This window comes from Ovis canadensis, chromosome 12 (genome assembly GCF_042477335.2).
Source record: "Ovis canadensis isolate MfBH-ARS-UI-01 breed Bighorn chromosome 12, ARS-UI_OviCan_v2, whole genome shotgun sequence".
Taxonomy (NCBI): domain Eukaryota; kingdom Metazoa; phylum Chordata; class Mammalia; order Artiodactyla; family Bovidae; genus Ovis; species Ovis canadensis.
This window is the reverse complement of record NC_091256.1, coordinates 60820683-60942578: the sequence shown is the minus strand read 5'-3', so window position 1 is coordinate 60942578 and position 121896 is coordinate 60820683. Positions and strand designations below refer to the sequence as shown.

The following is a 121896-nucleotide window of genomic DNA, read 5'->3' as shown; positions in this document are numbered from 1 at the left end:
GGTTGGACGGCCTTCCTGTGTGGGGCAGGCCGGTGGGTGTGGGCCTCCAGGTGGGACAGCGGGCTCCCTCCCCAGGACAGGCTGCTTCCCCACTCCTGGGAAGTGTGGGGAGAGGAAGTGGGCCAGGGTTTCCACCCCCACCAGGCAGCCTGTGTGGAGGGGCCCAAGGTGGGGCCTTGTGCACCAGCCAGTCAGCCAAGGGGGGAAGTGAGCTGCTCTGAGTCCACCTGCTCCCATTGCACCAGGGCCCCTGGACCCCCTCTAGCTCTGTGTCCCAAGGGTGGGGAACACAGGCATAGTGGCCCAGGAAGTCTCCGAGCCATGAGGTCACCCCCATCAAGTCCTGGGGGGTTTCCTCAGCCTGCTTAGATCCAGGGACCCACAGACATGCTTCAAGGTGACTCAGGGTGGTCCCTATTTCACATTGAACAGGACCCAGCCTGTCCCAGGCCTCGGCCTGCCTCAGCCAAGTTCTATTTCCTTCAGAAACTCCTCCTGGAGGTTGGGGCCCTGTGGTGGACCTGCCAGAGGGCCAGGTTCAGCGTCCTCCTCGGTCAGTGAGTGGCATGAGTGTGGGGTCCACTGGGCCCCCAGAGTAGGAGGCAGGAGTGGGCTGTGGGGCCAGCCCCCTGTGGGGAGGGTGGGCAGCTTCAGGAAGTCAGACTCTGGGGGCCCCCCCGATCCTGGAACATCTTCTCGGTGCCTAGGCCCCAGGGCTCTCGAGGAAGCTGCCTGGAGGTGGACGCTGCCCTGGCTGGGAAGCGTGGCTGGGCTGGGGGGCGGGCCCGGGCATCTTGTTTCTCTGCTCCTTCATGGCTCTGTGCCCACTCTGCCCGGTGGCCATCCAGCCCCACCAGCTGCTGTGCGGTCTCCCCACGGGGCCTGGGTGGGTATGGGGTGGGGGCAGGAATGGCTCATCAGTACACAAGGACCCCTCCCTCGGAGCTGCCCCTCCAGCGCAGCAGGAGTTTCCTCTCCTCCCCCCAGGCAGACCAGGTTCCATCTGGTGACTTTTCAGGAAAGTGCCCCCCCTCCAGTGCCGCTGTGAGCTGCTCTCTCCCCCTCCAGCTGCTCCCGTTGGCTCCCCGGGGTCCATCCTGATATGCGCTGGTCCACCTGGCATCCGGCCTTGCCCAATGATGCCACGAGGGGACTTGGGAGCACCCAGAACATGGGCACTGGGGCGCCTTTGAGGGCTGGAGGTCATGAACACTGCTAGCAGAGTCCTTTCCCGAAATCTGTGGAATGGGGTGAGTGCCACTATAGCCGGGCAGGGGACCCGGGGCTGGCACTGTCCCTGGCTGGTGCGAGGCGACCCTGGCTCTGCTGCGTGGGCAGAGGAAGGCTGAATGTTGGAAACCCCCAGCTCCTGTGGTGCTCAGATGGCTCCAGGACAATGTGGGGGCACACTGTGTGGGAAGGGGCTTCTCCAGGGGGCAGGTGCAGGGCACTGGACACCCCCTGCCCCAGAAAGTGTCCTGTCCACCCTGTCCACTGCCACAGGAGGCTGTGGGACAGCTGTGGACAGCTTTGACCCCCGTGAGTGCTTCAGCTCCATCTCTCTGTTGGTTGGTGGACAGAAGGTTCCCACGGGCCCTCCTGGGACTGATCCTGGCAGGAACTTGGGCCACCAGCTGCAGAGGGAGCAGGGTGGTGGGGAGGCTGCTGCTGTCCCCACCCAGAGCAGAAGCATCAAGGGCCTCTGGGTAGGTGGAAGGGACAAGCTCAGTTCGACTGGCCTGCTGGATGGAGCAAGACTGGCAGTCAGTCTGTCCCCATCCTCTAGAACACTCTTGATCCCCAGCTTCCTGAGATCCAGTGCACAGGCCAGCAGAGGGCAGGTAGTCAGAAACAGCCCAAGATGGCAGAGCAGAGCCTGGCCACTCATCCCCTGCCCACTCTGACCCTCCTCGCTGCCCAACTGGGTGAGACACCAGGGCCAGGCCCCTGCCCACCAAAGGCTCCTCTTTCGCGCTGCAGGACCGAGCTGCCTGCCTGTGGGAGGGGTCCTGCGGGAGGAAAAGGGCACAGCCTGGTGACAGTGTCTCCCTCCCCAGCAGCTGCCCCCACCACCAGCCTTCAGCCCTATCCCAGGACTGTCGGGGGCCAGGCCCAGGCCTTGCTGACCTAGCGAAGTGACCTTTCAACTCCATTGCCTGGTGTGGATCCCTCAGGCTAGCCTGGGCTCTGTGCCCCCAGGCCCTGGGCACAGCTTCCCCGAGGTCTCGCCTGGGAGGGTGGACTTGAAGGCGCCAGCTCACACTGCCTGGTAAAATAAAAATAGTTGGGGAGGAGGCTCCCAGACGTGCGGGGGGATGCGCTGCTTCTAGACGTTTAAATAATCTCCGCCATATGTGAGTGGGCCCGTCCCTCCCTCCTGGAGGCGCTGGCCAGGGGCTGAGGCCCCGTGGGCGCTGGAGCCCGGCACACTGGCCCTGTCCGCCTTCCCCTTCTCCAGCCGAGCACTGTCTGAGCACCCACTGCATGCTGATCTGGGCCCGCCATGCAGTGTGGGGAGAGGGTGGAGGGCTGAGGACCCAGTGGGGGCCTGCAGGGGGAGCAGGGCCAGAGCAGCCTTGGGCCTGTGTGTCCCACTGTCGCTGACTACTCTGAGCAGAGTGGACGCAGGAGTGGCCTGTTCAAAGGTTCTTCAAGAAAGTGCAGAGCCTCAGAGGAGGGAGGGATACAGGTTTGCCCCCTGAAGGGCGAGTGGATAAGGCAGGTGCCCCGCTTGGAGAGCCTGGGTGCCACAAGGGTCCGTGTGCATGCGTGCGTGTGTGTGTGTGTGCTCGCGCCAGGAAGACTGTGGGTGTAATTTGTGGGTTTTGTTGGAAGATTAAATTAATTTTCCAGTCTTCCCAAGGGGGAGGTGGAGGTGCTGGCTGCCGTGTTAGGACAAGATCGATCTTGGCCATAAAAACAGAATTAAGCCAGAGCCGCCCAGCTTCTGACCGGACCTCGAGGGCACTCCCTCCTCAGAGCAGTGGCTGCCTGTGTTCCGTGGCCACCGTCCTCCTCAGGGCTTGGGGAAGGTAGGAATGAAGGGCTGGGGGCCACCTTCTGACAGCCGGGGGAACAGAGGCGGGGGACAAGGTGAGGCGCCTGAGGCCTCCACTTCCTGGCGGGTGCCGAGGCCAGGTGTCCCGGCCAGCAGTCCTGCTGTGGGGCAGTGGCTGAGGCGGGGCGGGCCCCCGGGGCCTCTCCTCCAGGGGTTGTTGTGGGATTGAGGGCACTGTGCTCTCTCCTGGCCTCAGGAGGTGCCCTGCCCCCCTGTCTGCTGTGTCCTCTGGCCAAGGTCCCTCAGGGCTGCAGCTGGAGGTGTTGGCGCTGCCTCAGGAGGCTGAGCCTTAGAAGGTTGGACAGCCGGGCCAGATGCTGACTCCTTGTCACCTCCTGGAGCTGGCTTGGTGGCCTGGGCCCTGTGCCCACTCACACTTGAGTGCCAAGTCCCAGCCAGTGCAGGGGCAGAGCAAGACAGGCCCAGACTTCCTTGCCCAGGAGGTGGGGATTGCAGAGGTGAATACACACGGTCCTGTCAGTAGCTGCAAGGTGGATGAGGAACCTTGAAAGAGTCCCTGGGGTCACAGGACAGAGGACTCCAAACAGTGGAGGGGGTTTCTCAGGTCCTGGGCCCCAAGTGTGACTCTGAGGGAGTGAAGGGTGGGACTGGCTCAGGTGACTGTGTGGGCATGGGGTCCCAGATGGTGTTGCCAGCCTGGTGCCCTTGCTGGGGTGGGGGGGTGGAAAAGCAGGGAACCCAGGCTTCCTGGTTTGGGAGACTGAACCACTTGGGCTTGGGGCCTGTTGTGGGTTCGAGCCCAGCTTGGCAATTAACTGGGGCGTAGCTTTCACACCTAGTGTGCTCAGGTGCACATGGGGTGAGGCAGCAGCCCCGGGGGAGGCCCCCCTCAGGAGCCTGTCCTGCAGTCTTGGGGCCTTCCTGGTTTTGCACAGTGGCTGCAGTCCTGTGCCCACCTGTCTCATGGAGCATCAGGGGTGGTGTGGGTGCCCTGGGCAGTAGAGGAGCCCTGGCTGCAGAGCCCAGAGTGAGGCTGGATTAGCCTGACCTTATCTGCCTGGTCAGTGCAGGATTATGGCCTGGGGCAACCATGAAGATGCAGGGAGTCTGGGATGCAGGAGTTGTGCCCTTTCCCAGGGGCCTTGACCACGAAGATGGGGACCCAAGGCCCCCAGGTGGTGGTAGGAGACCCTTGATCAGCTGAGAGCCCAAGGGCATGAGCTGAGCGGGGAGCCTTGGAGGGGGTGGAATACGAGGACACCCCCAGACTGCAGCCAGTGAGGCTCCCCATTGAGCCAATGAGGACCCCAGCAAGTGTCCCAGGCTGCCTGGTTTCCGGTGCCCCTGTCCCAGTCGCTGTGGCCCAGGCCTGGCCCTGACTGTCTGTGCTGGGGAGGGAAGGCTGACACACTGCCTGGGAGCCATGGGTTTTATGGCAATGAGGACTCAAGGGTGCTGGCCCAGCACTGTCACTGTCCCTGCGGGCCTAGGTAGGGGCACAGGGTGGCTGGGACTAATGGGCCAGAGACAGGAGGAACGTGAGGTCCTCCCCGAGGTCAGCTGCGGTGACTCAGTGGGGTTCTGCCCTCTGGCCTGTGCCCCATTGTCTGCCAAAATGGCCTGCCCCAGGAGCCCGACACCCAGTGGTCCCTGGCCCGTGAGAGGAGGGTGTGCCTCCTGCTTCACCTCTCCTGCTGCCCCAGAGCTGCCCACAGAGCAGTCGGCTTCTTCTGGGCTTGGTTGCCCCCAGACACCCTTGTCTGGGCCTGAGCTGGGTGGCCTTGACTAGGCCTTGTGTCCGGTCAGCAGGCAGAGGATGGTCCTTCCTGGGCCCAGCCCTCCTCCCTCAGGACAGGTCGGTCGTGAGCCAGGCAGCTGACCCTGGCCACCCCAGCCTCCGGGGCAAGGCTTCCTGCATGGGAAGGGTGGGGTACACCGCCTATGGGGGGCCTGAGAGTGTGCTCCAGTGGGTGGTCCCTGTGAGGATCATCACCCCAGGCCTCCCAGCTGTGTTCTCTGGGACCCCAGGGAGACCACTCATCTGTCCTGCCTGTCTCTACTCAGCCGGTTGTAGGGGCTGGTGACTTGGGGCCTCAGATGACACTGCCAGTCCCTGCTGGTCTCCAGCTGGGAGTTCCCTTGGCCTAAATCCTCTGGCCAGCTGGGCCAGATCCAGGCTTGGATTAGCGCAGGGGATTGGGCAGAGAGTGTGCGGGGCGGGCAGTGGCGCTGCGGCTCTTCCACCTCCAGACCCTCGGTCGTGGCTTCTCCCAGGACCCCTCTGTGGCCCTGGAAGGGGGGCGGACTGGCACAGGGGCCATCAGAGACAGTGGGTGACAGTCAGGCCAATGCCAGAGGCATCTGGGAGCAGCCCTGCGGGGGAGCTGGAGGCCAGTGAAGAGGGAAAGAGGGAGCCGAGGAGAGAAGGGGGCCGCGTGGAGCACCGGGGCTGCCCACCACCACCTGACCCACTGCCTAGGTAGGGTAGGGGGCTCCGGCCCTCCCTGGCCTCCGTGAACCCACCCCGGCCATCATCGGGGCATGTCTGTCCCCTGGCCGCTTACCCCCAGCCGGACCAAGGGAACCGTGGCCTGCCTGGCGGAGGCCCTCCTCTGGGTCGGCGGGAGCGTGGCTGTGTCCCCGCAGTGGCAGCTTGGCCCACTAGGTAAGGGGGCTGGCCTGTCTGGTTGGTCGTCTGGGGCGGGGACTGGTCTGCTCCTCCCTGCCAGAGCCCTGCCCGAGCCCTGCCCAGCACCAGGGTCACTGGAGTTAGGAGGGTGGGGCCGCTCCTCGGAGTGTGAAAAGCTTGGGAGCTCCCACCACCCCCCATCCAAACCTGTAACCTCCCAACCCCTCGGTTTCCCTCTGAGGGTCTTGGGGCTCTGACAGCATCCCCCGGTCTGCCTCTCTGAGCCCCCCACCTTGGGGTCTGGAGGCTGAACCCCAGGCAGGCAGTGGGGAAGGAAGGGGTGGGGGAGTCAGGGGCAAGGAGGGGCCGAGGGCATGGTCCTGGTGGATGTGCTGGCTGGACACTCTCTAAGGGGGTCCCTGGTACTTTGGGGTCAGTGGCACCTTCAGCCCCAGTGGGGCGAGGCCAGCATGCTGTTCAGACACGTTGGCCCTAAGAGGCTGACAGAGTGGGTGCCCTTGATTGTGGTGAGACTCAGGGCGGGGGATGGGACAGTAGAGTCTGTCCCAGTGGGGCTGGCCTGTGGAGAGCCCAATCCAGGTTGGTCCGTTCCACCAGGTCTCTGTCCAGCTGGGGGAGTGGGGCCTGGCCCAGTTGTTCTAGGCCCCTGGACCGTCCCTGTCCTCACCCCCAGCCTCCTCCCTTCACCTGCTACTATGTCCCCGTGGCCACACCATCCCCTCACCTCCTGGTGTCTCAGCGGAGCCCACTGCCTTCTGCACCCATCCCCACTGGGTGCCCCTGCTCCTCCCCCCCCCCGCCCCCTCCCCCCGCAGTCTACCATGCCTGCAGCTCAAGAACAGAGGTTGGCTTCCTCTGAGAAGTTCCCACTGCTTGGTCCTTGGGGGCTGGCACTGCCACAGGTCTCCACACCACCTGAGGGTCCCTCATCAGGGGACCTTGTGGGTTAATGACTTGGTGCTTCCCCAGAGGGCACCTCCTGGTTCTGGGCCTTCTGTAAGCAGCTGTGAAGGGCCCAAGGAGGGCTGGGATGGTCCTCTCCCCAGGACTTCAGGAGCCCGGTACCTCTCCAGCCCTGGGGCCACTGTCCTAGCCAGTATCCCCTCCCCTGGGACATGGGAGATGTTTGGGCTGCAGACAGAGGCTGAATGGATGGAGGAAGGAGGGTTGAGGGGGAGGCAGTTAGGTCCTGTGAGGAAGGTGAGGACTCAGTACCTCCTGGGACCTGTGCTCTTGGGTGCACCCTCGGCTTCATGGACCTGGCTGGGCAGAGCTGGTCCGAACTCTGTGTGGACTCTGGCTACTGAGCAGGGTCCCAGATTGAATCTGTGACCTGGGCCAGCACCTGGGGTCACAGGCAGCCCTGAAGGGGTCTGAGTTTGGTGCCCTGATGGGTTGGGGGTGGCCTCTGCACCCCGTGAGCACTTGGGGGTGCACCTGAGGCTGCAGTGATCAAGGGGCTGCTGCAGCACTCACCGGTACTCTGTCTGTCCGTCTGTGTCGGTCTGTCTGTGTGGCGGCTCGGTGGGCCTCCAGTGGAACGATGTATGAGTGCCATGCAGGCGGGGACGCAGATGCTGAAGCTCCGGGGCAGCTCCAAGGGCCTGGTCCGCTTCTACTTCCTGGACGAGCATCGCTCCTGCATCCGCTGGCGGCCCTCACGCAAGAATGAGAAGGCCAAGAGTGAGTTGGCTGGTCCCGGGGGGGGTGACAGGAGACCCTCCTCATGCAAGAATGAGAAGGCCAAGAATGAGTGGGACAGTCCTGGGGCAGGAGACCCTCCCAGAGCAGCCACCGGGCCGTGGGAGGGGCAGCAAGACCCTGAACCCTGAAAGTCCCCAGGCCTGAAACATGGGCTCAGCTGGCCTTGGAGAGCAGCAGTGGCCTCTGGATGCAGTCAGGGAGGGAGGGCCCCGGCCTGCTGTCCACCCAGTAGATCCTCTGGGGCTCCGTGGAGACTGGGTGGCACCCATGCCCAGCCCTGTGCCGGGTGCTGGGAGGGGCTAAGAGGCAAAAAGACCTTTAGTCTGGCCCCCTGGGCACTCTGAGGACAGGACCCGGTGCCCAGTGCTGGCCCAGGCAGCTTGGGGTGTGAGCAGCCGGCAGGGGCATGGAGGCTGCAGGGCTGCCTGGATGGGTCAGGAGGGTAATGAGCTGTGAGGATTTGTGCAGGGACCTTGCTGGGGGTCCTGGTAGTCAGGGAGGGACACGTGAGCCCTTGCAGGTGACAGAGGAGACTTTGCTGCCCCTCCTCTGGCTCTGGCAGCTGGAGACATGCAGATGTGCCAGGGCAGGGCCTGAGCCCAGTGGTTGCTACGGGAGCTGCTGCCACCATGGGGCCCAGGAGAGACGCACTGTGGAGCCCCCTAGCAGGGTGTCTTGGAGGAAGGGGCTGGGACTGCTCTGGGCCCTGGGGAGGTGGAGTCACCATGAGCCGTGCAGGCAGCAGCCCCGACGCTCCATCGGGAGGCGCTGTTTCGGCGCTGGGCTTGCCGTGGGAATTTAGCCCACGTGACTCTGGTCTTTGGGTGTGAGGTCGTGACACCACCTGATGGTAGGATAACTTCATGTCATGCTGAGTGACGAGAAGGACACCAGATGGCAAATAGAGGGGAGAGGTGGATAGGGTCATGGTGGCCCCTCTGGGGAGGGGGTGGTAGGTTGAGGCCAGCAGGCTTAGGATGGGGGAGACCAGCTGACTCTGGCCTTGGAGGGGTCCTTGGGAGAGAGGAATGGGGTGAGAGGCAGCTATTTCCTGACTGTCAGCATCCCCTAATCTGGGGGCCCTGAACCCTTGCCTCCTTGCCAAAGACATGTGAGCCACAGGGAGCTGGATGGAGAAGCAGGCAGGACAGGCCCCCTCCAGGCAGGGGGTGCAGGGGAAACAGGAGCCCCTGGGGAGGCGGCAGTGAGGGCAGAGGACAGAGGAGTGAGGCCACCCTTCACAGTGTAAGTTGGGGAGGCCCACCATTACTGCACCAGACAGGGTAATGCCCAGAGTGGTGCTGACCCCGCCTCTGGGAGCAGGCACCGGGCGCTGGGTGTAGAGGCAACAGGGGCCAGGCAGAGCGTGTGATGCTAGGGGTCCCTGGCTGTGCCAATTTCAGGGCACCTGCTCCCAGAGGGGCTGCTACCTGTGCCCCGTTATCTGTGAAAGGACCCTGCTGGGTGCACAGGAACAGACCCTAAGGATGACCTCTGAGCTCATCTCTTCCTGAGGATTCAGTCTCTGAACACAGGCTCCACGGAGCTCCAGGCACTGTGGCCAGTAATGAAATTCTTCCTTCAGCCTGATCTGGCGCATGCCAAGCGGGACCCCACCGTCCCTGGCTCCCACCTGCTGGCGCTAGAGTTTATCACAGAGATCGCCACAGGCTCTCGGCCGTGCTGGCCAGCAATTGCCTTCCCAGGATGAGAGGCAACTGGCCGGAGCTTGACAAATGGAATTGGCTTGTCTGGTTCTCCTCATTCCAGACACAGAGGACAGACCCAGGGTGGCTGGCCAGGAGAAGGCGGCCCTTCTCTTGGGGAGGATGGACCTCTTTCATGGCCAGAGGGAAGGTGGGCAGACCCCAGGGTCAGAGCGGAGAGGGAAGAGGCAAGCTCACCAGCCCCAGCATATCTGTGATATTTCCTTCTCCCCAGGGGTGGGAAAGATTTCCCTGATGCTGGGAAAGATTGAGGGCAGGAGAAGAGGGCAGCAGAGGATGAGACGGCTGGATGATATCACTGACTCAGTGGACATGAGTTAGAGCAAACTCCAGGAGATAGTGAAGGACAAGGAAGCCTGGGGTGCTGCAGTTCATGGGGTTGCAAAGAATCAGACACGACCAAGCGACAGAACAGCAACACCCCAAGGGCCCCTTGAAATGCCCCCTCCCCTAGCCTCAGACAGGAGGGAAATCCTGGGGAGGGCTGTGACCCTGCTGCACTCCTCTGCCTCTGCAGTCTCCATCGACTCCATCCAGGAGGTAAGCGAGGGGCGGCAGTCTGAGATCTTCCAGCGCTACCCTGACGGCAGCTTCGACCCCAACTGCTGCTTCAGCATCTACCATGGCAGCCACCGGGAGTCGCTGGACCTGGTCTCACCCAGCGGCGACGAGGCGCGCACTTGGGTCACGGGCCTGCGCTACCTCATGGCCGGCATCAGCGACGAGGACAGCCTGGCCCGCCGCCAGCGCACCCGGGACCAATATCCTTGTGTGTGGCGGGCGGGAGGGCCCCAGGACGCACCCTCGCTGTCCACCTCGGTGGGCTCCCCACCCCAGCTGGCTCATGTATTTGGGGAAAGGGGCACTGGGATGGGGTCCTTCACACCTTCCTGCCCGGGAATGGAAGGGGAGGGGAGGTATGGCTGGCCCTGCTGGACCCACGTTGGTCCCTAACTTGGCCCCAAAGTGGCTGAAGCAGACATTTGACGAAGCCGACAAGAATGGGGATGGCAGCCTGAGCATTGGCGAGGTTCTGCAGCTGCTGCACAAGCTGAACGTGAACCTGCCCAGGCAGAGGGTGAAGCAGATGTTCAAGGTAAGCCCAGACCCAGGTGTATGTCGGGAGCAGCCCCACCCTGTCCGAGCTGCAGAGGGTGCTGGGCAGTGCCGTCTGAGCTGAAGCAAATAGCAAGGCAGGAGCTGGTCTAGACCTTTGCGGGGGCGGTCAGTCAGATACCCCAAGTTGCCTCTGGCTGTGCCGGTTCCCTGCAGCAGCTCCCAGGGCCTCCCCTGGCCGATGGACTGGGCACGTGGCAGGTGCCTGGCCGGAAAAGGAAACCACTCACAGGGCCTGTACCCTCATCCCACCCTACCCCACGACTCCCCAGCCCCGATGGGGGGCAGAAGCCCTGCCTTGCAGGCAGCAGCACTGGTCACCCACTGCCTCCCCTGTGGTCCGCTGCCACTGATGTTAGCAGTTATGAAAATGCATCCTCAGCTGAGCGGCTGCCTTTATTGTCTGTAATGAGTTTCTTTCTTTCCGGAACCCCTGCTGGGATTGGGGAGGAAGGCGGGTGGTGTCAGCGGGTCCTGGTTCTGGGTGGGGCTGGGCCAGCAAAGCCTGCCCTCATTCAGGACTCGCTGTCTCACTGCTGCTGGGGAAAGGGTTCTGTGAGCTTGAATGAGGCGCCATGCCCCAGCACACATGCACACATGCACACGCACACACACAAACATACAGAGAGAGACACACACATGTGCGACACATGCATGTACACACGCACACAGAGAGACACATGTGCATGCACAAACACACATGCACGCACACAGCCAGCTGCCCCTCCAGGCGCAAGCCCTGGCAGCTCCCTCCTGGGCTCCTGTGATGGGCAGGAGGTCATGCTCGGCTGGAGTGAGGGGAGCTGGCCAGCTCAGAGTGTGTGGGTCTGTGTAAATAGCAGGGGTGGGAGGGGGGCATGGTGAGCTGGATGATCTCAGATGCTGGCTGAGGACTGGGGATCTCACATGGCCCATCCTGAAGGCCCAGTGGGGACAGAGCCTGCCTGGGCAGTGAGGAACTGGCAGGTGGCTCAGGCTTGCAGAGCCGTACTCCCACCTCATTCTCTGCCTGCTCTGCCTCTGGGAGCAGCTCGGGGATCAGCAGTCCCTTCCAGAACATGAGGCTGTGCCAGGGGCCAGGCAACAGGGCTCAGATCGGCCTCGGAGACAGGACGAAAGATGAGTGCACCTCATGGAGTGGGCACAGGCTTCTGGCACCTTAAGATCAAGTCCTGGCTTGAAAATGCCCCCGCTGGGAGCTCCAGGGAGCCCACACCCCTGGCCCCTCTGGGCTCAAGAGGGTCGCACGCAGAGCTCCCTGAGCAGCCCCAGGCCAGGTGGTGTCTGGGCACTGTCTAGACCATTTAGAGAAGGACCTGGAGATGGACCAGCAAGAGAAAAGGACTGGCGAGGATCTTGAGAGTCCAATGGGGGCTGTCACCAGGAATGCTGACCTCAGACCCTGGGCAGCTCTGCCCCCAGTGGCTGTTGTCCCATGTCCCCTGAGCACCTGGGCCTCCTGGCCCATCTGCATGGGGCTCTACATGGGCACTCAGGGATCCAGGGAAAGAGGGCTGACCTCCAGCCAGGCAGAGCCACTCTGATAATTAACATCAATTTTATTGTCGAGAAATCTCAATGTTGTTTCTATTGCCTGGAACTGCCCTAATCAAAGGATAGATCTGTGTGGTGGGTAAAGAGAGGTCTGAGCATAATTTCGTCTAAAATAACAGTGGAATGTGGGTGAGGCTGGTGTGGCCCCTGGGCCTCCTGCATGATGAGCACCCTGGGTGGCTCCAGGCCTGGCTCAGCAGCGTGGCTCCAGCCAGTGTGTGCTTTCAGCCACGGTGGTTTCCTTTCGTGGAGAGGAGAGTGGCTGTGGGACCACGTTGGAAGCAATTCCTTGGGCTGAGGGGTCGGGGCTATCCCTTTGGGTCCAGAGGGCCTCATCATCCCAAAGGGTTTTCAGTCATGCCTTGGGCATGCTGTCCAGCTCAGAGCCCACAGGGAGGCCAGATGACCCTGTGGGTGGACACTCAGCATATGGGCATCTCTGCCAGCTCCAGCCTCGGCCCCAGGAAGGGCTCCCAGCCCAGCTCTGTCCCCTAGAGGCCCTTAACTTGCAGGGCGTGTCTGCCAGCTCTGAGATGCAGGGCCGCCCTCAAACGGCAAACACGGGGTCCTCACTGGCATCTGCTTGCCTCAGCACAGGTGACTCTGGGCTGGGTCCTGTTCCAGCCATGGCATGGGCACCCCACCTGGGTGACTGGTTCTGGAGGGAAACAGGATAGCTGGGCGCCCACCTTGGTGTCAGGCCACAGGGTCAGGAGAGGCAGGGCCAGACTTCCCGATAGCCCCACTCTCTCTGGGCTCGGGGACTTGGGTGTGGCTGTGGCCCCCTGGCTTGTGGGTGATTCTCCTGATTCAGAGGGGCCTTTTTGCAGCTGTCCCAGATGGTGTGGCCACAGGAGGAAAGACCTGCGTGCAGGGCTGGCGAGCACTGCTGTCCATGGTGCTGAAACTGGTGTCTGTTTTTTGCCAGGCAGTCACCTCCCCCACCCCATCCCCACCCCCACCCCCACCCCCACCCCCACCCCCACCCCAGCCGACAGGCCAAGGACCCAACCTCAGCACTCAGGGCCTGACTGCCCCGTAGCACCTCTGGCATGCTCTGGGCAGCCTAGACTTCGTTACTGAGTGCCTTGTCCTCTGAGTCTGCCCCTGGCCTTCACTCTTGGTGTCCCCAGAATCTGACATCTCAGTGCATGCTTCCTGAGCTAGTGGATTCATGAAGGAGCCTATGGTCTCATTAGCAGCCCAGTGGGCTTGCCTGGGGCTGGGGTTCCTGTGGGTATTGTGTGAGCTGTTCGCTGAGAAAAGTGAGGACAGTGGCTGAGATCAGGGGCCTGTCATCTCTGCTGAAGAGATGCTGATAGAGGCTGAAGTTGGGGATTTCTGCATGCCTGGTGGCCCTGTGCCTTTCTGATCGATGGACGACCAACTGTGATTACAGATCACAGCCCAGTATGGGCACTGGGTGGATATTGTTGGCTGAAGGTGGGGCGACATTGTCGGGTTCAGGTGCAGGTTGACTTTGGAAGGCTAGGAGAGGAGCAAGTAGGGTGAGATCTGTGTTAATGGATCACGTGGTGGCTTCTTGGGGGGAGAGGCAGAGTAAGGATGCTGCTGTAGGGCTTGGGGAGCATGATGAGCCCTCCATGAGCCTGTGATACAGGCAGTGACGTTGGGAGGGGGAAAGGTGATTCTTGACTCAGGGTTGCCTGAGGAGTGGGGGGCTTGAAGGCCCCCTCTCAGTCGAGGCCCAGGATGAGACATGAGGGGATGAAGAGACATTGCGTTATAGGAGGCGGACACGGATGACCACCAGGGGACACTAGGCTTTGAGGAGTTCTGTGCCTTCTACAAGATGATGTCCACACGCCGGGACCTCTACCTGCTCATGCTCACCTACAGCAACCACAAGGACCACCTGGACGCCACTGACCTGCTGCGCTTCCTGGAGGTGGAGCAGAAGGTGAGGGCCCCCCAGCAGGAGCCAGGCTCCTGGTCAAGGTGGCCTCCCCTCAGCCTCCCAGGGCATTTGAGACTGTCCACAGTGTGGGAGAAGAGTGGGCACCAGCCTGGCATTTGAGGCCATATACTGGACTGGCCCAGGCTCTCATTGGCCACCCTGCCACCAAACAGGTGGGGAAGGAGGACAGCTCAGCTCTGACCGTGCCCCAGTCCAGAGCTTGACCACAGCCCCGATTTTAGCGTCGAGCATTTCCTGGCCTAGGTTCCGTGGCCCAGCCTTCCCACCTGGGCTCACCCACCCAGGGTTCTGCGCCCATTGCCAACTCACTCAAACATTTGTCCAGCAGACATGTGGGTGCCTGTGGGGGCCAGCCGAGTACGCCTGCCCACTGTCCTAGACCCCAGGCAGCTCCATCCCTCCAAAAGGCATTGCCTAACTAAAGCTCAGGGTCCAGAAACTCAGGGGTCTGGGTGGAGGCCAGGTGCTCCCCGCTCTGATGGACAGAGGCTGGAAGTCCGTGGAAGGGGAGGGGAAGGTCAGCATCCTCTGAGGAGACAGCACTCACCAAGGGAGTGGGGAATAGGGGTGCTCAGACACAGACCGCATAAGCACTGCCCCCAGGCTGGTGGGAGAAAGCCATGGGGATCAAGGTCCAGGCCTGTAACTTCCTGGGACTCTTGCAGAGCCACTTTTGGGGTAACCTTCAGGCACCAGCTGCCTTGCCCTTCTGGGGTCAGACTCCCTGGTCCCAGGACTTCTCAGGGCCCTCATCCCACCTGCCTCACGTGCAGTGTCAGCTCATGGTGATGGGCTGGGGGTGACCACCACTGGGAAGGGCTGGGGGCTGGATATTGGGAACCAGGAGTGGCTGTGGACTCATCCTGGGTCTGGGTGGTGTTCACCTTGGACCTTTTGCCAGTGTCCTGACCCAGGGAGCTGCCCCCGCACTGTGCTCCTGGGTCCCCTCCCCCCAACTGCCATCACACGGTTTGCTGAGGCCTCCCTCCTGCCTTGCTGATGGGGACATTGGGGTTCGCCCAGGCAGGAGAGGTGGGTACCAGGCTGGCTGTGGGCAGTGTTGGCATGAAGCTGAGGGGCAACTGTCCCAACAGCTGGCATACCTGGGGGTGGAGGAAGGGAATGGGACCCAGTGTGGGAAGGGCAGCAGTGACCCCTTTCTCCCTGACCTTTGCCCTAAGCTTTCCACAACTCTCCCTACAGTCTGGGGCCCAAATCAGCTGGGTGGTTTGGCCTCCTGGGTCTGCAGCTGCTCCAAGCTCTGATCCCATCTGTCTACTCCACTATCCATACCTGCCCCAGATTCCTGGGGGTGTCCAGGAAGCCCTACTGGTGGGCCTGTCTCCAAGAGCTGGGGGTTCCTTGGGGCTGCACTGTGGGGCCCTAAGAATCGCTCAGCCTCTAACATGGGGCCACCTGGGCTTGGCTGTTGTGTGCAACTTTCTTGAGAGGGACTTGGGCAGATGGCAGGAGGGGCCAGGTGAGCCCCCTCCGCTCCTCCAAGATGGGACAATGTCCTGGCCCTCCTGCACCTTCTCATACCAGGCCTCACTCCTGCTAGCCCACCCTGAGATCCCCAGCATGGTGTCAGTGGGGGATGGCCCAGCTGATGAGGCCAAAGACCCTCCCCCTGGCAGGGATCCTTAGCCAGTGCCAGCTCTTCCAAAGCCAGGGGACCCTCTATCTTCTGCTGGCCATTGAGTCCCAAGTCTTGTGACACTAGGGGTGGCCAGTGAGCCCCCCAGTGGGGGGAGCACACTACGAGGAGCAGAGTCTCAGCCCCGCCATGTTGGCCCCTGGGCGATGCAGCGGTCAGAGGTGGGGTGGGAAGGTTGGCTGTGGTGGAGGAGGACGAGGGGCTGCCTGAGGCCAGCTTGGTCTCAAGCCCCTGCTCTGGCCTAGATGACGGGCGTGACCCTTGAGAGCTGTCGCGACATCATCGAGCAGTTTGAACCTTGCCCAGAGAACAAGAGTAAAGGGGCAATGGGCATTGACGGTGAGTGGGTGCCACCCTGGCCCAGCTGTGCTGCCAGTGGGGTGCCAAGGGGGCCACATGCCATGAGGGTGGGTTGTCTCGAGCTGAGCCCAGTGCGGGACTGGCACACGGGGCTGAACCCCTCGCTGCCCCTCCACCCATGCTGCTCCCCACAGGCTTCACCAACTACACACGGAGCCCTGCCGGCGACATCTTCAACCCGGAGCACCGCCGCGTGCACCAGGATATGACGCAGCCGCTGAGCCACTACTTCATCACCTCGTCTCACAACACCTACCTCGCGGGTGACCAGCTCACGTCCCAGTCGAGGGCGGACATGTACGCCCGGGTCCTGCAGGCCGGCTGCCGCTGTGTGGAGGGTGAGCGCTGGGCTCCGGGGCCCTGCACCCCCGCTCGGCCCTGGGGCCCTTTCCAAGGAGCCCTGTGTCTGGCAGGGGCTGGCATAGGTCTCTCTTGGTGTTAACTGTGGAGCAAGAAGACTGCCTCCAGTTAGAGCCCATGGGCTGTGGGTCCCTGGGCCTGGTGGTCCAGTCCCTGGGACCCACTGAGGTCTGCCTGCCTGCAGTGGACTGCTGGGACGGGCCTGATGGGGAGCCCATCGTGCACCATGGCTACACGCTGACCTCCAAGATCCTCTTCAAAGACGTCATTGAAACCATCAATAAGTACGCCTTCATCAAGAATGAGTGAGTGACTGGGACTGAGGGGCTGGCCCCGGGAGGGTAGGTGGGGAAAGGAATCAAGGGGTTCTTCCTGCCCCTCCCCCCACATCCTTTCTGGGGCGCAGTGGTTGTAGTGGCCGAGAGGCTGGTTTCGGGCTTTCTTGTTGAGGATGAGAGGCAGGGAAGGGGTGGAGGAGGGAAGAGGCGGTGGGTGCAATAGCAGCACGGACTGGGAGGGGTGTGTGTGTCAGCAACCCCACCCCCACACACTCGGTGGCGACACCAGGTGTCAGACGCCTCCCACAGTGGCTCTGGCACTCACTGTCCTTAAGAAGCTACTCTGTGTCCAGACTCACTTTGCTGTCACTCAGCTGTGGCTATAGACACTATTGAACAAAATCCAGTTTAGTTTCTGAAAATAGAAGACTGCCTCCCCACACTGTTAGTTACCCCAAATCAGTGAAGTTCGCAGGCGAGGGAAGAGCTAATTGAATGACGAGGAGAAGGAGACTGACTTAAGAACTAGAAACAGAGGGGTTCCTCTGGGAAGACCTGGCCCAGGCTCTGTCTCAGAAGGAGGTGGGCATGGGGGCCCTCTGCAGGACAGCCTGGCCTCTGGAACTGCAGGTGCGGGGGCATCCTGGGCAGTGGGACTGGGACACACAGGTCTCCTGAATCTGCCAAAGAGCCAGGGGCCTGCTGGGGTCTCAGGATGGGGCTCACACCTCCCATGCCAGCATCATGTTTACAGGCACTTGGTTCTCGCCTGAGAACTGAGGCGAGAAGCACCATTGTCCCAGATACTGCCTCCCTGCATCACAGGATTCCCCCATCTCTTGTTCTAGTTTGTGACTTCTAGGTTGGGGTCACTTACATTTTCTAAAAGGATTATGTTGCCTTTTGACAAAAATCCAAGTAACTGTGCACATGACTGAAAAGAATAAATCAAACAGCTGAAGAGCCTATTACAAAAATGTCCACACTGCTCTCCTTACCTGTACCACACAGGTCATAGCTGTGCCAGGCTGTATCTCCCTCCTTACTGGGCCAACCCTGGGCCCCAGGGCCACACACTGGACAGTGTCTCCAGGATCTTGGTGGTTGGGAATCTTTCTCACAGTCTGTCCATTGCTCCACATTGCATCTCAGTTCAGTCTACATCATTTTTTGACCCCATTTTATGACTTGCTTGAATGTTTCCTTTTGTTTTCCCTGGAGTTTCTAATTGCCTTTGATTTTTTTTTCTTATGGGGAGAAGTACATGCCTCCTTTACCCACCCTCAAGGTCTCCTGGTTCATTCCTCCACACTCAGTTGCTTTAAAAAATTTTTTTAATTTATTTGTTTTTGGTTCTGCTGAGTGGATTCTCTTATTGCAGTGGACAGGCTCCAGGGCACTCAGGCTTCAGTAGTTGTGGCTTGTGGGCTTGGTTGCCCCAAGGCGTGTGGAATCTTCCCAGACCAGAGATTGAACCCATATCCTCTGCATTGGCAGGTGGATTTTTAACCGCTCGGCCACAGGGAAAAGTCCTCACCCTCCTAGAGTGGCTGGCAGACACATCTCTCCTGGGCTCCTGTGAAGAGCCCCCCTCCTCATGCAATGTTGCAGGTGACCTGTGGTCCTACGTGGTGGGACCTGGCCTTCCCCCAGCCTCATCCTGCTCCTTCCATCTTGGGGCCACAGGTACCCAGTGATCCTGTCCATCGAGAACCACTGCAGTGTCGTCCAGCAGAAGAAGATGGCCCAGTATCTGACCGACATTCTTGGGGACAAGCTGGACCTGTCATCAGTGAGCAGCGAAGATGCCACCACGCTGCCCTCTCCCCAGGTGCTCAAGGGCAAGATCCTGGTGAAGGTGAGACCCTGCCTGCCCTTCCCAGCACCTGCATCCTGCTGAGCCTCTGACCTCCGACTTCTGACGTAGGGTCAGGGCAGGACAGGGCCCTGCTTCAGACTAGCTGGGGTTCCACACCATCTGTGATAGATTTGAGGGGTCAGGACAAGACCTGCCCCTGCCCTGGCCTCCATCTCCCCAGGGAAGTCCATCAACCTGGGGCCCTCAGCATGCACACCAGGGCATGTCCTTCCGGTGATGCTGCTGCAGGGCTGGCCCTGCCCCTGGCCTGAGAGCCACAAGCAAGCTTGGGAAAGGCTCCCCGCCTTACCTGCTGCTCCTGTGGGAACTGGCCTCCTAGCACTTCCCGCAGGGCCCCTCTCATGGCCTACCTGCTCCCCCAGGGCAAGAAGCTCCCAGCCAACATCAGCGAGGATGCTGAGGAGGGCGAGGTGTCTGATGAGGACAGCGCAGATGAGATCGATGAGGACTGCAAGCTCCTCAACGGGGATGTGAGTGAGGAGGGGGGACCTTCTTCCCAGATGGGGAAGCCACAGCCCTGAAGGGCCAGCTCATGGCCTGATTGTGGGATGGAGGCAGCAGGGACAGAGGGGCATGGGGCAGCTTCAGGGTAAGTTGCGCAGCTGCCAGGTTGCTGGGCATGCAGTCGGCCTGGGCCACAGGGGTCCCCCCTGCCCAGCCACCCCCCCACAGGATACAAACCCTGAGTTCCCAGTGAGCGACTATCACCTCTTTTCCCAGCATCGTGAGACTGGGGCAGTGCTGAGAGGCTGAGGAGTCAGCACCAGCCTCAAGCAGCAGAGGAGTGGGCCATGGGGAGGTGGCCACGGGGAGGTGAGGGGTCCTCTAATTAGCATCCTCCCTTTTCTGGGCACTGCTGAGGTATTATTTCTCCCTGAGGGGCCATCGGATGAGAAAGCAATTGTGCAGAGCTCTTGGCCCTTCTGGCTAATTGTTTTAGAAAGCCCCGAGGCAGTGGATTCTTCCCGCTCTGGGTGGGCCTGTGCATTTCCCTGCCTGGCCCGAGGCAACGGTAAACCCTACATCTGCACTGGCCCCCTTGCACCCACTGTACCCTGGGTGTTGGGGTGCCCAGATACCCTGCCACACTGGGGCTGCTCCCCGCCCCCATTCATACCCTCCAGACACAAGGTGGCTGGTGGTCAGTTCCTGATCTTGAGCTGCCCTGAGCGCATAGTGGCAGCTAGGTGCCCGTGACTCGTCTGTGGGTCCCACGGCAGCGTGGTGCAGCTGAAGGAGGCGGGCATTGGAATCAGACTGGCCTGGGCCTGCTGGCACTGTCTGGGGCCCCAGGACAAACTGCACACCTACTGTGCACCCCAGGGGGAGCAGGAGGGGTGAGGACCAGCACCGTGATGCAGGAGTGAGCCTGTGGTCAGTGCTAAGTGTGAGAGGAGAGGGGGGGTGGCACTGGCCCTGCCGAGACCCCGCATGCTGTCCACACTGCCGCCGGAGGCGAGGGACGGAGGCCAGTGATTGGCTGCCTCTCGCAGGCCTCCACCAACCGCAAACGTGTGGAAAACATTGCCAAGAGGAAACTGGATTCCCTAATGAAGGAGTCCAAGATTCGGGACTGTGAGGACCCCAGTGACTTCACCGTGTCCACGCTGCCCCCACCTGGCAAACTTGGGCACAAGGCAGAGGCCAAAAAGGTGAGAGCCCTGAGGCCATGAGGGGGGTTGCCTGCAGCTGGCACGTCAGGTCTCTGCACACCCACACACACACCCCTACATCCACCTGCACACTCATACCCGCACACACACACCCATGCGCACACACTGCCCCTGGGGCATATACCCACCCTGGCTCCTCCAGGAGCTCACACCTGGCTCTTCCGAGTCTCACCTCTAGAGACCTGCAGCCGTCAGTGTCACAAGGCGGATGGCCACAGTGGGGCCGCCCCACTGGTATGGATGATGGTTTGTCCGTAGAGGTCTGTGGGCAGCTCCTCTAGCCCCCACCCTCCCCACCTGTGGGCAGGAGTGGATGGCAGCCCCCTAGGCACTTCCAGCCCCTCCTAGAAGAGGACTTGGGCACGGCCTCGGGGGTCTGGTGGTGATTGGGAGGAGCTCAGAGCCCGGTGAGTCCTAGCAGCTGTCCAGCTGCCCTCTGCCTGGAGGCCCCCAGCCTCAAAGGGAAGTGTGGCTGAGCTCTGGGAAGTACCTTCACAGGGAGAACAGTGTGGGGTCTGTCAGGGCAGACGTAAAGCCTGGGGGCCAGGCTGGGCTGGCCAGGACCAGCGGCTGTGGGGCCGTCTGGAGGGACTGGCCGACACTGGAGGAGGGTCACATCAGCAGAGTGGCCTGGGGGGATCTCCATGGGGGCTGTGATGGGCAGGGTGGCTGGCCTAGGGCTATGAGGGTGCCAGGTGGTCCTGCAGACCCCATTTTGCAAGACAAGACACATCTGGCTCTGTGTGCTGGTGGGAGGGGCTGATGTGGCCCTGCTGCCCACATCCCCCACCGCCAAGGATGGAGAGGGGTGCTGTCTCCCTGCCAAGCTGGGGTGCCAGGGGAGGGGGTGGTGACAGGGGATTCTGGCCCTGGCTGCAGCACTTCTTCAGGATGCTGGGCTAGCCTGCACCTCTCTGCTCTGTACCTAGATTCAGGGGGACTGCTGTGCTGGGTGACCACGGGGTTTCAGGCGAGGGTTAACGAGCCAAGAAGCATGTCAGCCTTGAGGGCTGCAAACACCGTGAACACAGATTCCCATGCCTCTGCCAGTTCATGGGTTTCCTGAGAGCCTCCGTTACCCAGGGTCTGTGGCTTGGGCTTTGCACCAGTGCCCCTCCATGTAGCCTACCAACCGGTGGGAGACAGGACTCCCTGGAAGGTGGAGGAGGGGACTGGGGTCAAGAGAGCAGCGGAGTTGGTTGGGGGGTGACTCCCGGGAGCTGCCAGGTGCCCCCTCTCTAGCACGTGAGCAGAGAAGGCATCCAGGGGGATGGGCCTGTGGCTGTCTGTGTCCCCTTTTTGCTGGGCTTGAGGGCCTCCTATCCCTTGCTCTAGCTCCAGGCTTCCTGCCTGGTGACCAGAATCCAGACCTGAAGAGCTCCACTCATCTGCTTGGTGAGGCCAGCGGACTGAGGGGGGAGCATGTGCAGGGGCGCCCCCAGGGGTGTGTGTACAAGCTCATACGTAGAGTGTGTACGTCTTGCTGAAACCCCTCCCTGACAGGGAATGTTGCTGCAAAACCAGCTCCTGCCGTGGTGTGGTAGGCACACCCTGAACAAAGCTGGGAGAGTTGTGGGGGCATCTGTGGAAGGGGCTGGGGGGGCAGCTGGTGGTGGCTGCAGTGAGTGGCCTCAGGGACACAGGCACAAGCTTCCAGCCACTCCAGGAGTGTAACTGAGCTTCAGCATGGGCTTCCCTAGATGTCTCAGCAGGTAAAGAATCCACCCGCAATGCAGGAGACCTGGGTTTGATCCCTGGGTTGGGAAGATCCCCTGGAGAAGGGAATGGCTACCCACTCCGGTATTCTGGCCTGGAGAATTCCATGGACTGTATAGTCCATATTGTTGCAAAGAGTCAGACATGACAGAATGCCTTTCACTTTCATGGATGACAGCTTTGGGCTTCAATGACAGAGGACAGAGGTGGACAGGACACAATGTTGCCAGGGCTGGGCCCCCCCGGTGAAGGGGGCAGGGACCGGGAGGGGAGCTGCTCATACGTGTTCTGTAAATGGTGCTGAGGAGGCTTGGTCCTGTGGCTTCAGGAGACTCGCTGCAGCCCCAAGTGCAAGAAGTGGACGGCCACAGCCCTGGGGACTGTCTAAAGAGGTAACACCTCTGCAGCTGTGAGAAGCAGGTCAGGGCTCCTGAACTTGGGATCCTCGAACGAGGATTACATAAGCAGGCACTCCACGGAATATTCCAGACACACTGATGGTATTCATTATGCAATCACCATCCATGGAGAAGAACTGGGCACTTAGTGAGTTTGGAGTGGGACATTGTGGGGAGCTGATTCATCCAGGCCCCTGCTTCTGGCAACCGCCTCTGTGTACCCTATGTGGGTGGGGACTGTGCCTCCTGAGGGCCTGGGGCAGCAGCCAGCCCAAGGCCCAGCTACCCTCTTCCTCCAGGCCCCTCTCAGCTTCTCCTGTTCCAGGAAGGAGCCACTGGGAGGAGCTGCCTGCCCATGCCCCTCGGCCTGGTCTGAGGCTGGGCTCACTCGGCCCCCTATCTGTCTCTGCTTCCAGTTCGAGGAGGACGTGGAGATCGGGGAGGAGGCTGGAACCAGCCGTCGGAACAGCCGACTCCTCGTGGGCAGCTTCTCCAAGCGCAAGGTCTGCCCGGCTCCCAGGCAGGGAGCCTGCCCCTATGTCCCCCAGCCAGAGGTGGGGTGGGGGCTTCTCCAGCCCTGAGGGTCCCTGGGATTCCTGGCTGCCTTCTTGGGCTACAGGTGCCAGGTGTGGAGTCTTGGTCAGGGCTGGATGGAGCAGGTGTCTCGATGGCTCTCCCTTGGTCAACAGTGGCCAATACCCAGAGCTCAGGTCCTCCAGGGCCTGGGTTGAGCAGGGCACTGCAGAGGAGGGGCAGGCCCAGCTGCAGCGTGGGCGCCAGGACCCCAGGTCAGCAGGTCCTTCCTTCCCCAAGCCTGAGGCTCCACCCATCTTGACTCTGCCCTCCTTCTGCACAGAAAAAGAGCAGCAAGCTGAAGAAGGCGGCCAGTGTGGAGGAGGGGGACGAGGACCTGGACTCCCAAGGCAGCCAGAGCCGGGGGTCAGTGCCCACCTCCATCCTTGGCCCTTGAAGAGATGGCTACGTCGAATGTGCTGAGGCTGTTGTTCTGGCAAAAGCAGGCATCAGATGCGCAGGCTCAGAGGCAGCATGGAGGCCCAAGGCAGCGACCCCAGGGTGCAGGGCCGGCAGCTCCCTGTGCTCCTTTCCTTAGGATTGTTCAGGGTTGGTGCTCTTGCAGGGGTTCAGCACCTGCCCCCGCCCCCAGCGTCACCTCTCAGTGCATCCATGTATGACCTGAGCCCTGGAATACGCAGGCACAGTGGGCGCCTGATGGACGCTCGCCAGAGCTTCAAGGGGAGGAGTGCGACCCAGGTCCTGACCCCAACAACCCCCTCCTGCAGGGCCGCTAGGCAGAAGAAGACTATGAAGCTGTCTCGGGCCCTCTCAGACCTGGTCAAGTACACCAAGTCTGTGGGCACCCACGACGTGGAGATGGAGGGTGAGGGGTCGCTACAGGTGGGGCTCTGGGAGGGGCGGGGGCCATTGGGATGAGGGCAAGGCCCTGGGGTCCCTCCGGGACGCGGCCATTGGGGCGGGGCCGTGGAGGGGGTGGGGTCATTGAGGGGCCCGGGAGGGGCGGGGGCCTGGAGGTGGGCGGTGCCACGGAGGGGCCGGGTCATTGGGAAGGAGTCCAGTGGGGGTGCTCCCAGACCCGGTGCCCTGAAGGTACCTGTTCGGCCCACAGTGGTGTCCAGCTGGCAGGTGTCCTCCTTCAGCGAGACCAAGGCTCAGCAGATCTTGCAGCAGAAGCCGGCGCAGTACTTACGCTTCAACCAGCACCAGCTCTCACGTATCTACCCCTCCTCCTACCGCGTGGACTCCAGCAACTACAACCCGCAGCCCTTCTGGAACGCCGGCTGCCAGATGGGTGGGTGCCTGGACCCTGGGGCGGCAGAGGAGGCTGGGCAGCGAGGGAGATGTGGCCGGGTACTCCACAGTTGCTCCGCTTAGCTCTCTTGCCCCTGACCTGGGAGAGTCTTGAAGGTATCCAGTCACACTCACTAGGATGGCACTGGTAGGGGTCGCGGGGGTGGGGGCCTTAGGACCCCAGGGTAAGGTGGCAAAAGACCCAGTCTGGCCAAGCTCTGCCCCTGTGCAGGGGCCGCTGTGCAGGCTCTAGGAAAGTCCTGCCGGATCGCAGGGCCCTGGTTGTGCCCAGTGTGACCCTAGCAGACTTGGGCTCACTGGCAGTGCAGAGGTGGGACGCGTGCACCCCGCACTGACCCTGCGTCCTTCCTGGCAGTCGCCCTGAACTACCAGTCAGAGGGGCGGATGCTGCAGCTGAACCGGGCCAAGTTCAGCACCAACGGCAGCTGTGGCTACGTGCTCAAGCCTCAGTGCATGTGCCAGGGTAAGGACACAGCCCCGGAACCCCCACCCTGCTGGGATCTGGAGCCCCTCCCCAGCTTGCCCCTACATGAGGGTCCCCGGGTGAGGCGCCCTGGAGCGAGGTTGGCTGGGCACTGGCTGCTCCTTCTCAGACCCTCGGCTTCTCCTGTGTGTGCTGAAAGTAACCTGTGGATCTTTTCCTGCTGTCATCCTGGACCCTATCACCGGGCACCCAGTCACCCATCCAGAGGCAGTGTGGCCTCGCATCCACACTGAGCCCTTGTGGTTCACCCATGGAGGAAACGAGCTGGGCGTCCATCACGGGGTGGTCACAGAGGTGACCGGCCCCTCGGCACCCCTGCACTGGAGCGCTGCCTCCCCTCCCCCTCCTGCACCTGGGACTCCGTCCGGTTGACTGGGGAGAGGTGGGAGTGGGTGCCTTGGGGCTGCCCCAGAGAGCCGGTGGAGGGCTCACCCTGCCTGCTGATCCTCTTACCCTGGCCCCCCACAGGCATCTTCAACCCTAACTCTGAGGATCCCCTGCCTGGGCAGCTCAAGAAGCAGCTGGTGCTGCGGATCATCAGTGGTCAGCAGCTGCCCAAGCCACGGGACTCGATGCTGGGGGACAGAGGGGAGGTAGGCAGGAGGGCCTGGGCAGGTGGGAGGGCCTGGCTGTCGGCCTGGCCCACGGTGCTACTCTGCCCTGTGTACCAGATCATCGACCCCTTCGTGGAGGTGGAGGTCATCGGGCTCCCGGTGGACTGTAACAAGGAGCAGACCCGAGTGGTGGATGACAACGGTGAGCATGTGGGTGGGGTGGGGGTGCAGGAGGGGTGTGGGCACCCAGAGGCCAGTCTTTGCCCCTAGGCCCCATCACAGCTCCTGTGCTGGTGATGCTGGTCTGACCAGGTAAGGAAGGTCAAGGGCTGCAGCCTGTAACTCACATAACTGCCCAGGCTGCCCTTCGGTGGGGAGCCCAGTGACAGCCACCTGGCCTTCCAGCATTGCTTCTCTGTGCCAGCAGCCAGCCCAGGAGAAGCTGCTGGGGGAGGGTGTGGGCCCAGGTGGCCTCTGGGTTGGAGCTGTGATGGGGACAGCCTGCCTGAGAGGTGGGGATGGGACAGAGGTGACAGACACCTCCTCCTGGTGGCCTCCAGGATTCAACCCCATGTGGGAGGAGACCCTGGTATTCACGGTGCACATGCCCGAGATAGCGCTAGTGCGATTCCTCGTCTGGGACCACGACCCCATTGGGCGTGACTTCATCGGCCAAAGGACGCTGGCCTTCAGCAGCATGATGCCAGGTGCGCAGGGGGGCAGTGAGGGTGGGGGAGGGCAGAGCCTGGGGCCAGTGCCCCTATTGTGAGTCCCCTGAGGGCCAGCAGAGGCCTCTAGGAGGGAGCGAGTTGGCTCCTGCCTAGCCTGGGCCTGGGGACACCGAGAGCGCTGAGGAGGAGAGTTCAAGGCCACAGCACTGTGTGGCTGGATGGGGGAGGGGAGCTCTAACCTCAGCTCCCAGAGGAGGAAAAGATCCTTGCAGCTGAGGCAGTCCTGGGAGGCTTCCTGAAAGAAGCAGAGTCCCCAGGACCCGGCTTGTGGGTTGTAATCAGGGCCTTGGGACCTTTAAGTAGAGTGTGAGGCTGGGGTGAGCATGCCCCCTGCTGTTTCAGGCTATCGGCACGTGTACCTGGAGGGGATGGAAGAGGCCTCTATCTTTGTCCATGTGGCCGTCAGTGACATCAGTGGTAAGGTGAGTGCCACCTACAAGGTCACTTGTAAGGGGCATACCAGCCCCACCCTACCCCCTCCATCCCTGTCCCTGGTGGATATCTTGATGGGCCTGTGTCTGCATCCAGGAAGGGGTTGACGGGGCTCCCGATGCACCTCCGCCAGCCCTACCTCTGAGACACACATGGTCCTTCCCAGGCACCCCTGGTCCCTCCTGTCTCCCCTGAGTCCCCCTCTACTGCTTGGGGCCCCTGGTTCTCTGTCCGTCCTTGAAGACGTCTGCCTGGCTTTGCCCCCTGTCTTCCCCTCACCCCAGCACATTTACCCCAGGAGAGGGTCTGCTCCCACTTCCCCAGTGTGCAGAGCCCAGGGGTCCCCGGTTCTGTGTCCGGGGCCCAGCGGGGCTGTAGGAGGTGGTCTGTCAGGCACACACGGGGGTCCGAGCGTCTCCCAGCACTGACCGTCTCTCTCCTGCCTTGCTCCTCGGCCCCGGGTGCTGGCGGGGGCCCCGCAGGCCTCGCAGCTCCGTCGTGCACCCCTGGTCGCCCTGTCTGTCCTGTGTCTCCGTCTCCTCGCTGCACGCCTGCTGTCGGTGTCTCACGGCCTCATTCTGTCTCTTTGGTCTTGCAGTGGGCTTCTGTGTGTCCAAAGTCTACTTTTAGAAGCACAGCTCTGTTAGGAGCTCGAAGGTACCCCAGCGCGGGGGCAGGGTGGCCTGCCCGCCCCCACCTGCATGCTCAGGCCACCCCGTTAGCATCTGTGATTCCTGATAGCATTTTGCAGACTGTCAGCTCATGTGATGTGGGTTGGGATGTGGTTCTGGGTCCCCTGGGCCATCCTCAGGCACAGAGCAGCATTTACGAGGTAGGTCCAGGACTTCAGCCAGGCCTCCCGTGTGTCTGCCCCAAGGTCCGGCCCATCTCTTCCTGCCCCTCCCTAGGTCCTCTAGCTGCTGGCCCTCCTGGTGCCTGTGCTCTTCCCTCCCCCTCCTTCTGTGTGCACCGACCTCCCCCCACACCCCCCCCCCAACTGCCTGCATGCCCCTGTGATCTCTCCGTGCCTCGATGCCCCGTGCTGGGGGCGGGGAGGAGGGGAGAGGCCCCAGGGACCAGGAGCTCTGAGCTTGAATTCTGGACCTTCCTCTAAATGACTTTCTCGCCAACTCTGACCAAATTGCTCTGGATTTGGGATCTTGAATCAGGCAGCTGATTCAAGTGCTGGCCACTAACACCTCCACCCTGAAGTGCCCTGTGTCGTGGGCACCGTGACTGTTTGCAGGGTCTCTGCATGCAAGGACCCAGTCGGCCTCTCTGGTGTTGACTGAGACACTTGCTGGCTGGTCCTGGGGACCCTGGCTGCCCTCCCCAGGCAGGGAGGCTACGGGGAGAGGCCTTGCAGGAACTTCCTGGGCTCGGCTACCCGGGAAGGCCCTGGGCCAGCATTGGTTCAGGGGGCACCAAACGAGTGTGGGCCCTGCTCCTGAGGCCCCGTGACCAGAGAGCAGGCTAAGGCTGGAAGCATGGCCTGGTAGGATCCCGGAAAGGCCTCCTGGAAGAGGCAGCACCTCCAGGCAGTGGGCCGGGCAGGGGACTGGGCGAGAGCACGGGGCTGCACCTGGCTGTGCTTGCTGCCTCGGCCACAATGCTTGGGGTGGGTGAACGGGACTGGGGCTGCTCCATTGGGTTCTCACTCCGCTGTACTCTCTGCACCAGCCCTGTGCCAGCCTGCCCTCAGAGCTGGGGGCCAAGGGCTGGAAGGGTGCAATGTGCAGTGGGCACAAGGCTGGAGCCCAGGTCTCTGCTTAGGAGACCCTCCAGCCCTTCCTGGGACACTTGCCCTGAGACCTGCCAGCGCCCCTCCGCCAGCGCCCACTCACTCCACCCTGTGCAGGCTGGGTTGAGGCCACAGATGCAGCCACTGCTGACCCTGGTAGAGATGCCCTTGAGATCCTCCTCCTTAGGCTCGGCCCCGAGTGATGCCCCAAAACGAGCTGGTCCCTCGGGCTGCACCCTGTGGAGCTCAGCTGGACGGGGCTGGGCAGTCTCCAGCCCCCAGTGTCCGGCTCTCCCCTATGTGTCTCCTTCTCTTGCAGGTCAAGCAGGCTCTGGGCCTAAAAGGCCTGTTCCTCCGAGGCCCAAAGCCCGGCTCCCTGGACAGTCATGCTGCTGGGCGGCCCCTGCCCCGGCCCTCCGTTAGCCAGCGGCTCCTGCGGCGCACAGCCAGTGCCCCGACCAAGAGTCAGAAGCCAGGCCACAAGACCTTCCCAGAGCTGGTCCTGGGCCTGCAGGACACGGGCTCTGAGGGGGAGGCTGGCAATGTGGCACCTTCCAGCCCTGGCCCCACCCCGGAGGCCCCAACCTGGGAGGAGCCAGGCAGCCGCAGCCCCCGAGGTAAGGCGCCGGCAGAGAGGAGTCCAGAGCAGGAGCGGCCCCCGCGGGTGCCCGCAGGCCCCGGGCCTGCCGGGATGGCTGCCACCTGCATGAAGTGTGTGGTGGGCTCCTGTGCCGGTGAGGATACCGAGGGCCTGCGCAGGGGGCGGCTGCCCAGCCCGGGGCCAGAGGGTGGGCACTCGGCCATCAGCCAGCAGCCCCGTGCCTGGGAGGACTCGCTGGGGGCTCCCCACGCTGCCCCTGGGAGAAGCAGAGGGGCCCCCAAGGGCTCCAGGGCCCGGCAGCCTGGGCCGGGCGGCAGCGGCTCCGTGTCCTCGGACTCCAGCAGCCCGGGCAGCCCCGAGGGGGCCACCCGCTGTCCCGAGGGTGCCCGCAGGCAGGCTGGGGCCCTGCAGAGGGAGATGAACGCCTTGTTCATTCAAAAGCTGGAGGAGATTAGAAGTAAATCCCCCGTGTTCTCCACCGGTAAGACCGGATGCTCCTCGGCAGCATCCCCGTGCTGGCCCCGCCCCGTCCCGCATGGCCTGGCCAGCGTCCCGCTGTGCTTCCATGTCCAGAACTGTGGCCTTCGTGTGCTCTCTGTGCTCCATCAGCTGGTCCCATGGGCCCCGCTGCCCCCAGCTCCCTGTGTGCCTACGATGTGCCCTGTGGGCCTGACACCTCTGAGGTTGGGAAGTGACCCCAGGGTGGGGACTGGGGAGTCTGAGCTGGGCCCTGCTTGCCGAGACCTGGAGGCCCAAGCACGGCCTCTGGAGACTAGCTCCAGTGCCAGGTCCAGCCTCCCTCCTTGGCCTGACTGCCAGGACCCGGGGGCAGTTTCCAGGCCTTTCTCCTGCCTCTCCCCAGCCCTGGCCTGCACTGCAGTCCTCTGGGAAGACTGGCCTGGGCTCCTGGAAGGGGCTCGGAGCCTTGACACCAGGGCTTCAGCTTGCAAAATATGAGGGGAGAAGATTGCAGGTGACCCTCAGCCCCGGGGATGGGGACACGTGTGAGCAGCTCTGCTTTGGACCTTCCCCTTGCCCCTGCCCTCAGGGGTGGTCATGACAGACCTGTTTGTGGCCCCTGGTCACAGGGAGCGGACCCAACCTGGGGAGGGTGTGCTAGTAGCTGAGCCTCCCTCCTGCATGTGCCCAACCTCCCCTCCTGTGTCCATGGCCAGCCCCACACCTGCTGACCACCCTGTTCTCCTTTCTGTCCCCACGCTGCCTCCCTAGTTAGGAACTGAGAGCAGCTGAGTGCCAGGTAACAGGGCCCGGCCCCAGTGTGCCCTGCTGCCCTGGCCTTGGGAGGCCCCTGACTATGGGCATAGAACCCAGTTCCTTCCCCAGCAGCAGTAGAACCAGAGGGTGGGCTGGAGGGAGGGGGGGGCAGCTGTATGCACGTGGAAGGGCCTGAGTGTGGGCATCCTGTGGGCATGCAGCTCCGGGCCACCCCCAACACAGGCCTCTCCCTCTCCCCCACAGAGCCCCGCCCCTTCTCCATGCAGAGGTCGGTCTCCTCGCTGTGCAGCCTGGAAACCATTGCCGAGGAGCCAGCCCTGGGTCCCGGGCCCCTACTGCCAGGGGCAACTCCCCCCAGCCATGCCCCTGGAGGGCCCCAGTGCTCTGCAGGGCCCGGCGCCCACTCGGCGAGCCCCTCAAGGGTGGCTCTGGAAGCTCCCAGGCCCTTCCAGCTCCAGACAGGGAGCCAAGCGAGTGCTGAGCCAGCCCCGGGAAGCAGGCAGTGGGCATGCAGCACTGGGGGCCCTGCTGGGGCCTGCAAAGGGGCCCCCAGCGGCCATATAGAAGGCAAGGGCCACCCCCGGGCTCTGGGCCACGTGCCCGGAAGGGCCAAGAGCGAGGGGCAGGTGCCCTTGGAGTCTCTGGGTGGACAGTGGCCCCTGGCCAGGCCCTGCCCCGCCGTGTCATTGGACGCCACTGGCGGGGACCGGCTATGGCAGCGGTTGGAGCCAGGCAGCCACCGCGGCAGCATGTCCTCATCCTCCAGCCTGTCATCCAGTGACACAGTCATCGAGCTCGCCCTGCCGGGCCTGGGCCTGGGGCTGGGCTGCGACAGCCTCCCAGGGACCCTGGCAGGACGTCTGCCCCTGCGGCCCTGCTTGGCCCCAGTTGCCTGCCTGGACCCACCTGCTGTGACCAAGAGCAAATCCAACCCCAACCTGCGGACTGCCGGCCAGCTGCCTGTGGGGCTGGATGGGCTGCAGCCCCTGCCCCTGGCCCTGGGGCCACCCTGGCGCCGCCTCCACCTGGCAGGCCTCCCAGACTGCACTGTGGCTGCCAAGTCTAAGAGCCTCGGGGACCTGACTGCGGACGACTTCGCTCCCCGCATGGAAAGCCTGAGCTGTGGCCTGGGCCTGGCTGGAGAGAGGCCGGCCAGGCGGAGGGCACGGCCGGATGCCCTGACGGAGCAGCTGCGCTGGCTCACGGGGTTCCAGCAGGCTGGGGACATCACGTCGCCTACCAGCCTGGGCCCCACTGGGGAGGGGGTGGCGGGCGCCCCGGGCTTCCTGCGGCGCTCCTCCTCCCGCAGCCAGAGCCGTGTGCGCGCCATCGCCAGCCGGGCTCGCCAAGCTCAGGAGCGGCAGCAGAGGCTGCGGGGTCCACAGGGGCCCCCGGAGGAGGAGCGGGGCACCCCTGAGGGTGCCTGCTCTGTGGGCCAAGAGGGTTGTGGGGATGTGCTGGCCCCTTCCAAGGGCGCCACCCACCAGCCCTTAGGTGCTGCCGCCACCAGCCTTCTGCTCAGATTCTGACCAGCCCGGGTGCCCACCGGCAAACCCCCACTGCAGTCCGGGCCTTGGCAGGCCAGTGTTTCCTCAGGATGGGAGGCTGCCCGCCTGTCCCTGGTGTAGCTGTGCCCTTTAGCCCCCGCCCCTCCTCCCTGGGAGGAAGGAACCCCTGTCCCAGGACCAGGTAAAGGTTCCATGACCTTTTAAGATTTACGTACATATAGAGGGATATTTAAATTTTTTAGAGACAAAAGCTTCTACAATATGAAAATGGTGCCGTGTCCCCACTGTTCCCAGACTCAGCCGTGTGGCGTGTGCAGGCACGCGTCTGCCCGGTCCTGCTGTGCCAGGCCTGGTGTGCTTGTCAGGCGCCCAGGGTGACCAGAGCATGGCTGTCCCCACAGACTGCTGGCTGGCTCTGCACAAACCCTGCTCTGTACAGGACGTTTTATACGCTTGTAAACTCCTGAACATAGCTCCAATAAACACATCCGTGCTTGCCCACGTGGGCTCCTGGCTCACTCCCTCTCTGGCCACATACCCAGTGTTCCTGTTCCCTTACCCCTGTCCATGGATAGTTTGCCTGGACTTTGCCCAGGGCCAGGGCCACAACCCCAACTACCCTGTAGCCTGCCCCCTCACCCAAGCCCTGCTTGTCCTCTCGGGGGCAGACGCTGGCTCTGCCGGGGACCCGGGACTGAGGCCCCCAGAGAAGTTCTGAGCACACGCTTCCAGGACTGCCCCTCCCTGGAGAAGCTGGGGAGCTAGCAGGGTCCTAAGGACGTCTGTCCACTCTTCCTGCTGAGAATCTGGCTGGCACAGGAGCCAGCTGAGGTGTTAGGGGCCACTCCAAGCCCCTCTGCAAGGGACAGTGCTCCTGGGGTACTGGGGCGGCCCCGCCCAGGCTCAGCTTCAGGAGGCCACGGGCCCACACCAGGACCAGCTCTGTGGTCTGGGCTGAGGCCCTGGAGGCCATGAGTGCCAGGAACAGTGTCTGAAAGGCTGGGTGCTGGTGGGTGTGGATGACCTAGGGTGGATGTTCTCTTGCCATGTCCCTCCGTAGGCCCCAAGAACCTGTGCTGGTCACTTGCCCACATTCAGCAAAGGCCTGGGGGTGGGCAGCTGTACTGGCTCCACTTTCCTCCCCCCAGGCCCCTGGGGAACTGGCAAGGCTGCCTCCATCCTCTGGTTGGTCAGAGGGACTCAGCCTGTGGAGCTGGAGCCCAGTCTCGGGAGGCAGGGGGCTCCAAGGCAGGGCATCTGGGCTCCCAGGGTCTCTGGAACAGTGGTGGTGTGGACATGAGGGACATAGCCTGGGCAATCTGTGGGGCTTGTTCAGCCCCAAGTGGGTGCTGCCTCTGTGGCCAGTTAACTTCCAGAGGCTGCCCTGGGCTCTCGAAGGCCCAGGGCCTTCTGCTCCAGCTTAGAAAGGGAATGGGGGTCGCAGGAGGAGCAATGGGCGGGGCAGGTGCTCAGAGCCCTGAAGCCCTCACTGTGCAGCCCCTCAGGCTGCCCTGGCCTGTCCAGTGATGCTCCGGGGCCGAGCTGGACAGGTGGAAAGACCTGTGAGGGGTCATGACCCAGGCCAAGTGGGGCTCTGATCAGACTCCTGGAACCCTGCTGGGTGTCTGGGCTGGGTGCCCTCTGCACAGGGAGCCCCAGACCAGCCAGGACAGTGCTGCCCTCCCACCAGGGAGAAGGGGAAGACAAGGGGTGGCCTGGGCAGAAGAGGGGCCAGGGCAGACCTCACAAAGGTAGCCACAAGAAGCTGAGCCGTGCCAGGGGTTGAGGGGAGTGTTGGGGTGGAGGTGGGGGAGCCCTGGAGGAAAGGGCCTCTCAGGGACCACAGTCGGCAGGCCTGGCTGGGCCCTCTGCTCCCCCTGGCGGCCACTCACAGGAAAGCGGGCCCTTCTCTGCTGACCCAGTTAAGAGCTCTGAGGAGCACCCAGAAGCAGGGCCAGACTCAGGTCACCTGGGGTGGCTGCTGAGGTGTAAGACACGTCACACACCTTGGGGTTTGGTGTAGGTCCCAGACCACAGAGCTGAGGCTCCTGGAATGGGGCACAGCGCCCTGGCTCCCCAGGCCCAGCAGCACAGGTGTGAGGGGGTCTTGGGGAAAGAGGACTGGGATCTGGTCCCTGCAGGGACAGCCTCACTGGCCTTCCTCATCCCACCTGTCTTCACGTTGCTGGGTTCTCCAGCCACCCTGGGTGCTGGGCAGTTGGTCCTTCCTAGTGCAGAGGGTTGTTCTGAGGCCAGAGCCTTGGCAGCAGGGCCTCACGTAACTCTTCACTCCTGAGACCCTGGCACACACAGGCAGCCTCGCAGCTCCTCCACACCCACTTCTGCAGCGACCCATCTGCAGCTCATGTCTGGCGCAGCCTGAGGGATGGGTCCGGAGGGAGAGGAGTACCCCCCAGAGCTGGGCAGGGCTCTGAGCCCGGACGCCCACGTGGTCAGAGGTGCTCTGAGCAGAACGGACCCATCACCAAGCCCAAGGGCCCTCGAGGGTCCTCGAAGCCAGGGCCTCCTCTCAGTAGGCTCTTGAGTCAGGAGAGCTGCTCAGAGCCCAGTCTGTCCCTGGAGCCATGGAGGGCAGGCGTGGGGGGAGGTCTTCTCCAGACACTCTAGAGGCCACCTAGGGAGAGACCCCATTGCCAGGCTTCCCAGGAGGGTAGATGGGCCCCTGTCACAGGAAACAGCAAAGGCAGAGGCGCTCCGTTCTCACTCTGGAAACTCTATTTGCTGCGCCCCGACCTCGGCATCCTGTCAGAGGCGGATATGTATATATATTTATATATATATATGTATATATATATAAAAGATTATTTAACAGTTAAATAGATTCCAATACGAATGTCTCATGGGACAAAAGTTGTGTCTCCCACCACGAACACGGCAGCATTAAAGGAACACTGAGCCCAAGGCCATGAGCACTGGGCCCACCCCGGCGCACCCAGCTCCGAGTCACTGAAGCACAATATAAATATTTTGATTTGAACACGGTTCCCTGTTGCAGTCGAAATACATTCCTGACGCGTGACCAGCAGAGCAGCCCAGGGGCCGCGCCTCACTCAGCTGGGACCTCATACTTGAAGATGACGCTGAAGAGCTGGCCGCCCAGCCGCTCGGCCAGCCAGGAGTTCTTGATGACAGCCAGCTTGAGGCTCTCGCAGCACAGCGCCGCGTGGTAGTTGGTGTGGACAGCACGGCCCATGCCCTCGATGACCACCAGGTCGGCACCATGCTCCCGTACCAGCACGGCCAGCCCCTTGTCCAGGCGGCTTTGGGGAGGAAGGAGGCAGTGAGTGAGGTGAAGGCAGGGGCCTCGAGCCCTGCACTGAGTCACACCCCGCCTCCTGCCAAAGGCAGTGACCCTGAGCCCACCAACTTTGTGGGCCCTGAGTCCAGACTGCTCCCCAGACAACCAGCCAGGCAGCCGCCCTCCCAAGACCTGGGGATCAAGGCTTCAGGGACCCGCGGCAGCTGCACTTTCATTTCTACAAGGTGGCTTGTCCTGAAAACTGGGCCCTCATTATGCTTTTCTATTTACATAGGGTTTTATTGTTCCCCTCACCCAGGGAGGGATGAAGTCGACACTTGAGAGGCGTCACAAGAAGAGATGGAGAGGCTGACACCCAGAGCCCAGACATGTCACCTTTACATGGGTGGTGCCACCTTCTAGGAGTCCTGGAGGGAGAGCCCTACAGCCATTAACTGATTATCCGAGGGCGACTACCCCCGGTGGGGAGATGGCCCCGCCACTTACAGGGAGACAAAGGGCCCTTGCCCTCTCCGCCCACCCTCCCAGGTCCCCTGCCACCGGGCTGCAGCTGGCCCTGCTGACTTCTGCCGAGCCCAGGGGGCCTGGGAGTGGAGGGCCACCTACCTGAGGTCCAGGCATGGGGAGCTGGAGCCTGTCTGCACCAGCAGGAGCCTCTCTTCTCTGAGCGCCGAGCTGCCGAGCATAGGGGTTGGCACTGTGAGGTGACGCCCCAGGAAGCTGCCCCACTGCACCCCTGCCTCTGCCCCCTCGGGGTGCCGGGCCCAGCCTCCCACCCAACTTACTGGATGACGGGGTCCATGGCTGCAATGCGCTCAGCCACAATGAGGGACTCGCTGTAGGTCACGTCGTTCAAGGCGGGTCCCGAGTTGCACGCCAGGATGACCTGTGGCAGGACGCCCAGCTCTTTAGCAACCACGATGGTGCCGGGCCAGCCTGGGCTCACCTGCCCACCCCGCACCCCCCACCCCGGGGGTGCTGCTGGCCAAGAGCATGGCTTCTGGTGACCTCTCACGGCCTGGACAGCTCTCAGGTCAGGCTGACCAAGGTCAGGCTGACATAAGCCCTGGAACCCGACACATGGGGTCTCTTCCTCTCCTCCCGCCATGCCGCCACCTCCCTGGCACCTACCTGCGCACGGAGGAGCCCAGGGCAACGCCAACCCCACCGGGTGCAGGCGCGCAGGGCAAGGGTCCTGCCGCGTGGCCCCTACACTCACCTCCGTCCCTCTAGAGAGAAGCTCCCTGACAAAGGGGAAGACTCCCAAAATGACGTCTACTCCACTGTTATCTGCGAAAATTAAGGCACATTTGTGAGGGGGCCCCTGTAAGACAAAACCAGGACGTTCAGTTGGGAACAGGCGCGTCCAAGCGTTCCAGACACCTCCACAGTCCACTCCCCACGGCCGGGCAAGGGCTGCCAGGTCTGCCAGTGCCGGGGACATGGGGCAGCCCCAGCCTCTTCCAGAACAGCTGGCCTGAAGGACCTCTGAGCTGAGGCCAGCGACCTGATGTCTGTCCTGTGGGAGTCAGGCTTGGAGCAGGGAAGTCACCTTGTACTCCCAGCTTGGGGGTGGGGGGAGACTCTAGGGAGCCCTTGGCTTACCCCGGGTCCCCACCCTGGGCAGCTCTATGCCCATCCCCTGCACTGCCTCCCGTCCTGTGAACCCTGCTCAGCCCCCTGCCCCCAGGCCCCGAGGGCACAGGACAGAGGTATGGCAGCTCCGTGTACCTTCAGTCTCTGCAGCCATTTGCCATAGGAGTCCACGAGCCAGGGCCGCTCTGTGGGAACAGGGACGAGGTCACCCGCTGCCCGTTTCTCACCTGCCCCTGGCTTGGTTGGGACACGTGGCCCCCGCTACTCTCACCCGAGTCCCCGGACCAGAGGCGAGTCCCAGGTGCCCCTACCTTGCAGCTTCTTTTTTGCCTCCTCGAACCCAAACTGCGGGTCAGACTCAAGGACACTGCACAGGGAGGAAGACACAGTCACCCAAAGTCCAGACCTTAGCTTAGCCCTGACCTCAGCCCCCAATCTCAGCTCCCTGACTGTAGCCTCTGACCTCAGCTCCTCCCTGATCTTAGCCCCTGACCTCAGCCTCCCTGATCTTAGCCCAGACCTCAGCTTCCTGACCTTAGGCCCCAGACCTCAGCTTCCTGATCTCAGACCCAGAACTCAGCCCTGGCCCTCAGACCCCCAACCTCAGCCTCCCTGACCTTAGGCCCCAGACCTCAGCTCTCTGACGTCAGGCCCCCAACTTCAGCTTCCTGATTTTAGCCCCGACCTCAGCCCTGGCCCTCAGACCTCCAACCTCAGCCCTGGCTGCCCGTGGGCCCGAGCTGGATGAGCGCACGGTCACCATCACTGCTGCCACGTCTGCTGGGGAGAGGGAGGTGGTACAGGAACCTCCGTGCTGTGGCCGTAGACCAGGCCCTGAGCAGTGCCGGCCACCAGCCTCGCCCAAGGGGTGGCAGGGATGTGGGCACAGAGGGAGGCAGCGGCTCTCCAAGGAGCCCGGGTCCAGCAGCACCCACGGTTGGACCGGGTGAGGCCCCTGCATGGCAGTGCCGCTTCTGCAGAGATGGAGGTGAGCCCAGGGAAGGCAGTGAACGGGGGATGGGGGTCCTGGGAGGCGCACCCCGTGACCCAGGGCTGCTGAACTTGGTGAGGGACGTGCTTCCTCCACACACTCTGTACCACCTTCACCTACTCTACATGGCCAAATGTGGAGTTTCCCACTGAAAAAACTCCCACGCCTGCTCTCCTATGGATGGGAAGGCTGACCCCCGTGCCTGTCCCGTCCACTCCTGAGGCCACAGGTGTCCAGCAGGGCTTGAGCTGTACCCCATCTGCTGAGACCCACTGCTGGTGGACCAAGCTGAGCCAGCTGGGGCAGGGGTTGGGGCCACCCAGGGCCACACGGTGCCGAGGGACTGCGGCTCTGAGCCTGAGCTGGAAAGAGGGGGCGGGACAGGCCAGGGGCGGGGAGGCACCTACTCAGAGACAGCTTTTGCGCCCCAGTCAAAGACGTTGCCAGCCAGCAGCCCCTTCACCAAGGCCAGCTGCCTTTCCTCCCAGTCCAATGCGTCCAGGGCACTGACCACCCTCTGGAAACACTTCAGCGCCACACCATTGTCCTTCTGCTTCACCTGCGGGGAGACGCGCATGAAGACACGGGCCAGCCTCCCCCAGCCCCCCGCACCTTGCTGGGACCTGCAGGAATACCACCAACCGTGGGCCTGCCCTAGAGGACAGGAGACCAAACAAACCCAGGCCATGTTAGTTTAAAAATGGCACTGACTCACAACAATGGGGGTCAGCGCCAGGGGCGCTGGTGTTGGTGCAGGTTTCAACTGCACCCTGAGGGCTGAGGCCCAGGGGTGACTGTGCCATGGCCAAGGGCAGGGCAGAGCAGAGAAGAGCCAGGGCGGGGGCCCAGATCCTCATGGGCACTGCTGATCTGACCATGAAACCCTCAGCACCTAGATCCTGTCCCAGACCCCTGTGTGCTGGGGAGGGGTGGGGGGCAGAAGCCGGTGTGTCATGCTGGCCCTTGACCCCTCCCACTGCTCTGGGGCCGCCCACTGCTCCTGGGCATGTGGCCTCCTGGTCAAAGAGCCCAAGGAGGCCTCCAGGTCGCCCGCCAGGCCCTGGGAGGCTTGTCAGCAGGACAGACATCCTCAGGAACCAACTCTGAGCGTCCGGGCTGACCTCAGGAGGCACCATCGCCCACACCCATACCAGCTGCTTGTCAGACCCACAACTCTGCTCTGCTTAGGCGGTCACCATGCTGCCTGTGATCAATCCACAGCTGATGCTGCTGACAGGCCGCCCAGGGCTTCTAGGGGATGAGGCCTCACCAGGGCGACTCTAGGGTGCAGCCTGTCGCCAGGACTCCACACCTCCCCACAAACACGTACCCACTCACCCACGAGAAGGGAGTGCTTACCTTGGAATAGGGGTCTGGGAAGTTAAACTCATTCAGACAGTGCTCTCTCGTGTCCAGGAGGCTGCGCACAGTCAGGGTCCCGTAAGCACTGGGGACAGAGCCAGGTGGAAGGTGGCTGAGTGGGCTGGACAGCCAAGTACCTGCCCATCGTGCCCTCCACCCTCAGAGACATCCTCAAGGTGTCAGATGACAATGGGAGAAGCCCAGGAAGCCAGTGGGTGGTGAGGCTGAGTAGGCACCGGGCTGTGCTTAGGGCCCCCAAGTGTGGGGGAAGGGCACCCAGCTTCCGGAACCTGGCCTGGGCGGGTGCAGGGGCCACTCACAAGGGCTGGTGCCGCAGTGTCTGCAGCTTGTTCCAGTACTTCTGCCGGAACTTCTCGGCCCTCTCAGCTGCGTCCACAGAGCCTGGTTGGCTTGCCACAGCACGTTTTACGACCTATCAAGGACAGGGTGGCCAGTGGTGCTTAGGGCAGCCGCAAGCCCATGGATGGCAGGCTCACCGGCCTGCCATGGCAGCCACTGGGGTCTTCCCCTGCCATTTGGAAACGGGGTCGCCACTGCCCTGACCCAAAGCTCATGTTCATGTCCTCCGATACGATCCCTGGGGCCCACCAGCCACCAGCTCCCATCTGGCCAAGGGGATAGGCAATTCTGGACCATCTTCAGAGTCTGTGTGGGCAGGGTGGGACCCTCACTCTGAGGACAGATCCCATGGGCCTCTCTCAGGGGCTCCATGGAGAAAGAAGTGCTCCTAGAGGGGCTCTGTGGCCTTGAGACGTGACTAGCCTAGGTCCCGGGTCCAGCCCCTGCTGCTCCTGTGTCTCTGCAACCTGCCTGCCTTCTCAGGAAACATGGGCTGCCAGACGAGCCCAAGAGGATGAACTTCGCTGACACCGTGTCCCAACCAGATACAACGCAGAGCCACGTTTTTGAACTATAAACAATGCCGCAAATAAATGGCTCCTGGAAAAGTCCCTGTCCTTCACCTTGCCTCTCATGACCCCTTGGGAACCCGAGGTATTCAGAGATGGCCATGTTCAAAGGCCCACAGTCACCTTTCCTGATGGTTGGGTGTTTTACTCCTGGAGGGATGTCCAGCTCCGTCCCTATCCCTCACCCTACCCCACCTGCTCTGGTCCTCACCCCATCCAGGGCCTCCTCGAAGCAGGTGAGCCAGTACTTGCGGGCCAGGGCATCGTCCGTGAGGTCGACTGTGTCGGGCACATAGGAAGATGGGTCCAGAAGGAGAGGCAGGTTGACCAGTGGCCTCTCCAACCGGTCCATTTCTAGCAAGTCGAACTGGAAGGATGAAAAGCAGGTAGGTCCGTCAGCCATGTCTTTTCAGAAAAATCAAACCCCGCTCCTGCAAGTTCAAGAACCGGCTTCTCTGCTCAAAGAGAAGCTGTTCCGTGGTAAGTGGACAGCCCCGTTCCCCCCATCTCTGGGCCCCTCATGTCCTCTCTCAGGTGGGTGTCCCCTCCACTTGTCGGGCCTGAGCCTGACACCCTGACCTCCTGGACACCCTCTGTCTTCCTGCTGCACCCCATGTGCTGTGCTCTAAGTTCAGGACCCTGTGCACACAGCCACCTGTCTGGTCCTCACCTCTCCTACTGGGGGTGCCACTGCCACCATCCTCATTCCCTGCCCAGGGGGCCCGTCCTGCAGCTCCTGCCCAGAGCCAGTTCTCCAGCAAGGACACACTGCCCCCTCCCGAGGCCCCAGTGCCAAGCCACTGCTCCCACCATGCTCTGAGAGGGCCTGGACACTTGAGGCTGAGGCCAGTGTCATGGGAATGAAGGGTTCCATGTACTCGGCCCTGACCTCAGATGAGAACTGGGGCGGGCAGCCATTCCGAGGCCACAAGAGCGAGCTCAGGCTCCTCCGCCAGGTGCTCCCACAACCCTCCAGGGAGCTGCCCCAGAGAAGCGCTTCTGACCGGCCCACTAGTGGGTTGCGGCAGCAGGTGTGCTGGAGCCAGGGACAGTCGGGATGAGAAGAGTCACCCCATGAGGGAAGGACTGGTTTCGAGGATGCCCCTGAACATGTGTTCAGCAGAGTAAAAGCTGCTGTGTTCCCAAGGGGATCAAAGGTGGTGGCCTCCAGCTGGGCTGGCCTGCAAGGGCACCCCCACCTCCCTGATGGCTGGGAGCTCAGATCTGAGCTGGACCTCATCTAGGCTACGGATACTCAGAGAAGCGGCTCCAGGACACAGTGGGGATACCCACTCCCACCCGCAAGGCTGCAGGGAGCCCAGCACACCAGATGGGCACAGGTCCTGGAGGGTGACTGTGTGCACGTCAGGGCTGGCTGAAGGGTTTCTAGCCTTCCCACCTGCCCATTTAGTTTTGCAACCTGGAGAGCTGGGATCTGCACTGCCCACCCTCTGAGAATCAGAAACGGGGCCTGGAGGACGTTGGGCCTTCCTCTGAAAATCAGTCACAGCTCTGACCAGGCCTGGGCCTCACCACCCCTGCCCTAGGCACCTGAGCTCAGAAAGGACCCAGCTACCCTGCATGGCTGGGCTGGGTGTGAAGGACGCAGTGTGGAGCACAGGCCTTGGCTGGGAACCGGGGCTGCCGCGTGTGGGGGGTTCCCCCAGGAGAGGGACGTGGATGAGCACATTCTCACCATGTTTATGCCAACCTTTTAGAAACTGCATCCACAACTGAAACGCAATCTTCCCTCCAAACAGCCCACAGGCTTGACCTGAAGGAGGCGTCCCGACCCATGTGCCCAGACCCGGCTCCTGCAGGCTTGGCCTGTCCTCCTGCCCCACGTGGTTCTCACAACCGCTCCTGGGCTATTTGGGATGTGCTGTCAACAAGCCAGCAACAGCGTTCAAACAGTGCCCTGGGCCCGAGTGGGCCATATGGGACCACCCAGTCCCACCTGGAAGCCCCACTCCACATCAGCTCCATAGGCCTCAGCCCAAGGGAAGACTGAGCAACAGGCAGTATTTCCCAAGGACAGCAAGCTCTGCACACCCGGGACTGCCGTGGAACTGTCATGCAGAGAATATGACCTAAGAGAAGGGGCCCCGCTGGGTTTTCACTTGATTGTGCTGTAAACGGGCCAGAGCTCTGGGGAGAGATCCCCAGCCTCCCTATCTTTGCTCTGCAAACACGGAATGGACTGCATGGCTCTGGAGCTCCAGCTAAATGTCTGAAAAAGCTGAGATGTTATAGAAAGGAGGAAAGTCAGCCACAGGTACAAACCACTCTTCAACCCCCAGAGTATGTGGTTTGAGACCGGCTTGCACCAGGAAGGGGCAGGATTGAGCCTGGCTGCAGCAACACAGGGCCTCTCTTGGGGGACCACCGAGAGTCCACAGAGGTGGTGCACGTGGGACCCAAGGCCCCTGACTCCGTACTCACAGTGCCGCTCCTTGCCCGCTGGGTGGGGCAGAGCTCGGGCGATGAGCTCATGAGCCCAGAGCTGCCGGCGTAGTTTTCTCCCCAGCTGTACTGGTTTGGGTCTGCAGGACAAGAGACCCAGCGTCAGGGGGTGAGCAGCTCAGCAAGCTACAAGCCGGGGGTGGCTGGGCCACAGCTGGGAGGACCAGCCACTGAAGGTCTCCCTGGCGCCAGGCTGTTCTGTTGTGCTATTTCTCATGGGCTCAGAGACCTGGCAAGATAATCACTGAGACCTTTCCAAGCTTCTGAAAGGTCTCCCTGGTTATCTCATTTCACATAAGAAACTGGACTCAAGGACACAGTGAGGGTCAGCCCATGCCACTCTGATTGGTGCTGATCCCAAAGAAGCCTACCCTGTGCTTCTGGGGACAGAATCACACCTGCGATTCCTTCACATGTCCTTCAAAGAGGACAGACCGGAAGCACATCTCAACAGCTGGAGAGATGGTGGCAAGGGGCCAAAGGGTGCGGGAGGGCCAACGTCAGGTGTGTGGAGCCTCTGCATGAAGCCCACCATGCACGAGGACCCTGTGGGCTGATTATATGGCATCCACGTGAGTTGGTTTCCACTGGCTCCTCAGCGATCACAGGAAAGGTTCCTGCCACTGCTGGGAGGGGCCCATGAAGACCCTACATCCCACTCACAGCCTCCCCGAAACCTCCCCTTCTGGCATTGCCAGACAAGGGCCAGGACCCATAGCTGGGCTGCACTCACTGTCTTGCTCGGCTCCTTTGAGAAAGGCTCCGATGGCGCCCAGGTAGCCTTCGTGCCTCAGGAACAGCGCCTGGACCTCCCCCTGCCATAGAAACACCCCTGAAGCCAGCCTCGCACATGCAGCGCTTGGCCCAAGAACATACATCCACCTGAGGCAGGAGGCCTCCCTCCCAACACGGTGAAGGCTGCCCACAGTGCACTGGCCCCAGGGACTGTACGCACACATGGAATTTAAAAGCCCACCACCTAGAGCGTGTGGGGCATCTTCCACAAAAACAGACAGCCACCCAGTTTCCTGTGCTCACCAGGTATGACGTGCCCATAGTGCCCCAGCCTCAAAGCTCACCCAGAGCTCTCAGTGAGAGGCAGTCCCTGGACCTCACCCTTAGCAACAAGCCAAACTGAGGCGGCCACGGCGTCCCAAGCACAGGACGCCCAAAGCTAGAGGGTGGGAAGGGGCTGGGGGCCAGGGTTTGGGGCACTCAGTTTCTGGTCCTGCCTCGCTGCCCCCTCCCCTCAGGCCTGCTAGTTTTAGACACGATAGAGGGGAGGCTGGGCTGAGGGTGGGCAGAGCCGGGAAGGCAGCGGAGCCTGTTACCTTGGAGAAGAAGTTGATGCTGTAGGTGATGGTGCGCATGGTGACTGGATGACCGCGGATGAAAAAGCCGCCGAAGTACACACGGTCCAGGCAGTGGAGCCTGGCGTAGAGGCAGGCGAGCTGCCCGATGTCATTGCTGATCATGTGCAGCAGGCTCTTGGCCATGTCCTCCTTGGAGAACTCTGGGGGACGGAAGCAGTGCGCTGGGCAGGCAGCCGGGCGGGCGCTGTGCGCCACGGTGAGTGAGAGCAGGCGCGGGGCCAGTACCTTGGTCCGCGGTGGCAGACTTCCCGAAGCTGCTGGCGATGAGGTTGCCGCTTAGCCCCAGGGTCTCGTGGGCCCCTCCATAGATGTCCTGAACCAGCATGTCCACATTCGTGTGCTGGCCTCTGGAGGCCAGGTGTAGCAACTCATCAAACTTCTGGGGGACAGAGCAGATGGGGCTGTCAGGGACCGCAAGCTGGGGGAGCTCCCCTGCCAGCCCCACAGCATATGAAAGATGCCAGCAGCCAACCGGGGCCATCTCAAGACATGGCCCTGGGGGGGCAGGGCAGGGGGAGGTGGGCATCCTCTTTGGAGCACCCAGCCAGGTGATGCTGTGGCCACTCAGATGCCCATCCTCCTGAGACTAGTAACAGGAAGAGGCTAAGGAGAGAGCCACTTGCACACAACCCTCACCAAGCACAGGCCCTAACACCACAGCCTTCAGCCCTCTCCGGAGGGAACTGGAGCCAGAAGCATCCAACCCCAGTAGCCGAAATACCTTCGTCTTGGTGAGCAGAGCCCCAAGCCCCCAGAAGGTGCCGCCCCCTATGGAGCTGCCGCCAATCCACTCGAACCTGTCCTCCGTCTCCACCTGGTGCAGAACAAGGGCAGGCGCGTCAGCAAGCAGGCCCCCAGCCACTGGCCAGCAGGTCCTGAGGCCAGCGGACGTGGCGACTCGGGGTATCCCCTACCCAGGTGACAGCTTCTTGGAGGCCAAGTCTCGGGATGCTTGGCAGGCGCTCGTGGTGGAAGCAGAGCTGCCACCTCCCCACAGCCAGCCAGTGTCCAGCACTCTGCCTGTGGCCCATGAATACCAGAGCCAGCCCCAAGTATGCCCGTGTCCCTGTGCCCAGCACAGCTCTGACACACAGCCAGGGCTCGACACGCCACTGTGGAAGCCCCACCCTCTTCCACAAGCCAGGCCAAACCTTCACGATAGAGACCCCTGAGCCAATGTTGACCAGGAGATATGGGAAGATGTTGGGGTGGTTCGTCTGAAACCGGAACTCAGGGTCGGAGTCTTTCTGGTACACGAAGGCTTCGTGTGGGATGTTCTTCAGCACAAAGTTGCAGCCCTTGATCAGGCAGGTCATCACATCCTCCTTGTCAACCCTGAGAACGAAGGGCCCGCTCACTGGAGCTGGTGTGCCCATGGACCCCAGAGCCTCCATCCAGTGGGCCAGGGAGCCTCATGTCACCACTGGAGCGGGCAGACTCGGTCTCGGGGTTCCCCTCTCTTCCTTTCAGCCCTCGCCCCGCCCCGTGCAGTTCCCTTCCTGACGTTTGGCCACCCAAATCCCACTGCAGCTGGCCCAGAGCCTGAGCTCAGACCCATGGCCCCCTGGTAGCTCCCCAAAGTCTCACTGTGGTTATGGGGCCTCAGGAATCCCCAGAGCAGGGAGGAGTGGGTGTATAGCAGCTGGGCCACTGCGGTCACTACTTCAGGGCCCGACCCATGAGCCGAGGCCAACCAGCCTCCGAGCTCTCATTGCACCCCATCCCAAGGTCCACACTTACTTCAGCTGCAGCTTTTCTTCGATGAGGTCTTTGAACTTGTATGCCCCACCCCCAGTCGCCTGGATGACCTTGGTCTCAGTGTTGACGAGGTGGTCTTTAATGAAGTCCAGGCAGGCTTCTATGTAGGTGTTTTCGAACTTTACAAAGTGCAGCCTGGCGGTTACCTCCTCTTGGACGGAGATCTCATAGGGTGGCTCGTGGTCCTGCTCTGTGTCCTGGGGAGAAGTTGGGGGACCGCGTGTGTGCACTGCCTTGGGGAGGGGGCAACGCTGAGACCCAGCCCCAAGCACCCACAGCAGTGCCAACGCAGGTGGGAGCCAGGGGCATGAGCGGGGGCAGAAGGGGAGCTAAGCTAGGAGGCACAGAAGGGTGTCAGCATTCAGCAGTGCCAGGGCCTGCCCAGGCCTCTCCCAGAGCTCACCTTGCCCGAGTGGTCGAAGGACCGCACCTTGGCGACTTTGTGCTGCACGGTGGAGTAGTAGGCCAGCTTAGTCAGTGACCCGCCTGCGGGGGAGACACGGACGTGGCAGATTCAGGAGCGGCTGGAAGGGACCTGAGGCTGCCCCTCCACAGGCCCTCCTCTGCCAGACCCGGGTCCTGCCCACGAGGTGTTTGGTGCTACTTGAACTTGAAAAGCCTGCAGGGCACCAAACAGAGGAAGGGAGTGAACTGTGAGACCCCAACCCTTTGCCTTCCTTGAAAAGAAAGGTCTGTTCTTCCTCGGAGCCCAGCTTTAGTGGAAACTGTCTCTCCTCGAGGAGCAAAGAGACAGGGCTGCTTCTGGGTGACCTCGGTGACTGCTGGTGGTTTAGGAAAATTTGGCACACTTGACAGTCCAGGGAGAAGCGGTGGAGGAGGCGCTAAAAGGAGCATTTCTCAGGGTGGCCAGGTGGGGGAGGAGCTGTTTTCACCAGGAGCATGGAAGGAAGGGTCCCGGGAGCAGCGGCCCGAGGCCTGGGCTCCCGGGGAGATCGGCAGCAGGGCTCGCTAACGCCCCAGCACGTAACTGACAACGCAGCATCAGGAAGCAGATGAGGCCTTTGGGCACGTTAAAGAGATGCCCAGAGTGGTCCTTTCCAGAGTCAGAGAGGAGGCATCAGGGAGGCTCCAGGTGATGCAGGGCTGTGAGAGCAGCCAACCACACACAGAGTAGAGAGAGGCAAAGGCTCAGCTCTGCAAAGCGACTCCGGAACAAACTGCTTCTCAGAAGCCCTGACAAAAATGAGGAGGAAGCCCTCATCGTGAGAGGAAGGTTAAAATCATCAACAACCATTGTTTTGTGACACAACACCAAGGGAGCATACAGGAAATGCTCAAGTCACAACACGCATCTGGAAACGCCTCTGTACCCGAGGGCCACGGCTCTCCCAGGTAACAAAAGTCAAAGCCCCATTTCTGAGACCAAGCGCACTGTCCTGGTCGGAGCTGCTCGCATGGCAGCGGGGACAGGGCCTCTAGAGACATTCTGTGAGCCAGCCTCATCAGGCACGGAGGGGCCTACATCCAGTTACTGAATCCACTGTCCTGGGCTTGCTCCCATCCCGAGGCTATGAGCTTAAGACAGAACTTGGCTTTAAGCCTCCTTATCCCTTTTTGCCTGCCCCCAATCCCAGCTTGGCCTGCAGCACCTTTCACTGAAATGCCTGTTGCGGGATTCACCTCTGTGAACAAATCCTTTCCTAAAAAGAGGCAATACAGGACCTCCCTGGAGGTCCAGTGGTTAAGACTGCTCCACCCTGGTTCAGTCGATCCCTGATTGGGGAACTAAGATACTACATGCCATGTGGCGTGGCCAAAAAACCCCCACACGCACCAGCAAACGCAAAGGGATGAAGACCTATTTGACAAGCTCATCAGAAGTTACTATCAACAAACACTCTGGTCACAGAAATCCAACTGCAGATGGTGTGTTCTCCAGGTCAGCTACAAATCACGACCATGACTGTGATGGTTTGTGGAGGGCCCTGGGGCTTGGTTAGCTGGGTTCTGTGCACTGTACATCATGTGCACCAAGTGGGAGAAGCCTGGCCCTGCCCAGACTTGTCACCCAGCCCCGCTGAGCAGCAGAAGGGGTCAGCAGTGTGGGCGCAGCCTTTGCTCTGTCTGAGCCCAGATGTGCTCACAGGGCAGCATGCAGGAGCCTACGGGGACCAGATCCCGTCTGCTCTCAGGTCCCCTGGGGTTAGAGTGCACGTCAACTGTCCTCCCCCCGGCTCCACACGCCACACCAGACAAGGGCAGTGACCAGGTACACCCATACAGCACTGTGCTCTCTGGTGGACACCGTGGGCTCTCCAGGCCTCCCGCCCCCCACCCTTGGGGCCCATAGCATCCTGACTGATGAGAGGAACCTGAGCCAAGACCTGTTCATCCAGATCCCTGGGGGCCTGGCGTGCAGCAGTCCCTCCTCTCTAGGCATCCAGGGGTGCAGGACACTGCTGTGTACATTCCCGCCCTGCGGCCCCTTCCACTTCACCCAAGGAACCCTCCCCCCGCCCAGGAGAAACCTGGAGTCAGAGCTTCCCTGGTGGCACAGTGGATAAGAATCCATGTCTAGGAGACACAGGTTCGGTCCCTGGTCTGGGAAGACCCCATGTGCCAAAGAGCAACTCAGCCCGTGAGCCACCATGACTGAGCTGGCCCTCTGCAGTGAGCTGCAACTAACTACTGAAGCCTGAGCACCCCAGAGCCCATGCTCTGGAACAAGGAAAGTCACTACACCTGCAACTAGAGAAAGTCCGTGCAACACAGACTGAGTGCAGCCAAAACTAAAAAACAAAACAAAACAAAAACATGGCTTCAAATCAGCTTCAAGTATGTGTTGATAAAGCCTCCCTGAGCCTTTTGAAGCAGGGACTCCACCAGCAGACGGGGGTGCCCCACCAGAGAGGAAGGGGCTCTCTGAGGACCCTGCAGCTGAGCCCTCCTGGACGGAGAGGCTTGGGAAGGGGAGACAAAAGGGAGAGCCTACTTGTAAACCGAACACTGACAAGCACTCTGGCTTTGCAGATTCCTGGTTGAGGACCACTGCCCAAGTGGTCCTTCACCAGCTAGCTGCACTAGTAAAAGTCAGTCCTTACTAGCAATGAACATGTCCTTACCAGACAAAGAGGACCCGGACCGGAGGCAGGGGGGCAGGAATGGCGGACTTCAGAGAGGAAATAAATACAAACACTGGAAACATCCCTTTGGGTCTGCCAAGGAACCTTGATTAGGGAGGACAGGCAGGCACTCCTCCCTTCGCAGAGACAAGCTGGGGCCACACCAAACAATCGAGGTAAGACTTGTGGCCAGGAACTTTTTGGGAGCATTTCAGAAACCAGTTAGGTGCAGACTGGCTGGAGCAGAACTCCCAGAGCTGGGGCAGCAGCACCAAGTCTAGAAGCTCAGAGCACAGGGCCAGTGGATTGGGGTCACCTCCGGAGTGAGCAGGGTTCAGAGGACAGCGGTAGGGCTCACTCGAGCCCCCAAGCTGTGCCTCCGCTCACCGTCTTCCAGCCCAACGTCCAGCAGGGCACCGTTCTGGCAAGTCTCCCCCAAGGAGGACGAGCTCCCGCTCACAGAGCTGCCCATGCCCGCCCTCTGGCAGGCTCCGCCCGGCCTCGCGCTTTGCAGGTTGGGACTCAAGGCGCTCCCCACTTCCCTGGATGCCCCCCATCCAAGCCCCTGATTCCAGGGACTCCCAAAGACGGGGGGGCGGGGCGGCCCAATCCCTCCGGGGAGAATCGCAAAGTCTGTCCCAGCGTTTACAGCGCGGCCATGCCTGGCCAGGCGCGTGGGGGTCCCGGGCGCTCAGGCTGAAGCCCGGACTGGCCACTGACCAGCCGAGTCTCCGCGCCTCAGCGACCATATCTAAGAAATCGGTCGTCGGCAGGCGTCAGCGAGTCGGGGAGGGAAGAGGGCCCCGTGGGGGCGGGTCCTCCAAAACCCTGGCCCCAGATACTGGGTCCCAGACCTCCCGCCAGTGGGGAGACGCCCCGCGAGGCGGCCGAACCCCACCCCACCCCGTCTCCGAGGCAGAGTGCCAGAGCGGCCGCCCGGCTGCTTCTCCCTCAGAACTGCGAGCCCCGGCATGCCCTGCTCCGGCCACGCGGCGCCTGCTGGGAGCTGCAGTCCGGTCGCGGCGGCAAGGGCGCGCGCGCTGGCAGCCCACAGACTACAAGGACCGATAGGCTGTACGCGCCGGCCGCCGCAGACCACAAGGCCCGACAGGCCGTGCGGCACCAGCGGCCCGCGCCCCGCCCTTCGTCCTTGCCGCCACCCCGGCCTGCCGGCCCCGCCGCCCGCGCCCACGCCTGCCCACGCCGCCCTGCTCCCTGTGCCAGCCCGCGGCGACCTATGTCTATGGCGAAGCGCTTGGCGTTCTCCAGGTTGCGGAAGATCTCGTCGGGGGGGAGCGTGATGCTCTTGTCCAGGCTGTCCCCGCTGCTCCCGCTGCCGCTCGCTCCACATTCCGCCATTTTGAAAGTGCCCGGCCAGCCTCATCAGCCATGGAGATATATGCGCATATATTTGACTGCTAAACGCCTCCCGCGCATAGATTATGCTAATGAGCGTCCGCGCCGGCCCCGCCCCTTCCGCCGCTGCAGCCGAAGTGAAGGCTGGAGGGAGGACACAGGCGGGCGGGCGCGGGTCTTAAGAGCGAAGACAGCGAGGCAACTGAATGCAGAACCTCTGGGCTGTCGTCGTCTTCGTCCTTTCACTGAGCTAGCCGGCTGCTCACCTCGTGTGATATGAACTAGTGCAAAGAGGGCACCTGGGACGTGCAGACCACCAGAGAGACCAACTCCACGCGAAGGCGCTTGTGACCCCACCAGACTGGTTCCCTAGGAGCACAGGCCCGTCTCTGCCAAAAATCCCATGCAAACGGGGAGAGTTTGGTACCTTGCTCTCTGGGAGCCCCTCCCCCACCCCCCGGGGTGGGAGATACCCTTGCAGCTGGGCAAGTGTGTTTTGATGGCGAGATCCTCAGAGTGCAGGGGAAAGCATCTTCCTCGTGAAAGATGGAGTCTGTGGGAGTTTGCAGGGAACAAGCTGAGAAAGCTCCCAGATGGTGTTGGGGACAGACTTCAGGGCCCATCTCTGGAAACTCTGGAAGGCTTGGAGACTCTTAAGGGAAGTGTACCCGTAAAGACAGTGGCAGCTTTGCGAAAGAGCCCAGTGTTGGAAGCAGACAGTGTGCCAGGTCCCTTTGGCACCTGCCTCCTAGGTGCCAAACTCCTGGGCCAGTTACTTTGGATTTCGACCTCAGCCTCTGTCTGAGCATGCCACTGGCTGCCTGGCAAGGCCCATTGGAACACAGACCTGTGAGCAGCACAGACTCAGAGCTCCAGGGTGATTCAGGCAGGGATTCAGGAGAGGGAGGCAGCCTTGCAGGCTGGCCTGGCCACCAGGCTGGCCTGGAAGCACAACCAAGGGGACGGTCCAACCATGTGTCTGGCACACAATAAACGTGTGAGTGTGGGAGGGACTGCTCCCAGGGCTCAGCAGGGACCCAAGGGCAGAGCAGCACTGTGCTCGTCTGGAAGGGGTGCTGTGGACCTCCCCTCCAGAGTGGACAGAAAGGTCTGGAAGGCGGGGCCAAGAGAGGTGCTGAGGAGAAAGGAGGGCCGGCTGGCTTCAGTGCTTCTGGGTCTCTGCAGACTCAACCAATACCCCGTGCCTGCCTAAAAATAGACGGCTGCCCTTTCTGAGGCGAGGGCTGGCCCTCCTGTTGCCAGCACTGCCTGTCTCAGCCCTGGTGAGCGGTCAACCTGCAGGGAGGCAGGCCGGCCACCTCTGGGCTGGCCAGGAAGGTGCCCCAGGGGCTGATCCAGGGAAAGGGGCTCCAGGTGTGCGGGGAGGATCGTGGAGGGGAATGTCTCTCGTTTTTGGCACAACTAAACCCCTTTGCAGCGAGAGTGCTGCAGGCTGGGGGGTCCCTCTTAGCACTCCACTCCCACCCTCACCTGCAGGGAACTAGTGAGAGGTCTAAGGCAGGAACCCAGGTGCCCCCCCACGCCCCCCTTACTGCACAAGGGGACCCAAGGTGTTCAGAGACCCTCTCCCCTCCAGCCTGCCTTTCCCTTGCTTCCCTGCCTCTCAGTCACTTCCTGCCCCACCTACTTGTCCCCTCACTCCTCATTCCCAGCTTCTCTTCCCTCCCTGCTGGTCAACCCTGCTTCCTAGCACCCCTGCTTCTCCTCTGCTTCCCCTCCTCCCTTCCTCCTCAGCTGGAGCCCAGCCCTTCTTCAGATGTCCAGAGGGTCATTAGCAAGGACAGCGCCCACCTGTGGCTGCATATATCACAGTAGTGTCTGCTCCCCTTCATCCCTGCCAACCCGCCTGCCTGGTGGCTGCCAAGGACATGTGTGAGGCACAGAGACAGATCGCGAGGGGGCTGAACAGTCAGATTTTATTATCAGTTTTCAGAGCAGTCCTGTGGTTCCCACATGACCAAGAGTTCAAATTCTGAGTACAAAGTCATGCCCACGTGCACCCACCCACATGGAAATCCTTTAAGGATCATGGCGGAGACCCCCACCCGCCCCACACAGCCCACTGTGAGCCCCGACCAGACAACCAAGCAGATGTAGGGCCTTTTGGCCTGGCTCTGCCCAGCCCCACACCCATCCTGGCTGACGCTCTCCTTCCTATGAGGATACACCTTGAGTTCCGCCTTCACAAAAGGCAAATGCGGCCCGGCAGCACCGGATCTGAGAAAGCCCTCTACGCACAGCTCGGGCGCCCGCCGGCTGGCCGAGCCCCGCCATCTACAAATATCATAGAACCCCGGCAGCAGGGACTTCCCAGAAGTCACTTGCTGAAATGCAAACATAGAACAACCCCATAGGGTCAGACATTTGGCAGAAGACGGGCCCGATTGTCCTAAATGACAAGGACTCTGCACACATTCTCTGAGAATGACTCTCCTGCTGGCCGGCCAGCCTGGAGAGAGAGAGCCTTCCGGAGAAGGGGTGCATCCAAGCCTGAGGCCGCACAGCCGATGGGAAGGCTCTTCCCCCGCCAGAGGAACGCCCCGGCACTCTTGTCCTGGGGGCTGGGCGGCCGCCTGCGGGTCTCGCCGGTCACCAAGGCCGCCAGAGGCCACAGGCGGGCTGTCGCGCAACGGCAGCAGCGGCGGCCTTGGCCGGGGCAGGCGCGGGCGCGGGGCTGGGCGCCTTGGGCTCCTTGGCGGGCGCGGCGGTTGCGGCCGGGGGTCGCTGGAAATGGTACAGCAGCTTCATCTGCGTGTCGCTGGCCGCGTGCAGCGTCAGGAACTGCACGGCCTCCTGCAGGCACCACGAGTAGCCTTCGCTGTAGTCCTGGTGCAAGCTCTTGGGGCCGGCGGCGGCGGCGGCGAAGGCTGCGGGGAGCGGGGACCGCGGTGAGCGGGGGCCGGGGCCCGGGGACAGCCGTGAGCAGGGACCGCGGTGAGCCGGGGCGCGGGGAGCGGGCGTAGAGGGCAACGGGGCAGGGGGCGCAGGGAGGGGGCAGCGGTGAGCGGGGCGCGGGTGAACAGGGTCAGGGAGCGCGGGGCGGCGGTGAGCCGGTCGCGCGGCCGGACTCCTGGACGCAGGGCGGCTCACCTTTGCTGTGTTTCAGGTAACTGACGGCCATCTCCAGGATGTCGGCCTTCTCCAGCTTGGAGTTGGGCTGGTGGCGCGCGAACTCCTGCTCCAGCAGCAGCTTCAACTGCTCGATGCTGCTGTTGATGCGGTCGCGGCGCATCTTTTCCACCACCGGTTTCCGCAGCTGCAGGCAGGAGGAGGGGGCGTCAGCCGGGCTCGGGCCCCGCCGGCGCAGGGGCCGCGGGGACCGCGCGCCAGACCGGCCGCGCACTTACTCGGTTTTTCTCTTTGGGGCTGAGCAGCTCCACGGCCACGGTGCTGGGAGCCATGCCTGGCGCTGGGAGAGGCGAGGCGGCAAGGCGGCAGGGAGCGGAGCTGGCGCGTCCCGGGCTGGCGCGGACCCCGGCCCCTATATAGGCACGGGCGGCGGGCTGGCGCCTGGGGCCCGGGTGCCGCGGCCGTTCCCACACTCCGCGGCCAATGACGGCGCGGGCCGCACAAAGGCGCCGGCCCATTAGCGCACGCTAAATTGCCTGTGAATTGGCGCGGGCACAATGGGCGCTCCCCGAGGAGCAGGTGGGCCGCGCGGCACAATGTCCGGGCTGTGGGAACGCGCTCGCCCTCATTAGCATCCCGGGGCCTGATGCTGGGAGCCCCGCGCCTCAATATGCTGCCTTTTCCCAGGCCGCAGGGACGAGGGCGGGGGGCAGGAAGGAGCGGCGCCCTCCCCGCCCCTCGCCTCCACAGCCCCCTTCTCTCCCTACTGCCCCCTCCCCAGCGACTCCGCGCTGCTGGCTTGCAGAGGACAGGAGCGTGGATAGGGAGAGAGCTCTAGAATGTACAAGTGCGGCAGCTTCCAGAGGGCTGGACACCCTCCCAAGCAGGGACTTGCTGCCCTCAGGGGAGGGGGAATGGAGGAAGCAGACACAGCCACCTCCCTCTGCTCAGGTGGAAGAGGGGCTCTCATTATCAGACCTACTGGCGTATGTGGCAAGTCCCCAGGTTGTCACCTGGGACATATGACTCAAGAGCTGGGAAATGGGCTGCTGCGCCTCCTAGGCTGGGCTTTGGGTAGCTTCAGGGAGCCAGAGTCCCTGAGATGCCTTCCAAGAGCTTCTGCGCCCCCTCCTCTGGGGAGCTAAAGCTTATCAGGCTGTAGCATCTGGGGTGCTCTGAACCAACAGGTGGCCGCCATGGCCCCACCCCACCCCCATCTGGCTGGCGGTCACAGTGGCTCCAGGCATGCTCCTTACAGGTGTGTGGTCACTGCTCCCATGGGACAGGGGGGAAAGCCTCAGCCACATGCTGTCCTATTTCAGCCCTATGGGCACCTGTAAGGTCTGCTGTCCTTAAGCATTTTCCCAGTGGTGGGGAAGGGGTGCCAGGAGGCAGACATGAGGCCCCTGCCTGGAGCGCACACGAATGCTGTACCAGCTCAGCCCCACTAGCGGAACCGCTGATTCTGGTCAGCCCAGCTGAGGGCCAGTGATGACTTGGGGGCCAGCCCTACCCTGGGTCCCTAGGGGAGTGGCTGCTTGGAGCACCTCCACCCAGAACAGTCACTGTCCTCTGATTCTCTGCAGCCAGGAATCCCATTCTGTAGGGACTGAGCGAGGGAGTGGGGCTGGGGCTGCCTTCTAGGGGCAGGGCAGGATTCAGGAAGGTCCAAGGGGGAGCAGGGCTTCAGCCCTGGGAGCCAGCAGTTGGCATCAGGGCGCATTAGCTGGAGTTCAAGTCCAGGAGCACAGTTCCCTGGACAGCAGCCACCTCTGAGTGCGGCTGGGAATCACAGGGGCCTAACAAAGTTCTTGGCAGGGACTCGCAGCTTGGAGTGGCCTGCTTGGTGGACCTGCTCAAGAAGTCCATAGCACAGGAAGCCTTTGGTGACTCAGAGAGGGGCCTATCCAGGAAGCAGGAAGATAGTGGGCAAGCTTGGCTTGGAGTCAGCCCAAGACAGCCCTGAGAGCCCCTGGTCACCCCTCGGATGGATTAGGTGAGGGGCTCTGGGGGTGGAAATGTCAGGTGACTTTGGATCGAGATAGAAGGCAGCCCAACTTCACCCTTTGGCACCTGCTTCTCCCCTGAAGCACCTCTCCTTAAGGGGACACAGGCCCAGGTTAGCTGTAGGAGGCAGGTGACCCTGAGGTTCCCGCCTTGGGCCTGGGCTCCTCTTTAAGCAGGGGGACCCCTGCCACAGATATCTGGCCATATCTGGTTGATGCCAAAGGGCAGAGGGTACCTGAGCAAAATGAGGGTGGGTGTGTGGAGGACATGTGCTCTGTACTTTGCTCCACAGCCCATCTGGCAGCTCCCACAGGCTTCAAGGGGGACCTGGTGACGCTCAGCCAAAGTAGGGCTTGTGCTGGGCGGCTGGCCTGCTTATGGACTCCCTGGGGGCCAGGCTGTGGATGGAGAGCAGAGTGGCTGAGTCTCCCATGTCCCCATTCCCACACCCTGCCAGCCCAGCACCCTGTGCCAAGGAGGAGCTTGGCCAGGAAAAGGGAACGCAGGAGTAAGCGGTGGGCCCTGGCTGCAGCCCCCACCTGAGCCCACGTATGCCTGACTGTCCGGCTGCTGGCAGTGGCGCCCCAGAGTCCTGCCCAGAACTGAGAGCAGCACCCAAGCTGGGACCCGTCCCCTGCCTCCTGGCTTCGGAGGGGCAGTTGTCTGGGGGGGTGTGCCCTGCCCTGGCTGCCTCCCTCAAGGCAGCTTTTGGCCCAGAGGAGACACGTGCCAGCAGAAGTGGTCCAGCCCCCACCACCCCGACTGTATGCCCACCTGCAGTGGGCCGGGGTGGAGGTGAGGGTAGCGGGTGGTCTGTGGGGGAGCTGCCTCCTCCCTCCCTCCACCCCCTCCCCCTGACAGGAGTAGCTTTGATCCAATTTTGAGTTGTGGGAAATATGAAATGAATGGTGTTAAATCTCAGCCCGGCCGGATGAAAGGCTCGCTGGCTCCCTCCCCGCGTGTGGGCCAGATGGCAGTGCGGCCTCTGAGGCACACGCCTGGCCTTTGTGGGCCGCTTAACACTGTGAATGGGGCCAAAGTGTGGGAAAGTCGCTGGGCTCCCGGCTCACACGTCCGAGGTGAGTGGCCCAGAAGCCTGGGGGGGCTGCCGAGGAGGGAGGGTTTGGGGGCAGGGGGAGAACCCAGGGCTGCTCCTGGCTGGCAGTCTTACCGCAGAGGCAGCCCAGGGTGTGGAGGGGGTCAGATCCTTCACCTCGGCGGCCCCCAGCAGCTGAGGAGGAGAGAGGGGAGCTTGTCTTGCTGCCATCCTGGAGGGCTCACTAAGTCTGGGATGGGATGTCTGGAACAACCACTGAGGACTGAGGCACCTTGCTGTGGATGTGGGGGCTCAGGCCAAACACACTAGCTGGGTGTGATTATGTTAGAATGCGGTAATCTAGGACCACAGCCCATTTCTAAGTAACCCACACCCCAAGTCCACCCCTCCCAGGCTGACTGCAAAGCCAAGGGCACCATGGGGTGGGGGAGGGTGTGTGTGCTCCAGGGGCATTTGCTCCCTGTGTCAAGGGAGGTCTTCTCATTGGGAAGGCAAATGGTGCAAGTGGTGTGGAAAATAGTGTGGCAGTTCCTCCAAAGTTACACAGAATCACCACGTGACCCCTCAATTCCACTCGTGCTCTGTACCCAAAATAGTAGAAAGAAGGGTCTCAAGGAAGCCCTTTGAAACACGTTCACAGCTGCATATTCACAATTACCAAGAGGTAGAAACGACCTGTGTCCATCGGTGGATGAATGGATAAGCAAAATGTAGTTCATCTACATGACAGAATATGGTCCAGCCTTAAACAGGGAGGAGGTCCTGACACCTGTTCCAGTGTGGATGGACCTTAGCACATGAAGCTGAGTGAAATAAACCAGACGCAGGAGGACACATCCTATGTGACTCCACGTCTCTGAGGTCCTTGGAGGAGTCAAAGACACAGAGACACAAAGTAGGAGTGTGGGGGCCGGGGGAGGGGGAAGGTGTGGGGAGTGAGAGTTTGATGAGGACGGAGCTTTGATTTGGGAAGGTGAGACCATTTCTGGAGACATGGGGACGGCTGCACAACAACGGGAATGTGCTCAATGCTGCTGAGCTGTGCACTTAAAAATGGTTGAGACGGTACTCTAGTGTTATGTGTATTTTATCACAGTTTAAAAATATATATGAACAAGGAGGACTGCTTGAAGAAGAGCCGCACATTCACTCTGGCCCAGCCTTGTATTTGGCCCCAGGCGACTCTGCCCTGGACCTCCCAGTGCCCTGCAGGCAGGACTGGTCTGGAGGGGACACTGCCATACCCACTGGTCTCTGCCCAGCTCCAGACTGCCCCTCTACCCTGCCTGGGGCCAGATTCCCTAACAGGTTGTGCCGTCCACAGGGCTGTATGAAGCCCCAGTGTCTCAGGTACTGGAGGGTTTCCTCCTTGGCATGTGGGGAGTGGGCAGGCTGGGGCAGGTGAGGAGCAAGGCCGGCCTTCTGGGAAAGCAGGGATTCCACCATCCACAGTGGTGCCCCCACATCCAGGGCCACCACAAGGACCCCAGGCTGTGCACAGGGCAGAGATGGGTGCCACCGGGGTTGTTCTGTGCCATGGCCCTCGCCCTGGGCCCATCCAAACACAGCAAGTGCTGTGCCGCCTCCTACTGTCTAGTGGCTTCCAGCGAGTCCCCGGCCAGCCCTCCATCACCACCTGGACCACCTGCTGTGATCCCTGAGAGAGCACCCAGGACAGCAGGGAGGCGCCCGGCTCATCTCCCCAGGTGTGAAGGGACAAGGCTGCCACTCAGAGTCACCCCCAGCCAGGCAGGCCCCTGGGGGCCGTGGATGGCCGGGGTCTGCAGGCTGCTGAGTCTGTCTAGGGGTGGGGAGGGCACTGGGGTCTCTGGGGATCCAAGCGGTGCTCGGTGGGGGCAACAGTTTCCGTTTCTCAGCATCCACTAAGCGCCGCACAAGGAACAAGAATTGGCCTCCCTAGGACTGCCCAGGGAGGGGACTGTCCCTTCCCTGTTTGACAGGCAGCAGCCAGGGGGTCATAGAGGTTGAATTTTGCCCGTGGTCCCATGAACTCAGGGACAGCTGACATGATGGTGACAGTGGTGAGTCCATGTTTCTGAGCATTTATTACTAGGCACAAGGCGGGGAGAGCCCATAGGCACATTGAGAGGTTGCTGAGGCCACACGGAGGGTGAGGGTGGGAGCTGAGACTTGGACCTGCGGAGGTGGGGTTGCGGAGGGGAAGGAGTACAGAGTCAAGGCTGGGGGCCTGGGGCGCAGACGTGAGTGGAGCCTGCTGTGGAGATGGGACTGGGGAGAGGCAACATACTTCCCCCTCCATTACCCCCGGCTGTGTGCGAAGGGGCACATGATTGCTCCCTGGATCCCCTGGCTGGAGCCACACTCCAGATGGCGGGTGGCCACAACTCTGGACAAAGGGCGGGCGCAGCTCCCAGGCAGGCTGCGAGGCACGCGGGCTGCCTTTGTGGCTTGAAGGCAGAGGGTCCGGAGTGTGGGAACCTCTGGCTGCGTGGCCGCACTGTGGTGGAGGCGCTCTGGGGGAGGAGTGCTCTGGGGCGCGGGAGCACCCGCTCCTCCACTGTCTGCTCTCTTCCACCCTAGCTCCCCGCACTCCCAGAACCAGACCAGAGAACTGGATGTGAGAGGGGGCTCTTCTCCCCTCTTCCCACTGTGGATCCTTCCCTTTCTTTCCCTGGGAGGAGACACCTGGATGATGCACCTGGCCTGCGAGGGGACTGAGGCCTGGCCCCTGTCCTGGGGCTGGAGTGGGGCTAAAATTGGGGCTGGGAGACCTTACACGTAGGAGGTCACTTTGAGGGAGTAGTTAGCCTACCGTGGAGTTACAGGGAAGAAAGAATGTCCACCTGACATTAGCAGAGAGGCGGGGGAAACTTCCCAAATGCTGACAGTTTGGGGCCAGAAACTTAGTTTTTCTTCTGTCTGCTTTCTTCAGATTTTCTGGAAGGAGCATCAGCTGCTTGTATAATTTCTAAATGGGCACATTTAGGCTCACTCAGGGCCCCAGGGAGCATGGGGAGTCTTGGGGAAAGCTTGAGACACTGACATTTTTCAGAAGAGCCCTGGATTTAGAGGGCTGAAGAGGAAGGTGGGGATACCAAGGCAGGACTTCATGGAGGAGGCAGTGCCCAAGGAGGTCCTTGAAGGGAGACTAGCTGTGTACCTGGTAAGGAATTCTGAGAAGCTTTATCCAGGTAAAGAGATTGGGGGGATACGGACTTGGGGGTGAGCAAGGCAGGGATGGGAAGTCTCCAGGTCTGGCTGGAGCAGGCTTTCCCATGTGTGTGCCATGCATGTGTGCCCTGGCATGTACACCCATGGATATGCACGCATGCCTGGGCTCTGGAGGTAAAGGGCCTGGCACTGCCCCCAGCCTCTCAGCTTGGCTTGCTTCCCTTGGTAGGTCAGCGTGTGTACGCACCTCAGGCATCCTCTCCTCCCTCCTGCAGCCTGGCATTAGGGGCCCCAACTGGAGGAGGACCTGAATTGGGCTGGATGCTACTCTGGGCGCCCCCTCCTGAAGTAGGTGAACTCGGGGCCCCGGGTGGGTGTGGGAAGACCTTGTCTCTTAGCAGCCCCCTTCCTCACTGTCTGGGGGTCAGTGCCCTCCCCAGGGCGGCACCACAGCTCAGCCAGGCCTCCAGCAACATTTAGAGGCAGGAAAGATTATCCCTATCTCACAGGGGAAACTGAGGTGTTGAGAGTGCCATGGTCCACCACCATCCTACCTGGGACTGGGCCGTGGTACCAGGCCACATGGCGGGTCAGTCAGCCCCCCGAGCTCAGAAGGGGCTGAGGGTTCAGTGTGTCTGGAGAGAGGCCTCTCCCCAAGCACGACACTCAGAGCTCAGGACCAGCGCTCCTGGGTTATGCTGGACCCGGGAGGTGGACTGGAAGTCTGGGATGGCGGGTGAGGGGATGCTTTCAAACAGCAGGAAACCCGAGGCCCGGGGTGGAGGGGGCGCACAGATGCCTCCTCTTGTCCCTCAGCCTGGAGCCCCCATAATAGAGGCCAGGTTGCAGAAAGGGGGTCCCCAGCCCTCTCCCCAGGGCAATTGGGGTTCCACAGACAGCTTCTTGGCCAATTCTGGGTGCTGCTGGGTGGGGATTCCAGGGGTTACCCCCTTCTGCTCCAGGACAGAAAGCAGGCTGCAGGGGGTGATCCGGGAAGGGGGGTGGTCTGCCATACTCTCTCCACACCTCCTCCTCCAGTCAACCTGGAGGCCGGGCCACTCCAGCTCACAGGGCACTAAAGTAAAGCCAGCATTTCCTGAGCGCCCACCCCACGCCAAGCCCCAGAGGAAAGGCTTGGTGTCTGACTCTGGGATCCAAGGATGATTATTATCATGTCCATTGCACAGATAAGGAAACTGAGGCTTTGAAAGAGGAGAGGTCTGGCCCAAGGCCGCAGACCGAGCCAGACAGCCGGGGCCCTGCAGCTCCTCCTGCCCGCAGGTCAGAGGAGGTGGCAGCTCCAGGGGCTGAAGCAGGGGCTGGCGGCTTTGTCTTCTGCACCCCTCTCTACCCACCCTTTGCTCCCACGCCCTAAGGCCACAGAGCCCCTGCCCAAGCCTGCTTCTGGGGGTCAGGCTCTCAGTCAGTGCCTTGCAGTTTCTCCCCAGGCTCAAAGTTCTCCAGGCTGGGTGCCCAGAGACCCACTGAAACCCCTATCCAAAGTGGGGTGGTTTCTAGGGGCACTGCTGGGGGCACAGACAAGGCCATTCTCGGCCCTCATCCCAGGTGCTGGGTGGGACCAAGTTGCCCATCCTGTGGGGGGGGGCAACTCTGTAGCCAGCTCCCAGTTTCTGGGGTCTGTACTGCCCCTGCCTGTGTACCCCCCCACCCAGAAGATGGTCTCTTTCCCTTTGGCATTTCAGTAGTACACTAGGGGGAGCTGGTTTTGGGGGAGGAGGGATTGGGCAGGATGGGCACAGGGTGTGTCTAGGCCGAGGCTGGGCTCTGCTCTTGCCTTCTGTGCCTTGATTTACCTGTGTAGGATGGGCTTTCTCTGCCAAGACCACCTGAGGCAGGGGACTGGCTCCAGGTTGCTGGAGCTAACTGAGGGTGGCCAAAAGGGCTGGGTCAGGTCATAAACCTGATAACTGGATCATATTCTGGGATCCCGGAGCTTGGACCCTCCCCAAAAGTTGCCCTTGGATGGCTGCCTGGCCTCCCCCACCTCTTACCCCTTTCTTTCATCTCATCAAGGTTATGCTCAATCCTGGGGTTGAAGCAAGGTGTCCATAGATCTGAGGGACCCCTGCATTTCATGAGGGGGTGGGGGGTCAGCCAGGGACTGTAGACTTGGGGACCACCCCCGGATTTTGCGGACCAAACAGGCCCCAGGTTCCCAAAAGAGCTGCGCGGCAGACTTGGCAGACAGGGGCACAGATCTCGGGCTCCATCAGCCCCTACTTCCTGGGCTTCAGTTTTCCAGGTGTAAGGTGGTGGTGGGGAGGTGGGCGCAGGGGGGTGGCCACAGGGACGCGCGGAGGTGGGCGGTGGGAAAACGCGGGAGCCGTGCGTCTCACGGCGCCTCGGGATTAGGGGCCGCGCGGGCCCACGTGGCCGCGCCCAGCCCCCGCCCCTCGAGGCCAGGGCAGGGCCAGGTCGCTGTCCCCAGCTGGTTAAAAACCCCGCGGTGTCAGAGAGCAGCTCGTTCCCAACCTCTGAAAGGCAGACAAGCCCTTTATTGCTCTATTATAAGGCTGAGCCAGATGGTCTTTTGGGAGTTGCCCCCCCCTCGCCCCCCGCGGCCGCCCTCATTCATTCAGGGGCAGACCCCGGCGCTAATGCCGCCGGGAGGCTGGGGGCGGGGGAGCAGGCACGCTTCCGCCGCCGCCGCGCAGTGTGGGAACCGCCGGGCAGTGGGAACCCACAGCCCGCCCGCGGGGAGGGGCACTGATGGGCACGCACGGAGCTCCCGCGGGGCTGCCCGCGTCCGTGGAGAGCTCGCGGGCCGGGCGGAGCGGGAGGACTCCTGGCGGCCCTCACCGGGTAGCCTGAACCCTACCGTGCCTCGGTCTCCTCATCTGTAAAGCAGGGAGGATGCCTGCGCCCACCTACTAGGTTTTGGCGTGCTGGATAGGGGCGGGCCGCGGCCCTCCGCCATTTTCATGCCTTCTGAGAAGAGCGCTGTTACATGTTTAAATCCTTGAAAGAAACATCCCAAGAAGAAAAATATTTTGAGACACGTGAAAATGAGATGGAATTCAAATTTCAGCATCCAGAAATAAAATATTACTGGACCACAGCCAGACGATCCCTCTGCTATTACTATAAGGAGTGATGTTCTCCTGGATGGAGGCTGACCAGAGTGGGTGAACCGCAGGCCTCTAAACCCTGACATATTTACTGTAGGGCAGGTTCGGTCACCTGCAGTCAGGAACGGCACCCACCACATCGTCGCTGTGTTAACTGCTATCCTTACCAGCCTCCCACCCCCAGCTCAGGAATAGGTCTTGCCCCCCACTGCATCCCTCTTGCTTCTGGGGTTGGTGTGGGAGCCCCACTCAGAGGGGCACCTTGCTGAGGGTGAGGGTTTTCATGGCCACTGTGTGTGCCAGGTTCCTCTGTCCATGGGATTCTCCAGGCAAGAATACTAGAATGGGTTGCCATGCCCTCCTCCAGGGGATCTTCTTGATTCAGGGATCACCCCAGGGATCGAATTCCGGTCTCTTAAATCTTCTGCATTGGCAGGCGGATTCTTTACCACTAGTGCCACCTGGGAAGCCCTCATGCCCATTGTACGGGTATGCAAACTGAGGCCCAGTTTGTGGCTGAGACCAGACTGGACACTGGGTTACGGCAGATGGGGCAGCAGAAAGCACCACGGCAGTCACTCAGCTCCTAGACCCCACTTGCATGTCTTCCACTGCCCGGTGGGGGAGAGGGGGAATCTTCCCCTTCACACTCATTGGGAGGAGTCCATGCCCAAGCACAGGTGCTGTTGTGTACCACAGAGAAGATCCGTTTTGTGCTAAAAGCACCCAGCTCTGCCCACCCCCGCCTTCCCCGGCTAAAGTTAATTCTCACATGGCTGCCCCCAAGGGCTCATTGGGGGCCCTAGGCTGCCTTGTCCAACCCCTTCCTCCACCCACCAGCAGTCCAACTCTGGGCCTTGGTGTCCCCACTGATGGTTGGATTGGTCTTGCTGATCTGTAAGGTGCTCCCCTGCCTTGTGCTTAGGTCACTGGGGGCTTGAGGGATGGGAAATATAGGGGGCAACAGCTCAGAGGAAGGGGGCTTTAGGCAGGCCCTCTGGGGCCTGCCTGCTGTTGGATCAATTATGGAGGAATGCCAAGGAGACCTGCAGTTCTGGGGCACTGAGTTTCGAAATCCTTTCTCTTTGCCTCACTCAGCCTCATCCCCCTATCCTATGATGGCTGAAAGGAGAAACGAATCCAGCTCTGCAGGTACTGTTCCGGCTGGGACCCTCTGCTCTCAGGTATTATGGGGATCACAGATGTGAGGCTCCACATCCTTCTTGGTCATTCCTCCCTGATCCCTGGACCCTCAGTTCCTTCCCAATCCCCCCACAGGATCCCTGCCCTGATGCCAAACTACTTCATCAGCATTCCCTGTGGGTACCTGCTGGCTCCCACCTCCTGCAGACCCCATGTTATAACTGGCAGTCAGAGCCCAATGCCAGGGGCTCCAGGCTTCCAGCCCATTGAGGGGACCCCTCAGTGAGGCTTAGCAGTGGCCCAGGGCACACTTGGTGCTCCCTGAGCCACTGGGCTGGGGAGTCTCCTTGGACCCACTCAGTGGGGCAGGGGACATGATGCCTGGTTCACAGGTGAAGGCAAGTTTAGCCAAACCAGTCTTGGGCTCCCAGCCAGCCAAAAGCTTAGGGGAGGGGGCAAGATCAAGCCTGCCCACCCCCAGCTACTTAAAGTGGTGGCTAAAGGCCAGGCAGAGTGCCCAGAGCCTGGCCATGGGGTCTCCACTAAGGTAGAGGTTTGGGCTCCCTTCTCTGGTTTGCCCAGGTCTGGCAGTGACCCCACCTTCGGTGTCCCACTTCTAGCCTCTGGGATTCAGACGGCTCCTGGTCTCAACCACAGGTGTCCAGCAGGCGACCCCCTGGGTTCACCCAGTAGCTCCTTGGTTTCCCTGCGTGTGGAACAAGACAGGGGAACCCCAGTGGTCTCGCCAGCCCTGTGGACCCCCTTCGTCAGATGCTACTTGAGAAAGCCGGGGGGCCTGTGGGCAGGGAGCCTGTGCTGCCCAAGGCTGATGCCGGCTCTTGGCTCTGGGGCTTTTTCTGAGCAGCAGCCCCGCAGCCCTGCCCACCCCCAGTCCGCGGGAATTTGGGCGGGAGGCCCGCTCCGGGTGGCTTCCCACACCCCGCCCCCTGCTGGGGACATTCATCCGGCACAAAAGGCGCGTGCCCGGCGACAAACTCATTCACACGGGCCGCCGGGCTTTGTGTGCGGGGCTGCGGACCCAGAGGCCATCTGGGGAGCAGTCGTCCCAGCAGGGCGGGGCCCGGGGCTGCCTTTGAAGGTTGAGGAAGCAGCAGTAGCTGGAAGGCCACACATCTGGCCTGGCATCACCTTCCTGTCTCACAGCCCCCAGGGTGTCCCATGCATGCCCCAGCCTGGCACTGCTAGGATGACGAGGGGACAAGGGGGATGCCTGCCTCCCCTCCCCAGCCCTTAGGATTGCTACCTCTTGGATGCACCCATCAGAGAGCCTCTGGGGGCAGCATGGCCTCAGGACAGGGCTGTGGGCTCAGGACTCAAACCCAGGCACTGTGACTACTACTACCACTTAGTAGTAGACCTCAGTTTCTTCATCTGTAAAATGGGGCTAACAGTCCATCGCAAGACCATGCTGAGGACGAAGGGAGGGGATAAAGGCAGAGTATTCAGGTGGCCATGCAGGCACGGCTGGCACTAATGCTTTTGTTTCTAACCACCCCACTTGGTTCCATTTCTTGGGTTGGTGATCCCTGCCCACATGTGGGCCACGTAAAAGCCACCTGATGGAACAGGAAAAGGCTGGGTGCAGGGCCAAGGAGCACCCAGGACAATGTGACCTCAGCAGTGGCGGGGCTGGTCTATCCTCTGTCCAGTAGAGCACAGGTGGGCCTGCCTCCCTCTCAGGATTCCAAGCAATTTCCAGGGAGAGGCTGCATGTCCTGCTTAGTCTGCATGCCGTAGGCGCTAAATAAGTGTGCCCCACTCTCCCCATTCAGGCCCCCTGACCTCCACCCTGGGCCTGCCCTGAGTCAGCCCAGGGTGGGCACAGCCCCAAGCATACCCTTCTGCTGACCAGCCCCTGAAGGGCCAGGGACCTGGACAATCCGAGGGGAGAGCCCTGAGGGGCAGGGTAGAGGGGGGCTCCCTGAAAACCCCATCTCATGTGGCAGGCAGTTCTGAGCCTGGCAGCTGGACGGCTGGGGGCAGGGAGCGGGGCGTCAGGGTTTCCCCCGCTCAGGGATCCTTCCTGTCCAAGGGGCTGTGGGGCCAGGGCTTGGCGGACAGGACCTCTGCAGAGGCGCCCTGCCCCCACCCCCGCCGGGAGGGATGTCCTTGAGAGAGTGTCCTGCAGGCCCCGAGATAATCCCTGCCTTTGAGAGGCTGTGAGAGGCTGGCCGCGGACTTTCCCACAGCCCCACATAAAGGCCGGCCGCCAGCTGCTCTCCCACAAAAGGCTCCCAGCCTTTCAGGGCCCGGCGGCGGGTGGGGTGAGCAGAGGCGCAGTGCAGCCTACCTGGCCACCCCCAGGCAGAGCTCGCAACCATTGAGGCGGCGCCTGCCCACTGACCACCGGGGGCTGGGAGGTCCCTGGGGCTGGGCACTCGGGAGAGCCCTATGGGGCCACCCAGGCCAGCCACCCGCCCCTCCCCTCCCTCTGCTGGAAGCTGGCATGGTTCTCAGACCTGTCACTCATCCTTGGCCTTCTCCCTTGGACCGGCACACTCCCGCTGCTATGCCTGCCTCGCCACCAGCCTGCCCTCTCCCACTCCCCCACTGGCCTCAGATCACCATCACCCGCTGGCACACAGCCTTGCTGCTCTCACCTCCTTTTTACTTAGACACCCCCACCTGCCCCAACCCCATTCTGCCACACCATGCAGGTGACAAGAGGGAGACATGGAGAAGGCAGAAGGCTGGGCACAGCCTCCATCTTGACCTCAGCTTCCTCATCTGAGATGTGGGACAGCACTGCCACTTCCCTGGGCTGCTGTAAGAGCCCCCTAAATTCAGATGTTTCAAAATACCAAGTCCTGGAGGAAGCAGGGTGTGGGGTAAGGGAGGAGGGGAGGCAGGGTACCTGGCCTCAGGAATTAACTACCCAGTGCACATCAGACAAGGACCAGCCTGGGGAGGCCAGGGGAGCTTCCCAGAGGAGGTGGCAGCTGGAGGCTGGCTTCTCAAAAGCAGGGGGGAGTGTGGGAACTCTCTGGGGCAGAGGCAATGGCCTCTCGGTGCAGCCCAGCTGGTAGGACCCTTTTCTGATTCAGGCCGTGTCTCCATGGGGCTCCACATTCTGGGGACCCTGCACCAATTGTCGCCCAGTGAGGATGGCCTTCTCCAGAAGGTCCCCTGTCTAGGAGAGCTCCGGGTTAGGTGTGAGCCACTGGAGAGGTTCATAGGAGGGACCAAATGTGTCACTGGTGGACAGACAGCGACCAGAACGTGGCCAGTGGGGACGCCTGTCCTCAGTGTCCGGGAAGGAACTGATCCGTACGCCAAGACCCCGGGGAGGGACACTTTCCCTGGTCCTGAGTCCTGCAAGGCTGCTGGCCGCTGGGGGCCGGGCCATGGGGCTTTGAGGACCGGTATCAGGAGTAGAGATAGTCAGCTTGCGCCCACGTGTCTCCCAGCGCCCCGCCCACACCCCCACATGCTGGGGGCGGAGGCACTTCCTTATCCCAGCCAGCGGCCTCTGGCGTCCTAGCTTCATCCAGCTCTGGCCTCCGATTGGCTGCTGAGTGAGCGTGGGGAGGTGGGGAAGCGTGCCTGCCCTTGGGCCCCCTACCCTAGTCCCAGCCCGGTCCCATAAAAGCACCGCCACTACCGCCTTCCTGCCGCCCTCCTGCACCAGGCGCCCCAGCCCTTGGCGCGACCCCGTGAGTACCCCCAGAGTGAACCCTGATCCGAGTCTGGTGAGAGTGCAGCGCAGGGCGTCCCCGGGGGTCCCTGCAGGGTCCAGCGGACACCTCGCTACCGCTCTGCTCTTCCTCCTGTTCGAGCAGTTTGCGCGGCGCTCGGTCAGGTCGGAGCCGGGGAAGGGACGAGCTGGAGATGGCGGTGATACCATCCCTGGTACGCTTTGCGTCCCTCCTGGCGACCCAAACCCGGAGGTCGGGCCCCAGACAGCCCTCGCTCCCCGCCACGCAGTCCCCAGCTGGGCTCACTCTCCCTGACACTGTTCACACTGCGGATGGATCCAGGGAACGCGTGGCCTGCGGCCTCCGAGAAGCCTTCCGGGCTTCTCCCTGCCCCAACTGTGGATGGAGACCTAGGTGGAGCGGCAGAGCGCTTTGCGGAAGAACCCCTGCCCCCGCCGCCCCAGAGCCGCAGGCGCACGCACTCCCCTCCCACTAGGTTCCCCTCCCACTAGGTTCCCCTCCCACTAGGCTCCCCTCCCACTAGGCTCCCCTCCCACTAGGTTCCCCTCCCACTAGGGCCTCCTCCCACTAGGGTCCCAGGTCGGGGCTTAGCCGTGATGGCCAGCTGCAGTGCTCCTCCCGAAGAAGGCAATGTGGTTCCCCTCCTTTTCCCGCCAAGGCTGAGCAGCCCGGCCTGCCACTGTCCGCTGTGGGCCGTGCCCAGGCCTTAAGAGGAGTGCTGGGGACAAGGGTTTTGTATATTACAAAGGCGGTAAATGATCAAGTTTGTCCATGGCAGGGAGTGGGGTGGGGTCGGGGCGGGCGTGCCTGGTCTTCCCAGCCGGGCCCTGCAGCTCCACCTCTCCTTCTTTCAGGCTGGGAGAAGACTAGATGCTTTATGTTAGAGCGGGAGTGAGGTGGTGGCGTACTGTGCCCTTGAAGGGCTTGTCCACCTGCTGGACATCAGTGGGCTAAGGGGCGCGTGCCATCCCTGTGGGATACAGGGGTATGCATTGCAGAGGTGCAGGGTTCATACCATATGTGTCTCAGAAACTGGACCACGTGGAGCTTGAATAAAGGTCCTGGTCTGCAGACTCCACCTGGGTCTCTGCCCCACCCTCAAGTGGACCACCACCCCTGAGATTTGGGGTCCCTGCCCAGGGCATGGGGAGGGGTCTGGGCCTCCAGGGGTGGGGCATTGTGCCAGGGTGTCCTGGGCTGGATCCCTGCCCTGCTGACCTCTTCCCTGGAACCGTGGTCATTGCCCAGTCCACTCCCTCAGCCTGTAAGGACAAAGAAGACCCTCTGTCTTCTGGGGCCGCCCTGAGCCAGGCCTCCTAGGGGGAGCCTCCTGTCTCTGGGAGCTCCCTATGGTGCCCTCGATGTGGGTTCTGAGCCAGAGCGACCTTGTCCCCAGTTCACAGCAGATCGTCCCTAGTGTGACCCTGCTGACCCTGCAAAGGACACACCGGGAATTGGGTGGGGGTGGGCTGGTGCCTCTCAGCAGTGGAGGCTGGCCCTAACCTCTCTCGCTCCCTTTCTGCCCCTGTGGTGGCCACCCAACATTACTGAGTAGAGCGAGGACTGGGTCTCCCCCAGGTACGTCTTCGTGGACCCCTCAATCTTGCCCCCATCTGTTCCCCACGATTAGAGCCCCCTCCTCCCTTGGCGGCAAGGCTGAGAAGTCACGGGTCCTGGGCCCAGCCCGTGTCCCTCACTGAACTGGTATGGGAGGGGACGCGGGGTCACAATCTTAAAGGGAGCGTGGCCCCAGGCCCCTCCCCTGCTCCTTGACTAAAGCCCATCCAGGAGAGATCAGGGCATAGATCCGGGGTTTGCTGCCCCCTGGCGTCTCCTGGCCTGGTCCTGCTGCCTGGCGGCTCCCAGAAGGGAAGGGACTCTGAGTTCCCTCGCTTCTCAGCAGAAGTGGAGGTGGAGGATCCCTGGGCCCAAGTCCACCCTAGGCCGGGTGCAGACAGAGCCAGGGGCTGCCCCCGCCTGGGCGGGACTTCAGTCAAGCTCTGGAAAAGGGGTGAACTATGTGGAGAGCAAGCAGAAGTTAGAGAAGATGGTCAGCGGGCCGAGGTGGTGGCCACAGCAGCGGGCAGCAGCCTCGTGGATGGCGCGGCTGCCTCTGTGCCTGGAGTGGCTCCAGATGATGGGGTTGTGCACCATCTCCCGCTCCAATGGAGGTTCCCACCTCTGAGCCCCTGCTCCACGCTCAGGCTCCAGTTACTCCCCTTACCAGCAGTTCACTCCTCTGGGGGAGGGGCAGCCACCAATGGGCCCCCCCTCTGCCCCATTCCCCAGCATCCAGTAGGTGTTTAATAAATGTGGGTTAAACAGAGCTTGGCTTCCTGGAGGCCCGAGGAGCCTGGACTCAGGGTAAGGCCCACTGGCTCAGAGCCCTCCAATTTCCCTATCAGAGGCAGGCAGAGACCCTCAGCTGTGGAGCGGGTGACTGCCTGGTTCCTGGGCCCTGGAGGGCCCCCCTCCCCGCCAGCTTCTCTGGGGACCTTGGTCCTGGGGCGGGGCTGGGGCCGTGGTCACGGTCCTCTGCTTCTGGGTCAGTTGGGCAGTGGGTTATTGTGGCTGGCTGGCGAACCCAGGGAGCCAGTTTGTCATGTGTCAGCTATCTCAGCAGCAGAATGTGGGGGTAGGTTGACCACGTCCACGGCACAGGTGGTGGAGACTCAGGGCTGCCTCACAAGTGCTGTTCAGAAGGGCAGGAACACATGAGTTGGGTGTGGGGAGCCTCTCACCAGGCTGTGGCCACACAACATTCCCCTCATGTCCCAGGTTTTCTTTGTGAAATGAAGCCCGTGACCACATTGAAACAAAGGAGACAGGCCGGGGTGAGCATCTTTTAAATGTCCTGATAACAGTTTGGGGGAAGGACATGATCATGGTTCACATTTAAAAAGGAAACCATAGCTCTTGAAGGTGGACAACACCAGCTCCCAGGCCCCGGGGCCCCACCCTCCAGCGTCACCTCCTGGAGGCAGTGGTTCCTTTTTCTGGCCAAGGAAGGAAGCTGGAGCAACACCCCGGGGTGGCACCTTAAAGGTGTAGGGTCCACAGCCCAGGAGGCTGGACAACTGGCCATCTCTTCCGGCACGTAGTGTGCAGACCTTTAGTTCACATGCTTCCCTTTTATTTATATTCTTTTAGTTGAGGTTTTGTTTGGAGATAATTCACAGGGAATTGTGTGAAACAACACAGAAGGAGCTCATGCACCCTTCACCATCAGTAACACCTCACAAAACGATAGTGCAGAGGGACTTCCCTGGCCGGCCAGTGGATAAGAATCCATGCTTTCATTGCAGGGGTGAGGGGGTGTTGGTTTGACCCCTGGTCTCGCATGTTGCATGGCACGGTTGGGGGTGGGGGGACCAACTATAGTACAGGGATCAGATTAGGGGTGCTGATTGGGTCCAGATGCAGAACATTCCAAAACCGCGAGGATCACCCCTGCTTTCTTTGCAAACAAAACATTATTGAATCATTAATTTCAGATTGTGATGAAACATACATACATACTTTAAGTTACCACCTTAGCCATTTCTAAGTGTGTAATTCTGCTACCTTAAGGATATAAATATGGTTGTGCAGCCATCAGCACTATCTGTCTCCAGAACTTTTTCATCATCTCCATAGAAACTCTGTCCCCACTGAGCACTCACTCCCCTTCCCCCTCTTCACCTGCTGTCTCTGTGGACTTGGCTGCTCTAGACACTCACGTGACTGGAGTCATTCAGTGCTTGTCCCTTGACGTCAGCTTGTCACGTAGCATCATGTCCTCAAGGTTCATCCACACTGTGGCAGGTGCCAGAGCTCTATCCCTTCTTCTGGATGAATAACTCTCCCTTGTATGGGGGTGCCATTCCTCTGTGGCTGGACTCCCAGTGTTTTCCACCTTTTGGTGACTAACTCTGCTGTGCCACGTGAGTGTACAGAGTGCTGGACAGGCCCCTGGAGGCAGGACTAGACCTGATTCATTTCTGAATCCCACAGTCCAGGGCTGAGGAGTGGGGGCCCATTGTGGAGGGTGGGGAGTCGGGGGTGCAGCAGGCAAGGGATACCTGACAAGGCTTCCTTCTGGGGACAGTATGGGGCTCCCAGGGCTGTCCTGGTCACCTGGCCTTGACCAGCAGCGAATGTTAATCCATGTCCTCATCAGCCTTTTTCTTGTAAAAGTGAAACATGTAGTTCCCCAAACTCACAGCCTGCAGAAGAGGATAGAGAAGAAAGTGGAGGTTGTCTGTGTCAGCCCTTCTCCCTCCCCCATACTCCCATCCCTCCATCCCCCATCCCCAGATCCAGAAGCTTTATCAGGCAAAGGGGCCCATGGTGGGTGCCTTCCCTGAAAAACGGTGTCCCCACCCAGGGGGATTTGATGAGGAGTTTTACAGCAGTGGTTCAGGGGTGGGATTGCTAATAAGGATCAGGGTGCGGGCAGGGCCTCAGTTACTGTCCTCCATTGTCCCCTTCCTTCCCTGATTAGCAACTGTCTGAATCTGCTCTTTGAAACTCAGGGAAGGTCATAGAGGCTGGAGTCTATTCCTTACAAACAAGAAATGGTGCACACAGAAAGGCTTCTGTGCCTGGGAGCCCCAGAGGCTCTGATAGGTTTCACTGTCAGGGACAAGGCAAGTCGATGATGGAGCATCTCAGTACATCCCGCTGAGCGGGTGGAGCGAGGCTGGAGCTGAGGCTGAGGCAGGAAGCAGCAGCAGTCGCTGCATCAGCAGGGTCACTTCTGTGGCCCGACTGCAGTTGTGTTCCGTCTGCAGTCAGACCTGGTCGACGTGTCTTTGCGGGCATTGGCTGTGCTGTGCTGCTGTTCTGTTCACTGGGAGAGCAGCCAGGCGGGCAAGCAGCTATCCTCGGCCTCACTGTTACCCGTCGGGTTTGTTCTGAGTCTCTGTTCGGTGCCAGGTGCTGGGGACACAGACAGCACTGAATCGAGGGAGAAAGTTCGTGGCCCTCGGGGATTGCATTCTGCTCTGTGTCTGTTTGCCCTGTGTCCCATCTACTCTGGATTCATGTGTTGAAGTGCTGACCTCCAGCGTGGCTGCATCTGGAGACAGGCTCTCAGGAGGTGGGTAGAAGGGAAGGGCGCTGGTCCCAGGGGACTGGTGTGCTCCTAAGAAGAGAGACATGGGGGATGTGGGTGAGGATGTGGCAAGAAGGCAGCCATCTGCGAGCCAAGGAGGGAGGCCTCAGGCCGACCCTGGACACCTTGATCTCAGACCTCTAGCCTCCAGACCTGTGAGAAATGATTTTTTCTTGTTGAAACCCTCCAGACTCAGGTACATTGCCATGGCAGCCCTCACCACTAGCCCTGCCCCCTTTCCAGGCAGGCCCCAGCCCCATCCAAGCATCCCTGATCTCTTTCACTTGTGGTGATGTCTGCCTGCTCCCAGATTTCACAGCAGTGCAGTCATGCAGCCTGGCTCTTCACTCAGCATAGTGACTGCAGGGTTCCTTTGATGCTGTGTGCACCAAGATTCATTGTCTTATTGCTGAGTAGGGTCCCATTGTACGAATATGCCACGCTTTATGTGTCTACTCACCTGTCTGGGTGGTTTCCGGCTCTTGGTGATTACTGGGAAAGCTGCTCTGAACTTCTGTAAACAAGTTCTGATGTGGACGTGCATGCGGGCTAGGTTGCTTCAGTCGTGTCTGACTCTGCCACCCTATGGACTGTGTGTCACCCTCCAGCCTCGTCTGTCCATGGGATCCTCCAGGCAAGAATACTGGAGTGGGTTGCCATGCCCTCCTCCAGGGGATCTTCCCCACCCAGGGATCAAACAAGTGTCTCAGATCTTCTGCATCGGCCGACGGGTTCTTTACCACTAGGACCACCTGGCAAGCCCTCTGGTGTGGACATGTCTTCTCATTTCTCTTCCTTACTTACCCAGGAGGGGAATTGCCCGGTCCTGTGTTAGGTGTGTCTGTAAGTTCGTAACAACTTGCCAATCCGTGGCCCAAAGTGGCCTTTCCATGTTCCATTCATCCCTGGGAGTGCTGAGATTCCCAATGGGTCTGTGTGCTCGTTAGCATTTGGTCAGACGTTAATCTTGGCTGTTCCGTTGGTTTCAGTTTGGGTTTCCCTGTCGACTCATGATGTTTTGCCAGTGCTGTCTATGCATCTTGGGTTTGAAAGATTTGTTTGAATCTCTGCAAATTGGATTGTCTTACTGTAACAGTTCCCTGGTGGCTCAGATGGTAAAGAATCCACCTGCAATTCGGGAGACCTGGGTTTGGTTTCTGGGTTGGGAAGATCCCCTGGAGGAGGGCATGACAACCCACTCCAGTATTCTTACCTGGAGAATCCCCATGGACAGAGAAGCCTGAAGGGCTACAGTCAATGAGGTTGCAAAGAGTCAGACATGACTGAACGACTAAGTGCAGACACTGTAACAGTTATGTCTTTTGGCTCCAGGATATTAATGTATGTGATGTGAGTATTTTTTCCCTGCAGGTGGTTTGCCTTTGCTCCAGCCCCTCTACAGGTTGGGCCATGACCAGCAGCATTGCCACCCCCTCCAGATCTCACCAAGAGTGGACCCGGCCACGCTGCTTAGCGCACATTCTTCCTCACTGTACACCTTTCTCGCCTTGTCTCCCGGACTCCCAGGGCTCCTCTTCATCCTTCAGAGCCCTGCCTGGCGTCTGCTGCCCAGAAGTGAGCCTTCACCACATGAAGCTACTTCAGCTTTTTAAAAAAATTTATTTTTTTAAAAAAAGATTTACTTACATTTTTGGCTGTTCTGGGTCTTTGTTGCTGTGCACTGGGTTTGTCTAGTTGCAGCGAGTGGGGGCTATTCTACTTGCTGTGCGAGAGCTTTCCATTGAAGTGGTTTCTCTTGGAGCATGGGCTCTAGGAGCTCAGGCTCAGTAGTTGTAGCTCGTGGGCTTAGTTGCTTCACGGCACGTGGGATCTTTCCTGACCAGGGATTGAACCTGTGTCCCCTGCACTGGCAGCAGACTTTTAACCACCAGATCACCACAGAAGCCTTACTTTGACTTTTAGACTTCATCTCCTCACTAGACCATGAGCCCAGGAGGCCATCCAAGGGCTTGCAACCCAATGCTGGGGTGTGGTGGGGAGGGGGGCGGGGCAGGGGGAGGATGGTCCAGCCAGCAGTGCGGCTCCCTATTCAGGCTTCAACTCGCTAATGCATGTGGGTAATGTTGGAGCAGTCCAAGCACGAGTTGGAAAAGAATTTCCAGACACAGAGCATTTCAGAAGGGAGTGAGTTTATTAAGAACAAAGAACAGAAATAATGTGGGCACTGCACGTACAGCGGGCTGACCTCTTGACAAACCAGGAAAAGTGGACAGTTTTTGTGGGTTAATAGCCAATTGTTATAGCAAAATTCCTACTGGATGGTTGGCATTAGGTAATTGGCTGGGGAGCTATAGGGTGCTTACTGGAGTGGGCATCTTTGCCTAATGGGGAGTCAGGAAGCTCCTTAGTGATCATCAGGGGCTTTTGGCAACAGTTACAAAGGGGCTCAGTCAGTTTCAGAGGTGACCTTGGTTCTGGGCTCTGCTTCTGTGGCCTTGGGGGGAGGCTTCAACAGGTAAGTCCAGCTCCTTGCTGTGCCTCAGTTTCCCTACCTGCCCAGCATGGGCAGTGTGAATGAAATGATCTCTGAGGATGTATCAGATGTGGGGGGGATTCAAGATGTTGAGGTACCCCTACCTGGAGGAGCACCCCAGGAGGTGAGAGGACAGTGAAGGCGTGCGAGGGAGCAGAGGAGGTGCTAGTGCCCCAGACCAGGCCCTAGGCCCCTGCCATACTACTGGGGTTCCAGAATATTCTAAAGCACTACTCAGAGTCCATCATGGGCAAGCCAAGGCTGCAGGGGGGTGCAGCCTTCACTGGAAACCCGCAGGTGCCTGCAGGCAGTGAGGAGACAGTGTCTGTGAAAATTGGGGCAGGAGCCCAATCTGATGTACCCTCCCAGGAGGACGAGAGCTGTGCTGGTGGGCATCTCACAGGGGCTCCCAAGCCACTGGGTTGTATTCCTTCCACGCTGCCTCCAACTCCTGGAGTCCGTGGGGTTGGAGGTCGGGCTGGGGGCCAGCTCTGCCTCTGAGCTCTGGGAAGCTTTGCGGAACAGGAAGTGGTCAATCCCTGCCCCACCCCCATGACTGAACCCCTGCCATATCCCAGGCTCTCCTCCTCAGGCTCCCCTGGAAATGGAAGTAGGTGGTGACCATGAGCACGTGGTGGGTGCTAGCCAATTCTACCAACAGAACTCCTGCCTGGGGAGATCTGGGCAAAACTGGCTGACCCATGTGCCTGCAGCCTGGGGATGTGACCTTCCCATGGAGTCCTGCCCTCCCAGCGTCCTGCTCTGTGGAAGGCGGGGCTCCTCACACCCTCCTTCTGCAGCCCAGAAGTCCCTGCCCCCAGGCCTACTTCTTGTCCATCTGAGGACTGCCGAGGAGCTGAGAAGTCTGGACCCACTGGACGGGAAGATTGGGGTTCGGGTCTGAGCACAGCTGGCTGGGGTTACAGGGGAGACTCTGGGCAAGGCCTGTCCGTTTCTAAGCCCCATCTCCCCTTCAGCGAAGTGGAGCAAAACTGTCCAGTCTAGCCCTTTTCCAGAGACAGGTGGGGGTGGACACAGTGGGGAGACCCTGTAGTCATCAGACATGGCTCAGTACACACTGCTGCAACTCATGGGTCCTCTGGTGGTCGGGAAGGAGCCACCCTCTGCAGAGCTGAGGGAAAAGGGGTAAACAGCCAGAACCACAGCCTGGTAGAGGTGGGGACACGTACTGGGCACACTGCATGGGGGCTGCCGGTGCTTCTCTGGAGGACTGGTTACTGTTTCTGCAGAGTCTGAGACAGGTAAGGCGGAAGCCAAGCTGAGCTCCTTTGGTGGGCTCAGTGTTGTGGGGAAGAACAGGTGGGCTCTCGGGGGGTCAGAGCAAGGGGAGGCGCAGATGACCTTTGGGGGTCATCTGCTTCTATAGGAACTCTAATGCATGAGGGAGCGGCCAGGAAGCTGGTTCCCTGAGTGAGGCAGAGGGAGGATCTGTGATTGTGGGGGGCCTCACCTCTCCACTTACATGCCCCTCCCCGTGTGGCTCAATCAGTAAAGAGAACTTCTGCAATGCAGGAGACCTGGGTTCAATCCCTGGGTCGGGAAGATCCCCTGGAGAAGGTCATGGCAACCCACTCGGTACCCTTGCCTGGAGAATCCCATGGACAGAGAAGCCTGGCGGGATACAGTCCATGGGGTCGCAGAGAGTCAGACTGAGTGACGAACACTTTCACTTTCCCTCCTTTGGCCTGGTCAGCTCCTGCCACCGACACAGGCTGCTCCCCTCCCAGCCTGACACTGGTCTCCCCACCTCTCCCTTGAGCATAGCCTGCACCTGACTCTGAGCTGTCACCGAGGGGCCTGCTCCCCTGGCAGCTGTGGGCCCAGGGGACACTGGGGACTGGGGAGCAAACCCTTCCTGCCTCAGGTGACCCCTGTGTGGCTTTCCAGGGCACTGCAGCCAGGGTCTGAAGGGTCCTGAGGCGGGGCATGGAGCCTCTGCGAGTTGGGGGTCTACCACTCTGCTGCCCGGGGCCCAAGGCTGACAGTGGGAGCATGGCGAGACCCCTGAGCCTCTGCCTGTCCCACCAGCCAGCCCTGTCCCCACCCCTGCCCCTTGGGTGCACCCCAGTGACCCCCTCCCTCCCCAGTCCCTGCCTGGGCCATGTCCCACCTCACTTGGCCTCTGTCCCCCAGTATCCAGATCTCCTGGACTGATTCATGTTGCTGGTGCCCAGTCCTTTGACCTCAGGAGAGCCACACCCACCCTCAGCAGAAGACCCCTCTGTGGGTCCCTCCCCAACAGCTCCACTCAGGGGTCTCAGGTGACCCCACTGCAGGTAAGGGCGCTCCCTGGCCTGGCGGCACTTAGCTGGAGTGTGCTTTGGGGTGGGGCCCTGTGGCTGGCACCCATCTCCACCCCCAGCTGGCAGCCCGTCCTGGGTGATAAGCCCAGATACTCCTGCAGCTGGGTGGAGACCACCTTCTTCTGGCCAGTGTGGCTCCCCTGCCAGTCCAGTCGTCACTCCTCAGGGAGGCCCCTGACGGCCAGGCAGAACCTGCTCTGGAACTAGGACCCCCGGCAGGGCTTCTCCCAGCCTCTGGCCCAGAGCAGTCTGTCTCTCCTGCCTGCTGGGCCTGCTGAGCCCCAGGCCCAGCGCATGCCTGCAGGGAGGCTGATAGGCTGTCCAGCCTGGAGGGCTTTGGGATCCCTGGGGGTGGGGTTCCCACTCTGCCACAGGGAGGCTGCGGCCTGAGCAGGGTAGTCATACTCAGCCATTCCTGGAGCTGGTCCTGGGTCCACTGTGGCATTTCTACAGAGCGTGGTCAGCAGCAGGGCTGCTGCCCCATTTCACAGAGATAGAGACTGAGGCCAGTACCATCTCCCTTAGGCGCTGTACCTCCTCCTCCTGCATCACCCTGCCCTGGTGATGATCCTGGGCAAAGAGGAGGAGATGGGGCCTGAGTGCTGCCTGAGAGCAGCCCTGAGGGTACCTCCTCTGAGGGGCTGTTTCTGGGGGTCAGCACTATGGGCTGAGGGCAGACACCCCACCCCTACCAGTCCAGGAGCACCTCCATTCACAGCGCCCACCAGCAGCAGCATGAAGCTTCTGACAGGGGCACAGATAGGGGCACCCCCTGTGGCTCCCATTCTTTCCCCTGAGATTCTCACAGCTACACTGCACAGGGGACCTGGCCTGGGTACCTGCCATTTCATTTGTGGCCAGAACCTGGGGCTCAAAGTGGCCCCTGTGAGAGAACCAGGCCCCAAGAGGGCCTGACATTCTTGCAGAATGATCTGACATACTCCAGCAGGCTCACTGTGGGGCTAGGAAGAGCTCAGGTGTCTTTAGGTCCCTGTGGATGGGTCGTACCTGCCAGAAGTATCCAGGTGGCTGTGGTGGGTAGGCTCCCTTCTGCCCTGTCAGCCCTGAGTGCCCTGGACCCCTGGGCGGCAGGGTACCAGGTGAAGCAGCCCTAGGGGGAGTTTCCTGGTATGCTGTGTGCTCCCTGCACCCTGGGAAAGTCCACCATCCCCCTCAATGCCTGATCAAGGGTCTGCAGTGCCGTCTGTGACCCAGGTAGGAAGCTGACCCTAACCCCGAAATCCTGCTGCCAACTGACGCACGTCCAGGCAGACGTGCTTCAGCACAGAGGGTACCACATGTGGCTGCCACCAAGACGACTTCTGTGATAGCAGGAATGGGGATGACTATCCTGGGGCTCGCCCCGCGCCATCTGCAGAGGAGGCCAGAGGTCTCAGGAGAGAGGTGAGCCGGAGGGGCTAGGCACCCCGGTCCCCAGGTCTCTGGGCAGCGCAAGAGCAGCCTAGTCCCCTGAAACCCTCTGGAGACAGACTGTAGACCCAAGCCAGAGGGGGCAAGCCCAGCGCCCCCTCCTGACCTGGGTCCTTGGGCCCCTCTTGTTGCTCAGGCACTGAGTGGTAGGACAGGCTGTGAAAACTGCCCTCCTGGGATCTTCTCTCCTGACAGAACCCTGGAGGAGTGCCAGCCCCAGACCCAGTAGGTGGTCCTCGTGGTCTTAGCCCCATGTTCCTGGGAGGTAAGGGCCCTCCCCCAGCAGAAAGCCCACAGGCCTCACCCTGGCTGCTCCCCGTTGTGTGCCAGCATCTAGAAGACGTCACCTGCACCCTGGGCTCATACACACATCACCCCAGCAGAGAGAGCCAGAGCCAGCAGGTACCGGTACCTGGAGGTGGATGATGGCCCCTCCGTGGAGTGGATGCAGAGGGGGTGCTGCTGCCCCTCCTGTGGTTCTGAGGTCAGGGCTGGGGGAGGGCTCCAGGGGTCCTACAAGGGAGGTTCTGGAAGTGAGGACCCTTCTCCTGCAGCGGGACCCCCACACGCTGATCCCCTGGCCCCCGAGCGGACCTGGGTGCTCAGAGACTCTGGAGGGAGCCTGGGGTCACCGGGCGGGGGGGTACTGCCACAGTAAGGGAGTCTGAGGGTCCTCTCTCCCCACTGTGCACCGCCTTCCTCTTCCCAGGTCTGTCCCTCTGTCTGTGGCGTCAGCTCCAACAGTTTCCATCCCTGACACGGTTCTCTCCATACTCCTCCTCTGGGTCTGTCTCTCTCCCACTCTGGGTCTTGAGGCCTCACTCTCCTCTCTTCCTTGCCCTCCCCTTTCCCATCTCTCCTTCCTCACTATGTCCTGTTCTCCCTCCTCCAGCTCCCTCCTCTCGTCCCCACCCCCACCTGCCACCCTCCACCCCAGCATGGGGACCGGAAAGTCAGATAGACCAGCATTCACACCCAGAGCTGCCCACTAACCATGTCGTCCAGGCCACTGCCTCCGCCTCTCTGAGCCCAGCTGTGGGGTGGGGACCCTTGTGGGCACATGAGCCGCAGGCCATCCAGCTGCCTTATTCAGGGAAGAAAATCAATGGATAAAGAGCTTGATGTGAAATAGGATATTTACACAGTCTCAACATGTCTCCTAGAGCAGGCTCATCACTGGGAATGAGTCATGAGAAGTCCTTGTTTCTCATGACTTCCCAGAAAGTCTGAGGAGAAACAGATTTATAGAATCTCAAATAATCTCCCCCCAAATATATCTCTTTAAAATTAAGTTTTGGTCATGCTGGGTCTTTGTTGCCGAGCAGACTTTCTTGGGTTGTGGGTTCCCATTGAGCCCCTAGGGAAGTCCCAAATATATCTTTCAATAACAGAGGGGAATTCCCTGGTGGTCCAGTGGTTAGAACTCAGGGCTTTCACTGCTGTAGGCCCTGGTTAGAGACCTAAGGGGGCTTCCCGGTTGGCTTCAACAGTAAAGAATCTGCCTGCAATGCAGGAGACCTGGGTTCGATCCTTGGGTTGGGAAGATCTCCTGGAGGAGGAAATGGCAACCCACTCTAGTATTCTTGCCTGAGAAATCCCATGGACAGAGGAGCCTGGCAGGCTACAGTCCATGGGGTCGCAAGAGTTGGACATGACTTAGCAACTGAATCACCAGAGGAGCCTGGTGGGCTACCGTCCATGGGGTCCTAAAGAGTTGGCCATGACTGAGTGACTAAAGCTTTCACCTTTTCTGGAGAACTAAGATCCTGAAAACTTCGTGGCCAAAACCCAACCAACCAACAAAACAAAGAAACAAAACATAACAAAAGAGGAAATGGAGCTGAACATGACTCTAGTTTAGAAATCCCTTCCAAATGTGATATCCCTATGAGGCTGCATTCATGCCCATCCCGTCCAGTCCAGCCCCAGGAGGGAGGGGCCCACAGGCCTGTCCTCCTGATGAACTGGGGCTCAGGGGGCGGGGGAACAGGGGGATGTGGTGCCACGAGGGGCTGGTGGCTGCCGCCTCACAGGGCTGGCTCAGTGTTTGCGCTGCTCAGGGGTGAGGGGAGGGCTCAGGCTGCCTGTGGCTGATGGGGAGGTGGGTGGTGGTAGGGGCAAACCCTTTGAGTAGGAGCTCCTTTCTCTGCAGGGTGGAGTCTGAATCAAGCTCAGGAGGGGTCCCACCAGCTCATCTTGCCCTTACACTTGGGCCTGGGTGACCTGAAGCCTCCAGCAGGCACGATCAGAGATACCTCAGGCATCTGTGTCCTGGCCCCTTTGTCAGCAGGTCGGTCCCTCCCAGTGACCTCGGTTGCTGTGTCCTCCACAGCCCCTGCAGTGACATCCAGCAGGGCTTGCAGCTCCTGGGGAGCCGTGTCCACTTTTTATCCTGCGGGATGTATTCATTAGGCTCGGCCCAGCTCCAGCCCCCAGGGACCCTCAGGGCCCCTGTTTCCAAGGGAGGAGTTGGGTCTCTTTTCAAGGTTTGCAGGCAGGGCTGTAGACAAAGGGCCCAAGAGCACTAGAGGCCTGGGAGCTTCTGCCCATCCTAGTAGCATCACCTGAGTTGGGGGGACAGGCATTATCACCTGGAGAGAAACTCACTCTCTCTCATGGGTCTCCTGCGAAACAGATACACCTGTCAGGAGGGGCCAAGCAAAGACGGGGGCCTCTCCCCAAGAAACTGACCCTTTCAGAGACAGGTGAGGCCAGGGGGACAGGGCTGCTTGCCAGCGTGACCCCCAATGGCCCAGGGCACATGAAGAGATACAGGGGCAATCCTGCCCACTTCCTCACTGCCAAACCCTGGAGCCTAGCTTGCCCCAATCTGACCATCAGACACAGAGTAGCGGGTCAGCACTTCAGCGAGGAGGGTCCCCCCACCTTTCAAGGAGGACATTGGGTGCTGCCTGGCTGGCCTACTTGGAGCCTGGAACCCGGGCAACCCACGTTGAGGACATAGCAAGGATATGCTGACACACCCTAAGATGACTGCTGACCTCCCTAATTTGGCTATCATTGCTGAGAATCTGCTCCTCTTCAGGTGTGCATGGGGCTTCTTAAAGCCAGAGCTGGGTCTACGCAGCCCAGATCGTGGTGTCCAGCTGGGATCTGGCGCAGACGAGGAACCCAGGGCAGGACAGGAAAGAGGAGAAGGGAATAAATGAACAAACCGATAAGGGAGTGAAGCACACCTGGGCTCTTGGTGGGGACACAGCCCTGCTCACAGGACTGCTTCATCTTTATCCCAGTGCCTCTCCCAGCTGCTTACAGCCTGCCCTGTGCCCCCACTGCCCCCTGAGGGTGGACAGGAGCTCGAAGTCCGTGGCAGGGAGTGGGCATCAGGGAGGCAGAAAACTCCCTGGGCAGAGGCTTCCGCATCCTGTCCCCTTTGCCATTGAGAGACCCCATGACACAGTGGCTCTGGCTCCTCGGGAGGTCCGCATTCCCAAGGGGCAAGGAATGCTGGGGGGGACTCTTGGGGTCTGCCTCCTCTGGGTCTGAGGGATGGAGCTTGGAGTGTCTCTGGGCTGTAACTCCCGGGGACCTGAGCCCGGATGGCCCACAGCTTTGCTCACCAGGTGGCTTTCTGGTTTTCAGGCCTGGCCAGTGTATCATGCCAAGTCCCAGACAATAAACGCTCCAGGAGGAACGTGTCCTATGCCGTTGTGCTGTTGGTCCCAGGGCTTGCTTCCGTCTCAGAAGGGCTGCTGCACCCTGGAGAGACGAGAGGTGGGGTGTGGAGCAACACCCATGACACCTGGGTGCCCGATGCCCAGAGAGCCCTGAGGTACCATAGCCTCCCGGGGTTGCACACCTGGATTCGGGAACTGTGACATTTCCTGTTGTTTCTCCTTCCCTGGTGGACAAGGGGCTCCCTGCCGCTGTCAGTCTCTGCATGGCCTTTTCTTCCTGCCTTCAGTACCCAGGAAATGAAATCCTTCTCTTTTTGACACAGTAACTCAATTTTGGACTTCTAGCCACTCCAGCACCCTCATCCTTCCAGGCCCAGCAGCAGGTTGGAGGCAACAGCAGCCATCTTGGGCCTTCGTGTTCCCCCTATTGGGAGCCCTGTGGAATACAGTGAGGTAGCAAGAGGGGGCGTCCCTCTTCCCAAACCCCAGGTGGGCTGCTGGCTGTTGCTTCCTTCTCCAGCCGAGTCTGGGGCCTGGAGCCGCCAGAAACCCCAGACTCTCCGCGGGGGTCAGGGGACACCCAGGTGAGACTCCGCTGTCCAGCTTGCCTTGGCTCCACCTCTCACCCTCCGTGCTAAGGGCCCTCGCTGCTAAAACTGAGCGATACTGGAAGGCGTCGCAAGGCTGTCGCGAGGAATGACAAATTCACAAGGCGCCTAGCAAACTGCTGTTGTTTCTTTCAGGTCTATTTTACCCAAAGTTTGGGAGTTAAAGCAGATGCTTAGCTGGCGTGATAATGGACAGTACTTTATGATGAAAGCCAACACGGACGTGAAACTCAGAAAACGCTGCACTGTCATGGACTTTCAAGATACGTTTTATCTTGGTCTTGTTAGACCACGGAAAAGCTAGGCCTTCGGGCTACCCTCGGGGTCCTCCACCAGATGGGACCCCACGGGGATCCCAGGACCCTGGCCGCTCCTCCCCTTATCTTCCCGCACACCAGGATCGAGCCCGCTGCTCGGGGCAGGGCGCTGCACTCTGTCCCCGCGTGCCGCGGGCCTGCGGCCCGGTTGCCAAGCTCCGCCCGCGCTACCAGCAGCACCTTTGGCTGGCGGGCTCACGCATATACAAAATCTAAGCACTAACAAGTGCTAAGCAGGCCCGACCCTGCTTAGCATCCGCGATCAGAAGAGACCGGGCGCGTTCAGGGTGGTATGGCGGTAGACACAAAATACAGAGGCTATTTTGCATACGAGCCGCTGCAGTAGGCGGGGCCAGGGCGGAGGGGGGTGAGGGTAGGGGGTGGGCAGGGCGGAGCCGGGCCAGTGCTCTCCTAAAGTGGGGCGGGGCGACGCCAGGGGGCGAGCCCAGGGCAGAGCGGGGCCAGTGCACGCGTAAAGTGGGGCGGGGCGACGTCTGGGGCGTGCCCGCGGCGGAGGCGATTTGTACGCTGGACCGTAGGCGGAGAGGGCTGGTGGGGACCCGGGCTCGCGGCTGAGATCTGGGGCGGCCGGCGCCATGAGTACGGTGGACCTTGCCCGCGTTGGCGCGTGTGTCCTGAAGCACGCGGTCACCGGGGAGGTGAGGCCGGGCGGGCTCAGGGAGGTGGGTGCGCCCTGGCACCTAGCAGCAGCATCCGAGTCCCGAGTCTGGGCGGGGGGCGGTGGGGGTGGGGAGCTAGACGCTCTGGCTGGACGTGAGCAGCCCTGGCGCGGGGCTTGGGGTGTGGACGTGCTTGCAGGCCGTGGTCTGGAGGCGCTCCTTACCCGCCCACACGCAGGCCGTAGAGCTGCGGAGCCTGTGGCAGGAGCAGGCGTGCGTGGTGGCCGGCTTGCGGCGCTTCGGCTGCATGGTGTGTCGCTGGATCGCCCGGGACCTCAGCAACCTCAAGGGGCTCCTGGACCAGCACGGCGTGCGCCTGGTGGGCGTGGGGCCAGAGGCCCTGGGCCTGCAGGAGTTCCTGGATGGTGGCTACTTTGCAGGAGGTGCCTGTGCTCCCCACCCTCCTCCCCCAGCACCGGCCCCTCAACTGCCCAACCGCCCTGAGACCCCTCTCCTCAGACTCAGGGCATTCGCCTGCCTCCTCCTCGTCCAGCCCTGACCCTTCTCTCTGCAGGAGCGGCTTTGACATGCTCCTGTATCCTCTCCCCTGCCCTCCGCTCGTACTTCCTCCCTTTCCCTTCCCCTGCCTCCTCCAGCTGTGGCCCCTACCTGCCTGCCCAGCCATGATGTTCCTCCCACTGTGGAGGGCTCAGTGGTGACTCTAGCCTGGAATCAAGACCAAAAGTCTTTACTGTGTCCTCTGCCAGCCTCCCACCTCCCCAGGAGCCTGATCCTGAACTTCCTCAGATGTTTCCCCACAAGCCCAATAGGAGTGGCTGGGCCTAGAGCCCAGACTGCACCGGCTCCCGCCCCCGTCTCTGGCCCCCCTCTCTCTCCAACCTGTGATGTGCCCTCACAGCATCCTGCTCCTCCCTTCCCCCCCCCCATCCCCTCTGGGCCTCTGCCCTTCCTCTTAACAGTGGGGACACTCAGCCCTGTTCTGCCTCTCCTGGTCATGGGTGGCTGAGCTGGGCACCAAGGGTGGACAGAGGGCCAGATGAAGGAGAGTGAGCCCCCTGGGGTGGGGGATTGTGGGGGAGGGAAGACAATCCAGGGGCACACAGCTGTGGTCTCTGCTTTCCAGAGCTCTACCTGGACGAGAGCAAGCAGTTTTACAAGGAGCTGGGCTTCAAGCGGTGAGCTGAGAGTTCTGGGCTTCACTGCTCCCCTCTTCTTCTGCCTGCCACCCTCTCCTTGGCCAAGAGGACTCTGGGGGCATCCACTGCTCCAGTCAGCCCTACCAGCCTCTCTCTTGGGTGCCTGTGTCTGTTATGGGCTATAGGTTAGGCTTCTCACCCAGGACTTCTCCCTAGCTGGCTGCAGCGGAGGCCTGGGCCTAGGGCACCAGTCAGGGGCCCCTCAACCACCTTGGTGCCTTGCTACAGGCTGGCTGCCTTGTCTGATTGGCGGTGCCAGCTGAGCCAGATCCTCGGACTCACCCTGTCCACACTCCCCACACCCTCTGTGGGGCCCCGTGGATCTGGCAGCTGCTCCTTCTGGGGCTGGGCCAGCTGCTGGCCTAGCTGTCCCATGTCCCCTGAGCCCCTGGCGAGTTGGGGTGGGGCTTGCTTGTGGGAACTGGTGGGTGCATCTTGTGGAGTCAGGGTAGGGGGCAGGCTCTGGGGCCCAGTCTTTGGTGCAGAGTCGGAGCCTGCATGAGCCAGTTGTGTCTTGGCAGGTACAACAGCTTGAGCATCCTGCCGGCTGCCCTGGGAAAGCCTGTTCGTGATGTGGCCGCCAAGGTTTGTGAGGGCCAGGGTTGTATGGGGCTGGGGTGCAGGGCTTCTGTCTAGGACTTACCTGGGCTGCTCCCTTCCTCCAGGCCAAGGCTGTCGGCATCCAGGGGAATTTGTCTGGGGATCTGCTGCAGAGCGGAGGGCTGCTGGTGGTTGCCAAAGGTGGGCTAGGGCACGGGCGTCAGGAGTTAATGTGTGGTCACGGGGTGGGGATCGCAGGGCCACATGCTTAGGTGGGAACGTCTTGCTAAACTTGACTCTGCCCTGACCCTTCCTCTCTCCTTCCTTCTGGCTTGTTAATCACAGTTTCCCTCTTTGCAGTGTGGCCCAGCTCTCAGTGTCCTCTTAGCTGGGCAGGGTGTGGCCAGAGCAGCTCACGCATCTCCGTAACCAGGTGGGGTGGTGGCTGCCCAGGGGCACCCTGACCACTCCACCCCCACCTCCACCTGCTGCAGGTGGTGATAAAGTGCTGCTGCACTTTGTCCAGAAGTCCCCGGGTGACTACACCCCGCCCGAGAGCATCCTGCAGGCCTTGGGCATCTCTGCAGAGGTCGGCCCCAGCGAGCCGCCCCAGGTGAGCCCAGGCCTGGGGTGGGCACTTCACTAAATGCTTCCCCCTCAAACTCCCCAGGGTTGCACGTTTAATGTGGCCAGACTTTGAGCTGGACCTGGATGGCTTTAGGTGATTCAGTGCCCATGGCAGCCCCAGCATGTCACTGTCGCCTGCCCCACTTTGTGGTGACAGGCCAAGGGCAGGGTGGCTGTATGGGCAGGCATAGCAGGGCCTCTCTGGAGGACAGAGGGTCACTCGGGCTGCAGAGAAGAGGAGTGGCCTGTCCTCTCAGCCTAGGAGGGCTGAGGTTGTCCCAGGTGACTGTAGCCCATATTAGCATGGTTCTGATGGCCGACCTTCTGTGCCCCACATGGAGGGGACTGTCCAGCATGCTTTTCCTCCTCCTTGGGCCTTAGACCCCCCTGGAGGGTCTATGGCCCTGGAGGGTGGGATGAGTGGCTCTTGGCTCCAGGGGCATGGCTGGCCTGATGGGGCCCCTGCTGCCTTCACAGTGCGATGAAGAGGCATGCTCTAGGTGAAGGTCCCAGGAGGTGTCGCCTGCCCTGGGCACATTGGGAGCTGAATGTGAGCAGACTCCAGAATCTCTGGGCGCCCTGGTCTGTGAGCAGCGATGAGCATTAAACTGCGGTTTCTGGGCAGCGTTTCTTCATTGCCTCCGAATCTTGTGCTCAGCAGCCGGGGCCTTGATCACTGATGGTTTCATCCGGGCCAGCGGGTGGTCGTGCGTCCTGAAGCTTCATTTTTCCCACTAGGGGAGTCACTTTCCCTGGTGGGTTGGTGGTGGTGGACATGCCCCTGGCGGTTTCTCTGGAGACCCTGGACCTTTGGTGCCTGCATGTCAGGGGTCTGCAGATAGGCCCAGGGTGTGGGAGACGAGGGTGGGGTGGGCTCCATATGATAGGAAACACCCCAGGTGGGAGCCCAGCCTGGAAGGCTCAGGGTCAGAGTTCACATCTGGTGGGAGCTAGTTGGGTTCTAGGGAGCACTGCTGGGCAGCGGGGACTTGTAGGGAAGCCCTCCTGGGGAAGAGGCTTGCCTAGAGAAGGTCTAGCTCCCTGAGGTGCTGTCACATGGGGGTGACCAGCACCTCAAAGTTGACAGGTACAGAGCAGAACTCCTGTCCTGCCTGCCTTCAGGGGCTCTCATCTGAGTCCAGATGAGTTTCTCAGCAGCACCCCCCCCCCCCCGTGTCCCCTGGTCTGGGCCTGGACAACCCCAGGGGCCTTCTAGCTGTTCTCCCTGTCCACCCAATCCCCTCACCCAGCCTCTCTGTAGTCATTTAAAACTCAGGGCACATGACAAGCTTTAACCCCTCACCGGCTTCCAGTTACACAAAACCCCACATCCAGATAGTGGGGTGCAGCTTGCATCCCCTCTGCCCCATCCCCCACCTTAGTTCCTCCCTGAGTCAGGAGCCCCTCGCCTTGTCTGAACCGTCAGCATGGGTGGGCATTTGGGGGCATCGTGGTCACTGCTGTGCGTCCTGCACAAGGACCCTGGGGGTCTGTCAGGAGTGCCCTGCCATGTTCCCACTCAGCTCCAGCAGTCAGTGGCAGGTGCCGCGGGAGAGGGGGCACTTTCTGGGGTACTGTCACCCTGACGGCTCGCCCTAGGCCCTGCTACACAGACAAGGCAGCCGCTTCTTTAAAGCGTTTACTTAGCTGAAGTCCAAGCTCGTGGACATCTGAGGAGGACGCGCTTTGGAGAGCGGGCGGAAGACGGATAACCGCGTCTACAGGGCTGCGGTGGGCGGCGTAGACCCTCGCGGGCGGGCGCAGAGGCGGCTCCGGGCAGGAAGGCGCTCACCTCCGGTTATCTGAGGCGCCAGCTGCTGTCCAGGCCCGGTGCGGAGGCTGGGCTCGGCGCGGGTGGGTCGGCTGCTGGCTGCGGGGTCCCCGCCGGCGGCACTGTCTCCGCGCGGATGGGACGCCTCGAGGCGGCGGGTGGGCGAGGGCCGCGCAGCGCGGCTCGGCCTTGGCTACCAGACGCGGCATCGCACCTTTGGGTGCATGGGGGAGCCATTCGCGCAGTGGAACGCGTCTGCGAAGGCGCCCAGGTTCTGCAGCGAGCCCAGCACCCTGCGGGTGGACGGAGGGGCCTGAGACAGCGCCGGCCCGGGCGCGGGGCGCGGGGACGCTAGGGCCACTTGCCTGTACTTCAGGGGACTGTGGACGTCAGTCTTGATGGACTGGATGGCGAACTCTGGCCGGTAGGATCCGCACCACACCTGTGGGCGCATGAGGGGCGTGGCTGCAGAACTGGGGAAGGGGCGGGGGTGGGATGCAGGGGTCGCCCCGCCACGTCCCAACAATGGCCCGGGGAGGCGGGGCTCCCTTAGGGCTGTGGCAGTGAGGGAGCGTGGTCTCCTTCTGCCAGGACCCCTGCTCCTTGGGTGGGGAGAGGGAAGGCAGCTGGTTGCCCCTTCCCTCCACAGCTACATCTGAATCTTCCCCAGACCCACCTCCCCTGACATCCTTTCCCTCCAGGAAGCCCTCTTGGCCCATTAGTTCCGGTTCTGCCCAGCTTGCCAGCCCATAGTGTCCCTGGAGGCACCCTGTAGTGAGGGCTCACCAAGGGTAGGAGGTGGGAGCCAGTTCCCAGCAGTGGGTGTGGGGGCAAGTGAGGAGGGTGGGAGTGGGGAACTGACTCCCACCTGTGCATAGTTGATGAAGAATAGTTGCTGGTAGGTCAGTTCCAGGCCTGGCAGCTGCTGGTCCTTGCCACCTTCTGCCACCCACTTCAGGTAAGCCTGCAGGCACCAAACGAGTGCTGGGCCAGGGCCTGCCCTCCCGGGGGCAGCACCAGCCTGGTCAGGACTCCTGCTCCTTGGCTTGGGGCAGGATGGAGGTCTGGCTCCCAGGCCTCCCCCTGTGGGGGTCCTGCCTCTGCAGCGTGGAGCTTCTGAGCACAGAGCCTGGCTGGGTTCTGTGGGGGCTCACTGCCCAGGCAGCCTGCCCCACAAACGAGCTCCTGACACCCAGTGCCCAACGCTGTCAGTGCAGGGGTGTCGCTGAGGCTGGAAGGTGTGCAGGGACTGTCACTGATTTGGCAATGGACAGTGGTCTCCCCAGAGTGCAGAGGCCTCAGCTAAGAGTGGAGTGAAGTGAGGGCCAAGTGGCTATGGTACTTGCCCACCTGTGGCCAGCAGGCTCCCCCAGGGCTCTGCTGCCTCCCTGTCAGATGAAGAAGGGTCCCAGGATACACTTGGGCTTGGACAGGGGACAGTCCCTGCCACACTGAGAGGCCTGTACCTGCCTGGGCCTGACCACTGCCTTCTCCCACTTCCTCCGGGGGGCCCTACTTGGACCCACCTTGTATGCCTGCCGCACCCCTCCATTGTCGGCGATGTTTTCCCCGAGTGTGCTGAAGCCATTCACCTACAGGCGGGAGACAGGATGGGGGGGGGGGAGCACCTGGGCTGTCCACCTCTGCCCTCCCCCAGGCCAGGGCTGCGGCACAGTCCAGGGGTGGCCGCTCACGTTCTGGTCATCAGCCAGGTCCCAGGAGTAGTTGCCATACTGGTAGACCATGCACTCTGACTGCTCCCTGAAGTGCTGGGCGGAGAAGTTGCTCCACCAGTCCAGCATGTTCCCGTTCTTGTCAAAGTTCCGGCCTGATGGGGAGGTTAGAGGAGGGGTAGGCTACCCGTGATCCCCAGCCTGCCCAGCACCAGCCTCGCCCCCGCGCCCTCCTGGAATCCCCGTGTCTGGAGTTCACGTGAGCAGAGAATGGGCCCCGGGTCGGGGCTGCTCAGGCCCTGGGGGACAGAAGGCTTCAGTGGCGTCCATGCCGCCCCCAAGGTCAGGGCCTGGGGTCTCTCTCAGGAGACTAGTGATTAGTGACCCTGGGACTAGTGACCCTTGCTGTGATGTCCAAACTTTCCAAACCCCAGGGGAAGGGAGCGCATGGATCCTGGGGGCTCGGGGCTGCCCTCAGAAGATCTGGGTGGGCTAGCCCTAGGGGAAGGCCAGCCTCCCTGGGTAGCAGCTTGAGGCCCCTGGAAGCAAGTGGGGGGGTCCCCCAGGCAGTGGTGGGAGGAGTGTGTGTGTGACTGGAGGTGCGGCTCGGCACCCCGGGCAGCCCCCCACCATTGTCGTCAAAGCCGTGGGTGATCTCGTGCCCGATCACCATCCCGATGCCCCCGAAGTTCAAGGCTTGAGGCTGCTCCTTGCTGAAAAAAGGGGGCTGGAGGATCCCGGCGGGGAACACTGTGGGGGGTGGGGGGTGGGGGGAGATAGAGTAAGCTTTAGGTGAGCACACCTGTGTGCCAGGCTCTGGGCAGGCACATTGAGGGGTCTTGCCATTAAACCCCACAGCCGGGGAGGTAGAGGTTATGACCCCCCTCCCCGCCATTTTACAGAGGCGAAAAACCAAGGCTTAGAAGGTGGGAGGGCAGGACTAGAGGAGCAAGGTGGAGAGGGAATGTACCAATCTGGTTTCGGTTTGGAGAGTAGAAGGCGTTCACCACGGCAGCCCCGATGATCCAGCTGTGGAAGACAGGTGCATCGTTCAGAGCCCAGTTTTCCTGGGCCTTAACTCCAGGCCCCTCTGCTTGACTGACCAAAGCCCACTCTGACGCGTGCACAGTGGTCACGTCAGGGGTCCAGCACTGCCAACGGCCAGGGCTGGGTCTGGGCCAGTCTGAACACCTGGTTTCTTCCTGGAGCCCCACAAACAGAGGGCAGGCACAAGGGGCTTGGAGTCAGACCACTGCCCTCCCTAGCTGGCCTGGTGCCTGGCCCATCCCCCACCCCACACCATCCCTACTCACAGATTCTGGTCCACCTTCTCCCTAAGCTTCTTGAGGCTCCGCTGGGCGCCAGCCTTCAAATTCTGCAGTCCATTTTCAAAGTACAGGTGCTCTGAGAAGTTCAGCTATAGGAGAGAGGTGGTCATTTCTGGACACATGTGCGGGGTCCTTGAGAGGCTGGCGGGGAAGGGAGGTCAAGGACGGCTGCAGACTGGCCTCAGGACTCGCCAGGCAGTCCTGCATGTGGCTCACAGGCTCTGGGTGCAGGTGGACTAAGGGCCAACCTTGGCTCTGTGTTTACTGGGCAAGATCCGAGACTCTCCTGGCCTCAGTTTCCCCACTGGTAACGGAAGTCCTGGCACACGGCCAGATGAGGGGTCCACCCCTGGGAGTTGAGGGCCGAAGGTCCCCTGGGCTGGTTCAGGGGCAGGTTGGGCTGGGTGAGGGGACAGGTGGGGCTCTCGAGGGCCCCTGGCCTGGGGGTGGACTGGGGGGCCCCACTGGAATACGCACGTTGGAATACTCCTCATCCAGATGTTTGTTCCCCTCCTCCAGGATGTAGTCAGGGTAACCGATCTGCTCCCGGATGTTCATGGCCTGGGGAGGAGAGGGGGCCAATCCATGCCCACCCTGCCGTGGGCATCCTGGTTCTGTCCCCACCATTTGGGTCAGGGGCTAAGGGACTTGGCTTTCCTTGCAGGCTGGGGGGAGGCTAATGGGGACAGAACGTGGAAGGGCTTGACTGGAGACCGACCTTCACCACTGACCTTCATCCAGCTGCCAGCCGAGGTCTGGGGTGGGGGTAGGGCCGAGCTGCCACACTGCCTTCTGTCACACAGGCCCAGAGGGACCCCTGCTCCTTGCAGCTGTGGCCGCCCCCCACCCTTGCTGGGGGTTTCTCATCTCTGTCCAAAGCCCCTTCCTGAGCGAGCCCCACCCCCCGCTCATTGCCCTCTCTGTGAAGTGGGTGTGGTGATGGTCACCCCATGGCCCTCACACTGGGGCCGCCCTTCCCTGGCCTCCTTCCTACCTTCTCCTGGGCCTTCTTCTTGGATGACTCGTCCATCCAGCTCAGCTCATCCAGAGTGTCCACGAACACTGCCCGCACCTTGTCAATGAGCTCTTTGACCTGCAGGAGTGCATGGCCCTGGTGGTGCAGGGGGCTGGTAACTCCGAATGTGGGGGGGATTTGGGGTGGGATCCAACCCCCTGGGTACTTTGTCCAGGGTGGACCTTCCGACCTCCTGGGCAGGGTCTCCATGGCTGCACTTTGTCTGGGGTGGGCCTATGGCTTGCCGGGCCCTGGACTCATGCCTCGTACAACTTGTCCCCACTCCCAGGCAGGCCAGCAGGGCTGGGGGTGGGGCTGATGGTCCTATGTGGGGCCTAACTTCCCCTAATCCCTATGTGTGACAGGGCACTGGGGCAAACATGTGCTCCCCAGTATGCATAGGTGCTGCTGGACAAGCAGGACCCCCTGACCAGGGGCCAGGAGGTCCCTGCAGGGAGGCTGCACCGGGCCCAGGGCGGGTCGTGGAGCACCCACCACATGCTTGCTGTCACCGGGGAAGGCCTCCTTGACATAGAGTGAGCCCACGGCGCTCTCCATGTTGCTGTTGACATAGCTGACGCACTCCCGCCAGCGAACCTCCTCCACCGTCGTGCCATAGAGTGCCTGGCATGGTTCATGTCGTCATCATCATCTTTACCAACACCTACTCCCCTGGCCTCGGCCCCAGGGTGCCCAGGGACCAATGGGGTACATGGGGAAACTCAGACAATCCCTTTGAATCCTGACCCCCAGGGGTGGGAAGACAGGGTGTGTGGCTTGGAGGGTGGGGCTCCCGGCACAGACCTGCCCATGGAGGCCGGGGCCCCTCCTTGTCCCCTGTCCCTGGCCTGACTATTTGCTCTCCAGGAGCAAGGGTGGCGTTGACCTTGGGGGCCTTGTCTAGCTCAACCGTGAGCCGCCAGCTGCCTGGGGTTCTGTTTTCCCATCTCCAAAGTGATGAGAATGCTTGTGGTCCTTGGGGACACAGGGCATAGCCCACCAGGCTCCTCTGTCTATGAGAGTCTCCTGGCAAGAATACTGGAGTGGGTTGCCATTCTCCAGGGGAATCTTCCTGACCCAGGGACAGAACCTGGGTATCCCGCATTGCGGGCAAATTCTTTACCATCTAAGCCACCAGGGCACTGCCTGACTATACTTTTCCAATCTCCAAAGTGGCGGTGAGAATGTTTGCTGTCCTTGGGGACACAGAGCACAAGATGGAAATGTTTCCCCTGTCAGATTTCCGAACCCGAGTCCCAGCCAGCCTGGAGCTCTGGCCCCGCATCTGGCCCCACACTTCAGGGCTGTGGGGTCTCCTGACCCAAAAGCACTCTGACTCAGCCTCTCTCCACTGAGCTTCAGGCTCCACTCTCTTCCCCAGCTTGGCTGCTAGTGTCTCCAGCTTGGCTGCCCCAACCTGGCTACCACTCTTAATACCCCCGGGGCTGGCTCTCAGTGCCTGTGGAACCTGAGAGCTGCTCTGGCCCACAATTGCCGGTCCCCCACCTCATCTCCCTCCTTCCCCCATGTGAGCCTGGGGTTGCTGCCCCAAGACCTCTGCCCTGGCTGTTTCTGCTCCTGGGGAATCTGGCCGCGGTCTTTTCATGCCTGGGTCATCTTGCCTGAAGGTCTCTACTGTCTAATGGAGAGGCCCTCCCTGCCCTTATCCCCTCCCTTTGCATCTTACTTGCTGGTTTTAAAGAGCAGATCAAGGTTTGTTCAGCTGGCCCAAAAGGACCAGTGCCTCGTCAGCCTCAATCGTGGCTCTGACCCCAGGATGGACCTTGGTGCTTGGCCCATGGCAGGTGGTCAGTGTCATAAAGGGACAAGTGGCAGGCCAGGTTTGGCATACAGGGAGAGCCACAGGGGTGGGGTGTCACTCACCTTGCGGTAGCTTGCACGCGCTTCCTTAAACCGCTGGCTCAGGCTGCTGATGCGGTCCAGCACCAGGCGCCAAATCAGGTAGTTCTGCATGGTCCTAGGGTAGGAGGCACAGGGAAGCGGATAGAACAGGTGGGTGGTGCTTGCCCAGGAAGAGGATGAGGTTTCCGGCCCTTGGACAGCAGGCTCCACACCGAGCAGAGAGTTCAGGGTGGCTGAGGAAACATCCAAGACGACCCCCACATACATCCTGCCTGCCCCTGGATGCCTCGAGGGGTGTGCATCTCTAAGGTAAAGTTCCATTGGCCACGAGCATTTACCCCCATCATGTCGCTCATGCCTCAGAGTGATGCTTTATTGGGTCCTTTCCTGAGAGGAGGAGCTGTTAGGGAGGAGGAGAGAGTGGGGAGGGGGGAAGATGCTGAGGCCTCTTGGGGCCTTCCTTGGCCCTACCTGGGTGAGTAGACATCGATGATGCCTTCAAGATTCTGGAGGTAGGGGATGCCATAGACCACCACTTCTTCGTTAGGCAGCAGATCGATTTTGACAGAGGATAGCACGGATTGTATGAAGAGAGTCCAGTTAAATCCCTGGGGACAGAGGGATGGGGAGAAAGAAGGGGAGGTGGAAAGGTAGACACATTTCTTAGGCATCCAAGAAACCGACCCCTACCAGAGAATATTCTGGTGGAGAAGGTGGGTTTCCTGGTGGCTCAGATGGTAAAGAATCTGCCTGCAATGAGGGAGACCTGGGTTTGATCCCTGGGTCAGGAAGATTCCCTGAAGAAGGGAATGGCAACCCACTCCAGTATTCTTGCCTGGAGAATTCCATGGACAGAAGAGCTACAGTCCTTGGGGTTGCAAAGAGTCGGACACAACTGACTAACATGTTCATGTTTTCAGGGAGAAGGTGCAGGTAATCAGAATCAGGAAAAAGGTGGATGACATTATTGCAAGCCTAAACGTGGTGAGAAGATATTATGCCATGTATTTGAAAACTCAAGTACAATGGAAGAATTCCTGGAAAAATGCACTTAGCAAAGACAAAAGGAGAAATAGAAAAAGTTTTATGTGTAATAATCTGGATGTGTGTGTGCTCAGTTGCGCCTGACTATTTGTAGCCCATGGACTATAGTCTGCCAGGCTCCTCTGTCGATGAAATTTTCCAGACAAGAATACTGGAATGGGTTGCCATTTCCTATCCCAGGGGATATTCCCAAACCAGGGATTGAACCCATGTCTCTGGTGTCTCCTACATTGGCAGACGGATTCTTTACCATTGAGCCACCTGGGAAGCCCAAAGACATACAAAGGTAGTAAACTGGATATTTAATTAAAATATTTTCACATAGAATTTTCCAGACTTATCTGGCTTTTCCAGTGGATACTGACATTTAAGGAAGACATACTGTCAATTTTACACAAACTTTTCAGAGAAGGGAAAAAGAAAAAACTGTTTCAACTTGATTTATGAGATGAAGAATAATCTTAATATCAAATAAGGATATTACAAGAAAAGAAAACAATAGGCCAGGGACCTGCCAGGCAGTCCAGTGGTTGAGACTTTCCCTTCGGAAGCAGGGGGTGTGGATTCAAACCCTGGTTGGGGAGCAAAGATCCCACATGCTTCCTGGCCAAGGAATCAAAGCATATAACAGAAGCAATATTGTAGCGTGTTCAATAAAGACTTTAAAAAAATGGTTCACATCAAAACATCAAAAAAATCATAAAAATGCAATTAGAATTCATCCATACCAGTATAAAATTATAATGCAACACAGCCAAATTAGATTTACTCAAGGAATACAAGTGTGGAGTAACATTTAAAAATCAAATCAATGTTAATCTCTATGATAACTGAATACAGAAGAAAGATCACATGGTAATTTCAGTAGAGGCAGAAAAATTGTTTAAAAATGGACTATCTATTCATGATAAACACTCTGAGAAAATTAGGAATAGGAGATAAGGTCCATAATCTAATGAAATGGTCCATAATCTAATGAAATGATCTATACAACACGCTAAAGAATGCTGAGTGCCAAAGAATTAACGCTTTTGAACCGTGGTGTTGGAGAAGACTCTTGAGAGTCCCTTGGAGTGCAAGGAGCTCAAAGCAGTCAACCCTAAAGGAAATCAATTCTGAATATTCATTGGAAGGACTGATGCTGAAGCTGAAGCTCCAATACTTTGGCCATCTAATTCGAAGAACTAACTCATTAGAAAAGAGCCTGATCCTGGGAAAGGTTAAAGGCAGGAGGAGAAGGGGATGACAGAGGATGAGATGGTTGAATGGCATCACTGACTCAATGGACATGAGTTTGAGCAAGCTCTGGAAGACGGTGAAGGACAGGAAGTCTGGCGTGCTACAGTCAATGGTGTTGCAAAGAGTTGGACATGACTGAGTGACTGAACAATGAATACAGCAGGAACAGTGACAACAAATAAAACCCCACTCTACTGCAAACAAAATTAAGTGAAAGCTTGCAAAACGTTGCAAGCTTTTCTTCTGAGGTCAGGAAGGAAACAAGATATCTACTGTCATGATTTTAGCATTATGCTAGCAGTCCTAGCCAGTTCAATAAGATAAGAAAAAAATAAAATCAGTAAGGATTGAAAAGGAAAAAACACATTTTTCATAAAAGGACATGACTCTGTGTATATAAAATATGAAAGGATAAACTATTGGAACTACTACATGCTTTGAGTAAAATTGCTATATACAAAGTATTTTTATTAATATATACCAGGAACAAGCAAGATATATTACAGAATGGTACCATTGGCAATGAGATTTAAAAAACCTAGGAATAAATCTATTTTAAGATATGTAAGGCTTTGACATAGAAAACTGTAAAACTCACTGAGGGAAACAAGAGAAAACATAAATATATAGAAATAAATATATATGGAAGGTTCATGGATCAGAAGATTGTAAAGATGTTGATCTTCTCCCAGATTGACACTTAGATTGGAAGCAATCCTTATCAAAATCGCCACAGCTTTGTGTGTGTGTGTGTGTGTGTGTGTGTGTCTAATTGGCTAGCTGACTCTGAATCTTGTAAGAAATGTAAAAGTTCAAGAATAATCAATTCGATCTTGAAGAACAGAGTTGGTAGACATCAGAACTTATCACAAAGCTGTCGCAACAAAGGCAATGGGTGCTGGTGTGTGAATAAACAGAGACCAGTGGAACAGAAGGGAGTTCAGAGATAACACACGCAGGCACAAACACACAGACACAGACACGCATGCAGAGGCACACAAGGACACTCAGTCTTTAACAAAGGCGGCACACAGCGCAGTGGCTGATGGTGGAGTCTTTTCAGTAAACCGTGCTAGATCGTCTGGATGGCCACAGGGAGGAAATGAAACAATTCCTTCTCACTCTATATGAAAAATCAGGACTTCCTTGGTGGTGCGGTGGATAAGAATCCTGCCAGTGCAGGGGACATGGGTTCGATCCCTGGTCTAAGATTTCACACAATGTGGAGCAACTAAGCCCATGCACCGCAACTACTAAACTCATGTGCTGCAACTACTGAAGCCTGTGAGCCTAGAGCCTGTGCTTCGCAGCAGGAGAAGCCACTGCAATGAGAAGCCCATGCAATGCAATGAAGAGCAGCCCCCACTCCCTGCAACTGGAGAAAGCCTGCTCAAAGCAACAAAGACCCAGAATAACCAAAAGCAATAAATAAGTAAAACAAATCACCTCAAGGTAGACTTTGACCTAAAGGACCTGGACAGGCAAAGATTTCTCAAGCAGAATGCAAAGAACGTGAGACATAGAGACAGTATCCATCCAACTTTGATAAACTGATAAACTGGACTGTTTTAAACCTCCTTAATAATAAAGATCCAGTATGAGAGTGACATATCAGGCTGTCTGTTGGAGAGGACATTGATACACAGAAACTGACCCGGGGATCACATCCAGTGTCTATAAAGAACTAAAAACCAGCAAGAAGAAGGCAGAGGTGGGAAGAGACTTGAACAGACACTTAGGAAAAGGGGGTCATCGCTGGCCAGACGGTGTAGAGTAGTTCAGGGAACATCAAATCCAACTCAGACAGAATTCTGCAGCACATCCCTGGACAGGCTAAGACGGAAGGAATGGGCACACCCAAGCACCAGAGGGAGCGTTTCACTCCTGTTGGGGAGTGTAAATGGGTATGATGGCTTTGGAAAGACCTGTGTCCTACAACCTGGCCACTGCACCCCTGGGTGGTTGCCTGACAGAGATGCTTGCGTGTGTGCTAAAAAACGGGCAAGAGAACGAGTGCAGCAACATCGCTCAGAAAAGTCCAGAACCGGAACTGACCCAGAGGTGCAGCAAGAGTAGAGAAGATGCACAAACTGTTGTGTGTTCTTAGGGTCGATTGTACAGCAATCAGGATGAGTGGGAGGTCGCTGCTGCCCCGGTGAGGTGAGAGGTTGACTCGCCCAGGGAATGTGGAACAAGGCAGCTGGCGCGAGTGTGTGGTGCGAGGAGGGTGGCGCTGCTTCAGGGGAAGGGCAGGACGGGGGCTGTGTGGATGTGCTCACACGTGACAGTTCTAAGCTTTAGAAACCCATTATCATCCAGACATTCTGAGCTCTGGGTTCCTGGACATGCCCCCTGCTCTTCTGGGGCTGTCTCCTGGGCAACTTCTGGCCATCTTGAGTTCTGTTCCTCTCACTTCCCATGTTGAGTCCATTTGTAAGTCCTGCCCATCTCGCTTCCAAATTAACCCACAAGCCAGGTCTCTCGGCACTTCCGCTGCCGCTGGTCCCAGGCTGCCACCTCGCTGGGTTGTGCATCAGTGTCCTGACCCGTCTCTGCTTCTGGCCCTTGGCTCCCCTCCCTGTGCCCTCAGCAGCCAGGTCCTCTTCTCTGTGAGCCAAGTCCTGTCCCATCACAACTGGAGCCTTCAGAGTGTCCCCAGAGGCCTGACACGGTCCACCCTTCCCCCTTGGCCTCCACTTGCCCCCAGACATCCCGCAGCCCTGGCTTCAGGACCTCAGCACACACTGTACCTCTGTGCCCCCCTTGCTGGCCCTCTGACATACTCTGCAGGCCACCTGTCTTTTTCCTGACCTGAGCTCCAGGCAGGGGCTGCCTTCTTTGTGCCTGAAAGTACCCTGAAAGTGCCCGCTGGGGAGTGGGTTGTGGGTGAGGGGTGTCACAGTGGGCCATGGGTGAGAGCTGGGAAGGAAGAGTAGGATTAGGCGCCATGGGGTCTTCCGGAGCACCAGGTTCAGAGCCCCGGGTGGGGCCTCTCCTGAGTCCTGTCTTGTTCCCCAAGACCTCCTCTCTTGTTCCCCGAGTCCCCTCATGTTCCGTGGCCCCAGACACTCAGGTTTCTGGCCAGAGGAAGGAGCTTTCTGCCTCTGCCTTCCTCTTGCTGACTTGGTTCTGTCCCCAGCTGCACCCTCCTCCCTCTGACTTGGGCCTCGGTTGCCGCCTTTAGTTGGCAATGGCTAGAACGGCCTTCTTGTCCCTCCTGCCACTGGGGGAGGCCCCTCTGACTGCTCAGGGTGGTCAGAGCAGGCTGTGGGTGGGTGGAGGGTGGGGAAGGGCCCAAAGCCAATCTCCTCTCTTCCTAGGCTGGGCGGCCTCTCCCCAGCCTCTGGCGCTGAACATGAAGCTTGGCCAGTGGGGAGGGTAGGATTGGAGGGTCTGGTCACAGTGGGGGTCCCGAGCCGGGCCTGGGGACAGAAAGCCCCAGGTGGGGGTCTGCCCGACTCAGCCAGGTGAGTCCGTGACCCCTATCAGGCTGTTTCCCACTCGGAAAACTGGGGACGTTGTAGCAGCCACCTCATGGGAGGGTAGCACCCCATCCGCAGACAGACAGCTGATGTCTGTTGTCCTGGTGTGAAGGTGTCCCTGTTGAGTGACCGGTCCCACGGCCCCTCTAGGCAGGGGTGTATCTAGGGGTCCCACGGCCCCTCTCGAGGGGGTGTATGTGGGGGGTCCCATGGCCCCTCTCGGGGGTGTCTTGAGGTTTGGACTGTCCTGGTGTGGAAGTATCCCTGTTGGGTGTATCTAGGGGTCCCACAGCCCCTCTCGAGGGGGTGTATCTAGGGGTCCCATGGCCCCTCTCGAGGGGGTGTATGTGGGGGGTCCCATGGCCCCTCTTGGGGGGTGTCTTGAGGTTTAGACTGTCCTGGTGTGGAAGTATCTGTGTTGGGTGTATCTAGGGGTCCCATAGCCCCTCTAGAGGGGGTGTATGGCCCTTCCTGGAGGGCATATGTGGGGGGTCCCATGGCCCCTCTCGGGGATGTATGGCCCTTCTTGGGGGGTGTATGTGGGGGGTCCCTTGGCCCCTCTCGGGGGGTGTATTGAGGCTAAGAGGAGAGGCGGGTGGGCGGGGGCAGGGCTCACCTTCAGACCGAAGCTGTTCTGGAGCTGCTCCAGGTCCATCCTGTGGTACAGGGCGGTGACGTCGTGGCGCTCCTCCTGGGGTACCGTGGCCTGCGGCAGGGCGGGCGGTCACGGGGGCCGGTGTGGCCCCCCCCTGCACCGCCCACCTGGGGCGCGGCCTCACGTTGGCCAGCTGCGTCTCCAGCTCCAGCACCTGGGCCATGTCTTCCTGAACCAGGCCGCTATTCTCGGGGAGGTTCAGGTCCTCCCGCAGCATCGTGGCCACTGACACCATGAACTGCAGGTAGGCTTCCCGTACCTGGGCCAAAGGACGCAGGACAAAGTCTGGTGGCCTCGGCCGCCTTGGCCCCCACGGTGCTCTCTGTGGGGGTGCGGTGGGCATATGACAGAGAGCAGCCCTCAGGTACTCACCCGGACAGGCGTTCCAGACAGCTTATGCCTCCCAGAACAGGGCCCTCAGCGCTGGGGCTCATGCTCCCCACCAAGCCTGGGTGGGTGGCTTCGAGCTCTGTGTGGATGGCGCCTGTGTGACCCGCACCAGGCACTCAGGGCTGGGCTTCCCGCTCCATCCCTCCTGTGTGTGACCAGGGCCTGAGACCTAATCCAGAGGACCGCACGGCCACGTGTGAAGTGTAGGGCACACAGTAGGTGCTGGAAATGGCCCAGGGCTCAGGGGGGCTGGCTCAGCTGGGCACTGGGAATCAGTCCTGAGGATGTGTGCCCGTCTTAGACCCACCTTCTTTGTGGCCCATCATTTGTGGGCGGGAACCACAGAGGCCTCCTCCTCCCCGTTGCTTGGTGTCAGGCTGGGCTAGTGCCCACAGGCTAGTGTTGGTGGGCTCTGCTCCCTGGCTGCCAGGTGTGAGCCCATCCACATGCTCCAGCCCCTGCTGCTCTGAGCTGGGTTCCTTGGTCTGATCTCCCACCCCACGGCCCCTCCACAGGTCCTGCTTTTGGTCACCCTTGTCCTTTCTCTTGGCTGGTCCCATCCTTCACAGCCTAGCTCACAGCCTGCTTCTTTCGGGAGGCCCACCATATTGCTTCCGGGTTGTGGGTCGTGTCACCTCCTGCCTTCCCAGCCCACTCCCAGTCTTTCCTCTCCAGCTTCCCCCTCTTCCCCTCGCTGGCCCTGCCTTACCACTATTTGGTTCCCCATTTCTCTCCTGCATGCACAAGCAGGACAGCTCAGGGAGCAGACTCAGGGCCTAGCTGGTGGCTGTGTTCCGATCTCTACAGGCCCTGAGCTGGCCGCATGGACTCTAGTTCTGCCCTGGCAAGGGGGCGGACAGGGTGTGCCCCTCGGGGCTGCAGGGCTGAGCTGATTGCCAAGCCTGGCTCCAGGGGCCCAGGGGCACCCCTGCAACAGCGACAAAGGCAGGGGTCCACGTCTGCATGTCCAGCCCTCAGCACTGGGACTGAGCCACGCAGGTGCCCACAAAGGCTAGCTGTGGGACAAGGGTGGGGCAGACACACACGGAGCTGGGCCTCAGGGAGCCCTCAAGTGACATGCAGGGGGCACATGGAGCAGAGGGGGCAGGCAGGAAAGTGCCAGGGGTATGGGGCTGATCTAGCATCAGGCAGTCCTTGACTCACCTTCTGGTTGTTGCCCTCCTTGAAGTAGTACTCTCGGGATGGCATGCCCAGGGTGGGTTGGTCTATCTGCAGACAGAGCGTGGGAACCTGGGCACAGAGCTAGGTCCCCAGCTTCGCCCCTCCCCCAGACTGTGCCTGGTGGGAACCTGAGCTCCATGTGGAGTGCATGCAGGCACCAGCCCCAACTCCTGCCCTAGGCTGGACTGAGGGTGGGCTGAGGGGAGGCCCACCTGCAGGGCCTTGGGCACCCTCTCCCGCCCCTCAAAGTGAGGGCACATTCCACACGGGTCCTCTGTGGCCTTCTAGCTGTGACTAGTGGTAGCTCTCTGAGGTCAGACTTTCTGAGCTGGTGCCAAAGGCCTGGACAGACTGTCCCAAAGACCAGCTCAGCACATGGGCTTACTCCTGGTCAGGACCTGGGTCCCAGAAACCCAGATGGTCAGCACTGGTCCTCTGTACTGCAGGTGTGGATGAAAGCAGAGCCCCGGAGCACACCAGGCCCACCCGGCCCTGTGGAGCCCCGCCTCCCCAGCCCCCTGGCTCGTACGTAGATGATGTGCCGGCTGGAGTTCTGGTCGTCGTTCCAGATGAAGAGGTCGATGAGCACCCGCCGGTTGAACTGTGCGTTCATCACGGCCAGCTGCTGTTCCAGCTCCCACTGGGGGCCTGAGGGTCAGCGCCTCATGCTGGAGACCTGCCGGCCTTGGGGTCTAGCCCATCCCCTCATCTGATGGGGAATCCCAGAACTCGGGGGCGTAGGGGACCCTGGCTTATGGCAGCAAGCACACCAGTGGGCCTTGGAGGGGGGCTTGAGGTCGCCCTTCCCCGCATTGTCCACAGGGAACAACAGTGCGGGAAGCAGAGCCTGCCCTGAGAGCTGGAGCCCTGGGTCTCTCCTTAGGACTCTGGAAGGGATGCCGCTCTGTCGAGCTGGAAGGGACCGGCTACCCAGAGCCCACTAGCAGCTGCTGCACACTCTCCAGCTCGGGCCTAGAAGGCCTCGGCTCCAAGGAGCCCCAGGCCCAGGGCCACCTGTCCTGCCTTACCTACGCTCTTGTTCCACTTGTCCATGGCCACTGGCCAGCCTCCCACCACCTCCAGGATATTCAGCAGGGGCTGTGAGTCTCGCTTCTCTATCTCACCTAAAAGGGGAGGAATGGTCACTCACCCGATGCCCGAGGGGTGTGTGTATGTGTGTGACACCTGCTGCACACCCAGGTATGCTGATGCCCAGCGCTATGTCCAACCCTCCCTACACAGATTCTGCAGAGTGGGACATGTGGGGCCCTGGAAAGAGCAGAGACGGGACACAGGCGGGGAGGGGCCCAGGGCTGATGAAAGCCCAGGTGCCACCAGGACGAGGGTATTGGGGGCTGTGACCTGGAGCAGGCGGGATTCAAGAGGCCCAGGCAGCACTCTGGGCAGGGGTGGGGGACCAACTCGATGGTGGGGAAGCCCTCGAACCCTCCAATCCCAGCATCGGGTGGCTGAACTGCTGGCAGAGCTTGACACACAGCCTCCCAGTGTGGTGGTTCAGGAAGCTTGGGAGAACCTGGGTCCAGAATCAGTGTGGGTGGGAACAGAGAGGCCGGTGGAGTAGGCAGAGGCTCCGGGTGGGGAGGGACTGGCCAGCCACTTGATCTGGACCGGCTCGAGAGCCGGCTGGTGGGGGAGTGGTCCGGGGGGCGGGGAGGGCAGGGCCTGGGGAGTGAGAAGTATGGTATCCCACATGGCTGGTGAGGGCACACTGGGCTTGCTTTCTTGGGTCCCAAGCTGAGAGCAGGTTCAAAACTGAGGGAGTCCTGGCAGTCTCGGGTTGGTTGTGACAAGAGTCACTGGCTTCCTGGGCTGGTTCCCATAGGTGAGGGACTGGCCACCAGGCTGCAGGCCGTGGGTCACACCTGTACTTTTATACTCAGTCTGGCATTGTCCTTTTGAATATTTGGTCTCTCAGGTCAGAAACTATACATGTGGGAACCGAGGACACCGCCTTCACCTGGCAGGTGCCAGCCAGACCAGATCAGGTGACCTCTTGTTTCCATGGGGAGGGGAGAGTGCACCAGCCAGAGACTCCACAGAGACACCCAGATGATGCTGGGGTCCCCAGAAGTCCTGCTCTCAAGTACACCAGGAACAAGCCCCTCCTTCCAGAGAACCTGGGGAAACAGCCAGCTTTGAACCTTGGCACCGAAGAACTGTCCCCAGAGCAGCCAAAAGCATGGGCTAGGCTTGAAAGCCCCAAGGCAGGTGGCCAAGGGAAGATGGCAGGAGGGGCCCAAGTGTTTGAATCCTCTTAATAGGGACCAGCTCCCCGAGAAATCCCCCAACATGCCCCCAACATACACACAGGCATACACATATTCACACAAATCACACAGACACACAGACACATATACATACACACACACACACAAAGACACATACACGTATACACACAAGCATACAAAGACATACACACAAACACATATGCCTATACACACAAAGACATACATATGCATATGTATAGACACACGCACACATATACACAGACACACACAAAAACTTAATACACATATCCACACATATATGTATACACACATACACACAAATGCATAAATACAGACATACATACACCAATACACATTCAAACGTATACACACACATTCCTACACACGCATATATACACAAGCACACACACAATAGACATACATTCACATCTATGCACACATGCATCCTTCACTATCTCCCTCCAGCCTGAACACGTCGCCCATAAGGGACAGGGTGTGAGCTGGTTCTGGGTAGCTGGCAGTCAGCCCATGCTCACAGGAAGCTTGGACCCTATGGTCAGGCGGGGCGGGGGGGGTGGTGGGCACACGGTCCCCCCAGGTGAGTTTGAAGTGGTGCCCTGTCCCTTGCTCTGCTGAGGGCCATGGGGTCCTAGAACAGGGCCCTGGCAGGGCGGCCCCATTGGCCACTCACTTTCATTCATGCAGGAGCGGTAGAGCACCTTGGCCTTCTGCACGGCTGGCCGGTCTTTGGTGGTGGAGTTCTCCAGCACCGCTGCAGGCAGAGAAGCCAAACAGAGGCCTCAGGTGACTGCTGGTGGCGGGGAAGGGTCAAAGTCCCAGCCCAGGGTGAGGCTTCATCCCAAGGGACTCCCTCTCCCCAGCCCATTGGGTGAGGAGGGCTCTGCTGGCCGTCCCTCTGCTCCCCGTGGTGGAGGCTGTGCTCACCTTTGAGGATGATCTCCAGCTCGTCCCGAAGGATGTCAAAGACGCTGTAGCGCGAGTTGGTCTCAGGGATCACGTGGCGCCGCAGCCAGCCCCCGCATGCGTACTGGTAGAAGTCGTCACACGGCTCCATGGACGGGTCCATGTTCTGGAGGATCCTGGCAGCTGTTCATCCCCAGGGGGTGTGGAGGGAGAGGGGAGACCCAGTGTGGATGGCCCGATGGGCAGTTAGATATTCAGTCACAGCCAAGGGCCCTTGGCAGCGTCAGTCACCCTGGGACCTCAGGGCGGTTGTAAGCAGGGGCTCCAGCTCTAGTGTGTGTTAGTTGCTCAGTCGTGTCTGACTCTTTGCGATTCCATGGACTGTAGCCCCCAGGCTCCTCTGTCCATGGGATTCTCCAGACAAGAACACTGGAGTGGGTTGCTATTTCCTTCTCCAGGGGACCTTCCCAACCCAGGAATTGAACCCAAGTCTCCTGCATTGCAGGCGGATTCTTTACCGTCTGAGCCACCAGGGAAGCCCCCAGCTCTAGGGACTCCAGTTATCAGCCACACAACCTTGGACCCCTGTGACTGCTTTGATCCTCCCCTTCCACATCTGCAAATCTGCGATGCTGGTTGTTCAAGCCCACCTGGCTTGCAGCAAGTGCTTGACGCTGGCCCTGCCCCAGAGCCCTGAAATGGGTCACTGTGTCCGTGGGGGATGGTCGCTGTCATCCACCACAGGGCTTCATTTCCTGCTGGAGGGCTGTCTTTGTCCCCAGAACCCCAAGTGGCAGGGACAGTGGTCGGATGTTTTCAGCCGGGCTGGCCAGGCTGGAACCCCACCCATTACCCTCCCTCACCTTCTAATTTACGTGTCTGGGACCTCGCAGGAGGCAGCACTACAGGGGTCTCTTCATGGCCCCAGTGTGGGCTGAAGAATCACATTGCTGAGGTTTTACACTAGTGTTTCTTTGCACCATTTTCACTGTGTTTGATCTGCAAATAGCTGCACATGGCACACAATTTTAAGATGAATTCCTGGGAGAAAACTTGAGAGTGTGTGTTTGTGTGTTCTTCTTTCTGTAAATGCGAAAAAGAGCATGTGGGGTCCCTGTGCTAGCTTTGCTGTGGTCACAAGGGCCTCAGTGGGCAGGGAGCGGCTTCCTGGGCGGCACAAGGGGTGAGACACCTGCAGAGGAGTCCCTGCCTGTGTTCACAGCCGGGTCTGCCCACCAGCCCAGTGCCGTGTGTGTGTGTGTGTGTGTGTATGGGTGTATGTGTATATGTGTAGGTATGTGCATATGTGTATATGTGTTTATGTATGGGTGTGTGTATGTGTATAAATGTGTGTGTGGCTCCTCTTGGCCTTGGGCAGTGCCTGCACCACCATCACTGCTACCCTCCTACCTGGGGCAATGCTTGGCAGGGAGGCGGGCTTACCTGCCATCACGCAGCCAGGGGTGGTGCAGGTCTCGACCTTGTCCTTGGAGGTTTTGATCTCTGCAGATAAGGAGTGATGAGTGTGAGTGCAGGCCAAGGATGGTCAGGTGCCAGTAGGGCAGGCAGGGGTGGGTGGGGCACCCATGGGGTGGGCAGGGTCAAGCTTCAAAGTCATCCTACCCCCATGTGGCCCAGCCTGGGCCCTGAGGGCATCCTCCCCGGGTTGCCCAGGCCTGGGCCTTAAGTGAGGGTAAGCTTACTCTGGCTTGACCCCTGTAGTGACGCTGGAGCCCCTTTACACCCTCTGAGCCCCCTCTGAGGGCTGAAGCCAGCCATGGTGCCTTCCACCCCGTGGGCCCAGCCGTCTCTCACCCATGAGCTGTCCCCTCCGCCAGGCAGTCTGCTTGTGCTGCCCTGTCACTGTACGCCCCTACTCTCTCCCTGCTCTCTCCCTGCTCTCTCCCTACTCTCTCCCTGCTCTCAACCCCCACCATCTGGCCATGCCCGTGGAGCAGCTCCCAGCAGGGCTGCAGTATGACTCCTGCCGGTCCCCAGGCTTGGGGAAACATACTGCATCTAGTAGGTGCTCACGACTGCATCCCTACCACTGCCTCCCCCCACCTCCCGGACACTGTGTCCTGGGCAGGACCGCCCTCCGGCTGCACACTCCAGCTTGCAGTGGAACGCGGCCTGGCTATGGGCTTCCCGGCCCTTGCTGGTGGCCTGGCCCATGGGGGTGCAGATTCCTAGCCCCCTCCCCGTGTTGAGAGGGGAGGCGGGGCTACCTCGGGGTGCTCGTTTTACAGTGTTCTTCTCTTCCTTGGAGAAGCAAAGCCGGCTAGAAAAGAGTGGCAGCCGCTTCCCTGGGGAGAAACACAGCACTCAGCTCTGGGGTGGTAAGGCCTGTCTGGGGCAGCACGGGCATTCTCTTGCGGCAATGGGGGGCCGAATCGTGCATGGGGTGGTGGCCCCTGCCCCCTGTAATGGGGGCAGGTCACCAGTCAACCAAGACAGGGGCCCCAGCAAAACTCAAATCTGAGTGGAGGGGGCGGGGCTTCCCTGGCTTGCCAGTCTCTCTCCGGGCCCACCTGCCTGGCCCCCCTCCCACTGCTGGACCCATAGGGGTCCTGAGGCAGGACCTCTTCCCCTAACGAAGTACCTTCTGACATCCTCCTTGACCGGGGGATCATGGGCCTCACCCAGGTCAGGGTAGGCAGCTTCTGGGGTCTGCTAAGGCAGGGACAATGCACTCCTTGAGGGTGAAAGGATGTCCTCTGGCGGGGGTAACCTCCCGACCCATTCTCCACACCCTCAGCTCCAGCCCCGCCACTTTTCCTGGCAGCTGAGAGCACAAAGCTGCCCTCCATCATTTGTCTACTGCGTGGGAGGGGCCACTGCTTGGTCAGCATCGGCCTGAAGGGGTTGTGAGAAGGATGGGTCAGCGGCAGGAGGGGGTTGATCAGGTCCAGTGAGAGTGCCCACCAGCCCTGGCCACCTTCGCCACCAGGCAGACACACGGAGGGCCTTGTCCAGGTCAAGGCTGTGAGCACTACAACTGGGGGGGTGCAGGAAGCCCTGGACATGCTGGTGTCCCCTGGGGGCTGTGGTCTGGGATAGGGGTGGGGAGAGGAATTTCCCTGCCATCTGTTTCTTCGTCTGTGAGTCCCACTTGTGTTAATATTATCAACCAGCCCTGGTGCTGGACCCTGGAGAATCAGATCTAAGGCCCACACAGGCCCTGCCCTTAGGGACCCCTGGTTCAGTGGAAACAGGAGAAAAGTGATACGTAGACTGAGGTAAACTGTAAAAGCAAATCTGAGCTTTGGAGATAAGGAGGACAGTCGCACAGATCGGAAACAGAAACGCAGTGCTGAGTGGGTGCAACACCTGTCTGCCCCATGGGTATGTGCCGGTTACAAAAACCCACAAGGCTTCCAGACAATGGCCATGCCTTTGTGGAAGAGTGGACTAGCTATCTATCTGTGCTCTGGCCAAAGAGACAGCGGTGAGTTTGGGGTGGCAGGGAGGACAGGGAGGAAGAGGCCTTTGCTTCTGATTAGGGCACAGACTGTGGCTCCCACATGAATAAGGACAGCAAGCTGGAGAAGTGACATGAGAATTTTAGAAAGCAGCAGAGCTGAAGACATAAAGAAACCCAAATGAATTCCACAAACAGCCAAGGCCTGCCTCCCAGGACCAGAGGGACCTGTGGCTGTTTGACCTGTGCCTGGGGCAGGAGGAGGGGGAGGGGGAGGGGCAGGAGGAGGAGCATGCCTCCTACAGAGTGGAAGGATTTGTAACAAGCCCTTTGCACCTGCTGGGTAAAGAATCCACCTGCAAAGCAGGAAACACAAGAGATGCAGTTTTGATCCCTGGGTCAGGAAGATCTTAGGGAGAAGGAAATGGCAACCCACTCCAGTATTCTTGCCTGAAAAATCTCATGGAGAGAGGAGCCTGGGCTACAGCCCATGGGGTCCCAGAGAGCTGGACACGACTGAGTGGCTAAGCATGCATGCCTGCACTGCACCTGCCCTTGGGCTGGTGGGAGGGATACTGGGTTCCAAGGAGCCCCCGTCATACAAGGCTCTCTTTCTTTCTATGGGGCCTCCCCTGATGCACTGCAGTGATGCAGATGAAGGCAGGGCCAGGGCAGGAAAGCTGGGAGAAATCCTCCCCCATGAGGAAGCAGGCAAATGTGACCCATAACCAAGAAAATAAATAAAAGCCCAAAGTGGATTTGTTGGTGAACAGATATCAGTTATATAACAGATAAAAGTTATTTAACTTATTTAACTTCTATGCAGAGTACATCATGCAAAATGCCAGGCTGGATGAATCACAAGCTGGAATAAACATTGCTGGGAGAAATATCAACAACCTCAGATATGCAGATGATATCACTCTAATGGCAGAAAGTGAAGAGGAATAAAGAGCCTCTGGATGAGGGTGAAAGAGGAGAGTGAAAAGCTGGCTTAAAACTCAACATTGAAAAATCGAAGATCATGGCATCCAGTCCCACCACTTCATGGCAAATAGATGGGGAAAAATTGGAAACAGTGACACATTTTATTTTCTTGGGCTCCAAAATCACTGCAGATGGTGACTGCAGCCATGAAATTAAAAGATGCTTGCTCCTTGGAAGAAAAGCTATGACAAATCTAGACAGTGTATTAAAAAGCAGAGACATTTCTTTGCTGACAAAGGTTCATATAATCAAAGCTATGGTTTTTCCAGTAGTCATGCATGGATGTGAGATTTGGACTATAAAGAAAGCTGAGCACTGAAGAATTGATGCTTTTGAACTGTGGTGTTGGAGAAGACTCTTGGGAGTCCCTTGGACTGCAAGGAGATCAAACCAGTCAATCCTAAAGGAAATCCAACCTGAATGTTCATTGGAAGGACTGATGCTGAAGCTGAAGCTCCAATACTTTGGCCGCCTGATGTGAAGAGCCAAATCACTGGAAAAAACCCTGCATAGTATACACTCTCTGGTATAAAGATCAATGCAACAAAATAGAGGATCCAGAAATGAACCCACACAAATATAGTCAACTGACATTTGACAGAGGCACAAAGGCAATTCAATGGAGAAAGTATAGCCATTCAATAAATGTTTCAAAATGAACAACTGGACATTCAAATACAAAAACAAACCAAAAAATTAGACACAGGCCTTATACCTTACACAAAAATTAACTCAAAATGAACTATAGAGATAAATATAATACACACAGTTTTAACATTTCTTGAAGTAGACAGGAGAAAATCTACAAGACCTTGGTTTGGTGACCTTTAAAATAGGACACAAATAGCATGATCCAGGAAAGAAAATACTTGACAAGTGAGACTTAAAAAAGAGTTAAACTGAGACTTGAGAATTAAAGTGAAAAATTTTGCTCTGTGAAAGTCTTGCTAAGAATGAAAATATAAGCCACAAACTGAGAGAAAATATTTGCAAACACGTATTTGATGAAACACTGGTATCCAAAAGTTACAAAGAACTTTTAAAACTCAAAAGTAAGAGAACATTAAAGATATGAAGACACCTAACCAAAGAAAATATGCAGTTGAAAAGTAAACATATGGAAAGATGCTTAGCATCATTTTTCATTAGGGAATGTACATTAAAACAACAGTGAGGTAGCATAACAGACCTATTTGAATGGGCAAAATAAGCAACTGATGATATCAACTGCTAGTAAGGCTAGAGAGCACTGGGAACTCTCACTCATTGCTGGTGGGGATGAAAAATGCTACAGTTGGAACTGTTGTCTTAGAAGATAGTTTGCCAGTTTCTTATAAAACCAGTCTTACAACATGACCAGCAACTCCACTCCTAGGTGGCTACACAACTGACTTCAAAACTTATGTCTATGCAAAAACCTAAATGTGAATATCTACAGCAGCTTTACCTATAACTTCAAAAAAACTAGAAGCAACCCTGATGTCCTTCAATAGGATAATGAATAAACTGCATTACATTTATTGAATGGAATTATCATTCAGCAATAAAAAGGAAAAAGCTGTCAAGTCACAAAAAGATGTGAATGAATCTTAAGTTGTATATTGCTAAGTGAAAGAAGCCAGATTGAAAAAGCTACATACATTGATTCCAATTATATGATATTCCAGGAAAACAAAGCTATAGCGAAAGTAAACAATGATTGCCAGGGATTTGGTGGAAGGTATGAAGTAGAGGTGGTGCTGGTGGATGCAGGAGAGGTGAAGCACAGGGAAATTTAGGGCAGTGAAACTATTCTTTCTAATACTGTAATGGTGGATATGACATATTAAACACTTGCAAAAAACCACAGAACTTTATACCAGAGAGCATAAACACTGATGCATATAAATTTTAAAAAGACCATTTAGAAGGTCAGGAGACCCCAGGATGAAGTGCAGCATGAGAATTTAAATATATCACAGTGTGTGCAGTGACCTAACTGAAAGGGGTGGACGCACAACATGCTGAGCTCACTCACCTTGGTAATGAGTAGATTCCACAAGACTGAAGGCAAAAGAGCTGTGTGTAGCACTGCGCTCTGGCTGATAAAGTTCTCCCCCGTGGGAATACACACTAACAATTCTGAAACCATGATATGAGTATGTGGGAATCGAATAAGGAGGCAAGTAAATAACAGAAGGTCAGGTGCATCAATGCTGTAAGAGGAGTTACAGATAAACAAGGAGAGGGGGCAGAATGATCCATGTGGTCATGGATTAGAGGTAGGGACATCAAAATAAATTTATGTTTAGCTTACATACACAGACAGATACATATACAAATGTTTATAGATAAAATGAAAGACATTAGCCTACAGATCCCAAAACTGCAATATATCTCAAGTAGGACAAATACAAAGAAACTGCATGTAGCAGCATTAACATCAAATTCCTAAGAACTACAGAGAGAGAGAGACATTTGTAAAAGCAGTCAGAGGAGAAAAAGACTTCAATTCAGGGGAGCTACAAAAAGAGGGGGGCTTCCCTGGTGGCTCACTGGTAAAGACTCTGCCTGCCAATGCAGGAGATATGGGTTCAGTCCCTGGGTTGGGTAGATTCCCAGGAGAAGGAAATGGCAACCTGCTCCAGTATTCTTGTCTGGGAAATCCCATGAATGGAAGAGCCTGGCGGGCTATAGTCCCTAGGGTCCCAAAGAGTTGGACACAACTTAGCAACTAAATGACAATGACAATAAGATTAATGGCTGGCTTCTCATCACAAATAATGTTGGTCAGGAGATGATGGAATGAACCCTTGAATGGATGCATGAAGAAAACAAGCTATCAACTTAGAATTCTATATTCAGCAAAAATTTAGTTAACAAGTGAAAATGAAATAAAGATATCACAGGTAAAAATGGAAAGGATTTGTCTCCATTACAGATGCACTCACTACAACAAACATTGGGTTGGCCAAAAAGTTTATTTGGGCATTCTGTAGCATCTCACAAATGAACTTTTTGGCCTACCCAATACTTAAGAAAGGATTCCCACAGGAAGAACAGGTAACCACAGGAAGGAATGGGAATGTGGGAAGGAATGACTGTGACCAGAAAGGAAAGCATAGAGTAAATGGGGTGACTGAAGCATCATGGGGACCCAAACAGTGCATCTGTCTGACCTGCTGCCTGTCTAGTCAGACAAAACCAGAACCCATGACGAGCACTGTGGAGGTAAGTTCACTTCTTCTCCATGCTGCGTCCCCCTCTCACTTCCTCCACTGCATTCCCAGCACAGGCTGCTGTAACTTTCTGAGTGGGGAACATTCCTTGAGTGAGTTCATTTGATGCTACGGCTCAAGAATTGCCTGAGGATGCAGTGGGATATTGACAAACATTTTTGAAATGTAATAAGGCAAGACCACTGTGTTTGAGCACATCACCTTTAACTTCAGTTCAGTTCAGTTCAGCCGCTCAGCCGTGTCCGACTCTTTGCGACCCCATGAATCGCAGCACGCCACGCCTCCTTGTCCATCACCAACTCCCGGAGTTCACTCAGACTCACGTCCATCGAGTCCGTGATGCCATCCAGCCATCTCATCCTCTGTCGTCCCCTTCTCCTCCTGCCCCCAATCCCTCCCAGCATCAGAGTCTTTTCCCATGAGTCAGCTCTTCACATGAGGTGGCCAAAGTACTGGAGCTTCAGCTTTAGCATCATTCCTTCCAAAGAAATCCCAGGGCTGATCTCCTTCAGAATGGACTGGTTGGATCTCCTTGCAGTCCAAGGGATGCTCAAGAGTCTTCTCCAATACCACAGTTCAAAAACATCAATTCTTCGGTGCTCAGCCTTCTTCACAGTCCAACTCTCACATCCATACATGACCACTGAGAAAACCATAGCCTTGACTAGATGGACCTTAGTCGGCAAAGTAATGTCTCTGTTGGTCATAACTTTTCTTCCAAGGAGTAAGTGTCTTTTAATTTCATGGCTGCAGTCACCATCTGCAGTGCTTACATGGCCTCATTTGTGTCACCACCTCCACTTTCCTGATGAGAAAACCAGCCGGCGTGTGAAGTCATGCACCCATGGCCAGTCACTAGTGAGTGGGCAAGTTTGGCCATCCAGACTCTATATTTTCATTCAAAATTTGTTCTTCTGAGCAAGAAAAAAAGCAAATCGGCAAGGGTTTGACACAAAAGCTGAAGAGGATTGAAGTCTTCCTCTAAATCTAAAATAGGATCAATGGACACAAGCAAACAGACCCTCAAAAGGGATATTTCCCCGTTGATTCCAGAAAGAAGTACCCTTCCTTATACCAGATTGACATGTGTCCATTTTTTGTTCTTTTTTATATATGCTTGAATAATTATTTTCATACAGACTTTCTACATTAAAAAATAACTAACTTTTCCTTTGAATGATCTGTTCTCCTAAAGGTTGGCCTTGATGTGAATAGTTTGTTATCTCTTTCTGTCTCTCTGCTCTTCCTGTTTCTGTCTCTATATCTAACAAAAGAGGGCAAAGAAGAACTTTATTGGATGGAAAACAACTGTCCTCCCTGGAGAATGTATAATCCCGGGCTGATTGTCATGCAGGTATGGAGCATGAGTCTACATGATCCTGTGGTCAAGGAAACCTCAAGCTGAGAAATTAATTTTAGGCTGGTAGTGTCTCCAGGTGCCTGATGGAGATAAACACACATATTCTCTGGAGGAAAACTTAGCTCAAGTAACAAAGGATTCTCATAGACAAAGCCAATTTGAATATGTGCTTAGGTTTATGAAAAGACCAGCTTCTATGAGTGAGAAACAGCTAACAGCAGGACTAGAACCCCAAGGATTCATATTTTGGGATTATCTGATCTAGAACGTGTGGAGGCTGGCATCACGGGCCCCAGACCTTGACATCTCTCTGCCACTATGCCTTAGTAGTTGTTACTCCTGAGGAGGAAGAAAACATGTCCTCCCTCTCTTCAGTGCTGGTTTGCCTCTGTAGCTTTGGTAACGATGTGTTCCAGTTGTGAGGCTAGGCCCTAAGTGTGCTCCTACTTGTCTCCATGAATTTCTCCATGGAGAAGGATATGCTTGCTTGTCCTCATAGGAGGATGAAGTTCATTGTACAGAGCTGCCCCAGCTGAGCCTGACCCACATTAGGTGAACTGCCCCCAGCCCACTGATGAATGCGTGTTGTGATAAATAATTGTTGTCTTAAGCCCCTGAGTATGGGGGCAATTTGTTAGGCAGCAGTAGCTAGCTGATGTAGAAATAACTCAAGTATGTTTGAAATATTTTTTTTAAAAAAGAAAAAAATCAATTTGGAAAAAAATCTCTTGGAAATTATAGAAATAAAAAATGTAATTGTTGAAATTGAATTTTAAAAAATCCAAAATGGATGGGTCAAGTGGAAGATACAACAGAACTGAAGAGAGATTTAGTGAATTTGAATGTAGTTCTAAAGGGTTTCCCCACAATGTGGGGCAAAATCAAAGAGATGGAAATTTTTCCTCTAAAAGATATATAGAAGGTAGAGTGAGAAAAATTGAGTACATACATAATCAGAATTTAAGAAGGAGAAAAATGATTAAATGGGAGCATGTGTGTGCACTTGTGCCAAGTCATTTCAGTCACATCTGACTCTTTGTAAGCCCATGGACTGTGGCCCACCAGGCTCCTCTGTCCACGGAATTCTCCAGGCAAGAATGCTGAAGTGGGTTGCCATGGCCTTCTCCAAGGGATCCTCCCTACTCAGGAATCGAACACGTCTCGTATGTCTCTTGCATTGGCAGGCGGGTTGTTTACCTCTAGTGCCACCTGTGAAGCCACAATATTAAAAAGACAGTAGCAACAAGTTTCCAAAATTAATCAATGTTATTAATGTTCAGATTCAAGAATCACAACAGACCCAAAATAGAATAAATAAAAAGGGCCCATAGTTAGGCGCCTCGTGGTAAAAATGCAGGATACCAAGGGGAAAACAGTTCAGTGGGGAAAAAGTTCATCTGACAAGAAGGACAACTCATAACAGCGGCAGCGGAAGTCAGAGACAGTAAAGGTAAACATTCAGGATAGTGAGTCTATAACTAAGTCCAGATATTTAAACCGGTTAAATCATTACTGAAGGATGAGTACCAAGTAAAGTGATTTTCAAATAAATAAAACCAAGGTTTGCAATTGAAAAGAGTATTTCAAAGCTGTGCTTCCCAAACCTGCTTGATCACAAGAAAGGCCTAACATGCTGGTTATATATAGTACAGTTTCAGAGGTCTTACCTTATAACATTTCTTGGTTTTGCCCAGATGGAGGCCTGTTATGGACTAAATGTTTATCTCCCCCTCCCCACTCCCTATTAATGTGTTAAAGCCTTAACCCCCAATGTGACTGCATCTGGTGATAGCAGTCAGGAGGTGATGAAGGTTAAATGAGGCATATGGTGGGGTCCTGATCCTGCGGGGCCGGTATCTCATATGAAGAGGAAGACACCCCAGAACTGACCCTCTCTGCCACATGAGGGCATAGTGAGAAGGTGTTTGTCCACAAGCCACGAAGTGTCCTCACCAGGAATTGAATTGGCCAGTACCCCAACCTTGGACTCTTAGACTCCAGAACTTGGGGAAATGGATTTCTGTTGTTGAAGTCACCCCAACTATGGTATTTTGTCATGGTGGCCCAAGCAGTAACAGTTAGGACTAGACATGGAACAATTGAGTGGTTCAAAATTGAGAAAAGAATATGACAAGGCAGTATATTGTCACCCTACTTATATATCTTCAATGCAGAGTACATCATACAAAATGCAGGGCTGGGTGAATCACAAGCTGGAATCAAGATTGTTGGGAGAAATATCAACAACCTTACATATGCAGATGATACCACCCTAATGGGAGAACATGAAGAAGAACTAAAGAGAACTTTAGTTCTCTTTAGTTCATCTTTCTCTTGATGAAGGTGAAAGAGGAAGTGAAAAAGCTGGCTTAAAACTCAGCATTGAAAAAACTAAGATAATGGCAACCCATCCCATTACTTCATGGCAAATAGAAGGGGAAAAAGTGGAAACAGTGGCAGATTTTATTTTCTTGGGCTCCAAAATCACTGTGGACAGTGACTACAGCCATGAAATTAAAAGATGCTTGCTCTTTAGAAGGAAAGCTATAAGAAAACTAGACAGTGTATTAAAAACAGAGACACTGTTTTGCCGACAAAGTCTATCTAGTCAAAGCTAATGGTTTTTCGAATAGTTATGTATGGACATGAGAGTTGGACCATAAAGAAGGCTGAGTGCCAAAGAATTGATGCTTTTGAATAATGGTGATGGAGAAGACTCTTGAGAGTCCGTTGGACTACAAGGAGATAAAACCAGTCTTAAACTCTTAAAGGAAATCAGTCCCGAATATTCATTGGAAGGACTGATGCTAAAGCTGAAGCTCCAATACTCTGGCCACCTGATGTGAACAGCCCACTTGTTGGGAAAAAAATCCTGATGCTGGGAAAGAGTGAAGGCAAGAGGAAACAGGGATGACGAGAAGGCAAGAGGACAAGATGGTTGGATGGCATCCCTGACTCAATGGACATGGGTTTGAGCAAGCTCCGGAAGATGGTGAAGGACAGGGAGGCCTGGTGTGCTGCAGCCCATGGGGTCACAAAGAGTTGGACATAACTTAGTGACTGAACAACAACAAGCAGACTGAGATGGGGCCAGAGGTTCCTGGGCAGACAACTGCCCCAGGTTCCTCTGATTATCAAGCAAGTTCAGCAAACGACATCCTAATCAGCACTCCCCAAATTTAAGTGCAGAGGATACCCTGGGGATTAGGTGCAGGTCCTCATTGAGTAGGCCTAGGGTGGGCCCTGAGTTTCTGAATTTCTAACAACTCCCCAGGTGACACAGTCTGTGGACACACTGTGAGCAGGAGGCTCCACATGCTCTGAAGCATGTACTTCAGAAAGAAGGAAAACTACTTCATAAGGGCTGCTGGGGAAGTAGGAAGAGTGATGAGCAAAGAAACCAGTAAGGACATGGAAAATCTAAACTAAACTGACGGTATTAGAGAATGTTGCCTGTGTGCAGTAAATAAAAAATGAGGTGGAAACCATGGACTTATCCACAACAATATGTGATCAGGGTGGAGGACAAGAAGAGTAAAGCTATTCTAAATGCTTGTGTTGTTTGGGAGAAACGTGAAGATATTGACTAACTGAGTAAGTCAAATATGCACATAAGAGTTAAGGTATATTAGTTTAGCTTTCTGCGTATGACATCAAATGCCACAGTAGAACATCATTCCCTTTGTAACAACAGGAAAAATCCAGATAGTCTACAGAAATCAATACTTTTCTGGAGACCCTCTAGGACCTGAGGTCAGAAGAGGACCCAGAAAACAGAGTGACAAGCCCCACCCGGCAGAGATGGGGCTGTTATTGCTTTGATAGTCCCCAGGAGGAGTAAGAGATGGTCACCATACAAGTGACAAAGTAAGAAGAAATCAGCTAACGTTTTAATGAATTCTTTTTTTTAAAGGTCTGAAATGTTCTTTTTAAAACTATTTATTTTTGGCTGTGCTGGGTCTTTGTTGCTGCGCATGGGCTTTCTCTACTTGTAGGGAGTGGGAGCTACTCTTTGTTGAGGTGCACTAGCTTCTCATTGCAGTGGCTTCTCTTGTTGCCGAGCACTGGCTCTAGGCTTCGGTAGCTGTGGCACGTGGGCTCGGTAGTTGCATTTCCCAGGCTCTAGAGTACAGGCTCAATAGTTGTGGCACATGAGCTTAGTTGCTCTGTGGCATGTGGGATCTTCCTGGATCAGGGATTGAACCTGTATCTCTTGCATTGGCAGGCAGATTCTCTACCACCGGTCCACCATGGAAGCCCCTTAGTGAATTCTTGAAGGCCAAGTGTGAGTTAGCCAGTGTGGAACAGCTGAAGCTTCAACACATGGGGATTTTGCACTTGTTCACCAGCTATTTCCATGGACCCTTACTAGGTGTTGATAAGAAAGATTGGGGCAGTTCTCAGAAGGCCAGAGAGAGTTCCCCTCAGCAGCACAGGCATGTAGGAGATTATCTGCTTCTGCTGTGGGGCCTGCACTTGGTGTCTCATGCTTGCCTGGACTCTCCTCTTGTGGGAAGCAAGAACTTTACGCCACTGGGGGAAGGGCAGTAAACCTTTTCACCCCCCAGGGACCAGGTGAAAATCTGCTGGTCTGGAGGAGAGTCTGATGTAAAAATCCTCTGCTCATGGAAGAGGCAGAGGAGAGCCCTGTGGGCCCAGGATCTTAGCTGAGGTCTGCTGCTACTAGGTAAGGGGGAGGGGACTCAGGGATATGGCAAAGCCTCATGGACATGGGGATCAGGGCGGGGATGCTGTGACAGCTCCGCTCCAAGACTGAGCCTGGGCCAGGACACCAGAGCTCCCCCAACCCGCTGCCAGCATAAGCCAAGCACTAAAGAGCAAGGGCAACCTCCCACCTGTGGAGGGACAGAGGCTTGGAGAGAACCCCTCTGCGTCACACACATCTAGGGACTGCTGATTGCTGAGGCTGGAGCAGGAGCGAAGTGGGCCCAGAGGTTCCTTCTCTAAGCACAGATAGTCATCACTCACAGCTGGAGAAAGGTGAAGTCTGCAGGGCACCGAGGGTGACAGGGTGAAAACAAAACCCCAAATCAGCTGACTCCTGACTAGATGGATTCAACCACTCACACAGACTGGCAGAACAGGTGTGCTTATTGCTGGGTACAAGTACTGTTTACTCCAGTCTCTGCTCTTTCTTTAGATGTTCAGCATTCAGTAAAAATGTGTGACACACAGAGACACACACATACACACAGGGACTGAAAAGCAGTCCACTGCCATGAGATAAATTAATCAACAAAACTAGACTCAGAGATAGCTCAGATACTGGCATGATCAGAAGAAGACTTCAGAATAATTATGATTAATATGTTAAAGGATCTAATGGAATAGGTGGATAATATTCATGAACAGATAAGAAATTTCAGCAAAGAGATGGAAGCTATAAAAAAGTGGAAAATGGGAAACATCAGAAATAAAAAGCATGTTATTAGAGATGAACTTAGAATTTCTTTAACTGGCTGACCAGTCCAGATACAGCTGAGGAAAGAGCCAGTGAACCTGGAGATTAATTAGGGTCAAACTCTTCAAACTGTACCACAGAGAGTAAAAGAATGAACAAAATCTGAGCTGGGCATCCAAATACTGTGGGATAATATCACACCATCCTACAGACATGTATGCAGTCTGAGGAGGGTGGAAGAAGCAAGAGAAAAATGAGAGTCTTTAAACAAGATTGCTATTAATAAGAAAACCAAAAATAACAAGGAAAGGAAATATAATCCAGATAGTCTTCATAGCTCAGCTATGAAAAATATTCACTCAGTAGAACTATGTAGTGATGAGTATGGATTTATCAAAGGCAATGATGTAGCTATACTGGGACCGTAGAAGCTTGGGTGGCTTAAGGAGCCAAATCTGCCTCCCATTTGGGATGTCAATAATAATACTGATAGAGGATCAATGACAAATCTAACTTTCTATTACAAAATCTGATCATAATATCATGATAGACATTTTTCTAAGTGTTTTTGAAGTATTAAATCATTGAACCCTCAAGTAAGCCTCTAACTATGTTATGTTCCATTTTACAGATAAAGAAACTGAAGCACAAAGGTGTGAAGAAAACCCTCCAAGGTCACATAGCTGGGATTTGGGGAGGCTGGCAAGCCCACAAGCCTGCCAGACTTTGGAGCCTGGGTATTAACCACAACCTTATAGTGCCTCTCTGTGATCTAGCAATGACAATAAAGAGAGAAGAGTCCAGAGATGAAGTTTAGACATTCCAGTCCAGGGGTTGGCAGTATTTTTCTGTAAAAGGCCGGATAAATATTTTAGCCTTTGTGAGTCACATACAGACTCTGTCTCACCTACTCGATTTAGCTCTTGTAGCATGAAAACATCCACAGGCAATATCCAAGTGAATGGACACAGCTGTGTTCCAATAAAACTTTATTTAGGAAAACAAGCAATGGGCCAGAGGTATCCAACCTCTGTACTAGACAACGAATATGACAACTTCTGAGGAGCATAATTCCAGGATGGGCAGGAGTATAGGCCTGGGACTGTATTTGCTACTGTAAATTTTATTTTAAAAAGTTGCTTTTATGAAAGAGCCTTATCTATAACTTTTGAAAAACATATTAAAATGAAAAAATCTGAGATAACCTTTAAAAGGATTAGAAATATAAAACTTGCAAGCTAGTTGAGGTAAAATGGAGTGAAACATAATAGCCCAATCCAAAAGAAGGTGAGAAAAAAGAAAAAAGGCATCGAAGCACAGAAGAACACAACAGAAAAAAACATATGTTTTTGTGTGAATAGACTGAGACAAAATCCTCCAGGCAGAAGATAGGGACCAAAATCCACACAAAATACACGGTTCCAAAAGACACACATGTAGGGCTAAAGAGACAAAATTTCAAAGAAAAAGAATGGAGGAAATAGAGAGCAAATGCTAACCCAGATCAGATGAGACAGAATTGAAAACAAAACATATTAAGGCAAAAGGCACATTAAGACATAAAGGGGCACTACACCATTATACAGACTTGGCTTGTGGCTCAGCTGTTAAAGAATCTGCCTGCAATGTGGGAGACCTGGGTTCGATCTCTGGGTTGGGAAGATCTCCTGGAGAAGGCAAAGGCTTCCCATTCCAGTATTCTGGCCTAGAGAATTCCATGGACTGTATAGTCTGTGGGGTGGCAAAGAGTCTGACACGGCTGAGTGACTTTCACTCACACCATTACACTGAGTGAAGATACACTGATTCTAAATTTGCATCCATATAATAATGTAGCTTTTTTTTGGCCATGCCCTTGGTGCTGAAAGCATGGAGTCCTAACCACAGGACTGTCAGGGAATTTCCTTAATGTAGTCTGCCAGTGCAGGAGATGGAAGAGGCTTGCGTTCGATCCCTGGGTTGGGAAGATCCCCTGAAGAAGGGAATGGCAATCCACTCTGGTGTTCTTGCCTGGAGAATCCCATGGACAGAGGAGCCTGGCGAGCTAAAGTCCATGGGGTTGCACAGAGTTGGACATGGCTGATGTTACATAGCACACAGCACAGAGGGTCTTAAAACAGGCAATTTAATACTTGACATAACTACAAGGAAAGTGGAAAGTTCTCTAGGGCTAAGTTTTAGTACACACATCTTTCAATAATTAAAAGATCAAGAAAATGGAAAGAAACAAATATATAGATTTGATTGACCTAATAGATGTACTAAGCCTCATCTGTGTCTCCACTTTCACCTAATTATGATTGGATGTATTCCGTATCACACGTGGATTATTTATAAAACTGACCTTGTATTGGTCGTAAAGCAAGTCTCAGCAAATACCAATGAATCAGTATCATGTAAACCATAGTTTCTGATGACAATTCAATTAAGTTAGAGTCCAATTACAAAAGGCAACTAAGAAAAAAATCTCCATCCATCTAGAAATTTAAAAGAGAGATTTCCAAGTAATTCATGAATCAACGAAAAGAAAAAAAAAAAAGTGGATGAGAAAGTACTTAAGAATAAGCAATAACACAGCATATAAACCCTTCCACAGGCTCTATCAGGACCTGAGGCAGAGACTGGCTATGGGTCATTTGTGGGGGTAGGGGAGGACACAGGAGCCCTGGCAGAGACCCCACTTGTATTTAGGGAACCAGGAGGAGAAGGGACGGCTGTTGCAGTCAGGGTGGGCTCACACTTCTCAGTACTGCCTAGATGAGGACTGGGATGGGGTGGGGTCAGCCCAGTCCCCAGGAAGCCCCTCAGCTGGGTTTCTGCAGCCCAGTAGCTGTGAACAGAGTTCCCTGGGGTCTCTCTGAGAGATCTGTCATGCAGTGCCCATCCACCCTGACAGAAGACCCAGGGTGGCCAGAGACCGAAGCAGCTGGCAGGGTGCAGCCGGGCACCCAGTCAGGCAGGAGCAGCCCTGGGGGGAGGGGGAATGCCCACTACATCTGGGGGTGGCGCCCACTCCTGGTTCAGAGAAACAGTGCTGGCCAGCAATGTCTGGGTGGTCCCATAGCAATGCAGGTGGCTCCAGTCAGTGAAGGAACATTCTAGTACAAAGACTGCCACTGGCCTATTGTTGAGGATGCTGGGGTGGTGGTGGAGAGGGTGTCTTTTCCTGCAGATCCTCCTGAGTCCTGAG

At 58.4% G+C, this 121896-nt stretch overlaps 5 protein-coding genes and 2 long non-coding RNA genes across 9 annotated transcripts; 4 read left to right on the top strand and 3 right to left on the bottom strand.

The window, feature by feature from the left end:
* The first annotated feature begins 5560 nt into the window (after positions 1 to 5560).
* PLCH2 (phospholipase C eta 2) lies at positions 5561 to 31676 on the top strand. Its single transcript, XM_069544429.1, has 22 exons — positions 5561 to 5684; positions 7206 to 7352; positions 9618 to 9871; positions 10068 to 10196; positions 13521 to 13691; positions 15612 to 15705; positions 15861 to 16064; positions 16271 to 16391; positions 18051 to 18222; positions 18606 to 18713; positions 19737 to 19895; positions 22456 to 22533; positions 22887 to 22969; positions 23332 to 23429; positions 23676 to 23858; positions 24234 to 24341; positions 24831 to 24955; positions 25034 to 25118; positions 25477 to 25623; positions 25990 to 26069; positions 28140 to 28437; positions 29901 to 31676. Exons 1-22 carry the CDS (start codon positions 5561 to 5563, stop codon positions 31184 to 31186), a joined length of 4254 nt encoding a protein of 1417 aa, XP_069400530.1. The 3' UTR covers positions 31187 to 31676.
* Positions 31677 to 34151: 2475 nt separating this feature from the next.
* Positions 34152 to 49397, bottom strand: PANK4 (pantothenate kinase 4 (inactive)). Of its 2 annotated transcripts, none has more exons than XM_069544876.1 (19): positions 49236 to 49397; positions 45321 to 45403; positions 44900 to 45114; positions 44311 to 44494; positions 43881 to 43973; positions 43385 to 43538; positions 43118 to 43299; positions 42520 to 42601; positions 41766 to 41866; positions 39535 to 39690; positions 38715 to 38827; positions 38392 to 38479; positions 37440 to 37591; positions 36353 to 36408; positions 36177 to 36226; positions 35665 to 35769; positions 35231 to 35331; positions 35052 to 35120; positions 34152 to 34446 (listed from the first exon to the last, which is right to left on the bottom strand). In XM_069544876.1, the coding sequence occupies exons 1-19, from the start codon at positions 49357 to 49359 to the stop codon at positions 34233 to 34235; spliced, it is 2322 nt and encodes a 773-aa protein (XP_069400977.1). In that variant the 5' UTR covers positions 49360 to 49397; the 3' UTR covers positions 34152 to 34232. The 2 variants fall into 2 exon arrangements, with proteins under 2 accessions (XP_069400977.1, XP_069400978.1); XM_069544877.1 differs by having other exon boundaries at positions 45321 to 45536; positions 49236 to 49368.
* Positions 49398 to 51269: 1872 nt separating this feature from the next.
* Positions 51270 to 53121, bottom strand: HES5 (hes family bHLH transcription factor 5). Its single transcript, XM_069544428.1, has 3 exons — positions 52725 to 53121; positions 52468 to 52633; positions 51270 to 52244 (listed from the first exon to the last, which is right to left on the bottom strand). The coding sequence occupies exons 1-3, from the start codon at positions 52962 to 52964 to the stop codon at positions 51967 to 51969; spliced, it is 684 nt and encodes a 227-aa protein (XP_069400529.1). The 5' UTR covers positions 52965 to 53121; the 3' UTR covers positions 51270 to 51966.
* Positions 53122 to 66389: 13268 nt separating this feature from the next.
* Positions 66390 to 73315, top strand: LOC138416120 (uncharacterized). Its single transcript, XR_011247550.1, has 2 exons — positions 66390 to 66569; positions 73039 to 73315. It is a non-coding gene; the product is annotated as an uncharacterized lncRNA (long non-coding RNA).
* A 9361-nt stretch (positions 73316 to 82676) lies between these two features.
* PRXL2B (peroxiredoxin like 2B) lies at positions 82677 to 86107 on the top strand. Of its 2 annotated transcripts, none has more exons than XM_069544874.1 (7): positions 82677 to 83138; positions 83338 to 83542; positions 84244 to 84295; positions 84838 to 84901; positions 84982 to 85057; positions 85351 to 85469; positions 85961 to 86107. In XM_069544874.1, the coding sequence occupies exons 1-7, from the start codon at positions 83076 to 83078 to the stop codon at positions 85985 to 85987; spliced, it is 606 nt and encodes a 201-aa protein (XP_069400975.1). In that variant the 5' UTR covers positions 82677 to 83075; the 3' UTR covers positions 85988 to 86107. The 2 variants fall into 2 exon arrangements, with proteins under 2 accessions (XP_069400975.1, XP_069400974.1); XM_069544873.1 differs by having other exon boundaries at positions 82964 to 83138; positions 83299 to 83542.
* Positions 86108 to 87112: 1005 nt separating this feature from the next.
* Positions 87113 to 104473, bottom strand: MMEL1 (membrane metalloendopeptidase like 1). The gene is made up of 20 exons (XM_069544875.1): positions 104320 to 104473; positions 104066 to 104146; positions 102154 to 102249; positions 101655 to 101773; positions 101108 to 101173; positions 99678 to 99812; positions 99515 to 99604; positions 93605 to 93741; positions 93155 to 93248; positions 91766 to 91894; positions 91250 to 91348; positions 90733 to 90816; positions 90241 to 90344; positions 89898 to 89956; positions 89558 to 89677; positions 88949 to 89082; positions 88781 to 88846; positions 88123 to 88218; positions 87620 to 87696; positions 87113 to 87547 (listed from the first exon to the last, which is right to left on the bottom strand). The coding sequence occupies exons 1-20, from the start codon at positions 104459 to 104461 to the stop codon at positions 87448 to 87450; spliced, it is 2028 nt and encodes a 675-aa protein (XP_069400976.1). The 5' UTR covers positions 104462 to 104473; the 3' UTR covers positions 87113 to 87447.
* On the top strand, positions 90496 to 94230 carry LOC138416119 (uncharacterized). Its single transcript, XR_011247549.1, has 2 exons — positions 90496 to 91978; positions 94054 to 94230. It is a non-coding gene; the product is annotated as an uncharacterized lncRNA (long non-coding RNA).
* Positions 104474 to 121896: the final 17423 nt, after the last annotated feature.

Bases quoted from the DNA above. Each gene is read 5' to 3' on its own strand.
- PLCH2 (XM_069544429.1), top strand. From the start codon at position 5,561: ATGTCTGTCCCCTGGCCGCTTACCCCCAGCCGGACCAAGGGAACCGTG. The intron at 18,223-18,605 runs GTGAGACCCTGC...CTGCTCCCCCAG, and splicing joins AGGGCAAGATCCTGGTGAAG to GGCAAGAAGCTCCCAGCCAA. The intron at 25,624-25,989 runs GTGCGCAGGGGG...CTGCTGTTTCAG, and splicing joins CTTCAGCAGCATGATGCCAG to GCTATCGGCACGTGTACCTG.
- PANK4 (XM_069544876.1), bottom strand. From the start codon at position 49,359: ATGGCGGAATGTGGAGCGAGCGGCAGCGGGAGCAGCGGGGACAGCCTG. The intron at 45,404-49,235 runs GTCGCCGCGGGC...TCTCCCCCGCAG, and splicing joins GCGCTTCGCCATAGACATAG to GCGGGTCACTGACTAAGCTG. The intron at 43,539-43,880 runs GTATTTCGGCTA...TCTGTCCCCCAG, and splicing joins CTCTGCTCACCAAGACGAAG to AAGTTTGATGAGTTGCTACA.
- HES5 (XM_069544428.1), bottom strand. From the start codon at position 52,964: ATGGGCCGGCGCCTTTGTGCGGCCCGCGCCGTCATTGGCCGCGGAGTG. The intron at 52,634-52,724 runs GTAAGTGCGCGG...TCCTGCCTGCAG, and splicing joins GCCCCAAAGAGAAAAACCGA to CTGCGGAAACCGGTGGTGGA. The intron at 52,245-52,467 runs GTGAGCCGCCCT...CGCTCCCCGCAG, and splicing joins TTACCTGAAACACAGCAAAG to CCTTCGCCGCCGCCGCCGCC.
- PRXL2B (XM_069544873.1), top strand. From the start codon at position 83,076: ATGAGTACGGTGGACCTTGCCCGCGTTGGCGCGTGTGTCCTGAAGCAC. The intron at 83,139-83,298 runs GTGAGGCCGGGC...ACGTGCTTGCAG, and splicing joins AGCACGCGGTCACCGGGGAG to GCCGTGGTCTGGAGGCGCTC. The intron at 84,902-84,981 runs GTTTGTGAGGGC...CCCTTCCTCCAG, and splicing joins TTCGTGATGTGGCCGCCAAG to GCCAAGGCTGTCGGCATCCA.
- MMEL1 (XM_069544875.1), bottom strand. From the start codon at position 104,461: ATGGACCCGTCCATGGAGCCGTGTGACGACTTCTACCAGTACGCATGC. The intron at 102,250-104,065 runs GTGAGTGGCCAA...CTCCCCTTTTAG, and splicing joins CCGCTCCTGCATGAATGAAA to GTGAGATAGAGAAGCGAGAC. The intron at 90,817-91,249 runs GTAGGAAGGAGG...TCTCCTCCCCAG, and splicing joins AGAAGAAGGCCCAGGAGAAG to GCCATGAACATCCGGGAGCA.